This window comes from Dipodomys spectabilis, unplaced genomic scaffold (genome assembly GCF_019054845.1).
Source record: "Dipodomys spectabilis isolate Male_0828 unplaced genomic scaffold, ASM1905484v1 ptg000085l, whole genome shotgun sequence".
NCBI classification, from domain to species: Eukaryota; Metazoa; Chordata; class Mammalia; order Rodentia; family Heteromyidae; genus Dipodomys; species Dipodomys spectabilis.
This window is the reverse complement of record NW_024870762.1, coordinates 4536380-4671300: the sequence shown is the minus strand read 5'-3', so window position 1 is coordinate 4671300 and position 134921 is coordinate 4536380. Positions and strand designations below refer to the sequence as shown.

Below are 134921 nucleotides of genomic sequence, written 5' to 3'. Positions count from 1 at the left end.
ATATATATTTTCCCAGCTTAGAAAATATAAAGGCCACAGACAAAAAACACCATTTTGCATCTTATATTCCCAGCTGGGAAGCAGCAAATACTTCCTTTCTTAGCTTTACCCTGTTATACTAAAATCCTTGATAAAATTTCAAAAACAACAACAATAACAAAAAATGCAACATGCATTGTGCCACAAAAAAAAAGAAGGAAAAAAAGATGTGCCAAATATTTGGGAAGGAATAATTTTATGAGAATGGAGGAATAGGTGGGGATATCCAAGCAGGCTCCTAAGAGTCTTGAAGGAAAAACAATCTGAACAGGAGAATATGAGGGAAAAGAATACATTTCAGGGCAAGGGGTAGGAAGATGCATGAAGATCAGAGGGATCAGAGTTCCTTCCTTTGCTGAGCCCGTAACAGCTGACAGGGAAGCTGTGAAGGTTGCTGTTGGTTCCTTTGTGATAATGGAGGACAGAGAATATCATGATATTCTACCAATTCAGGCAAAAGCCAGCTCAGCCTTGATACACCCACAAATTGTGTCTTTTACTTAGCAGATATTAAAGAAAATGGGAACTGATCATTTTAGTATTTTGGAAGAACTGTTGTGATATTTCAAAAAATGGACGAGCTTGTGAAGAAATGAGGCAAAACTGCCAGTCAGTATTGTATAACAGCTCAGGCATCGCAGTACTTATCCATAATTCAGCTACTCAGAAGGTGGAGGTAGGGGAATCATGGTCCAACTCCAACCCTGGCAAAAGCATGAGACTCTACCTGAAAAATAAACAATAGGACTTCGGGCATGGCTCAAATGGTAGAGCACTTGCTTACCAAACATGAGACCCTGAATTCCATCTTGAGTAACATGAAGAAAAAACAAAACCATAGTATATTATAATAAGATAAAATATTGCGGGGCCAGGAAGGTGGCTCAGTGGTAGAGTGCTAGCCAGACCCCCCCCCCAAAAAAAAGATAAAACATTGCATATGTACATAATACTTTTTCGTGGCAATACAGAAAAAAAAAAGATGAGAAGGTCCTATATTAAATTGTAATCACTACATTGTGATAATTAGGAAGTAGAATCTGAAAACGTTGACTTCTAATTACAGAGGAGAAGAGATGAGGGAGTTGACACTAACACCCTGGCTCCTAATGTAGTAACTATGTGGGTTCTCAGTAGTGGACACATTGAAACAGAAAATAATGTCATGAAAGAAGGCTCAAAAACAAAGAGAAGGAAGGCATGGTGGTTCAAACCTGTAATTCCAGCACTCAGGAGGCTGAGGCAACATTATCACAAATTTGAGGTCAGCCTGGGATATATAATGAGTTCAAGGCAAGTCTGGATTGCATATCTATTGGGGCTGGGAAGGTGGCTCAGTGGTAGAGCGCTTGCCTTGCATGCCTGAGGCCCTGCGTTCAATTCCTCAGAACCACATAAGCAAAAAGAAAAAAGCCGGAAGTGGCACTGAGGCTCAAGTGGTAGAGCACTAGCCTTGAGCTGAAGAGCAGAGTTCAGGCCTCATGACTGGACCCAAAAAAAAAAAAAAAAACCAAGACTAGGCATGCAGCTCAATGGTAGAGTATTTTCCTAGCATAAAAACACAATCCAGACCAAACAAAGAGAGAGAACAAGTTTGATTTTGTAGAGGCTGACACATGGGGTATCAGTGGAAGGTGGTGAGGTACATGAAGAATCTGATCGGGGGAGCCTGGAACACAAATACTGAAACATAGATCGTGGATAAAGTTACCAAAATAACTGCAGAACGTGCAGAGAGGGCCAGGCACCGGGGGCTCAGGCTATAATTCTAGGTACTCAGGAGGCTGAGATCTAAGGATTATGGTTCAAAGCCAGACCAGGCAGGAAAATCTATGGGATTTTTGTTGTTGTGGGTCCTGGGGCTTGAACTCTGGGCATGGGTGCTGTCCCTCAGCTGGCTTTGAGCCAAGATCCTCAAATCTCAACCTCCTGAGTAGCGAGGATTATAAGTGTGAGCCACTGACACCTGGCTTATGAGAGAGATTCTTATCTCCAATTAACCACCAGAAAATGAAATGCTGCAGCTGCTAAAGTCGTAGAGCAGCACTAGACTTGAACACAAAAGCTCAGGAAAAGCAGCCCAGGCCCTGAGTTCAAGCCCCATGACTGACAAAAACAAACAGAATGAGCAGGAAAGGAAACAAAGACTTAAGTCTGCCTGAGGCCAAACCCTAAACCTCATACTAGTTTTCATCCAGGATCCAAGCAGGAACACAGCCATTCCAAGTATGTCAGACTGGGAGAATTTAATATATAGTATTAGTTACAAAGATGTTAAAAGGGCGAAATATGCAAAAGGGAGAAGAGGGCTTGCATGGAAGTACAAATGGGAGCAGTGGACTGCAGGGAATCCACAGCTACCGTCACCTAAACTAGAATCCACGTCTACTGTGGCTTGTCATGGTCAGATGCAATCAACTGAAAAGCTGCCATCATTGAGAAAGTATTTCTGCCCAGGAGGCTGGAGTCCTGCCAGAGCCTTCTTGCTATATCCACAAGCAGTTATCTCAATTGTCATCCTGTTGGAAGCTGAAACAGGAAGCTTCTGAGTTTCTCCTGCCATGCCTCCTACTGGCAGCATCTCCGGCTGCCTCCGAGTTCAGAACATAGTGCAGAAGAGTGGGTGTGGCACCGAAAGAATCACCACCACCCTGGAACACGCTCTCTGGTAAAAATCTGGTGATACGAGAACACAGAGAATTAAGAGAAGTACAAGGAGGAAATAGATCAGAGGAAGTAAAGGTACGTGTGAAGGAGAGCAGGTCAGCACTATTATATATTGCCCAGAAGTCAGCGAAGGACTGAAAAATGTCCTTAAACTCAGGGAATATGAAAGCCAGACATGATAGTACACATCTGTAATCTAGCACTTGGGAGGCTGAGGCAGGAGGGTAGTGAGTTCATGGCCAGTGTAGGGTACATATGAAGACTGGTGAGGAAAAAAAAAGAGGAGGAGGAAAGCAACTAGGAAGAGAGAGAGAGAGAGATGTGGTGACTAGGAGATGGCTGGCAAACTTATTGAGAGCAGTTTCAGTATTGTAGTAGGAGTGGACTCCAGATTGTGGTGGGCTGAGAGTAAGTGGGAGGTGAGGAAGAAACTGTTGGTGTCTATGCTTCAAGTTTAATCGAGAAGAAGAGAAAGAGACAGAAGGGGTGGGGGTAGAAGCAATGAAAAAGATCTCTGTGGCAATTAAGTCAGCTGAGAAATTATGTGAATGTATGGTCCATCCGAATGTCTTTTTTTTTTTTTTTCGTCCAGTCATGGGCCTGAACTCTGAGTCTGGGCACTGTCCCTCAGCTCTTCAGCTCAAGGCTAGCGCTCTACCACTTGAGCCACAGTGCCACTTGCAGCTTTTTTTTTTTTTTCTTCTGCTTATGTGATGCTGAGGAATCAAACCCAGGGCCTTATGCATGCAAAGCAAGCGCTCTACCACTGAGCCACTTTCCCAGCCCCCCAATGTCTTTTAATAAAGCTCAGTAGTAATAATCAAAAAAAAACCCAAACAAACAAAAACAGCCCCCTGACCTCCTAGATATTCTGGAACATAAATGTGTATGTATGTGTAGTGAGAAGAGAGTGTTGGGCCAGGGCTAGGATTTGGAGGTCACTGGGACCCTCCAAAAATCACACTATTTCTCCACAGTCAGTGGAAAGATTCAAGTTGTTAGGAGCTTGGTTTATGACACCATCAAGGCCATAAGGGAGAGAAATGGCTCATTGCCACCTGAGGTTCCATGCCATGAACCTTGGCATGCTAGGCAAAGCACTCTACCATTGTACAGTCTTACCCCTCCACCTAGAGCGCTAAACCAGAGGCCAAATCTTTTCTGTTAAGGGCAGGAGAGTAAATATTCCAGGCTTTGTAAGTTGCTAATCTCTGTTGGAAGTACACAACCACTGCAGGAAGACAGCGATCCACAATATCCCTTCTTCCTGGCTGCCCCTCCCACTTCTTGCTCATCTCCTCTTGTCTCCTTCAAGCCTTCCTGGACCCTTCTTCTAACAGTTCTGTTCCATAGAGTTTTGTCCTCAATCCTCTTTTTTATTTATGGACACTGAAATGTGAATTTCACATTAATTTCCATGTGTCAAGAAACATTCCTCTGGCTTTTTTTTTTTTTCATTTAAAAATGTAAAACCAAAATAAAAAAAAGTAAAACCATTCTTAGAACTTGGGCCATATGAAAACAGGCAGTGGGCTGGATTCTGCTCACAGGCCCATACTGAATGCTGTTCTGAATCGGGATGGAAACTCAAAATAAACTTGCCTTTCAAAAGAGCCTCACTCCCCCTTATGGGAATGGCAATCAGCTAATGGGCTGTGTCCCCTTGATAGTCAATTCTTTAAAGAAGATCCGGGGAAGAACAGAAGAAAGTAGGTTAGGCCAGGGGGATTAGGAACAAGCATAGAGACACCTGCAGGCAAAGGGGTCCAAATTCTCCAAGGGCTCAGAGTAAAGAGAAACACTAACAGGATGTTAGAAGAAACTAACTCCTTTCTCTCCATTCTATAATCCAAGTATAAATGATAACAAGTTGCAAAATTTATACCTATTCTTCCCTCTCCTGTCAGGACCTCCCAACAATCTCTATCAAAGGTATCCTAAAAATCTCTAATCAGTCTAGGGACATTAGGCAGAGCAAACCAGCCAGTTCTGTGTTGTGATGACATGCTGTCTACTTTGTCATTAGGCACAACAACCAGACACAGCATCTATAAAGCTAGGAGGTTATGGTGTGTTAAGGTTTAGATCTCCCAACACTGCTCACCCCGTCCTTTTATTTTTAAAGCTGGAGGAAACAATATCCCCATTTTCACACCTGTCATTTAATTCCCAGTCCTCAACAATGAAATTGCTCAGTAATAGTTTCGTGTTGCTAAACCAAATGAATTCTTTGCAGTCTTGGCAACATTTGACACAGCTGGCCGTGCCTTCCCTCCCAAATCAATCTAGTTTTTGGCATCCATGGTAGCACTCTCTCCTAGTTTGTATCTCTTCCTCCTCCTCTGACAGCCACTCTTCAGTCTCCTTCAGATATTCTTGTCCTTTAATTACTTTTAAGTACTAAGGCCCTTAGAGGTGGTGTAACAGCAATTCTCAAACTTGATTCTCCACAAGACAAAGTGTCCTCAAGAAATAAAATTAAGGGCTGAGAAGGTGGCTCAGTGATAGAGTGCTTGCTTTGCATGCCTGAGGCCCTGGGTTCGATTCCTCAGCACCACATAAGCAAAAAGAAAAAAGCCGGAAGTGGTGCTGTGGCTCAAGTGGTAGAGTGCTAGCCTTGAGCTGAAGAGGTGAGGGACAGTGCCCAGGCCCAGAGTTCAGGCCCACAACCGGACCCAAAAAATAAATAAAAAATAAAGAAATAAAGAAATAAAATTAAGGGCTGGAAAGGTGGCTCAGTGATAGAGTGCTTGCTTTGCATGTATAAGGCCCAGGGTTCGATTCCTCAGCACCACATAAGCAGAAAAAGCTGGAAGTGGCGCCGTAGCTCAAGTGGTAGAGTGCTAACCTTGAGCTGAATTGCTGAGGGACAGTGCCCAGGCCCAGAGTTCAGACCCCACGATGGACAGATAGAAAGAGAGAGAGAGAGAGAGAGAGAGAGAAATAAAATTAAGTAAATTTTACAGAAGCAATTTTTTAACTTTTAAATTCAATATAGACATATGAAACGCAAACACTAAATACACATATTTTGTGTTAAACATATAAAAATTATTACATTTAATAAGGCTATTTTGCTTACAAATAGAAACCAATTCTGGCATGTATGTGTGTGTGCACACTGCTCCTGAGGCTTGAATTCAAGGCCTCGGTGTTGTCCTTGAGCTTTTTGCTCAAGAGTGGAACTCCACCACCTGATCCACAGCTCCATTCCTGCTTTTATGATAGTTAAGTGGAGATAAGAGTCTCACAGACTTTCCTGCCCAGGCTGGTTCAAATCATGGCCCACAGATCTCAGATCTGAGTAGCTAGGATTACAGGCATGACCCATTGGTGCCCAAATTAACTTAGAATTTTAAATTGGAAAGGTACCGATCTAACTTGTGGAACCAGAGAGTTGAATAAGCTAGCCTCAGGAAGGATAATAACCACCGGGTCTCCTCGGCAATAGGAGTTGAGTTACCATTAATATGGTACCTGCAAAGGCCTCCAACCTCTCCAGCTTTCAGATTTCACTTTTTTTTTTTTTTTTTGGTCCGGTTGTGGGCCTGAACTCTGGGCCTGGGCACTGTCCCTCAGCTCTTCAGCTCAAGGCTAGCACTCTACCACTTGAGCCACAGAGCCACTTCTGGCTTTTTTCTTATGTGGTGCTGAGGAATCAAACCCAGGGCCTCATGTATGCAAGGCAAGCGCTCTACCACTGAGCCACCTTCCCAGCCCCTCAGATTTCACTTTTTAAGGAAGATCATTTGATTTGGCTGAGCTGGTAGTCAGTGTATACTACTGAACCCCCCAGCTATGACCACTCTATGTATCATTACAGCGATTTCTGGAGAAGGGAAAATTATTATGAACCAAGCAACCACTTCAATGCAGACATCTTCAACATGTTCTCTCAGAAAACTACGAGATCATCTGAGAAAAGATGAGGTTGAATTTGTATATTAAAGCTCAGACAGAGGGGCTGAGAAGGTGGCTCAGTGGCACAGCGCTTGCCTTGCATGCCTGAGGTCCTGGGTTCGATTCCTCAGCACCACGTAAGCAAAAAGCAAAAAGCCAGAAGTGGCGCTGTGGCTCAAATGGTAGAGTGCTAGCCTTGAGCTGAAGAGCTGAGGGACAGCACCCAGGCCCAGAGTTCAGGCCCTACGACCGGACCAAAAAAAAAAGCTCAGACAGAATTTCCAAAAGTAATGGCTCAGGTAAATCTAATTATCTCTTGGTGATCTCTGGCCTGTCACATGCTTTACCATGTATTCAAATTGTATTTATCATAGGATTCAATGTGGATTTATAATTTTTTCATATATATTTTTGTGTGCCTGTCTTAGGACTTGGAGTCAGGGGCTGGGTGCTGTCCCTGAGCTTTTTTGCTCAAAGCTAGCTCTCTACCACTTGAGCTTCAGCTCTACTTCTGGCTTTTTTAGTACTTAATTGAAGATAAGTGTCTCACAGCTTTCCTGTTTGGGCTGACTTCAAATCATGACCCTCAGATCTCAGCCTCTTGAGTAGCTAGGATACCAGCTGATTTATATTAAAAATTTTTATATTCAACTAATTTCCTGTGAATCTATGACTAAATATATGTATAATATCTATGGTAGATAATAAACAATCAACTAAATTAAAAAGCAGTTGCTTAGCTTCATTTAACCAAGCTGTGTTTTCTCCAATTATCTCAAAATTGAGTAGGAAATTTCAAATGTTTTACTGGAGATGATAGTGCGATGACAGTGCATACTTTTAATCCTAGCACATGAGATCTTGTCTTTAGAAAAAAAAAAAATACCTGGGTGCTTGGGTGCTGGTTAAGGACTGAATTTTGGCTGAGATCCTCATTCAGGGAGGATTAATAGAAATCAATCAATATTTTCATAACATGTTATAGCTACTCTAGACATCTGAAAATATATCTATAATCTGGCAATTCTTAGACCCACCAACAAAGCATGTTATTTAATGTATTAGGAAGGAAAAACTGCATGTGTTAATATAGAAACACTTCATATATTAAAAAATAATTTGATAATTTTATGACTTTTTTATTGTTATAAAGGTGATGTACAGACGGGTTACAATTACATAACTCAGGTAAAGAGTACATTTCTTGCCAGGCGATGGTAGCTCATGCCTATAATCCTAGATACTCAGGAGGCTGAGATCTGAGGACCGAGGTTTAAATTCCAGCCCAAGCAGAAAAGTCCCCATAAGACTCTTATCTCCAATTAACAACTCAAAAACCGGAAGAGGTGCTATGGCCCAAGCAGCAGAGTGCTGGCCTTGAGCACAAAGACGTTCAGAAAAAGCTGGAAGGACTCTGTGGCTCAAGTGTTAGAGTGCTAGGGTTGAGCAAAAGAAACTCAGGGACAGTGCCCAGGCCCTGAGTTTAAGCCCCAGGACTGGCAAAAGAAAAAAAAAAAAAAGGGGCAGTATTCACTGGAGCCGTCTCTTATTCCGGCTTCTGCACATGATATTGCTCTGCTTCTCCTCTTCTTTTGATGTTCTTCCATTGAATTCACTTCCTAATCTTGTTCCCTACATGAGGCTCTCACTCAAAGTTTGGTCCTTAACCTTAAACCAAACTGTATCATATTTCCCTTCTTACAAACTTTACCTACCTTCATGGCAGATTCAAATATCACCCCAAATATACTTATCATCTTAAATACACTTCTCCTAATTTTTTGCTTTTCTTCTAACTTCAATCCTGGGACTGCAACTCCCTGCTGTGCTTTGCAACATGGAGAACATATTTGTTCAGTGGCAGACTTCCTGGGTTCAAATCCAACCTCTGCTGCTTACCAAAAATGTGACCTTGATTAAATAATTTCATGCCTCTTAATTGCTTCATCTGAAAAATGAGGATGCTAATAATAAGACTGACTTTATTGGACTAAAGATTAAAAGAGATAACACGTGTAAAGCATATATAATAGTGCCTAATATATTTTATGTACTCAGCAAATGTTTGCTATCACCAAATACATCATCCAACTACTGACATTTTTGTGTTTATTAACATGTATGGTGCTAACCATAAGAGAGTTCCTAAATTATGACCTAACTCTCATGAAGTCATTGCTCAAACACTTTCAATGGCTCCCCACCAGGCCCATACACTACAAATCCTCCATAATACGGCTTCTGCAAACAAATTGGCCTACTTTTCTCTGTTCCTGCTCTTCTCATACCTTATATTCTGGTCATTCCAGAATTCAAAGACAATACTGCTCTGTGAAAAAAGTTACACTGTTTACTTCTGTCTTTCTTCACACTATTCTACTGTCTGACCTCTGTAACCAAAGGCAATGATAACCCCTAGTTCATGCTGGGTGCCCCACAGTACAGACACCTTGCAATTCCCCCTAAGTCACACACTCACTTCAGTATCAATTTCCTTCAATATCTGCTCAATTTGTGGGAACTTCATGTCCAACTCCTGTGCCAGTCCCTGTGGGTGTTTTTTAAAAAAGGTTTAACAAAGTGTTGCTCTCAAGATCAAGAATGGAATGAAGAGAAACAAGCAATAACCTAGTGGCATTTATTGTAAAGTATCATCATAAACAGGACAATAAGCAATGAGCAGCCAGTTTGATTTGGGAGGCTTTTCAGAGATGTTGTTTTTGAGGTTAATTAGGGAAACATTTATTCCATGTGAAAGAAATATATGTGTAAAACACTGAAGCACCAAACAAAATGGCACATCTGAGAAAAAAGTTTAATGTGGCTAGAGTTTAGCATCCAGGAAAAAGTGGCTAGACATGACACTAAAGAGGTAGACAGCCATTTCTGGCAAGCACAGAAATCTGGACTTGATTCTTACACAGTGAGGAATTAATATAGGCTTTAACATAATATGACCATAGCTATATTTGGAAGTACGGTGGCAGAAGCCAGGAAGAAAGTCTGGAGTAGGGGCTAGGAATGTGGCTTAATGGGAGAGTGTTTGCCTAGCATCCATGAAGCCCTGCGTTCAATTCCTCAGTATCACACAAACAGAAAAGGCCAGAAGTGGCACTGCGTTCAATTCCTCAGTATCACACAAACAGAAAAGGCCAGAAGTGGCACTGTGGCTGAAGTGGTAGAGCACTAGCCTTGAGCACAAAGAGGCTCAGGGACAGTGCTCAGGCCCTGAGTTCAAGCCTAGGACCAGAGGGGGGAAAAAAAAAGGAAAAGAAAAAACAAAGTCTTCAGTAGTACCATCCAAAAGACCTTAGGGGGCTGGGGATGTATCTCAGTGGTAGATCACCTGCCTACCATATTCAAGGCTCCAGTTTCAATCTGACACTGGAAAAAAAAAGTAATAAAAAAAGACCCTGCCACATGAGGCTATTAAGAAAATGAAATATGGCTAGTGTCACTAAGAAACTAAATTTAAAATTATATTTAATATTAATTTAAATTCAAATGGTCAAATATGGTATGGGCTACTGTACAGGACAGTGTAGCTTTAGAGAGAAGGAAATCACTAGACTATTAGCCTAACCCCAGGAGATAGAATGAGGATAAAAGTGTGGTTCAAGCCAGACCATCTATGATGGTTAATACTTGTAATCTCAGATACTTAGGAGGTAGAAAGCCATAACACAGCAGTTTAAAGCCAGCCCCAGATAAAATATGTTTGAGAGCTCATTTCAACCAATAAAAGCTGGGAATGTTGGCACATAATTGTTATCCCAGCTATGTAGGAAGTATAAATAGGAGGATTGTGGTCCAGGCTAGGCCAGGCATAACTGCCAAACCCTATTCAAAAATAAATGAAGCAGTGGTGCTGTGCTTAAGTGATAGAGCCTAGCCTTTAGCAAAAGGAGCCCAGGGACAGCACCCAGGTCCTGAGTTCAAGTCCCATGGCCAACAACAACCAAAGTGAAATTTGGGGCTGGGAATGTGGCTTAGTGGTAGAGTGCTTACACAGAATGCCTAAAGCCCTGGGTTCCATTCCTCAGTACACATAAAAGGCCAGAAGTGGTGCTGTGGCTCAAGTGGTACAGGGCTACCCTTGAGCAAAAGAAGCTCAGGGACAGTGCCCAGGTCCTGAGTTCAAGCCCCAGGACTGGTACAAAAAAAATGGGACTAGGAAATGTGGCTTAGTTGTAGAGTCCTTGCCTAGCATGTATGAGGACCTAGGTTCAATTCCTCAGTACCACATACATAGAAAAAGCTGGAAGTGGTGCTGTGGCTCAAGTGGTAGAGTGCTAGGCTTGTGCAAAAGCTCAGGGACAGTGCCAAGGCCCTAAGTTCAAGCCCCAGGACTGGCAAAAAAAAAAAAAGAAAAAATACTAGAGGGCTGGGAAGGTGAATCAGTGGCAGAGTGCTTGCCTTGCATGCATGAGGCCCTAGGTTCAATTCCTCAGCACCCATAAGCAGAAAAAAGCCACAAGTGGTACCATGGCTCAAGTGGTAGAGTGCTAGCCTTCAGCTGAAGAGCTGAGGGACAGCCCCCAGGCCCAGAGTTCAGGCCCAACGACCAACAAAAAAGATTGGATGTATGGCTCAAGTGGTAAAGCGCTTTGTTAGCAAGTGCAAGGCCCTGAGTTCAAACCCCAGTACCCCCCCCCCCCACACACAAATTAAGATATGATTGATATTTAGGGCACAGATGTGGCCGCAGATATTTATAAAAAGACAAAATGGTAAGATTCTGGTGGATATAAAGTTGTAAGGAAGGAAATCAAGAAGAAAAACCCTAGATTCCAAGCTTTTTTTTTTTTTTTTTGGTCAGTCATGGGTCTTGAACTCTGGGCCTGAGCACTGTCCCTCAGCTCTCCACTCAAGGCTAGAGCTCTACCACTTGAGCTACAGCACCACTTCCGGTTTTCTGGTGGTTTATTGGAGATAAGAGTTTCACGGACTTCTCTGCTCTTTTCTAGCTCTTTCTCAGCTCTTTCCTTCTCTTTCCCAGCTCTCTTCTCTTAACTAGCTCTCTCTTTCCCACCTTTCCCAGACGCTCTCTCTCTGTTCTTTTCTAGCTCTTTTCTCTTTCCTCTCCCTTTCCCAGCCACGTGGAGTGCCAACCTTGCCTGGGCCCAGCAAGTTTCACGGACTTTCCTGCCCGAGCCGGCTTTGAACCTTGATTCTCAGATCTCAGCCTCCTGAGTAGCTAGGATTACAGGCATAGCCACCAGCACCGGGCAAGATTCCAAGCTTTGTAAATGAGTAAGGACATGTAACCTGGGAATGGACCTAGAGCTATAATATAGTTTGCATCAGATAAAATATGTTGCAGTGCTTTCAGAGTTATCCAAGTAGTGATCTTTATTAGGAATTTCAACTCAGGAGAGCTTTTGAACTAAAGATACTGACTCAAAGGGGGTTGAGCAACTGAAGATGAAGTTGAGTAAATGAATAGAACTTAAAGCCAACAGGCATAATCCTATCAACCATAGAAGGAGCAAAGAAAGGCACAGAACTCAGTGAGGTGACTGGGAAGGTACAGTTGTACAAGTAGTAAATCAAGGTATAGAGAATGTCAGGATGAAACCATGAGCAAATGTCAAATGCTCTAGAGGTCAAATAAGGTGAGAAATGAAAAGTGCTTCCAGACTTTGCCAATTTGGAAGCCCCTGTTAAGGTGCCAGAAGAGATTTGGCTGGCAGGAACATAACACACATGAGTTGAATGAAGGGTAGGAATGTAGAGTAGGAAGGGAGAGAGAGGGACAGACAAGAGATGGAAAGAATTCTGATGCTAAGTATAATTTGTTATTTCTACTGGGGGGGGGGGGAGGGAGGGTTTCTTGGCTGTGCATTGGAGTTGGTAAAGAGGTTTACTGAGGGCTGCTATACTGGGAGGGTTTTTTTTTCTTCTTGGCTAGGAAACAGGAAAAGGTAAGTTAAAAATTTCAAAGGTTGCAGAGTGGAGGATTGCCTCAGGTAACAGAGGTGACTAGGTCAGAAGTAAAGACATTTCCTTAAACTAAGATGACCAGCTAATGAATTGGGAGAGGACTACAAATGTGGCCCCATTTACAGGTGGGGGGGGGATTCCATTTCTAACTTGGTTTTTTTTTTGGGGGGGGGTCGATTGTGAGGCTTGAACTCTGGGCTTGGGTGCTGTCCCTACAGCTCAAGGCAAGCGTTCTACCGCTTGAGCCACAGCGCCACTTCCGATTTTTAGTGGTTTATTGGAAGTTAGAGTCTCACAGACTTTCCTGTCTGGGCTGGCTTTGAACTGTGATCCTCAGATCTCAGCCTCCTGAATAACTAGGATTACAGGCGTGAGCCACCAGCGCCGGGCACGCCCGACTCTTTGTTCAAAGAACTATTGCTTGTCAGTGAGAAGAGATTAGAAGATTTGAAGTGGAAATGTGCACCAGAATTGCAGGTTTGAAGGGAGAACGTACTAGGGACAAAGTGCTGCTTTGGTAGCAACTGAACCATTCTATTTAAATTACCAATCCCTACATTTTTTGTGTGAACACGTAAACTACTACTATTTGAGTATATATTGTTCAACGCTGTCTTAACCAGTTCCAAAAGGATAATGTGGACATAAAAAGACAGAGTACCGTGTTCTTGTCGCCAATGGGAAATGTATGTCAATCCCTACATTTTCAGGGAATGAATTCCAAGATCCAGAGGGGCAGAGTGTAAAATGTTGAGAGTATGAAGTTTTCTTTGCTCTGTTTACTGTTGAGCTGGGGTCTAGCTTTCTGATGGCTCAGCCAGTACCCCGATGCTTCTATTCATGTTACTCAATCTAGTTGGGCTGGGGTGGGAGCTGGTTTCTTACCAACCAAGCATCTGCAGGCCTCAAATGGCGATCATATACGGAAGTGTAGCTGGTAAACTTTGCAGCATACACACACACACAGTAAGGGAACTTGCAAGACTCGATCAGGTCTAGGGCATGTTAGGAGACTTAGGTTACAGAATTGGCTGAGACTGAAGGAGTTTCCACCCACAGTGCGCGCCGGCCGAGGCGGGCGCTACCGGGGCGCCCACACAGCTTCCGGAGGCCGAACCACACCACGCCGAGGGGCGGCCCCACCCTGCACACCCTCGCCTCTCCAGCCAGGACCCGTCCTCCTTTTGTGACGACAGCCCAACGCAGTGCAGACCCAAGGGACTCTGGCCCGGAGGTTCGAAGCCGCAGTCCCCGCACGACACCCGGAAGAGATGACTCCCGGAGCCGCAGCCGCGCCGCGGAGCCCGAGCGGCGGCGCTGGGCCGCAGGCGAGCGGCCTGCGCGCGCCGCTTCCGCCCCACCCACTGCGCGCACTCGGAACTCCGCCGCGGGACCAGCGGTTGGGCTCCGACGCCTGCGCACTGTCCCTCCCCTCCCCCCTCTCCCGCACCCCACCTCGCGGCCTCCTGCACTCCTCTCCCCTCCCCCAATCCGGTTGCACCCTCGCGCCTGCGCAGTGCACGTTTCGGGGCGGCGGCAGCCATGCTGAACCCGTACCGAGAGGCGAGTGGGGGGGACAAGGTCGACGACGGCGGGCCGGGGAGCTGGAGATATGGAGGAGTAGCAGCATTAGCGCGCTCTGGATCTCGGGATTTAGGCCTGGGCCATACGGCCTCCTTGGTCTCTCAAAAGACCCCCAGGAACGTTCGGAAAACTGGCCCTCAGGGTGGGGGGGGGGTGTAGGTGGTGGCGGGCACGTGACCCGGGTCAGCCAATCTGGGCGCTGCTGACGTGGCCGCGCGGCCCCGATGCTCTCCCCACCCCCCAGCCGGGTCGGGAAGGGAGGGGCTGGGGGCTACACCCCCTCCCCCAATACTGCTTCAGTTTCCGGGGGGGTTGACACCCCGATTACATCCTCCCCCCGCACCAAAGCGAGGGCATCATTGAAGCCCCCCATGGTTCCAAGGATCCAGGTGAGAAGGGGCTCTTGGGGCGGCGATGTCACTTAAATGCGTATTGGGTGGGAAGTGGGGGGATTCTGGGGGTTCAGGAGATGGTCCTAAGGGGACTTGTCCTTCAAACACTATATAGCCAATAGGAATGTGGAGGGCCTCCAGCAGGTGAGAGATTCTTAGATGGGGGAGGGGAATGGCCAACCTCTGGTCTCCGTACCAATTGGAGGGCAAAGGGGCGTGGGGCGGTGTGTACCCCCCTTGCATTCATCCCCTGGGGTACGGGAGTCTGGAATCAGGTGAGATGGGAACCTTGTAGGCCGCGGGAAGGGTGACCTAGTAAGCTGAGTGGGAGTGATGGCTGCGGTTCCTGCTCATGGATGTGAATGCTTTTAAACTTGGCAGTCCAGATTGTGAATTGAGATGTTCCCAGGCCCCAACTCCCTTTCTCCCCCAGAGACTCTGGAAGGCGCCCTTCTGTACTCTCTTTGTGTCAAGGGTGGGAAGCTCACAGCCATCACATGGCATGCTGGAGGTTACGCATCGAGTCTCTTGCTGAATTTGTGTGCGTTCACGTGGACACGGCCTGTGGGGCCTTCTGCACAAATCCCTGTTGCCCCCCTCTAGGGTCTTAGCTGAGGACTTGTCTGATCCCGGCTGGGAAGGGTTTACAGGATGAAAGCTTGGGGTCCTTTTAGACTCAGAAAGCAGGCCCAAGGTGGGTGCTGGGAGGGAGGCTCAGGACCTGGAATGATTTCAACGCTTCCAAGGTTTCGAGTTTCTCCGGGGTGGCCTCTTCCACAGCGTTCTCCCCTCCCCCCCACCTCCACCCCCCCCCCCCATCCTGAACAGTTCTCTCCTTGTGTACTGCGGGGGAGGGAACGGAAAGGAGGGAAGAGTTACTTTTCCAAATTACTGAGTAGCTGTAGACTCCCCTGTGACTCATGTGGGGGGAGGGAGGATTGGGGAGCAGTGATTTTCCAGAATGCAAGGGATTGAGAGTACTGTCTGGCTGCCCTTTCCCAGTATTTTCTCAAGTTGCTGTTTCTCCTCCTCTTCCTCTTGCCAGGCCCCCCGATGGGCCTCTCCTGACCCGCGAAGCCCGAGTGGGGAGATGAGATTTGGGAGGCTGGGCCACTAGGGGGAGGGGAGCAGGCCTCAGCAAAGTTGCTGTGTCATCTTGCTGCCGCAGCTACCCTGGCGAGGCTGCACGTAGTTTTGGGGGGCCGGGGCCTGATCCTTGGCGGAGGGCCGGGGTCTTTGCCTTCCTTTGGTGCATTTCCCCCGCCGGGTTTGCCCTCGGGTTGGGTACTCCAGAAGACAGGAGGTTGGCCGCCATGTTAGATGCAGTCATCAAGGTTCGAACTCAAGGGCTTATTGAGGGTGGTGGCCTGCTTGCAGCATCCAGATCTAGGCCCCTTTAGAAGCCCGACGTGGGTGGGTGGGTGGGGGCGCTTTTCTTTTAGTGGCCCACCTACATTTCTTTGCACATATCTGTCCTAAACTTGTTTTCTTCCTCTAAGTCGGGCCAGAGTAAATAAGCAGAGGCTTAGCTCTGGTCTTCTCGGTAGGTGAAAGTCCTTTTACTTTCCCTCAAAGGGCGGGGGGGGGGGGGCGCCCCGGGGGGCGGGGGTCTGAAGAGATCCCGATTTTCAGCTGAGCTTCTTTATCCCTTCCAAGTCTGTTTGCCTACTCAGATAATCAAATTCGGAGGATTTAAGACAGCGAGCTTGGGGGGAGGGGGCGAAACTGAGCTCCCAAAATGGCTCCTGCCCCTCCTCGGAGGCGGACGGCCCGGGGGGGAGGGGAGGAGGGGAGAGGAGGGGGAGGGCTAGTCGGAGCCGCAGCCGCCGCCTCCTCTGCTCGCCCTCCTCCCTGGCGCTGACCGATGGACGAGCCGCTCCGTGGGGAGGACTCCGGACCCTGGTGGGGGGATGGGGGCGTCCTCCTGCCCCCGCGGCGGTGGGGGACCCCCGAGAGGGAATTGCAGCTGCCGGGTAGGGGGGCAGGGAGCATGGAGGAAGGTCTGAGCTCCGCGAGGGAGGAGGGTTTCCTCTGGCTCGCTTCTTGCAGGACTTTTCCCCTCCTCGAGCCGCTCGCCGGGATCAAGTTTGCAGAGGAGGTGCGTGCTACAGGGTACAGGGGTCGCCGGGAGACCGCGCCCACGTTAGGACTGCTTTGTCGAGCAGGCAGGCGCTGGTGTCGGTGGCCAAGGCTCGAGTTAGCAAATCAGGAGAGGTGTCGGGGCGCTCGAGGTTTGAGGTGTAGGTTTGGGGGCCTTGCTGATAATGGTAGCTGCTCCGCCTTCGGGAGCTCACGGGTTATTGGAGCAGTCTTGTTTTACCTTTGTCTCTGTGTGGTTTGGCTTTGGAGAGTGAGGAGAGGAATTTTGAGACTGGCCAGCGGTGTTAGGTGATGGTGGACCTTCGGGAGTGTTAGGTCCCTTAGCCTGATTCAGGACTTGCTGGCTAGTCGCTACACAAGACAAGGCCGAGGCTTCTAAGATGGCGTCTTTCTTCCTCGTTTCAGGTTCTCCACTGCAGAGGCCTTAACCGCCGAAGAACTGCCCGCCCGACGTCCTGCGGCCACACCCCTGGCGGGCCGCTGGCCACGCCCGCGCGACCCCTCCCGTCTCCCTGCGGCCTGGCCAATGGAGGAGCCACGAATGGCACGACCTGCCCCGGGTTGGCAGGCTCCGGTTGCACCGTGCCTGAGAGTGCTTCCTTGGAAGGGGAGGCGGGGAGAAGGTGCTGGAGGCTCTGGGGAGATGGCTTTTGCACCTTTTCCAGCCTCTTGCCCAGGAATCTCCGAACTACAGCACAGCCAGTTGGCTCAGAAATATGGCGGGCTGCCCCTGCCCTCTGGGCCTATGCGGCACTCTTCTGCCCGGTGACTGACGCCTTGGAAATGAAGTTTATGACGTCATCGCTCCGCTCGGCCAATAGAAACAGCTCCCGCGGAGAGGCGTTCCTCCCCCTTCGCCTCCGCTGCTTCGAGCGCGTGAGCGCGCGGGCGCGCGCGGTGGGGGTGGGGGAAGTCTGGAGCTGGGTGGCGCGCATGAGCGGAGAAGCTCCTCCCCCCCGCCTATATATAAAGGACTGGCGCGGGGCTCGGCGGCGCCATTTCGCGCTGGAGTGGAGCGGCCTCTAGAACGGGCTGGAGGATTCTGCCTACTGATACAGAGCCTTCGAGTCGTCGGGGCCACCATTACAATCCGCGTCCATCCGCTTGGAAATGGCCTTCGTCTCGGCATATGACCGGTCCCGGCGGACAGTACAGACCCCATAGAAGTCCCCGAAGGTCCCCTTTTTTCGGGCCCCGCCCAGTTCTCGGAGTCTGTCCACCCCCTGTACTCCGCCCTCAAGAGGATTTCAAAGATGGAGGCGGCGGCTCCCTAAACCACTTTTCGTGTTCATCCGCCTCCATCCGAGGTTGAAACGGGACCCCGTCTGCTCCGGCGGGCCTGACAGGAAGAGGGGCCTCCAGCGCATCCACCGCCGGCTGTATTGACGACGGCGTCTGGGACCAGGGACTGTCTGGGTTGGTAGAGTACGGTCCCCCCGGCTCGTCCGTCTCCGCCGGAGCCGCCGCCATTTTCTTGTGTCCACCGCCTGCGGAGCGCGCCAAGCTGCCGGGAGTTCTCCGAGAGGTCGCGGACGAGACTTCGGTGCCGGCCCGGCGTGGGGGTTGCCGCCTGGAGGGCCGAGGGCAACGGCCTTCCCCCCACTTCCCGGGTTATGCTGGGCCGGGCGGTGAGGGGAACCGAGGCCAACCGGACTGTACGCGGCTGAGTGCGGCGCCTGCCCCCCGGGGTCAAGATGTTGCAGAACGTGACTCCCCACAAGTACGTCTCCGCCGGCCGCGTACGGGCAGGGGCGTGGGGGGCGGCGGCACGGAGGTGGGGGCTCCGGGCTCGGGGGAGAGGGAGGTGACCCGGGCGCGTTGCTATTTCGCGCCGCAGCTGTTGACTTGGGCTCGCGCAGGGGGTTGAGCGACGGTTTTGGAACGGTGCTGGCGGCGGCCCAGTTACTGTGTATGGGGGGCACTGCAGGTTGTCAGCTCGTTATACACTGCCGCCGCGGCCCAGACGTAACCCGACTCGGGAAGAGCTAGTTTGACGGTGGGAAGCACAGGGGGTGGGCAGGCGGGTCTTAAGGAATGGGGTTGGTGTCTGGTCCCGATTTGTCACAGTGTTTGGGGAGGGGGTACGTGGTCACCTCCCGCGCCGTTTGGGGTTGCCATGGTGACAGCTTCAGGGATTGACAGCAGGGATTCCCAGACTAGGGTAGAAGGATCACTTTCTCGGCTTATGGGTTCGTTGTGTCTGGAGTATGTCATTAAATTTCGGCTGTCTTTTCAGTGACTGGATTGATTGGGAGAATATTTGTTAAGTCAGGGTGTTTTTTGTTACCATTGAGAGTTCATTCAAGGCAGGAGGGTGGAGCTAAGATTCAGTTCAGCTCTGCGGATGTAAACAATGAGATCTTGGTGTAGAGTCTTGAATCTTAGGTGGTGGGAAACACCTGGTAAGAAGTACCTAAGACTATAAACTGTTGGCCTTTGGTCTTCAGAAGATTTTTCGCTGAGGACTGTTAGCTGTACCCGGGATGTTGGGGAGAAATTTGGTTCTTCTCAAATTTTCTTTGGAAGCAAAAGACTAGGTTTGGTGCAAGTGATTTTGTCTGGATTTTAAAATTTGGTCCGGTATCGGTTAGATGATTAGTTCCTGACCCATTCCGGTGTAATTGTTTGATACTGTTTTACCCAGATGGATTCAGGTGTCTCCACGGCTTTTATTTATTTTTTTAAGTTTCTCTCGTTTGTTCCCCCTCCCTTCCCCTCTGGCTCAACCACCATGGCAACAGCCAAACCCCTAGTGAGGAGGAAGCTTGACTTTCTCAGCTCCACCCATTTTGCTTAAGAATTGTCCCTGTAGAGCTGTAGTTCTTGTGTTGTGCCAATTTAGAGCTTTTCATTTTTTTTAACTCATTAGCACTCATCAGAGTATGTAGTACCCAGAATGGAATGGGCATCTAGAAATGCTTTGCAAATTATTTGGGTATAGTTTTAGCTATGAAGTACTTGCATAAACTTAAGTCACTTCATTAGATCTAAAGCCTGATTTATTGAGTGCAAAGTACAAGTAATATTTACTTAATTTTGTTTCTCATATTTACAGGCTCCCTGGGGAAGGGAATGCAGGGTTACTGGGATTGGGCCCAGAGGCAGCTGCACCGGGGAAAAGGATTCGAAAGCCTTCTCTGTTGTATGAGGGATTTGAGAGCCCTACAATGGCTTCAGTGCCAGCTTTGCAACTGACCCCTGCCAATCCACCACCCCCTGAGGTGTCGAATCCCAAGAAACCAGGACGGGTAACCAACCAGCTGCAATACCTACACAAGGTGGTGATGAAGGCTCTGTGGAAACATCAGTTTGCCTGGCCATTCCGGCAGCCTGTAGATGCTGTTAAACTGGGTTTGCCGGTGAGTAGGAACATTGGACTGGGGGGGGGGGGGGGGGGAGGTATGGGAATGAGCAAGAATGTGTGTGAGTGAGATTGGGTTACCCTAGTATAAGTGCTGCGGCCCCTAGGGAGTACCCATTCTATAGGACAGATAGCCACCAGAGTTCTGGATTTTTGGTCCTTTGTGATTGTTCCAAAAGCTTGTGATCTCTATTTTGGCATCTCTCGTGCCCTCCACATGTCCTTCCTTAACTTTTGTGCCCTGGCTCCATTTTACAGATTCCCACCCCGGGTTGGGAGAGGACCACGGTGGCCAAAATTCTTAGCTTCTTCCTTTCCCTCATGCAGCCTATGGATAGCCAACCCCAGAGGTAATGTCACAGGATGGGAAGTTTTTAGAGTGGGTGGGAGGTGGGTGGTTAGGGAAAAGCAGTAGGGATCTCCTAGTGGGTGTTAAGGATCCCATTCCATTTTTCTCTATTCTGTAGTTTAATTGGGGCCGCAGTATAAGGAACTTAACATTCATTTGGTGCTTAGAGTGTGTGTGCTGTATGTGTGTTGGGTTAATTTGTTTTCCTAGGAGTAATTTTCCATGGCTCTGATCTAAGATTTCTTTCTTTAGGATTACCACAAAATTATAAAACAGCCTATGGACATGGGTACAATTAAAAGAAGACTTGAAAACAACTACTATTGGGCTGCCTCAGAATGTATGCAGGATTTCAATACCATGTTCACAAACTGTTACATTTACAACAAGGTGAGTGATTTCCTACATTACTAGATGGTGACATTGTACTTACTGCTGCTAACTGTTGGGATTACAGTTTTTTTAACCATTGAAGTTTTTTTGTCAGATTAAATGTAAACCAGGTGTAAAAAGTGTAAAAGTTGTTTTTTAAGTAGAATACTTCATATTTGAGGGTGATGTCCCCATTCCTCTGAAAGCTCCAAGAGACCTGAATAAAGCAGGATATTTTTCCTCGTTAGCTGTCATTCTCTTTAAATTTGTGAACATTAAGGTGGAATGAACTTCTTTGTATTTGAGATAATTGGGAAGAAAGCAAGTTGTGGTCTAGTCCAGTGAGGTGATTTTTATTTTTTTGCCCTAGGTAGAATGATGTCTTAAGGGAAAGGAGTTAGTTGATGCCTGCTGGGTTGATTTCATCTTATGCTAATCCATTCTCAGCTGGCATTTGAACCTTCTAATTGTGCTTGTGTTCTTGTAGCCCACAGATGATATTGTCTTGATGGCACAAACACTGGAAAAGATTTTCCTGCAGAAAGTTGCCTCCATGCCACAAGAGGAGCAAGAACTTGTGGTGACCATCCCTAAGAACAGCCATAAGAAGGGGGCCAAATTGGCAGGTAGGAAAAACCAGGGGTCTTCAAATGGAGATGTAAGGTAAGAAAGACTGTCAAACTAAACTTTTTTTCCCCCTTTTCCAGCACTCCAGGGCAGTATTACCAGTGCCCATCAGGTGCCTGCTGTCTCTTCTGTGTCACATACAGCCCTGTATACACCACCACCTGAGATACCTACCACCGTCCTCAACATTCCCCACCCATCGGTCATCTCTTCCCCCTTGCTGAAGTCCCTGCATTCTGCTGGACCCCCTCTCCTTGCTGTCTCTACAGCTCCCCCTGCTCAACCTCTTGCAAAGGTATCAGTAGATATGTTTTGTTAGGGCAGTGGGAAGAGATTTTGAATAAAATGAACCTGGATTAATACATTCCCATCTTATTCTCTACAGAAAAAAGGAGTTAAGCGGAAAGCAGATACTACTACACCTACACCTACAGCCATCCTGGCTCCTGGTTCCCCAGCTAGCCCTCCTGGGAGTCTTGAGCCAAAGGCTGCACGGCTTCCCCCTGTGCGCAGAGAAAGTGGCCGCCCCATCAAGCCCCCACGAAAAGACTTGCCTGACTCTCAACAGCAACACCAGAGCTCTAAGAAAGGAAAATTATCAGAACAGTTAAAACATTGCAATGGCATTTTGAAGGAGTTACTCTCCAAGAAGCATGCTGCCTATGCCTGGCCTTTCTATAAACCAGTGGACGCTTCTGCTCTTGGCCTGCATGACTACCATGACATCATTAAGCACCCCATGGACCTCAGCACTGTCAAGGTACCCACTGCATGGGGCAGATGGGATGCTCAGGCAGTGATTGGAGCCTAGGGATCAATAAAATATTTGTGTCTCCTGAGGGGCACATAGTCTTTCGTTCTTGTTTTTTTGCTTTGATAGAATTGTAATAGGGCAGAAGGTCAAGTACTTTGAGATCCATATTTCCTACAAATAAGAATGGATTTTCTTCCGAGCTACACTGTAGTACTGCTTCTTTAGGAGTATTGGGTTAGAGAAGCAAAGAGTAATCCAGAAGCCACTCCCCTATCACTTAGAATGATTTTCTAGATATAATACTTCAGCCTACTGAATTTCTCTTGACTTCAAATTTGAACCCCAGGGCACAGATGATTAAGGTCTTCCCCACTGTTCTCTCAAGAGAGGGCTCCTTGTGGTTTCTGGGTTGGCAGGGAAAGGTGAGTCTCTCTGCCTGTGCAGCTTCTGATGCTGCCTCCTTCTGCAGCGGAAGATGGAGAATCGAGACTACCGGGATGCACAGGAATTTGCTGCTGATGTGCGGCTTATGTTCTCCAACTGCTACAAGTACAACCCTCCTGACCACGATGTTGTGGCTATGGCTCGAAAGCTACAGGTGAGTGTGAAAGTTGAAGTTTAAACAAGTGTATGTAGGGAGAAAATTTGTCAACTGTGCTGTAAATTCTCAACATAGAATCCATTCTTTAGTAAACTGGAACTATAATGCTGGGGGCATGTGTATAAATGATCAGGGCACTCTTTCCCTCATGGTTTTAAGTCTACCTATTTTTCTAGGATGTGTTTGAGTTCCGTTATGCCAAGATGCCAGATGAACCACTGGAACCAGGGCCTTTACCAGTCTCTACTGCCTTGCCTCCTGGGCTGGCCAAATCATCATCTGAATCTTCCAGTGAGGAAAGTAGCAGTGAGAGCTCCTCTGAGGAAGAGGAGGAAGATGATGAGGAAGATGAAGAGGAGGAGGAAAGTGAAAGCTCAGACTCAGAGGAAGAAAGAGCCCATCGCTTGGCAGAATTACAGGAGCAGGTATTTTGTTACTTTCCCATCTTTATTGGATAAGAGATTTATGCTCTGTCTTGGACTTGATTTTTTTGTTTGTCTGGTTGGGCTTTGGGGCATAGGGGGGCTGGGCCTGGGCACTGTCCCCGAGTTCCTTTTGCAAAAGGGCTTCTACCACTTAAGCCACAGTGCCACTTTCCAATTTTTCTATGAGAGAGAAGAGTTTCACAGACATTTCCTGTCTGGGCTAGTTTGAACCACGATTCTCAGATGGCAGCCTCCTTAGTAGCTATGATTACAGGCATGAGCCACTAGCATCTGGCTTTCTTTTGGTCTCTACTCACATCTATAATTTTTTATTTTTTCCTCTAGCTCCGGGCAGTACATGAACAACTGGCTGCCCTATCCCAGGGCCCAATATCTAAGCCCAAACGAAAGAGAGAGAAAAAGGAGAAAAAGAAAAAACGGAAATCAGAAAAGCATCGGGGCAGAACTGGGATTGATGAAGATGACAAGGGGCCTCGTGCACCCCGCCCACCCCAGCCCAAGAAATCCAAGAAAGCAAGTGGCAGTGGGGGTGGCAGCACTGCTACAATAGGCCCTCCTGGCTTTGGATCTTCTGGAGGAAGTAGCAACAAGTGAGTTCTGCTACAGTAGAAAACATGTAGCTTTGTCTAGAAGTACCTTCTTCCCACTTAGTGTAACAAATACTGTAAAATGTGTAGGAAACATATTGGGAGCCTCAGGGTCTCTAAGAGAAAACTCTGTAAAAGCAGCTGTAGGTATTCTGTAGACAATATAGATAACTCCAATAAAACTTGGAAAAAGTAGCTGATGGTTTTGCCCTAATTTCAGCCCTTTTTTTTCAGGCCTGGCCACTATCCCTGAGCCTCTTTGTGCTCAAGGTTAGTGTTACACCACTTCAGCTACAGCCCTACTTCTGAGTACTTTATTGATAGTTTCAGACTTCGTGCCTAGATTGGCTTCAATCCACAGTTCTTAGATCTCAGCCCCCTGAGTAGCTAAGATTACAGGCATGAGCCACCAGCACCTGACTAGGTCTACTGTTTTTGTTTTTGTTTTTTGTTGGTCGTGGGGCTTGAACTCCGCCTGGGCACTGTCCCTCAGCTTTTCAGCTCAAGGCGAGCACTCTACCACTTGAGCTACAGCGCCGCTTCCGGTTTTCTGGTGGTTTATTGGAGATAGGAGTCTCACGGTCTTTCCTGCCTGGGCTGGCTTTGAATTGCGATCCTCAGATCTCAGCCTCCTGAGTAGCTAGGATTACAGGCGTGAGCCACCAGCGCCTGGCTTGTTTTTTTGCCAGTCCTGGTCTTGAATTCAGGCCTGGTCACTGTCTCTGAGCTGCTTTTCCTCAAGGCTTAACACTACCACTTGAGCCACAGAGCCACTTCCAGCCTTTTCTGTTTATGTGATACTGAGGAATCAAATGCAGGGCTTTATGCATACTATGCAAACACTCTACTACTAAGCCACATTCCCAGCCCTCAGCCATTTTTCTTAATGCAGAAACAGAAGCTCTGCAGGCAGAAATGAAAGATTACTAGGTTGAACTATAGGAATGTACTGGGAGTTATTGATATGCTTCTGTTAACAATTTTTCCATCATAGGCTACCCAAAAAGGCCACAAAGACAGCCCCACCTGCCCTTCCTGCTGGTTATGACTCAGAGGAGGAGGAAGAAAGCAGGCCTATGAGTTACGATGAGAAGCGACAATTGAGCCTGGATATCAATAAACTACCTGGGGAGAAGCTGGGTCGAGTTGTACATATAATCCAAGCCAGAGAGCCTTCTTTACGTGACTCAAACCCAGAAGAAATTGAGATTGACTTTGAAACACTCAAGCCATCCACACTCAGGGAGCTTGAGCGCTACGTTCTTTCCTGCCTACGAAAGAAGCCCCGGAAGCCCTACAGTGAGTATCAAATGAGATCGACCAGCTGATAATCTAACAATCCTTATGCAGTTCCTGGGGACCCTTTAGGTAAGGACAGTGGGATGATTGTCCCCAGGATTCATTAGAGAATGGAAATTAAGTATTACTAGTTAAAAACAGGAATACACTGGGAGACGTGTGTGTGTGTGCGCGCGTGTGCGCGTGTGCGTGTGTGCATGCCCGTGCGCATGCGTGCGCGCGCATGCACGCACGGGTCCATCCGTCCGTCTTGCTGTCTTGGTTATGGGGCTTGAACTGGGGCACTGTACCTGAGCTCTTTAGCTCAAGGCAAGCACTCTGCTACTTGAGCCACAGCACCACTGGCAGCTTTTTCTGTTTATGTGGTACTGAGAAATTGAACCCAGGGCTTCATGCATATGACACAAGCACTCTACCACTAAGCCATTCCCAGCCTCATTGGTGGTTTTTTGTAAGGCAGCAACTTAAAATAGTCTATTGCTTTTTCCCTTAGCCATTAAGAAACCTGTTGGAAAGACAAAAGAAGAACTTGCTTTGGAAAAGAAACGAGAACTAGAAAAACGATTACAAGATGTCAGCGGACAACTCAATTCCACAAAAAAGCCCCCCAAGAAAGGTGGGTATCCTTTATGTTGCTGCAATCCCTATCCTCCCATCCCTTTTATTGGTACTGGGAGTTGAATGTAAGGCCTCTCACTTTTCTAGATCAATGTTTTACCGTTTGAGTTCTATCTCCTTCCCCTCTCCCTTTTTATTTGTTTTGATAAGTGAAGATCTAGACTTCCTTATTCAATTTTGTTTTACAGTGAGTGAGAAAACAGAGTCATCTTCTGCACAGCAAGTAGCAGTGTCACGGCTCAGTGCTTCCAGTTCCAGCTCAGATTCCAGCTCCTCCTCTTCATCTTCCTCTTCTTCAGACACCAGTGATTCAGACTCAGGCTAAGAGGCTATGCCAAGAGGGGCAGGAAGGCTCCGCAGGACGGGACCCCCATATCACCCTGCCCCACCTCTCCCCCCCTTGCTGTGATGCTTCTTCATCTTACCCTCTCTACCCCCTCTGAAGGAGAGCTGGCTCTGCGGCAGGGGAGGGATGCGGGGACATTTGCTGAAGTAAGGACTTGGACAAATTTGAATTCCCACCCCCATTGGGAATGACCTCTTCGGCACAGATCCCCTGTTCGGAATGATGGGGTGGAGCAGGGGGTACTGGGTGAGAGTAGGCAAAGGCCCTGATACAAGGTTACTGGAGGCCCTAGATGCCCTGTTCACTTAAGGGTCCTGTTTTGAGGTTGTTTGTTCTAATTTATTTAAGCTATAGGGGGGATAGGGCCAAAGTCCCCTCAAGCTTCCACGGGGAGGGAAGAAGGGGGAGCTCTTTTTTTACGTTGACTTTTTTTTTCTACTGTTTTCCCTTTTTCCTTCCACTCCATTTGGGACCCTGGGGATTTCAGTCATCTCCCCATTTGGTCCCACAGATTGTCTTTCTTTGTCTCTTGATTCTAACTTGTAAATAAAGAAAATATTATTCAAGTTTTGAGTTAGTTATCTTGGTGCCATCTGTTCCTGTGATACTAAGACACAGTAGAAAGTACCTTGAGGGCTGGGAAGGTGGCTCAGTGGTAGAGCACTTGCCTTGAGCTAAAGAGCTGAGGGACAGTGCTCAGACCCAGAGTTCAGGCCCCACGACCGGACCACAAAAAAATAAAAAAAAGTACCTTGAATTTTGACATGGGGGGAAGGATTGCACTGATAGGAGATTGATCCCAGGTTTTATATGCCAGTACTCCATCCCACTGTATTCACTGAGCTATAATAGAGCCATGAGAGGTTAATTTCTTTTAAATTAGTAGGCTGTTGTTTATAATTGTAAACACTTAGTCTTTGGTGGAGGTGGGGGGACTTGGAGGTCATATTCTTTCAGATAAGCACTCTACCACTTACTTAAGCCATGCATTCATTCAGCCCCAAGGTCCTTTGTAAAATGTGTCTGAAATGACCTTAAAAGTGATTTGCGGGGCTGGGAAGGTGGCTCAGTGGTAGAGTGCTTGCCTTGCATGCATGAGGCCCTGGGTTCCATTCCTCAGCACCACATAAGCACAAAAAGCTGGAAGTGGTGCTGTGGCTCAAGAGGTAGAGCACTAGCCTTGAGCTGAAGAGCTGAGGGACAGCGCCCAGGCCCAGAGTTCAGGCACCATGACTGGCAAAAAAAAAAAAAGTGATTTGCTGTAGTTTAGAGGAAGGGAGAAAACAAGCCTCTGGTTAGTCCCTGACTTCAGAGTTTCAGTCTTGGAGATGGACTATAAAGTTTTTCCCCTGACTTGTGAATTTGTCTCCCGAATACAGTCCACAGCTGGTTCTTGAATTGGTTTGTGGCCTTAGAAAGACAGTTGGATTCACTTTGTTAACATTTTGCTAACTTGGCATCTTTGCTAATTTATCTCAGCTGTTACCACAGCCACCCCTTACCTCACCTAGAGAAAGTATTTTATGTAGGAAAAAATATATTAATCTTGTAGAACATATTTATATTTTCATGGGGCTTGCTGTCAGGGCTTAGGTACTGTCACTGCGCTTTTTTGCCCAAGGCTAGTTAGTGCTCTACCACAGCTCCACTTCCAGTTTTTAGGTGATTAATTGGAGATGAGTCTACAAAGATCTCAGCCTTCTGGGTAGCTAGCATTACAAGCATGGCCACCAGCACTCAGCTAGAACCTATTTTATATAGCAAGTGGGACTTAGGAGATCTGGAATTTGCAACTTTAATAGTGCAAAGTGAGATGTTGCCATAATAGTAACAATGGTCTCCATGGCCATTCCACCTTCCTATCTTAAGGAATTGAGTCCTGAACAACAATTTACAATAGCCTGAGATGGTTAAGCATCACTGGGCATTAGAGCCACCTTGCTACTATGTTTTACAGCCCTTATGGATCTTAAATAGGCTTAGGAATGCCAAGCAGAGTTTTGGAGAAAGGGGTAGTAGTAGTATCTTTTTTCTCCAGTTGTGGGTCTTGAACTCGGCCTGGGCGCTGTTCCTGAGCTGCTTTTGAAGCTCAAGGCTAGCATTCTACCACTTGCGCCTCAGCACTGGGTCACTGCCACTTGCGGCTTTTTCTGTTTAAGTAGTATTGAGGAATCAAACCCAGGGCAAGCACTAAACACATTCCCAGCCTAGAAATACTATCTTGTCAGTAGCTAGACCCTCTGCTCATCTTTTAAGATACCTGTAGTTAATTTTTGTTGATTATGGTACGTGAACTCAGGGCCTGGGTGCTGTTCCCAAGCCAATGTGGTCAAGGCTAACACTACCACTTGAGCTGCAGTGCCACTTCAGTTTTGTTTTTTGTCAGTTGTGGGTCTTGAACTCTGGGCCTGGGTACTGTCCTTCAGCTCTTCAACTCAAGGCGAGTGTTCTACCACTTGAGCCACAATGCCACTTCCAGTTTCCTGTGATATGAGTCTCATGGACTTTCATGCTCAGGCTGGCTTTGAACTGTGATCCTCAGATCTCAGCCTCCTGAGAGTAGCTAAGATTTCAGGCATGAGCCACCAGCACCTGCTCGCCACTTCAGTTTTTTGAGTGGTTGATTGGAGATAAGAGTCTCATGGACTTTTCTGCCTGGGCTGGCTAAGAACTGTGATTCTCAGATCCCAGCCTCCTGAGTAGGTTTAAAGGTGTGAGCTACCAGCACCCAGCTCCTGCAGTTAATTTTAACCATCAAAGGTAAATTTCTAGCTGACAGTACCATCTGTAATCCCAGCACTTAGGAATTTGAAGCAGGAGGTTTATGAGTTTAAGACCAGCTTGGGCTAGTGAAGTGAGATTCTGTGTTCAAAACCATTTTCTGGTCTTCCTTACTATATAGTTAGAATTGCACTAATAGCCTAAATTCTATTAGTGGGTATCTCATGGGCTGCAGACCAGGCAGAGACTGGGAGAAAGCCCTGCAGCTTCAACTCAGCCAGGGGCCACTGTCCCTGAGCTCTTAAACCCTACCACAATCATGGACTTGCCCAGGCTGGCTTTGAACCAATCCTCAGATTTTAGCCTCCTGAGTTGTTAGGATTACTGGCCATAGGCACCCTACATGAGTTGTTTCTTTCCAGTTTAGGGAAAGTAACAATATCATAAACCCCATCACAGAAGCACCTGTGGCAGTGCAGGTTGGTTGATTTTCAAGTTGGGGGGATGAGGAGGAGCAGTAAACATTATGAAAGAAAACCACAGAGAATTAACCTGTGATGCTGAAGCTGCAAGAATGGAAGGCTGTTTCTAGGTAAGTCCAGAAAGCTCAGTCAAAGGGTATTTCATCCAAATTCACTACATAAGCATTTGAATTTATCTTAAGTACTGATAGCTTATGTTATTACTATGTGCCAAGTACGGCCAAAAATAATTTACATTTGGCTATTATTATCCTGTGAGGTAAGTATCAATTATTAAGGCGATATTATGAGATAAGTCTGTTAGATGAAGGAATGAGGCACAGAGACGTTAGATCAAACAGTGACTGAACAGTATAGGTAGGATTTGAACCTGGGCCGACTGGCTTCAGGATCCATATTTGTGATGGCTGTATTAGACTTCCAGTCATTTGGGCTGTTTAGTAATCTAGGAGAGACCCTTAAAAGAAATTGACTGCACAGGATGCCTCTAGTCCTAGCTACTAGGGAGGTACCGTTGAAAGGTCACTTGATCTGAGGAAGACCAGCTTGAGCAGCAATCCTAGATGCTCAGAGCTGAGATCTGAGAATCCAGTCAGCCCAGACAGGAAAGTCCATAAGACCCTTACCTCCAGTTAACCATCAAAACCAGAAATGGAGCTGTGGCTTAAGTAGTAGTGTGCTAGCCTTGAGCAAAAGAAGCTTCGGGACAGAGCCCAGGTCATGAGTTCAAGCTGCAAAACACGCATCAGAGTTAGATTGAGGTTGGTGGGTTGAAAATGAGTAAAAGGTTGCAACCACTAGCCCAGCAAGTGGAAAGTATTCAGAAACAAAAGGTAGCAATGTCGATGGGAAGAGCAAACTGTAAGAGATTTAAAAGGTTATTTTAAATCACACTAGAGGAGTAAAGTGGCTGTAAATGAAAGACACTCCTCGATCTCTTAGCACAGAGCTTTCCTGTAGTGGAAATGCTACCTGTTTGACAGCTCAATCTTAGTAAGTAAGTGGCAGTTCTGACACTTAACACTGCCACAGAGGAACTTTGGTGCCATCTGTTGGCTATATACCTCAACACTTCCTCCTGGATCTAGTCCCTTTTATTCATCTAGATTCTTTTTTCTTCTTCTTCTAATTTTGGAATTTAAGCTTTTTCTGTTGCAAAGGTCATAAAGGACGATCACAGCTTAGAGCTTGTCTCCCTTTACTTCTGAGATGTCGCACATGGAAATCCTGGTTTTGTCACCACTCCTCACACACTGCACAGGCACCTTGTAGTCTCTGAAGCTTTCCGTCCATAAGAAGTAGCATCTATCTTCATTGGTCCTTATTTGCATAGTATTTCTAAACAGTTTTACCCATTCTACTGGATAACTTCCCTCTATAAATTTGCACTAGAGTTTCAAGTCTCCTGGCACTCTACCTTTCTATTGATTTTTGATTTGTCTTTCTAATGTGGCCTTTTGCAAAATTGCTCCCTAAGTAGCACAAATCTGCTTTGAGAGATCTTCCTCATTCTTTTTTATTTATTTTTTACTTTTATTTTATTTTTGTGTCAGTCATGGGGCTTCAACTCTGGGCCTGGGTGCTGTCCCTGAGCTCTTCAGTTCAGGCTAGCACCCTATCACTTGAGCCACAGTGCCACTTCCGGCCTTTTCTGCGTATGTGGTGCTGAGGAATCAAACTCAGGGCCTCATGCATGCAAGGCAAGCACTCTACCACTGAGTCACCTTCCCAGACCCCTCATTCTTTTTTTTAACAGTTCTGCCTTCCTCCATAGTGTGGATCAATCTATCTAGTCCTTTCAACTATTTCATTCCTTTGTTTTGTATCTCCTTACAGTGCTGGGAGCAAACCTAGGCCCCTGTGTATGTTAAACATTGAGCTGTATCCCCAGCCCAACTATCTCACTCTGGCTGTATTTCCAATCTTTGTTAATACAGATAATGGCCCATCATGTTCAGAAGGCAGATTTCCTCTGTAATTATAAGGATATCTATGTTTGGTATTATATATGTTAAAATGTTTAAGGAGGAAGATACTACTTGTATTGATTTTTCTTAAAGATACTATACTTCTGATCATTTTGAATTTCATGGAGCAATTTACGAAAAATCAGGTGAGTTCAGGCTGCTGGCTTGACAATATAATGTGGTTATATTAGTTCTTGGAACAGAGTGATCGATAACACACACACACACACACACACATACACATACACACACACAGCTCTGCTTTACTCACTTTTTTTTTTTTTTGGGGGGGGGGTCTGGTCGTGGGGCCTGAACTCTGGGCCTGGGCACTGTCCCTCAGCTCTTCAGCTCAAGGCTAGCGCTCTACCACTTGAGCCATAGCGCCACTTCCGGCTTTTTTCTTTTTGCTTATATGGTGCTGAGGAATCGAACCCAGGGCGAACCACATATCTATAGCCTCCCTTGTAGTTGGTATGACAGGTGTGTACCACCACACAGTTTACTGGTTGAGATCTTACTCTTGATTCTCCTGACTTCTGCCTCCTGAGTAGCTGGGATTACAGGCCTGAGTCTCTGTGCCTGATGATTTATTTTTCTTTATTTGGACAGGTCACCAAGGACTTTGAGAGCAGATTGACTTAATTGTATTCTTTAGTCAATCCTTTCTTTTTTTTTGGGGGGGGGGGGGTCCGGTCATGAGGCCTGAACTCTAGGCCTGGGCGCTGTCCCTCAGCTCTTCAGCTCAAGGCTAGCACTCTACCACTTGAGCCACAGTGCCACTTCCGGCTTTTTTCTTTTTGCTTATGTGGTGCTGAGGAATCGAACCCAGGGCCTCATGCATGCAAGGCAAGTGCTCTACCACTGAGCCACCTTCCCAGCCCTAGTCAATCCTTTCTTTAAACATCTTTTGAATAACTTCCCTATTCCAGCCCTTGTGATGTGAATCTGCACCTGGAAAGGCAACTAGGATCTAACCTGGTCTAAGGAGTGCTTTAGAGATAAGGAGAAGGTAGCAGAAAGTGTCCCAGGAGCAGAAAGGCCAAGAAGTCCTCTCCTTAAGACACTGGACTTACTCTGATTTGGAGGTTCCACACAAACTGGATTCCACAAGATGGAGCCAAATCATAAACCACTGACAGCAATATCCTAAGCCATGGTCAGAGGAGCACAAGAAGTGACTCTTCCTCCACATGCATGGTCTCCTCCTTGGAAAACTTACCAAGTAGTTAAAGAGAAATAAGAGCCTGAGAAAAAGTACTCAACCAAGGACATGCATCTGTCTACAAAGATAAATAAAATAATATGAGAGACGAGGGACAGGAGGTAGGTGGTTGACTATGCAAAGCTGGTCAGGGAAGCCTGTTGGAATTTGTACCACAGGAGTATAAATGGATAAGTTGGAGGCATTCATGTCAGCATCTTGGGCAGGAGGATTCCAAGGAAAGATCATGGCGGTTCATAAAAAAAGTGGAGGGAGGTCAAGTGGGAGAGACAGGCATATCCATATAATATATTCTTGCTAGCTAGGCTGGGGTTTAGATTATGTGTGTGTGTGTGTGTGTGTGTGTGTGTGTGTGTGTGTGTACATATGCTGGTATTGGTCTTGGGGCTTGAACTCAAGGCCTGGGCTCTGTCCCTGAACTTTTCTGGTCAGAGTTGGTGCTCTACCACTTGAAGATACAGCTTCATCTCTAGCTTTTTTGGTGGTTAATTATAGATAAGAGTCTCAGGGACTTTTCTACCCAAGCTGGCTTTGAACTGTGATCCTCAGATCCTAGCCTCCTAAGTAGCTAGAATTATAAGCATGAGTCACTGGTGCCCAGCTAGATATGTTTGAAACAAGAAAGTGAACAAGAGAAAATACATAAATTATACAGGCAGAAGTAAAAATCTCTTCAAGCCGGGCGCTGGTGGCTCACGCCTGTAATCCTAGCTACTCAGGAGGCTGAGATCTGAGGATCGCAGTTCAAAGCCAGCCCGGGCAGGAGAGACCGTGAGACTCCTATCTCCAATAAACCACCAGAAAACCGAAAGTGGCGCTGTAGCTCAAGTGGTAGAGCGCTCGCCTTGAGCTGAAGAGCTGAGGGACAGCGCCCAGGCCCAGAGTTCAAGCCCCACGACCGACCAAAAAAAAAATCTCTTCAGTTGTTGGACATCCGATAGCAGTAAAATCCATGAGACTCTTATCTCCAAAAAGCCAGAAGTGGAGCCATGCCTCAAATAGTAGAGTGCTAACCTTGAGCAAAAAAAGCTAAGGGATATGACCCAGACCCTTAATTCAAGCCCCAAAACCAGCACATGCATGCATGCACACACACATATACAAACAACTCTTTAGTGATTCTGTAACCTGGCCATTTTGCAGCTTCACACCATTTCCTGATGTCCTTGCTGAAGCCTCAACAGAAATTAATTTGCCAAAGGGGGTGAACTCTCCTCGTAGACCTTTCCTAGCAGTGCTGAAGGTCATTGCATTTGCTCTGTGCAGTGCTAAACAGAGAGCAATATGGATTCTGGCACTAGAGAGACCTTCCCAACCTCCACTTAGTGATCTGACCTTGGCAAGTTAAGTAATCTGAATGTCAGTTTCTCCTCCATAAAATAAGGATAATTATATTCAACTTGCAGATTTGTTGTAAGGAAGAGAGAAAATATTGCAGTCATAGCTGAATAATGCTTTTCTTTGATCTTCTCTTATATTGGGGATTGTGATACAAGGCCCTAGCAGATGTCCACCTATTAGGCCCTTCCTCTTTGAATTTCCTGAAGTCCAGTGCATGCTTGACATTATGTCCCAAATATACTAAAAAATAATTAAAAAGTGCAAGAGGGTGCATGCCTTGGAATACAGTAAGACAAAGCAGAGAGGGAGAGGTCCTCCCAAACTGAAGAGGGCACCATGGTCTGTGTGTCCTAAGAGAATCCTGCTCCTTGTAGCACCAAAGGTAGATAGGGAGGCCTCCAAGGGAGAAGGAAAGAGGCAGTGGTGTGCTTCTTTGTAGACACTGAATCACCCCTTACTATAGATTTCCCTGCCTGAGGCCTGAGCTAAAAGCAACCAAGCTGCTACTTAAAACCACTGAGATGAAGACCCAGCATGCCTCACTGCTTAAGTAACCATCAATATGCTTGAATAACCAATCTAGACTAAGGCAGGAAGGAAGAGACTTTCCCAGGGCCTCAGCACTATGTCAGGGCAAAGGCCCTTTGAACAACCTTGAGGAAGAGAAACACTAAAAAAATGACTGAGATCAAATTTAAGTCAGCCTCATTGTTAGGATAGGGAGGAAATTTTGAATCAAGTTTAAGATTATTATATTTTTCTTTTTTCTTTCTTTTTTTTCCTCTCTCTCTCTTTTTTTTTTTTTTTTGGTCGGTCATGGGGCTTGAACTCTGGGCCTGGGCACTGTCCCTCAGCTCTTCAACTCAAGGCTAGTGCTTTACCATTTGAGCCACAGTGCTACTTCCAGTTTTCTGGTGGACTTTCCTGCCCAGACTGCCTTTGAGCCATGATCCTCAGATCTTAGCCTCCAGAGTAGCTAGGATTACAGGCATGAGCAACTGACACCTGACTGTATTTTTTGCTGATGGTACTAGAGTTTAAACTCAAGACCTCATGCTTGCTGGGCTGCTGCTCTACCACTTGAGCCATACCTCCATCCTTGTCTTTTGCTGGCTATTTCCGCCCAGATGTGTATCTGAGTCTCAATCCTCCTACCTTAGGCTCCTTGTCATTGCTAGGATCACAGGCATATTGACACCACATCCAGCTTCCCTCCGTGAAGATGAAGTCTTTTGATCTTTTCTGCCTAGAGTGGCCTTGAACCAATATTCTTGCATTCTCACTCTCCCAAGTAACTAGGATTACAGGAAATGAGCCACTGACACCTGGCAGGTTTAAGATCATTTTTTTAAATTTTTTTTATTTTTTGGGTCCAGTCGTGGGGCCTGAACTCTGGGCCTGGGCGCTGTCCCTCAGCTCTTCAGCTCAAGGCTCGCGCTCTACCACTTGAACCACAGCGCCACCTCTAGCTTTTTTCTTTTTGCTTATGTGGTGCTGAGGAATCGAACCCAAGACCTCAGGCATGCAGGGCCAGCGCTCTACCACTGAGTCACCTTCCCAGCCCCTAAGATCATTTTTTTTAAATATACTATTTCTTGCACTTGATATACTACACTCTAATTTTCTTAGCCCAAAAGATGCAAAGCTATTACACAAAAAAGCATTTGCTACAAGACCTGGTGTGTGTGTGTGTGTGTGTGTGTGTGTGTGTGTGTGTGTGTGTGACGTGCATACGCAGTAAACAATATCAAATGTTATTGAAACTAACTTCAGCGCTAGGATGTAGCTCAGTGGCAAAGCGCTTGCCTAGCAAGTGCAGTGTCCTGGGTTCGATCCCCAGTACCAAAAAAGAAAAGACAAAAAAAAATTCAGTTAAAAAAAAAAGAAACTAACTTCAAAGCAGGGAAAGCAGGCTGGATTTGAAGCAAGTAGAATAGTATAACCAGAATATGCCAAGTATTGGAAATAGACAAAGTTCCCTTTTTCTAGAGCTATAGTAGTGTTAAGGACAGATACATACATACATAGTCCTGACACATGGAAAAATCTAGTATTTCCAGAGCAAGAATGGGCAAACTAAGTATGGTAATTCACACCTGTAATTCAGTCTAGTCAGGAGGTGGAGGTAGGAGAATTATGGTCCAAGGCCAACCCCAAACAAAATGCAGATCCTATCTGAAAAATAAACTAGGGCAAAAGAGCTAGGGACATATGGTAGGCAAGTGGTAGAGTACTTGCCTAGTAAACACAAGTCTTAAGTTCAAATCTCAGTAGCAACACACACACACACCCCAGAAGATGGGGAGGGGAAGGGAAGGAGGAGGGAAGGAGCAGAATATTAAGGTTGGAATCAGAAAGACTTCATAGAAGTGACATTTAAGTGGATCTTGGGAGATTCAGGTAGAATCTTGATTAGTTGGCAAAGATGGCAGATGTTGCATAGAGAATAGTTTGTACATGGGCAGGACACAAGCATACACGGAAAAGTTTTGTGTGATTTAAAGTTTGTTTTCAAAGGAGCCACTAGGTTAAAGAGACACAGCAGAGACAATTTGAGGAAGATTTTCACCCCATCCATAATGGAGTGCGCTTATAGAGGAATGTATAACAGGAGGTGGGGGAAAAAAGAAACAGAAACATCCTTCAAGCTTCCAGAGAAGGAAAGAAACAATAGATTTATACAAAGTTCTAGGACTAAATGTCCTTATTTTTTAACTTTGTAACAATAGCACTGGAAGCTAAAAGACCATGGGAAAATGTTATAGACGTTCTGATAGAAATTATTTCCATTCTTGGGTTTTATGCGCATATACACTGTTGTTTAAAGCTTGCCTTATTCACCCTTTCAGAAAACGAAAGGATATATACGAAGAAGAGTAAGTAATGGGTACAAAAAACAGAGATCCACGAGCCCAAGATTGTGTTAGGAGTCCAGTCACAGACCACAGCCTAGGCCAGAATGGCAGCATCTGACCCAGCTGGACATATTAAAAAAGCAGAGTCCCTGTCACCATCTCTACTCCCCACAGAGATCCTAATTCCATACTTTTGGGTGATATTTGTATTAAAAAAAAAAAAAACTCAAGTGATTCTTACGTGCATTTCAGCTTGAAAACCACTCGTCTGTATTATACTCTTGGTAACTGACATGAATTACCTTGTGTAGTTACTTATCTTCTTATGTGGTTTGGTTTTTTTGTTTTGTTTTGTTTTTGTTTGTTTGTTTTGTCAGTAGTGGGGCCTGAGCTCTGGGCCTGGGTGCTGTCCTTCAGCTCAAGGCTAAGCACTCTACCACTTGAGCCACAGTGCCACTTACAGCTTTTTCTGCTTAGGAATCTAACCCCAGGCCTCATGCATGCAAGGCAAGCACTCTACCACTGAGCCACCTTCCCAGCCCCTCCTTATGGGTTTTAATATTTGTTCACAGTTAACTGAAATCTTCCTGGCCCCCCTCCTTTTTTTTTTTCTTTTTTCAGTTGTAGGACTTGAACTCTGGGCCTAAGCACTGTTCTGAGTCCTTCAGCTCAAGCTGAGCACTCTACCATTGAGCCACAGTGCCACTTCTGTTTTCTGAGTGGTTTATTGGAGATAGAGTCTCACGGACTTTCTTACTCAGGCTGGCTTTCAACTGCGATCCTCAGATCTCAGCCTTCTGAGTAGCTAGGATTACAGACATGAGACACCAGTGCCCGGCTCCAGGCCCCATTTTTAGATAGTGCTCAGGTGAATTCATTAGACCTTGTACCGAGGGCACAAGAAAATTTCCAAGTCTACTCTGCTGCTCTCCTAATACGATTAACCCTATTGAGGAAAATCTTGGGTGTCACTTTGTCATGCCTGAAATTCAAAGATGATTTCGTAGGTCATAACTGGATGCCAGTGGCCTCTCCGCTCAGATCACATCCAGACACAGGTGACATTCCCATGAACCTTTTCTCTCCCTGGTACCCTACATAACTGTTACTTGTTGGAGAAGTTGTAATAAGTAAGACACTCTGCATCACTTTCAGAGAAAGCTGAATTCAGGAGAAAGATTTCATGAAATTCTTGAAAAACGGCCCATGGACAAAGAAGCACACAACAGATAAATTCAATATGACACAACTACACTGTCTAGAAGAAGGCCGCCAACAGAGTCATGCTCATACATTATTACCCACACGTCCTCTTAGGATCCCAGCATCCCTCACACCTGGGAGCACAGGCCTAGACACAGTAAAAAGCGCACACATCATTAGAAAATGTAGGGTTATTGTCCAGCATTTTGGATAAAGCAAAAACAACTGGGGCTTGGAGTAGGAAGGGAAGCTGAGTGCGCCCCCAGCATCCCACTGTAAGTACTGGAGCCAAAGAGGAGGGGATCTACAGGACAGAAGTTGACACCATTCAATGCCCGTGCTGTGAGGACGTACTCAGTTCACTGTGGTGCTGAGCATGCAAATGTGGCCTGAAACCTTTGAGGTATCCATGGATCATTTCCCATGATCTGCTTCTCTCCAAGAGCTCATCACCTAAAGTAGAAAAACACCTAAGACCAACTTCGTTCAAGCTTACAATTCTGGATCCTCTTAGTGCCCACCTCCTCCCCCCCCAACTTACTTCTTCACCTCATTTTCTGCTTTTCTATTTCCTGTCCAATGCCTGTCTCCACCACTCTTCCCCAATCATTCTCTCCCCCTCAGAATCTCTGACACTTCAGTCCATCCTATTCTGAGTTGCCCACCTTTTTCCCCTCCACCCCCTCCTAGAAAAGTAATGCCACACTTCAGGCTTCTATACCTGTGAGCATCAGCCATAGTGGTGCCTGAGGATGATGAGGATGGTACCCATGAGGAAGCCCATAACACCGATGGCCAAGCCTAGGGCAAATACCAAGGTCTCCATGGTATCTGGTGGTTGGGTAGACACCTGAGGCTCTGGAAGAGAAAGGAAGGTCAGGAGGCTGGGAAAAGAACTGTAGAGTAAAAGAAATATAGAACTGGGCACTGGTGGCTCACACCTGCAATCCTAGCTTCTCAGGAGGCTGAGATCTGAGGATCACGGTTCAAAGCAAGCCTGGGAAGGAAAGTCCATGAGACTTTCCAATTAACCATCAGAAAACAGGAAGTGGTGCTGTGGCTCAAGTAGTAGAGTGCTCGCCTTGAGCTGAAGAGCTGAGGGACAGCGCCCAGGCCCAGAAGACCGGCAAAAAAAGAAAAAAGAAATGCAATATGGATTAGGGGTGTCTCCCTACCCCAGTGCTTGAGGAGAGGCTTGTCCAGGCCCCAGTGCTCCACCTTGCAGTCATAGACGTCCTCCAAGGAGGGCACGAAGGTCAAGTAATGGAACTTTCGGAACAAGTGGTCAGGCTGAGAATAGAAGCTGGTCTGGGCCACTCCCTCGGTGATGGCTTGACCATTGCGCAGCCAGGTGATGTCGATCACAGGGGGGAAGATGTTGTCCACAATGCAGATGAGAAGATTGGGCTTGCCCAGTTCCACTCGAAACTTGGGAAGAACGGTCACCCTTGGAGGCACTAGGAGGAACAAGGCTCTGAATTCCACAGGCTCACCCCCATTACATCTGGGCCTCGCAAGGCTCAGGATGAAGGGGTACTTCCTCCCATTTAGCTTTCTGCAGACAGGAGGTGCTGGGGATGTTAACCATGGGGGCAGGAAAGAAGGAGACAGCGGGAAAGGAGACTGGGGAGGAAGAGGGACATCAGCTAATCTCTGGGGGGGGTGTCCAGGTGCCTGGTCCCAAGGGGATCTTGCCTCAAGGAGAAAAAGGGTGCTGAGGGGGGACTGGGCAAGAATGTGGCAGAGTTGGGGGGAGCTAGGTGGAGGAAGATACTTCTTTGGGCCTCCCCTGCCTGGCTGGGTGGGGGCAGAGGGAGGGTCAAGTACCACTGATGGCTCTGGTTCTGTTGGAGCGTTCCACTAAGGTATCCAGATGGACTTTGATCATGGCGATGCTGGTCAGCCCACCCTGTGGGTCGAAGTTCATGAAGTCACCAAACTCAGGCAGCCGCCACACTGCCTCTCTATTCTTCCAGTCCACAGAGAACAGTTGTTCGCCATCAAATTCATGGGCAAACTGGCCTGAGGCACCATAAGACTGGTAGAAAGCTGGTCCATAGGAGCCCATGTGATCAGCTGTGTTGAGTGAAAACAGGACCAGGGAGAGAGAGGAGAAAAGGGTATCACTCAGCCGTGATAGGTGGTGTGTTTGTTGAGTCTCAGCCTGGGCCACGTCCAGGGGTCACGTGTGGAGGCTGAGTCCGTTCTGACACTGGCCTGGCCCTCACAGAGCAGAGGAGCTGCAGTGGGAAGGGCTGGAGAAGATGGAGGCACCAGGCACATGCCCAGAACACCAGAGCCAACCCAGGCTGGGAAGAAGACGAGCTGCCTAAGATGGGGCTCCCAAAGTTAGGTCATCGTCATGAACAGCCTCTCTGGCTGTGCTGTCAGGTCCTGTGTGAGAGACAGTGAATGGGGGAGGGGGAGGGTTGACAAGGAAATGACTAAAGGCAGGCACAGAAGCAAAACTTTCAGGACAGAGATGCACCTTAAGGGAGGGAAGAAAAATAGGTGATGACTGACAGGAACCCTAAGGAAGTTCTGTGACACACAGAGACTGGAGGCTAGGAAAATGTGGCCTGAGGTATTAGGAAGTGCACGGGAGAAGAGGCCGGGACTTCAAGGCTCATGCCCCTACCCTTCTATCTCAGACGGTGTGTACTGAAAATTTCTTAACCCATCACCAAGTGCTCAATTTCCTAAAAATCAGAAGTTAGATTTTAGTTGTCACATTGCTTTTTATTTTTTTGGCCAGTCCTGGGGCTTGCACTCAGGGCCTGAGCACAGTTCCTGAGCTTCTTTTGCTCAAGGCTAGCTAGCACTCTTCCACTTGAGCCACCGCGCCACTTCTGGCCTTTTCTGTTTATGCGCCACTTCTGGCCTTTTCTGTTTATGTGGTACTGAGGAATTGAACCCAGGGCTTCATGTATGCTAGGCAAGTACTCTACCACCAAGCCACATTCCCAGCCCCTCAGATTCCTTCATAAATCTTTTTTTTTTTTTTCAGTTGTGGGGCTTGAACTCAGGGCCTGGGGACTATCTCTGAGTTCTTTTTTTTTTTTTTTTGCCGGATATGGGGCCTGAACTCTGGGTCTGGGTCTGTGTCTGGGCGCTGTCCCTCAGCTCTTCAGCTCAAGGCTAGTGCTCTACCACTGGAGCCACAGTACCACTTCCGGCTTTTTCTGTTTATGTGGTATTGAGGAATCGAACCCAGGGCCTCATGCTTGCAAGGCATGCACTCTACCGCTGAGCTACCTTCCCAGCCCCATCTCTGAGCTTTTTTGCTCAAGGCTAGTGCTCTAACATTTTGAGCCACATTTCCTTGATCAGATTCCTTTAGACTTTAGATCTCTGAAGTTATTTAGTGTTCTTGGACTATTATATGCCAAAAACAATGAACAAACTAACAAACAAAAAACAAACCAAGTGTGGACATGCACACCTGGAGTTCATATCTAGACAGAATAGTAAATTCTGTGATGGAGTTGCACTAACAGGGTACATTGTGAGCCAGGAAGAGGTAGAGAAATCAGAGTGCTTCCAGCTGTAGCAGGTAATGGGTTTCAGAGAAGAGGAAAGAATGAAGAGTCTGAACACAAACTCCAGTAGAATGATTGGCTGAGCAGCCCCTCTGTTTAGATCCAGAATAGATGTGGTAGAGGTGAAAGGGCTGTGGAGTCTCTAGGTGGAGCAAGTTGTCCATAAACCAGAAAGAGAAAGGAACAGCCCTCTGTGCTGTATCCCTAAGTCCCTCTTCCCAGGGGCCCTCAGCACTCACCTGTGATGACCCCAGCTTCCTGGGGGCTCAGGAAAGTTATCAGCATGAACAGTCCTGGGATCAAACCCACAGAGAGGGCCATTGCCCTCCTGGGTTTTAACCAAGTCAGTCTTAGGCTCTGTTGAAGGGGAAAGGAACAAGATGGAGGTAAAGAACAGACCCTTGCTCTATGTAGCCAATCAGAGCAGTTCTCTGACTTCACGTGTCTGTCTCTGGGTAAAGAAGCACACAGCCTGGGCCTGAAGGTAGAGGAACTTGCTGGGACACCTGCACTGGAGGCTTGGTACATAGGGGTGACGAAAAGTTCCTGCTTTGGGAGATGGGAGGATGTGGGTCAACAGTCACTACCTCCACTGAGGAGTCTCTAGAAGGAGATGATAGACCTTCAAAACACCAAATGTCGGAACAGTGGCAAAGCCTTTCTATATCTGATAATGTTATATAGGAAATCCTTCTTCCCCTAAAAGTTTCTGTGGATAAATTTGGAGTTAAGAAAAAAAAGAAAAAAGAAGAAGAAGCTGGGTGCCAGTGGCTCACACTTGTAGTCCCAGCTACTAAAGAAGCTGAGATCTGAGGGTTGGGGTTCAAAGCCATCCCAGGTAGAAAAGTCCCTGTGAAACTCTTTTTTTTTTTTTGGGGGGGGGGGTGGGTCCGGTAGTGGGACCTGAACTCTGGGCCTGGGCGCTGTCCCTCAGCTCTTCAGCTCAAGGCTAGCACTCTATCACTTGAGCCACAGCGCCACTTCCAGCTTTTTTCCTTTTGCTTATGTGGTGCTGAAGGCAAGCGCTCTACCACTGAGCCACCTTCCCAGACCCCCGGTGAAACTTTCATCTCCAATTAACCACTCAAAAACTGGAAGTAGAGCTGTGGCTCAAAGTGGTAGAAGACTAGCCTTGAGCAAAAGAGCTCAGGAACAGCACCCAGACTCTGTGTTCAAGCCCCACAACTGACAACAAAAACAACAGCAACAACAAAAAAAGACCTCTGGCCAACAAGGCAGTTCACACCTGTAATCCTAGCTACTCAGAGGGCTAAGATCTGAAGGTCATAGTTCAAAGCTAGCCAGGGCAGGAAAATCCCTGAGACTCTTATCTCCAAGAGACTCTTATCTCCAATAAAGCATCAACAAAGCCAGAAGGGATGTTGTTGCTCTGGTAGAAGAGCCTAGCCTTGAGCACAAAAGCTCAGTCATAGCACTCAGGCCCTCAGGTCAAGCCCCAGGACTGGCACAAAAGAAGAAGAACGAAGGAAGAAAGGGGAAGGGGAAGGAAGGGAGGGAGGGAGGGAGGGAGGAAGGAAGGAAGGAAGGAAGGAAGGAAGGAAGGAAGGAAGGAAGGAAGGAAGGAAGGAAGGAAGGAAGGAAAGAAGGAAGGAAGGGAGGGAGGGAAGGAGGAGGAGAAGGAAGAAGAGGAGGAGAGGAATGGAAGTCCAGCACTGGTGGTTCACACTTGTAATCTTATCTACTCAGGAGGCTAAGAATTGTGATGCAAAGCCAGCCTGGGCAAAAGAGTCCACGAGACTCTTATATTCAATTAACTAACAAAAAGCTTGAGTTATGGCTCAAATGGTAGAGTGCCAGACTTGAGCAAAAAAAGCTAAGGCATAGCATCTAGGCTATGAGTTCAAGGCCCTGTACAGGCACACAAAAAATAAAGATTCTTTAAGTGGCCTGCTTGCAGGGTGTTTGCAGGCTGTTATTACCTAGAGATGCACTAGAAGGCACTCTTACCCCTTCAAGGTCTCAATTCTCTTAGATTCAACAATTGTGTGTGTGTGTGTGTGTGTGTGTGTGTGTGTGTGTATCTTCTTTTACTCTTACTTTGCTTTAAGCACCATGCTAACAGCACACTGAGATCTAAGGACCATGGTTCATGGTTCAAAGCCAGGCCAGGCAGGAAAGTCCATGAGACTCCTATCTCCAATTAACCACTAGAAAACCGGGAATTGGGGCTGGGAAGGTGGCTCAGTGGTAGAGCGCTTGCCTTGCATGCCAGAGGCCCTGGGTTCGATTCCTCAGCACCACATAAGCAAAAAGAAAAAAGCCGGAAGTGGCACTGTGGCTCAAGTGGTAGAACACTAGCCTTGAGCTGAAGAGCTGAGGGACAGCGCCCAGGCCCAGAGTTCAGGTTCCATGACCGGACCCCCCCCCCCCCCAAAAAAAAAAAAAAAAGAAAACCGGGAATTGGGGCTCAAAGTGGAAGAACACTATCCTTGAGTTAAAAAGTCAGGGACAGTGCCCAGGCCTTGAATTCAAGCCCCTTGACTGACAAAAAAATCCAAGAAAGTGGATTTTATTGATGAATCATATGAATGTCTTCCTGTCTTCAATTTTCTGGGGCAATCATTACAGACATCATTACTGGACGGCCAGTGATGTAATGATCTTCCCAGAAGTTTTGAGGATTCCTGACAAGCCAGACAACTGATGACAAGTAGTCAGGAGTGGACAACGGGACCGTGGCTGGCAGTGGCTGGCAGTGATTGACAGTGGACACGTGGTTGACGTCATCCCTCGCTCCAGCCTCCTGCCCTGGCATGCTGGTGTGGGTATTTTGAGGCCAGCTCTCACCATGGCTGCTACCTTGTTGCTATTATGATCACTTTGCAGACTCTGTATATCTGCGGGGTCTGGAAGTGATCACGTCCTCTTCCATATTCTGACTTCTCTGAATCCCATACCCTTGGCCATCTCCTGGAAGAAACTGAACATTTAAGCTCAAATCACCATTAAGTCATCATTAAAATTCACAAGAGAAAGTAACTATTTGGAAATAATGCAAATGATGGTAAGATGGTAAGAAAACTTTTTTTTTCTTATCAGTCATGGGGCTTGAACTCTGGGCCTGGGCGTTGTCCCTGAGCTCCTCAGCTCAAGGCTAGTGCTCTACCACTTGAACCACGGTGCCACTTCCGGTCTCACTGACATTCCTGCCATGGCTGGTTTTGAACCACAATCCTCAGATCTCAGCCTCCTAAGTAGCTAGGATTACAGGCGTGAGCCACTGGAGGCTGGCCAAGAAAACCCTTATACTGGGCATTTGAAGGTAGTTCTTCCTTTAAAAGGCATTATTTGGGGGAGAGGGAGTACAATCATCTCTCTATAGGATAAGGCAGATTCTTTCATAATTTCTTTCCCCTTTCTTCTTCCCTTCCTTTGGAATGACATCTGGGCTACACTTAAAGACTATGGGGAACTATGCCTGGCTGATCCTCTCTGTCTGTCTCTATCTCTCCACCACCACCCCTCTGGTAGAGCACAGTCTTGAGTTGAAAAAGTCAAGCCATGAGCAAGTGACTCTGAGTTGAAGCCCCCATACTGGTACATATGCACACACACACACACACACACACACACACACACACAGATAATAATGACTCCTCAGCTATAGAAGCCAAGTCTTTCAGGATTTCAGAAACACCTTCTAGAGAAGAAAGTGCTAATGTCTGACTTTGGAAACCATGATTTTGCTACAGTTGTCAGTATTTGATGTCAGAATATTGTTTCTGCTTTAATGTTGTAATAAAAATCCTAATTTTCCCTAAGATAATGGATATATCTGGGTGAACCATTATAAAGTAACATACCAAGAAATGTGAAGGGGAAATCTTAAGACCTGTAATAAATTAATATATATTTTTTTGGGGGGGGTCCGGTAGTGGGCCTGAACTCTGGGCCTGGGCACTGTCCCTCAGCTCTTCAGCTCAAGGCTAGCGCTCTACCACTTGGGCCACAGCGCCACTTCTGGCTTTTTTCTTTTTGCTTATGTGGTGCTGAGGAATCAAACCCAGGGCCTCAGGCATGCAAGGCAAGTACTCTATCACTGAGCCACCTTCCCAGCCCCGAATTAATATATTTTTAAATAAGTTTTTTTATTGTGAAAATACTGTACAGAAGGGTTACAATCTCATAGCAAGATAATGAGTACATTTCTTATCAAACATTGTTGCCTCCTCCTTTGTTTTTTCCCTACCATCCCCTCCCTCCCATCTCCACAACTACATTTCCACCCCCCATAAATTAATCTATTATATTAAAATACATTCCTATGAGCATCATAGAAACATGAACTTATATTTATTAGCTTTGGGTATTTTTTGGGGGGGAGGGGTCCGGTCATGGGGCCAGAACTCTGGGCCTGGGCACTGTCCCTCAGCTCTTCAGCTCAAGGCTAGCACTCTACCACTTGAGCCACATCGCCACTTCCGGCTTTTTCCTTTTTGCTTATGTGGTGCTGAGGAATCGAACCCAGGGCCTCATGCATGCAAGGCAAACACTCTACCACTGAGCCACCTTCCCAGCCCTAGCTTTGGGTATTTTATTTGTCATGAAAAAGCACTCTAATGTATTTTCCTAAACCAAAGGTCCCTTTTTTCCTTGCAATTACTTGCTTCTCTAGACTAGGAAAGCAACTTCCAACATTATTGAAAACAGTGATTCCTCGTGCTTGCTCTAAGAAGTGTAAAATTGTTATGTAACACACCACAGTGTTTGTTAATTTTTCCCTACCCAAGAGAGGTTAGAGAGAGAAGAAGACCTTTGAATTGGGCCTTAGAAGATAAACACAAGTTTATAGCTGGAGAGAAGAGGACTGGAAAGAAGCCAAGCAAAAACATAGGTAGAGGCTAGACAGCAAGTGACAAAATAGAAACAGTTCAGTGGCCAAAGGAAATGAAGAGTTTACTCTTGAAAAACTGGCTGTTATAAAACGTGAGCACCTCTTCTGGTGGGCTAATAGTAATGGAGTTATAACTTCTCTATAATGAGAAGTAGATGCCATTTTTGTTTTGGAGCCAAGATGGATACTGGGCTAATTGAGAAGACAGGCATTAGACTGAGTTGGTAGATGGATGGATGGATGGATGGATGGATGGATGGATGGATGGATGGATTACCCCATCTCCCTGTCATTGTCCCAAACCTTATTACCCTCCTGACATTTCAATCACCTTCCACCCAAGCAGTTTCCCTAACGCAGTGCCTACTTGCTGCCAGGCACTTCATAGGAACTTGGTCTGCTGGACACAGGTGATGCTCTTGGATCCACACTACCCATTGGCCCATTAAAGAATAAAGAAAGTTTTCTGTTGAAGAAGTAAATGTTTCCCCAGAAATCTTACACAGTACAAAGTTGACTGTTCTGCTTTCACTTTCCAGTCTTGAGCAAAGTAGCCCAGAAGGCCACACCCCTTCCTGAAACTACTTCCTCCTTTCGCAGAACCTAGAGTCAGACTCCCTGCAATGTGTTCTTTTCTTTTCCTTTTTTTGCCAGGGCTTGAACTCAGGGCCTGCATGCTGTCCCTAAGCTCTTTTGTTCAAGGCTAATGCTGTGCAACTTAGGCCACAGCTCCACTTCCAGCTTTTTAGTGGTTAATTGGAGAAAGAGTCTCACAGATTTTCCTGTCCAGTTTGGCTTTGAACTATGATCCTCATATCTCAGCCTCCAAAGTAGCTAAGAGATTATAGGTGTGAGCCGCCAGCACCAAGTTTTGTGAAGAAAAACAAAAACAAACAAACAAACAAAAAAAACAGGTCTCCTTTTCTTGGTAGAAATTATCTCTATTATTGCTCTAAGTTTTTACACTTTTTGGTTCATATAGTTTTTCTAAAAGGCAACCTCCCTAAGGGGGCTAGGAAAATTGTTAGTAAATAATCAAAGATAGAGCAAAAAAAAGAATAGAACTGTCCTAAAGGGTTTCATTGCTGATTTAAATAAATTGTGGCAATCCTTTGCTAGTCCTCTGCAGAAGAAGTGATTTATTTTTATTTATTTATTTATTTTTGTCAGTCATGGGCTTGGCCTCTGGCTCTCAGCTCTTTAGCTCAATGCTAACGCTCTACCACTAGAACCACTTCTGGTTTTCTGGTGGTTTATTGGAGATGAGTCTCATTGATTTTCCTTCCAGCGCTGGCTTTGAACGATGATCTTCAGATCCTGAATAACTAGGATTACAGGCATGAGCCACCAGTGCCTGGCTCTTCTGGTCTCTTTTTTATCCTAGTATAGACTCCAGCTCTGATTGAAAGAGCAAGTTGGGCCTTCCACCCCACAAGCCTCAATAGTATTTCTATCAGCCCTGAGGCATCAAGATGTCTAGACTCCAATGATTGGGAGTTTAGGAAAGGTGTAAGTGGGTGTGACCCAACTGATAAGAGTGCTGTACTGTCCGTTGCCGGTGGCTCACGCCTGTAATCCTAGCTACTCAGGAGGCTGAGATCTGAGGATCGCGGTTCAAAGCCAGCCCGGGCAGGAGAGACTGTGAGACTCCTATCTCCAATAAACCACCAGAAAACCGGAAGTGGCGCTGTATGTAGCTCAAGTGGTAGAGCGCTCGCCTTGAGCTGAAGAGCTGAGGGACAGCGCTCAGGTCCAGAGTTCAAGCCCCAGGACTGACAAAAAAAAAAGAGTGCAGGACTTCCTTACCACAGTGAATTCAGTCCTTAACAAATGAACTGCCATCAGTGTCCGGTGCTGTGAATTAATCAGGCCTAGCAGCATGGATCTTCCATAAGCACCAGCTGACAAGAATATGAGCATTCTCCTTTTTCCTTTGGTAGGAGGGAAGCAAGATTTAAATTTGGACAAGTCCTTAAAATGATTTCTGATCCTCCCAAAAGTTGAGCCTGGTATTTAAATAGGCAGCTGTCAGATAACCAGAATCTACCTTTGGAGTTTAAAATGTGTCGTGGGGCGTGTACATAGTTAAAGGCAGCCCAAGATGAGCCTTTGCGCCTCAGGTATTAGAACACTGCTTGCTGCAAGGGCTCGCAGGCCTCCAAGCCTCCCTCTAGCTACTGGGTCTAATTCTTAGATAGCCCAACCCCAGTGGTTGAGGGTTGGACCCCCATGTTGGGTTAGCACTCATAGCACCAATCCTCCTCCTTTTTCACAGATGTATAACTGAAACTTGTCGTGAAGGCGGAGGCCCAGGCAGGGGCTTTGATTAGACCACCTTTTTGTTGGTGGAAAGCTTTAACAGCCTCAGAGTTTCACTCAGTCAGGGATAGGGAAGGCCCCAGTACTCGTCTCCAAATGGCCAAAGGGGACTATATAAACACATCCTGGAAATCAGATCCTGGTAGGCCCAAGAAGTCCCTTGGGGACTATGGTGTCTATGGGATGGAAAAATCTAGACTAGGAACAGTCTTACCCTCCCTCAGGGTCTTTGTTTCTCCTTCCAAAGCAAACCCCAAATAGGTGATCTTAGTCTGACATGATTGGGCTTTTTTCCAGTGACGCATTGTATCTATCCCCTGCTAGCCAGAAAGAGACTCAGTAGCAGTAAAGGGGGCCCACAAAAGAAAAGGACATCTAAATATTGTTTTGTTTTTTTGCCAGTCCTGGGGCTTGAACTCTGGATCTTGGTCCTGTCCCTGAGCTCACGGCCACACTCTACCACTTGAGCCACAGCTCTACATCCAGCTTTTTGTGATCAATTGGAGATAAAAGTCTTACAGACTCTCCTGCCTGGGCTGGCTTTGAGCCTCGATCCTCAGATCTCTAAGGTGATCTTCTCCCATGATTCTAGAGTTACATTGTACAGCATCCTTAGGCTGCTGTAGGAAAACCCCCGTACAGCAGGCATTTGTGATAAATTAGGAGGCTTAACTTTAACCCTCCTCAGGCCCTCGATAATATAGTCAATAAAATGTGTTCAGTGCCATTTGTCCACTTCACTGTCTGGACCCCACTTGGGGTCTGATCTAGCCTGCTCTCCAGTAGGACAGGGGTGCAAGCTCCACTTCCCTCACTCCTCCATTGTAGGAGGCTCTTCCCTCTTGGTAAAGGCCATGTGATAATCATTTCCTGCTTCTCCTTCCTGGTTTCAAACTCACTGTTTCTCCAGAGAAGTCAGAGTCTGATCCAATGCCATCACATCCTTCCAGGAGAAGTTCGAGTTTTATCTCCCCTCCCTAAAGGCTTAGATATACCGGCCAGGGTTTTCCATATAACTATACAAGTCCTTTTCTTTCAATGCTAGTTCTGGGGCTTGAACTCTGGACTTGGGCCCTGTCCCTGAGCTATTGTGCTCAAGACCAGTGTTCTACCACTTGAGGCAGAGCTCTACTTCTGGTTTTTGGTGCTAAATTGGAGATAAGAGTCTCATAGATTCTCCTGACTCTGCTGGCTTTGAATCATGATCGTCAGATCTCAGCCTCCTAAGGAGCTAGAATTGTAGGTGTGAGCCACTAGAGCTGGCTTCTAAATCTTCTTAAATCTCTTTAATTTCACTTAACCCTTGCCCTGTAAAGCATCTGGAGGGGGAACTGTCCGAATGGGGGCTGGGAACTCCCACCTCCTCTCACATGGCCACAAGGGATACTTGGAGGAACAGCGCGGTCCATCCAGATGGGATGGGGTGAGGCAAACTGCCCCCTGGGAGCAGAGCTCAGGGCCCGTGGATGGGGGATGAACTCTCTGGACTCTTTGTCTCTTTCTGGCTCCATTTTGGAGTGTGGGCCATGCAAAATGGCCGAGGTTTTAGAATTCAGTTTTCAGGTGCTCAGCCACAGAGTTCTTAAATAAAGGCACAACTGGACAGAGGGAACTTCCACCATTTCCCTTCCCATTTACAGAAGAGAGGTTAAGATTGTGTTATAGTTTAGTATCCCCCCTCAGGACCTATTTCCTGATCATCCAGCAGGCCTTGGGGCCAAGCTTGGGTACAGTAGAAGATGAGAATTTTCTTGGGAAGGCTTTGTGGATCCAGGTGTTTCCAGGGTTGCACTAAAGATGCCAGGGGGGTGGGGGTAGGAGTAGTGTACAGGTGGATCCATCTGGCGTTTTAGTTTGTTTTTTTTGGGGGGGGGGTCCGGTCATGGGGCCTGAACTCTGGGCCTGGGCACTATCCCTCAGCTCTTCAGCTCAGGGCTAGTGCTCTACCACTTGAGCCACAGCGCCACTTCTGGCTTTTTCTCTTTTTGCTTATGTGGTGCTGAGGAATTGAACCCAGGGCCTCATGCATGCAAAGGAAGCGCTCTACCACTGAGCCACCTTCCCAGCCCCCCATTTTAGAAGGTGAAACAGACATACTTAGACAGGAAAAAAAGAAAAACTCGGATCAGGCTTCCAGTTAAGCCAGGTGTCCCTGGGGTAGAAATCCCACATAGGGATGGCCTCCCTTTTCCCTTTTCTACCCTCCACTGCCACCTATGGTCAAGGCCAAGAGAAAGGCTTAAGATCCAGCCCCACTTCAGCCATCCTGCCAGCAGGGGCTGATGGGAAAGAGAGAGGGAGAGAGGAGGGGTGGGTGGGGGAGAGAGGAGGGGTGGGTAAGGAAGAGAGGGAAAGAGAGGGGGGAGGAAGAGAAGGAGAGAGAAAAAGAGGGAGAGAGAGAAGAGAGGGAGAGAGAGAGAAAGAGAGGGAGAGAGAGAGCGAGAGAGAACACCCTCATGGCTAGTGGGGAAAGAGGAAAAGATCAGAAGAGTCAGTTCTCTCAAGGTAGCAAGGCAGTTCAAACAACCACCAGAATCTGGTTGCCTATCTGTGACCTGTAGTTGGCTCACAGTGTCTACCCTCACACCTTTAAACAGAAAGTATCTAGACCAGAAAGTGCAGTGCAAGTCTGCTGCAAAGCTGGATGGTGCAAAGCATGGTCAGAGGTCTCCTTGGAGATCTGGACCCCACAGGAGTACTGGCCAACATCAGGGTCACTTCCAAGGTGCTCTGCTCCATTTAAGCTGATCTCAGTGATCTCAAGATGTCTTTGTGCACCACATGGGCACCAAGATGATGCAAGCATGGGTTCTTGTTTTCTAGACAGTATAGAAATAAGGCCAGGAATAGAAAAACACTTGAGCAAAAGAGAAATTTGGTACAAAAGGAAAAATAAAACTGCCTGGAGCTGGGCATCAGTGGCTCACGCCTGGAATCCTAACTACTCAGGAGGCTGAAGTCTAAGGATCACAGTTCAAAGCCCTCTGGGGCAGGAAAGTCTGTGAGACTCTAATCTCCAATAAACCACTAGAAAACTGGAAATGGTGCCGTGGCTCAAGTGGTAGAGCACTTGCCTTGAGCTGAAGAGCCCAGGGACAGCGCCCAAGCCCCACTATTGACAAAACAAACAAACAAACAAACAAAAAACTGCCTTGGGGCTGGAAAGTTGGCTCATTGGTAGACTGCTTGCCTTGCATGCATGAGACCCTGGATTCAATTCCTCAGCACCACATAAGCAGAAAAATCCGGAAATGGTGCTATGGCTCAAGAGGTAGAGCACTAGCCTAGAGCTGTAGAGCTGAGGGACAGCGCCCAGGCCCAGAGTTCATGACGCAAGACTGACAAAAAAAAACAACAAAAAACAGAAAACAAAAAAACCACTGTCTGGAAAAACGGACAAGGAGCCAGAGCTGGTTATGGGAGGAGGGTCTCCTTTTATCCCCTCCTCAGGAATTGGGGGGCAGGCAGAAAGAGTTGGTTTTTCCTTTCCCAGGAAGGCCAGGAACTTTTGCGCTGGTGGGGGGAAGTCTGGGTGGGTGGGGAGTGGAGGAGATTTCAGGAGTGATGGATGCTGGGGTCCTGGGAGAGGGACCCTAAGATCAGTGAAAGCGATGGGCTGCTGCTATTTATTTATTTACTCATCTATTTTTACTATTAAGGCCACTGCCTGCAGCTGTCTTTCTATCCATCTATTACCTCCATCACAGTCGATGAGGAATAAATACAGGGCTTAGGGTTGTAGCATATGAGAGGCTCTAGGATTCATACCCCAACCCCCCAATAAACAGAGAGGCATCCCTTCTACCTAAAACATGAAAGGGGAATGGCCTTAGAACCACTTCCTCGGACTGCCTTAACCTCCCATCATCTTAGAATTGACAAAAGAGACTGAGTATGTGCTTCTGTATCACTTCTCACTAGCCTGACGACAGACTCGGGAGTCCATCTGTATTCTAGCCTGGGGAGCCAGCCAGGGACTTCCCAGGTAAACAAAGAGGACGCAGGCTTCCATGCCTGGATTTCCCCTCTCTCTGCCTCTGCACTTGTCATAGGAAACTCCTTGTTCCTCTTGGTCTCACGACTCCTGCACAGACCCAGCACGCACGCCAGACACAGCTTGGCTCACACATCCTTCCAGCTGGCCATTCTCAAAGGCTTAGTCTGCCAGAAACTAGTGACGCTGACTTTCACCCACTTGTTATTGGATAGAGAAAACCAAAATAAATAAATAAATAAAATATGTGGTTTACCAAGTGCCAGTGGCTTATGTCTGTAATTCTAGCTACTTAGGAGGCTGAAATCTGAAAGTCATAGTTCAGAGCTAGCCCAGGCAGGAATGTCTATAAGACTCTTATGTCCAATTAACCACCAGAAAACCAGAAATGGTGTTGTGGCTCAAGTGGTAGAGTACTCTCCTTGAGCTAAAGAGGTCAGGGACAGTGCCCAGGTCCAGAATTCAAGCCCCATGACTGACCAAAAACAACAAAAAAAGAAAACAAAAGTGGTTCCTGAGAATGTGTCTTAAAAGCTCATTAAAAAAAATATTGGGGCTGGGAAGGTGGCTCAGTGGTAGAGCACTTGCCTTGCATGCATGAGGCCCTGAGTTCGATTCCTCAGCACCACATAAGCAAAAAAGAAAAAAGCCGGAAGTGGCGCTGTGGCTCAAGTGGTAGAGTGTTAGCCTTGAGCTGAAGAGCTGAGGGACAGTGCCCAGGCCCAGAGTTCAGGCCCCACGACCAGACCCCAAAAAATAAATAAATAAAATATTGCTGGTGATTGTTGATTGCCTGTCTGTTTAATTGATTCTTTCTTTTTCTCTTTTTTGGTTCAAGACTGGAACTGGAACTTGGTATCTGACATGTTCACTCATTGGTTAGCACTATACCAGTAGAGACATGCCTCCAACCCCTGACTGTTTAGTTGAAATCTCCATGAAGTATGACACGCACAAATATTTTGCTTGGTTATAGCTCAGTGTTTGCCTTATTTGGACATGATGTGGTGAGGCCTTTGCCTTATATGGCCATGATCTGTGGCAGCCTATGATGAGCTGAACTTCAGCTGCTATGTTTGCTTGAGATTCAACTATGCATTGGAAGAATATATTCCTTTTGGTTGTTTCTGAGGGGACAGGGACTTTAACTCAGGCTTGCTGGGCTTACTTAGATGGTTAGCGCTTTACCACTTGAACCTTGCCTTCAGATGGCTTTTTGCTGGTTACTTTTGGAGATGAAATCCAGTTGACTTTTCTGTCCTGGCTGACTTCAAACCACAATCCTTGGAATCTCAACCTCTTGAGTAGCTAGGCTTATTGATTTGAGCCATTGGCACCAACAGTGGTGGCCCAGACTTTTAACCCCATTTTCAAGAGGTGGAGGCAGGAGGACCACAAAAGAAAAAGTGGTGATGAGCCAGGTGTTGGTGGCTTACACCTGTATTCTAGCTTCTTGGAATACTGAGGACAGACAATCACAGTTCAAAGTCAGCCTGGGCAGGAAGGTCCAAGAGACTTATCTTCAATTAACCACCAGAAAACTGGAAGTGGAGCTGTGGCTCAAAGTGGTAGAGAGCCACTCTTGATCTAAAGAGCTCAGGGACTGCACCCAGGCCATGGTTCCAACACCATGACTGACAAAGAAAAGAAAAAGTGGTGATGGAATCTTCAAGGTGTGGGGCCTAGTTCAGGCTTGGTGGCATAGGCCTGTTTTCCCAGCTGCTCAGGATAAGGAGGCAGGAGGATCATGATTTGAAGTCAATCTGGGCAAAGGATGAGTAAGAACTTTCTTACTTTCTTTTTTGGCTCTTAGGTTATCCCATGAAAAATACTCCTAGGAAAGTCCTATAGTTACAATCCAGGCAGGCTACGGAAACTCAGGGATTGCCAGATTTGCCTGAAATCTTTGATCCAGACAGATTAAATCTCTTCCTCAGAGAATCTAATTCGCACTCTTCAAACTACATCCAATAAAACCTTTATCCAAGGGGCTGGGAAGGTGGCTCAGTGGTACAGTGCTTGCCTTGCATGCATGAGGCCTGGGTTTGATTCCTCAGGACCACATACACAGAAAAAGCTGGAAGTGGGTGCAATGGCTCAAGTGATAGAGCACTAGCCTTGAGCTGAAGAGCTCAGAACAGTGCCTAGGCCCAGAGTTCAAGCTCCACAACCAGCAAAAAAAAAAAACAAAAAAACCTTTATTCAAGTCAAATTTCCCCATTACCTTCCTTCCACCCAACTCCATCCCACAGTTAGAGAATAACCCAGACCTGAATCAACATTCTCATACCCTCCTACAGAACCTTCACCAACTACATCCATAACTCAGCTTCAGATAACACCTTCATAAAACATTCATCATAGGTGGCCTAGTCCCAAAAAACTTCCAGCAGAAAGAACTGCCTTCCAGCTCTGAAATATAGCAGAATTTGTTGATCACAGGATATTTGGGGGAAAGCAGTGAAGAGGAAGAGAAATGCAGTGAAGGATCATTTCCACGCCAGAACAACCAAACTGCCAGGATGAATTCATTACCTCCTGTTTATTGGGAACTTTACTAAGGGCTTTGTGCTTTAAGATCACAAGTAAAGCTTTAAGGGGTCTTCAATAAAGTCAGTCAGTGGGGCAGAGAGCATAGGGATTGAAAAGGAGAGTTGAAATTGGAGCTTGTGGGGCTGTTAGTATCCGGATCTGTCAAGTCTTCTTCCTTTCAGAAATGCTGTTATCTGCAGCAAAACACACACAGTTCTGTCATCACTGGGTTCAAGACTGTAAGCTCAGACTCTCCATTCCCTTTATACCCCACCCCCATTTCTTGGTCCTGTCCATGTCCCAAGGAGATCATCACCCCTGTACATGCCCAAGTCCATAGTAGCAGGAATCAAGACGTGTCTTAGCCAGGCACTGGTGGCTCAAGCCTGTAATCCTTGCTGAGATTTGGGGGTCATGGTTCAAAGCCAGGGTGGGCAGGAAAATCCATAAGACTCTTATCTCCAACAAACCACCAGAAAACTGGAAGTGGTCTGTGGCTCATGTGGTAGAGGGTTTGTCTTGAGCTGAAGAGCTGAGGGACAGTGCCCAGGCACACACACACACACACACACACACACACACACACACACACACACACACACAGAGTCACAGTCCCGGCCAGCCTGGGAAAAGGGAGTGGGGGGGGGACTCAAGACCCTAGCCCACAAGTTACCAAAGCAAGAGGGACTGTGTGGTTACTGATGTGCATCTCTGTGCTTGTAACCCCAGATCAATGCACATGGATGGAAGTGTTCCTTCTTACTTGTTGCACCACAGACACAAAGCTCTCTCCCCTTTTCCTCTGACTGCATCCCAAGATCTCCAGCTGGGCAACAACTTACAGGAGTCCCTGGTTTCTGGGGTTGTGTGTGGAGGAGCGCAGGGCCCCTATGATGAAGACAGTGCCAATGATGATGCCCACCAGGCCGACCATCAGCCCCAGGGCGCAGACCACATTCTCCGTGGTCTCGGTCACCTGCACGGACTCCTGGGCCTCTGCAAGAGAATGAAGGTTTAGGGTCACATGGAGCCATGGGGAACGGGGCTGCCCTGGAGGCTGAAGCTAACACACCAGGGCATGACACGCTGGGCATGGCGCGTTAGGATGAGGAGAGGGAGGAGCAGGTGCAGGAGGCGCTGGGGGTGAAGAGGGAAAAAGGCTCCATACCCCAGTGACTGAGGGTCGGCGCGTCCAGCCCCCAGTGCTCCACCTTGCAGTCGTAGAAGTCCTCCATGGAGGGAAGGAAGGTCAGGTAATAAAATTTGTGGTAAGTGTAATCTTTATTGGGCTGGAAGACGCCCTCGGAGATACCCTCGGTGACCGGCAGCCCATTGCGCAGCCATGTCACGTTGAGCGCCGGCGGGAAGAACTTGTCCACGTAGCAGATGAGGATGTTGGGCTGGCCCGGCTCCACGGGCTCCTGGGTGAACACGGTCACCTCAGGAGGCTCTGAGAGGAGACAGAACCCGGTAAGGCCCCTGCTCTGGGATGAACCCCAAAGGCTCTCCCTTGGCCGGGGTGGGGATATGGTCACTTTGGGTTGCTGGGTCAGCACCAGGAGTCTCACTCCATTTATCAGCTTCACCTCAACCTCCATCTTTATTTTGTCCAAGTTGGGACTGAAACTCAGCACCTGACACTTTCACTCACTGGATGGTGTTCTAACCACTGAGTCACGCCTCCCACACCTCAAACCTCCCTCCTGAGCAAGGAAGGGAGGGAATGTAAACCCTCTACTGGGCTTAGCAAAAGGGCATCTAGGTCTCCCAATCTGTGTGAGGCAGAGCCCTCCTCCTCTTCCTCCCAGCCAGGGGGCACAAGAAGAAGGCAGACATAGACAGTACCGCTGGGTTCCTGGGTGTGGTTAGAACGCCGAATCAGAATATCCAAGTTTGACTTCATTATAGCCATATTGGTCAGCCCGCCCTGAGCATCAAAGGAAAAGGCTCGACCAAACTCTGGCAGATGCCAAATCGTCTCCTTCTTGTCCAGATCCACATAGAACATCTCATCCTCATCAAGCTCAAACATATACTCCCCTGTCGGTCTCTGTGTCTGTGCAAACATGGCATAAATTGATACATGGTCCGCTATATAAAAACAATAGAAGAAAAATAGGCACAAATTAAAAATGAATATATAAGCCGAGCACTGGTGGTCATGCCTATAATCCTAGCTACTAAGGAGGCTGAGATCTAAGGATCACCATTCAAAGCCTGCCTGGGCAGGATCATCTGTGAGATTCTGATCTCCAATAAACCACCAGAAAACCGGAAGTGGCTCTGTGGCTCAAGTGGTGGAGCACTCGCCTTGAGCTAAAGAGCTGAGGGACAGCGCCCAGGCCCAGAGATCAAGCCCCACGACCCAAAAAATGTCTATCTATATCTATCTGTCTGTCTGTCTATCTATCTACCTATCTGTCTGTCTATCTATCTATCTATATCTACCTGTCTATCTCTATATATCTATCTATGTGGTAAAGGTTTGAGAATGAATATAAACTTTTTTTTTCTGCAGTCATGAAGCTTGAACTCAGGGCCTGGGCACTGTCCCTGAGCTTTTGTACTGAAGTCTAGCACGCTACCACTTTGAGCCACAGCTCCACTTTTGGTTTTTAGGTGTTTAATTGGAAATAAGAGTCTCACAAGGAATTTCCTGCCTGGGCTGTCTTTGAACCACAAACCTCAGACTCTCAGCTTCCTGAGTAGCTAGGTTTATAGATGTGAGCCACCCACACTAGCTCCAATACAGATTTATTTATATACAAAGTCAGAAGGAAGAGGGCAAAGGAAGGGCATATGGGAGAAAAAAGAAGTCTGCCAAAAAGCAGACAGCAGTTAGAAAAGGAATGAAAAACAAACTGAGAAGCAACTCCATGAGAAATCTAGCTGATTCCCAGTCATTCATTCAAAGTCTGAATCACAACAGTGAGAAGGAACATTTGTGAAGCCCGTGTGCCAGGCACCATTCTAGTACTTTATATATTTCACTCATTTATAACAACAAGCCTATGAAATAAATATAGAAAGTGATATTTTACAAGTAAGGAAATGCAGAGTGGTTAAGTAACTTGCTTATGGTCACACAGTAATGTGCAACTTGCCGAGTATTTTTGTTTTTTGCTTTTTGTTTTGGTTGGTTGGGGGGCTTAAACTCTAGGCCTGGGCACTGTCTCTCAGCAATTCAGCTAAAGGCTAGCGCTCTACCACTTGAGCCACAGCACCACTTCCGGTTTTCTGGTGGTTTACTGGAGGTAAAAGTCTCATGGACGATCCTGCCCGGGCTGGTTTTGAACCAGGATCCTTCGATCTCAGCCTCCTAAGTAGCTTGGATTACAGGTAAGAGCCACCAGCACCTGGATACTTGTAGAGATTTTTATCTCCCAGAAGTTCTCAGTTCTGAATGGTTTTTAGAAGCCAGGCAGTAATGGTTCATAACCGTAATCCTACCTACTCTGAAGGCTGAGCTCTGAGACTACATTCAAAGCCAGCTCAGGCAGAAAAATCTGTGACTCTTTATCTCCAGTATACCAACAAAAAGTCAGGAGTGGAGCTGTGGCTCAAGTGATAGATACAAGCCTTGAGTGAAGAAAGTTAAAGGACAGTACCCAGGCCCTGAGTTCAAGCACCAGTACCAGAAAAAAAAAAGTTTTTAGAATCAGAAAAGGACCAAGAATATTACCTTTCTCTGTCTCTTTTTCTCTCTTTGTTTTTTCTCTCATTTGCATTCTTTCTTTCTTACTTTTCTCTTTCTTTCCATCTTTCTTTTTCTTTCTTTCTGTGTGTATATATTGGAGCTTGAACTCAGGGCCTTATGCTCTTACTTGGCTTTTTTTTTTTTTTTGTCGGTCGTGGGGCTTGAACTCTGGGCCTGGGCGCTGTCCCTCAGCTCTTCAGCTCAAGGCGAGCGCTCTACCACTTGAGCTACAGCGCCACTTCCGGTTTTCTGGTGGTTTATTGGAGATAGGAGTCTCACGGTCTCTCCTGCCCGGGCTGGCTTTGAACCTCGATCCTCAGATCTCAGTCTCCTGAGTAGCTAGGATTACAGGCGTGAGCCACCAGCGCCCGGCATTTGGCTTTTTTTTTTGTCAGTCATGGGGCTTGAACTCTGGGCCTGGGCGCTGTCTCTCAGCTCTTCAGCTCAAAGCTAGTGCTCTACCACTTGAGCCACAGCGCCAGCCAGCCAGCCTAGGAAGAAAAGCCTTCAAGACTCTGTCACCCATTAGCTAACAAAAAACTGAGCTGGACACATGGCTCAAGAGGTAGAGCATGGGCTGAGCAAGAAAGCTGAGAGAGTGGGAAGACTTGAGTTCAAACCTCATACTACAAAAATAAATCATTCAGACAAAATCAACATTAATATTCACATTGTGAATAACTTTGGAGAAAATCTTTCTGAGCTTCAGTGTTTTCTTTTCTTTTCTTTTTTTCCTTTTTTTTTTTTTGTTGTTGTTGGTGGTGGTGGTCATGGGGCCTGAACTCTGGACCTCAGCTCTTCAGTTCAAGGCTAACACTCTACCACTTGAGCACTACTTCCAGTTTTCTGGTGGTTAACTGGAGAGAAGAGTCTCATGGACTTTCCTGCCAGGGCTGGCTTTGAACTGGATCCTCAGATCTCAGCCTCCTGAGTAGCTAGGATTACAGGCATGAGCCACCAGAGCCCGGCTCAGCTTCAATGTTTTCATCTCTAAATGGAAATAATTATATCTCCCTGGGACTTTTTTTTTTATGCCAGTCCTGGGGCTTGATCAGAGTCTAAGGACTGTCCCTCAATCAGCCCTCAGTTTTGAGTTTTAGCTCAAAAGTAGCACTCTAACCACTTGAGCCACAGCTCCATTTCCAGCTTTTGATAGTAATTAGTTTCCAGACTTTCTGGCCAGGCTGCCTTTTGAACCACAATCCTCAGACCTCAGCCTGCTGAGTAGCTAGAATAACAGATGTGAGCCACCAGTACCTGATTTCCTGGAACATTTTTGTGAGATGTAAATCAGTTAAGAAACTAAGTAGGGGGCTGGCGAAGGTGGCTCAGTGGTAGAGTGCTTGCCTTGCATGCTTGAGGCCCTGGGTTCGATTCCTCAGCACCACATAAGCAAAAAGAAAAAAAAGCCGGAAGTGGTGCTGTGGCTCAAGTGGTAGAGCGCTAGCCTTGAGCTGAAGAGCTGAGGGACAGCGCCCAGGCCCAGAGTTCAGGCCCCACGACTGGGACCCCAAAAAAAAAGAAAACTAAGTAGGTATCTTCTAAGCTGTGACTAATGCTACTGTTTAACTCTATTAGAGTAAGAAGAAATGAAAGTAACTTTTACATAAAGGGGGAAAATGAAGGGAAAATCATAGATTAAAACAGATCTGGTGAGTTCTTAAAGCCTCTAATTCCTAAAGCAATAACCTGGCTGTCTGTCCCCTCCTCTCACCCAGCTCTGTGGCAACGCTCCTCACACTCACCCTTGATGGCACCAGCTCCTTGCACACTCAGCAGGAAAGCCAAGCAGAGAGCTCTCAGGATCCCAGCTTTAGTCTGGAACATTTTCTCTTTAGGGCGCAGGAGAGGGGTCTGTAATTGATGGCTGTCAGCGCAGGAACAGAGCTGAGGAACTGGGGTAGGAAAGGGACAGACAACTCTGAAAATCTCCCCTTTGATAGCCTGAAAATAGCTTTAAAAAAAAAAAAAAGGTAGAGAGGAATTAGCATAGCTAGATTTAAGCCAATCAGAGAAATAACAGAGTTGACGCTCTCTGTTGCTGGGAAAGAGAACGCTGGAAGGAGCGTTTCCAGGAGCTCCAATCCACAGGACCTTTTCAGTTAGAAAAAGAGATCCGAAAAGAAATGTTTGTTTCATTCAGTTACCTGGGAGGATAAGTCTTACCACATCCCCTCATTCACTTTCATCAGATTTTTCATTCACTATTTTTCCCCCTGAAAAGTGGTAGTTGTTTTTTGTTTGTTTTTGTTGTTTTGTTTTGTTTGCCAATCCTGGGCTTATGGCTTGAACTCAGGGCCTGGGCGCTGTCCCTTGAGCTTCTTTTGCTCAAGGCTAGCACTCTATCACTTGAGCCACAGCACCACTTGGGCCTTTTTTTTTTTTGGTCCGGTCGTGGGGCCTGAACTCTGGGCCTGGGCGCTGTCCCCTCAGCTCTTCAGCTCAAGGCTAGTGCTCTACTACTTGAGCCACAGCACCACTTCCGGCTTTTTTCTTTTTGCTTATGTGGTGCTGAGGAATTGAACCCAGGGCCTTGAGCATGCAAGGCAAGGTTGCTCTACCACTGAGCCACCTTCCCAGCCCATCCACTTGGGCCTTTTACTGTTTAAAGTGGTACTGAGGAATTGAACCCAGGGCTTCATGCATGCTAGGCAAACAATCTACCACTAAGCCACATTCCCAGCCCCATCTGTTCTCATTCTTAATAGCTGCCTTATGCTATATAATTGTTTTCTTCTCTGTGTGGTAACATGTCATTAATATCTGTCTATCTATCTATCTACACATATGTTCCACTGAAATTTCATTACTTATCTAGCTGGTTAAAATAAATATCACTCTCTTGCCTCTACCATGTTTTTTGTTTGTTTGTTTGTTTGTTTTTTGTTTTGGTCGGTCATTGGGGCTTGAAGTCTGAGCCTGGGCATTGTCCCTGAGCTCTTCAGTTCAAGGCTAGCACTCTCACCTGAGCTACAGAGCCACTTCTGGTTTTCTGGTGGGTAATTGGAGATAAGGTCTCAAGGACTTTTCCTGCCCAGATGGCTTTTGAACCATGATCCTCAGATCTCAGCCTCCGGAGTGGCTAGGATTCCAGGCATGAGCCATTGGCGCAATCATATACTAAGTGCATCATACACTACTAATTTGTCAGACCTCTCACACTGACTGCCTGCCTAGTGAGTAGTGACTCATACAAAACTCTCTGCCCATTGGTTCACTTCTCGGGGCCTGTCCAATCCTAGAGTCACAAGAGACTACTTTGGTCATGATCTCTGTTATTTCACACAGAATCTCCATTTACCAAGTTCATTCCCTGGCTGCCACTTTCTCCAGCTGAGTAGCCTTTCCACCTCCAGAATGATCCTTCAAGTCCCCAAGGTTGCCTGGCCAATCACTCTGATGGTGTTTCTGGTGATGTGGTGCAGCTCCATGGCCCAGAGCAGGGGCAACTCCAGGTGAGAGCAGAGTGGCTGTTGCGGGGTCTGGGGGTCTGGGGGGCCTGGGGGGTCTGGGGGTCTGGGGGGGTTCTGGGGGCCTGGGGGGTCTGGGGGTCCTGGGGGGTCTGGGGGGTCTGGGGGGTCTGGGGGGCCTGGGGGTCTGGGGGTCTGGGGGGTCCTGGGGCCTGGGGGGCCTGGGGGGTCTGGGGGCCTGGGGGTCTGGGGGGCCTGGGGGCTGGGTCGCTGGGGGTCTGGGGTCTGGGGGCCTGAGGGTCTGGGGGGTACCTGGGGGTCCTGGGGGTCTGGGGGTCTGGGGGCCCTGGGGGTCTGGGGGTCTGGGGGCCGGCTCAGGGAGCCTTCTCATCGAGGGAAACAGACTTTGAGAAAGGATCGTGGGGTCCTGTATAGCTCTTTGCCCTTTGTTCCCAGGTACAGAGTCAGATTCACTTCTTGTTTGCTATCTAGCCAATCTGTTCTCTTCTCCAGGATGTAGACACAGAGAGGAGAGGAGAGGTACAGGGGACCAGGGCAGGGTATGCTTGTATCTTATGAATAATAAGCTAAGAGGTTTTGTTGTTGTTGTTATTGTTGTTGTTGTGGGGCTTGAACTCAGGGCCTGGGTGCTGTCCCCCCAGCTCTTCAGCTCTACCACTTGAGCCATAGAGCCACTTCTGGGTGGGATAATTGGAGATCAGAGTTTCACAGACTTTCTTGCCCAGGCTGGCTTTGAACCGTGATCCTCAGATCTCAGCCTCCTGAGTAGCTAGGATTAAAGCTGAGAGGTTTAGAAAGACCTTGGGGAACAAAATTACAAAAGAGAGCAACAGAGAGGAGAGTGAAGAAAGACAGACATACAGGGAGAGAGACAGAGAAACAGAGACAGAGATCAGCAGGGTTAGCATTCTGAGTTTCATCGCATCTGTATCACAACCTTGAGACTTGGATCACTCTGCAGACTCAATGCTCAGGGAGTGTGACTCCTGATCCCTAGAACAGACAGGAGCCCTCAGACTTAGAGCAAGGGTTAAGACAGGCTGTGGTCCTACTCTGAAAGCATTCTTGTTGAGAGTGATTCAGCCTTCCCAGAACTTCACTAAAATCTTAGAACAAAATTGTGTGTGTGTGTGTGTGTGTGTGTGTGTGTGTGTGTGTGTGTGTATCACTGTCTTGGGCTCTTGTGCTCAAGGCTAGCATTCTATCACTTTGAGCCACAGATCCACTTCCAACTTTTTAATAGTTAATTGGAGATAAGAGTCTTGTTGACTTTACTACCCAGACTGACTTTGAAGAACCTCAGATCTCCTGAGTAACTAGAATTACAGTCGTGAGCCACCAGCACCTGGTCAAAATGAGATTTGTAGGAAGAATGAGATGAAGATGTGCAGGTATGTGTGGAAAGGTCAGACAGCCCTGGAAGAAGTAATTGGGGAAAGAGCACCTTCTTTGTGCTGCCCCCACATGGTGAGTGTTAAATCACAACTTCTGAAACCCAATACTTCTCTGTCAGGATGCTTTTTAACTGTCTAATGCAAATGTACACCCAACGTCAGAGGAGGAAGACTAGCAAGTAACTCTCTTAGTTAACCATGCTTTCATCTTTGCTTCATAGATACGTCTTCTTTTAGATGGCACCACACTCCTTATAGGATATTACTAGGGCAAACTGTCTTTTCCCTCCTCATTAACAATTTAAACCTCCTGAATCAAGTCCCTCAAACCCCAGGGACCCTCTCCTATTTTGTCAGATCCACTCACTGAGAAGGGAGGAAAAATTTGCCCTTGGTCAACAGGGTGCTGAGAACCAACTAGCAGGATAGCTCAGCACCAGTGGCTCATGCCTGTAATACAAGATACTCAGGAGGCTGAGATCTGAGAATTACAGTTCAAAGCCAGCCCAGGCAGAAAAGTTTGTGAGACTCTTGTTTTTTGTTGGTCATGGGGCTTGCACTCTGGGCCTGGGCGCTGTCCCTCAGCTCTTCAGCTCAAGGCTAGCACTCTACCACTTGAGCCACAGCACCACTTCAGGTTTTCTGGTGGTTTATTGGAGATAAGAGTCTCACAGTCTTTCCTACTCAGGCTGGCTTTGAACCTCGATTCTCGGATCTCAGCTTCCTGAGTAGCTAGGATTAGAGGTGTAAGCTACCAGCACCCAGCTGTGAGACTGTTATCTCCGAGAAACTACTCAGCAAAAGCCAGAAGTAGTACTGTGGCTCAAGTGGTAGAGCACTGGCTTTGAGTAAAAGAAGCTCAGGGACAGTGCCCAGGCAAGCCCCAGGACAAGAAAGAAAGAAAGAAAGAAAGAAAGAAAGAAAGAAAGAAAGAAAGAAAGAAAGAAAGAGAGAGAGAGAGAGAGAGAGAGAGAGAGAGAGGGAGGGAGGGAGGGAGGGAAAGAGAGAGAGAGAAAGAAAGAAAGAGAGAGAGAAGGAAGGAAGGAGGGAAGGAAGGAAGGAGGGCAGGAAGGAAGGAAGGAAGGAGGGAGGGAGGGAGGGAGGGAGGCAGGGAGGGAGGGAGGGAGGGAGGATGGAAGTTGATGTACAGAGGATCATCCCTTTGCACCTAGAAATTCCAGGCTTATTTTCTGGGAACGGCTCCCCAGTTCTGTAGCTAGAGCAGGCAGTGGTTTTCATCGATGGCTCTGGGCTCCAAGTGTGTGGCTTTAAACTTTCCCCGTTTCCTCTTCGTCATGGTGCGGAACTGGTGAGCACCCTATTTCAATGCACACAGCCCACTACCCGCTACAGGACACGTGTTCTCTGGGGCTGCGTGGGTGATGGGATCTGGCATTCAAACAACTTATATCATTTAGGTGGGCTTTGTTTGCTTGTTTTCTGTTTGTTTTTGAGGTAGGATCTGACGTTATAGACCAAACTGGCCTCAAAGGTTGAATCTGTCTTAGCAACCAGAGTTCAGAACTCACAGGCAATTACCAGGCTTGATATCCTTTTTAATAAAGTGACCAATTACTATTTTTTAAATACTTTTTTTTTTGGTGCCAGTACTGAGGCTTGGACTCAGGGCCTAGCACTCTCCCTTTTTGCTAATGGCTAGCACTCGACCACCTGAATCATACCTCAAGCCCTACTTCTTGCTGGTTATTTTGGAGATTAAGTCTCTTGGACTTTTCTACCTAGATTAGCTTTAAATAGTGATCCTCTGATCTCAGCCTCCTGAATAGCTAGGATTACAAGAGTGAGACTTCAGGACCTGGCTTTAAAACACATCTAATACAGCCAGGTGCTGGTGGCTCATGCCTGTAATACTAGCTACTCAAGAGGTTGAGATCTGAGGATCCTGGTTCAAAGCCAGCCCAGGCAGGAAAGTCCATGAGACTCTTATCTCCAATTAACCACCAGAAAATTAGAATTGGAGCTGTGTGGTTCAAGCTGGTAGAACACTAGCCTTGAGCAAAAAGAATGCAGGCCCTGAGTTCAAGCCTTGTGACCAACAACAAAACACACACATATACCCCACCACCACCACCATCACCATCATCACCACCACAATAGGTTACCTTGAGATGTTAATTTGTAGAAGATGAAGCATATGCAGAACAATCACATTGCCTTAATTTCCCCCCAACCAGAGCAAGCCCCAAAAGATTCAGGAGCAGACAGAAACATGCAAAATCAGTGTTTCTTCTCTGTACATATGCATTTATTAGACACTGCAAATGAGAGAGACCACAGTTTCTTCATAAAAAATTCCATTCATCAGCCAGGCACTGGTGGCTCACGCCTGTAATACTAGCTATTCAGGAGGCTGAGATCTGAGGATCATGGTTCAAAGCCAGCCCGGGCAGGAAAGTCCATGAGACTCTTATCTCCAATAAACCACTAGAAAACTGGAAGTGGCGCTGTGGCTCAAGCGGTAGAGCGCTCGCCTTGAGCTGAAGAGCGCAGGGACAGCGCCCAGGCCGAGTTCAAGCCCCATGACCGACCCCCCCCCCCCAAAAAAAAAAATTCCCTTCATCATGCCTCTAGGAACAATGGAAGTCCAGCCTCATTACTATGGTAATTTTCATTGATCAAGGTATATTCCACACCTTTCAAGCTTGAGACTTTCCTCGCACACGTTTGGAAAACATTTTATCATAATAATTACTATTCTTTCTATTATTTGCAGTGCAGGGAATGGAACCCAGGGCCTAACTGTACTAGGCAAGTGCTCCAGCAATGAACTGCACTCTCAGCTTACAGCCATGGAAAGGGAAAAGATACATTTTCAAGCTAGGAATTCTATCTTTCTTTTTCCTCTTGGTGGTGCTGGAGTTTGAACTCAGGGATTTCTGATTGCTAAGCAGGCGCTCTATTTCCACTTCTTTGCCTTGTTTTGTTTTGTTTTCGATAGATTCTTAAGTTTTTCCCACAGGCTTACTAACTGAGATCTTCCTGTCTCTACCTCCTATCTGGGAGGATAGTTAAGCTAGGCTTTTTTTTTTTGGCCAGTCCTGGGGCTTGCACTCAGGGCCTGGCACTGTCCCTGAACTTCTTTTGCTCAAGGCTAGCTAGCACTCTACCTCTATAGACACAGCACTCTACCACTAAGCCACATTCCTAGCCCAAAAAGAAAATTCATTCTTTTGTTCTTTGGCAAGTCTGGGATTTGAATTCAGGGCCTTGTACTTACTCTGCAAGTGTTCTACTACTTGAGCCACAACCCCAGCTAGGCTTTTTTTTTTGCTGGTTGTGGGGCTTAAACTCTGGGCCTGGGCGCTGTCCCTCAGCTCTTCAGCTTAAGGCTAGTGCTCTACCACTTGAGCCACAGCGCCACTTCCAGCTTTTTCTGCTTATGTGGTACTAAGGAATGGAACCCAGGACCTCATGCATACAGGGTAAGCACTCTACCACTGCCACCTTCCCAACCCCCCTTTTTTGGTTGAGATGAGGTCTCTATAACTTTTTCCATGGGCTAGCCTTGAACCTCAATCCTTCTGATCTTCCTTTCCCTAAGTAACTGTGATTACAGGCTTGAGCTACCACACTTGGCCTAGAAAGACTTTCTTTATACCAAACTTGAATAAGTTTTAGAAAATAGCCCCATTTCCAGTATGCAAAACAAGAGCACATGAGGTATGTTCAGGATACTGTCACAGAAGGCAGAACATGAAGTGTGGGAAAGAGAGGCCACAGCGCGGCTTCATGGAGGGGTGATGTTGGCTCCAAGACTGGCAGAGTGAGGCGCACCCCCTGGCACCGGCGGCAGCTCAGTTCTGCTTTCCCCAGCTCCTCCGGGGCCAGCAGTCTCTCTGCCCCAGGGACTTAGCCCGCTGCCAGGATTCTGCCCCTCCCTGTGACACCCTCCCACACCCCCGCCCCCCATAACCACTCCTCTCGGTACTGGCAAAATTCTCAGCGTGCCTGCCCTATTCCATAGACCACTGAGTCACCCCAGCATTTAGTCATATTACATGCGCTGATGAGAAAATGAAGGTCCAGAAAGATTTGGTAACTTGCGTGACATCACAAAGCTCACTATTAGAAAAATCGGTATTTTAGGGCTGGGAAGGTGGCTCAGTGGTTGAGCGCTTGCCTTGCATGCCTGAGGCCCTGGGTTTGATTCCCCAGCACCACATAAGCAAAAAGAAAAAAAAAGCTGGAAGTGGCGCTGTGGCTCAAGTGGTAGAGCGCTAGCCTTGAGCTGAAGAGCTGAGGGACAGTGCCCAGGCCCAGAGTTCAGGCCCCACGACAGGACCCCCCCCCCCCCCAAAAAAAATCGGTTTTTAAAGTTAGGTGCCCATGGTTCATGCCTGTAATCGTAGCTACTCGGGATCAATGTTCAAAGCCAGCCCAGATAGGAAAGTTTTTAAGACTCTTATCTCCAATTAATCAGCAAAAACACAAAACAAACAAACCAGAAGTGGAGCTGTGGCTCCAGTGGCAGAGCATTAGCCTTGAGTGGAAAACTAAGAGAAAGCCTCTAGGCCCTGAGTTCCAGCCCCAGGATAGGCAATAGATAGATGAGTAGATGACAGACAGACAGACAGATAGATAGATAGAAAAATAAAGTACAGCCGGGCGCTGGTAGCTCACGCCTGTAATCCTAGCTACTCAGGAGGCTGAGATCTGAGGATCGCGGTTCAAAGCCAGCCCGGACAGGAGAGACCGTGAGACTCCTATCTCCAATAAACCGCCAGAAAACCGGAAGTGGCGCTGTAGCTCAAGTGGTAGAGCGCTCGCCTTGAGCTGAAGAGCTGAGGGACAGCGCCCAGGCCCAGAGTTCAAGCCCCACGACCGACAAAAAAAAAAAGAAAAGAAAAATAAAGTACATAAATAAAATATAGATGAATAGAGGGTATCTTAAACTTTCACCTCAGGGGGCTGGGAAGGTGGCTCAGTGGTAGCGTGCTCACCTTGCATGCATGAGGCCCTGGGTTCGATTCCTCAGCACCACATAAGCAAAAGGAAAAAAGCCGGAAGTGGTGCTGTGGCTCAAGTGGTAGAGCGCTAGCCTTGAGCTGAAGAGCTGAGGGACAGCACCCAGGCCCAGAGTTCAGGCCCCACGACCAGACCCAAAAACAAAACAGAAAAACAAGGATTCTAGTGGAACGGATACTGCCTGGCACGTTAGTCATTAACGTATGGGGCGGGTGTGTGTGGGGGGGTGTCCACGTTACTGGGCCGGGTCACACAGCAATGGGTGACATCAGGTGAAGGCCACGGGCGCCCCCGGTTGGGCCAGGGCAGGAGCTGGGGGCGGAGTTTGGGGCGGGGCTGGGCGGGGTGCGGGTCCGGTGTCGGTGTCAGGCTCACCCTCCCGCCCTCCCCGCAGAGAATTACGTGTTCCTGTCACTGGACGAGTGCTACGCGTTGAACGGGACGCAGCGCTATGTGGAGAGAAACATCTACAACCGGGAGGAGTACGTGCGCTTCGACAGCGAGGTCGGGGAGTACCGCGCCGTGACCGAGCTGGGGCGGCCCGACGCCGAGTACTGGAACAGCCAGCAGGACTACCTGGAGCAGAAGCGGGCAGAGGTGGACACCATGTGCCGACACAACTACGAGCTGGACGAGGGCTTCACCCTGAAGCGCCGGGGTGAGCGCGGCGGGGTCCGCGGCCCCCAAGGCCATGGAGCGGGAGGGGACGTGGGGGCCGGGTGGGCGCGGGGTGGCCGCTCGGGAGCCGTCGGGGGCGTGGAGGGAGGGCGGGGTGGAAGAGACGGCGGCGGGGCCGGGGCGCCAGGCCGACCAGCCGGCTCCGTCCCGGTGGAGAGCTTGAGGCCGCGCGTGGGTCTAGACGTCGTTGTTAATCTGCGCATGCGTGTGCACGTGTATGCGTGTGTGTCGGTACTGGGACTCGAACTCAGGGCCTGGCACTGAGGTTTTTCACTCAGGACTGGCGCTCTACCACTTGAGCCAGAGCTCCACTTCCAGCTTTTTTTTTTTAAGGTTAATGGTAAATAAGAGTCTCATGAACTCTCCTGCCCTGACAGGCTTTCAACTGTTGTGATCCTCAGATCTCAGCCTCCTGAGTAACTAGGAGTACAGGTGTGAGCCGCCAACACCGGACTTGCTTTTGTTGTTAGAGGTTTATTTTTGTTTGTTTTTATTTGTTTTGCTTTTGGGGGGCGAGTAGTGCTAGAGTTTGAACTCAGGATCTCTACCCTTTGAACCAGGCTTCCAGCCCTAGCTGATATAGAAGGGTTGGGAGCTGGGAGCAGGGTCTGGGCTGGAGGAAGTAATCTAGGGAGGCTCACCCAGTGAGAAGGAAGGCGGGCGTGTGACATACGGCCTGAGAACAAAGCCTGTGGAGGAGAAAGTGCAAGGCCCGTGTGAAGAATTAGGAGGCCAGCCCCCGCGCCTGTGATCCTAGCTATTCAGGAGGCTGAGATTGGAGGATTGTGGTTCAATGCCAGCCTAGGCAGGAAAGTCCATGGTAGTCTTTTTTTGTTTTTGTCGGTCGTGGGGCTTGAACTCTGGGTCTGGACCCTGTCCCTCAGCTCTTCAGCTCAAGGCGAGCGCTCTACCACTTGAGCCATAGTGCCACTTCCAGTTTCTGGTGGTTAATTGGAGGTAAGAGTCTCATGGACTTCCCTGCCCAGGCTGGCTTTGAACCGCGATTCTCCGATCTCAGGCTCCTGAGTAGCTAGGATTACAGGCATGAGCCACTGGTGCCTGGCAAAGTCCATGATACTCTTATCTCCAATAAACCACCAGAAAGCTGGAAGTGGTATTATGGCTCAAGTGGTAGATAACTTGCCTTGAGCTGAAGAGCTCAGGGACGGCACCTAGGCCCCAAGTTCAAGCCCCACAACTGACCCCCCCCCCAAAAAAAAATCTGCTAGATAAGCCATATAGTGTTGCTTTTGTCTTGTTCCTAATTTTCCTAATCTTAACTATGTAATTAAGGATTGTGTATATTTCAAGGTCTTTTCGGGATCACCTGCAACCTAGTTATGACATTTATGTCTTAAAGACCTAGGAAATCTCTCCTTAATGAAAACACTTGAGAAATAATCATCTTAGTGTCACTTCTTTTTCCGTCCCACTTCTAGTCCAGCCTAAAGTACACGTGTCACCCTCCAAAAAGGGCTCCCTAGAGCACCACAACATGCTTGTCTGCCGCGTGACAGATTTCTACCCAGGCAACATTGAAATCAAATGGTTCCGCAATGGCCAGGAGGAGAAGGATGGGGTGGTGTCCACAAGCCTGGTACACAATGGAGACTGGACCTTCCAGATCATGGTGATGCTGGAGATGACCCCCCAACAGGGGGACGTCTACACCTGCCACGTGGAGCACCCCAGCCTGGACGGTCCTGTCACCGTGGAGTGGAGTAAGTTAACGCCTAACTGTTCTATAGACCACATCTCTCTCTTTTTTGCCAGTCCCGGGGCTTGAACTCAGGGCCTGGGCACTGTCCCTGAGCTTCTTTTGCTCAAGGCTAGCACTCTACCCATTAAGCCACAGCACTGGTTCTGGCTTTTTCTGTATATGTGATAATGAAAAATCAAGCCCAGGGCTGCATGCATGCTAAGCAAGCACTCTACCACTGAGACACATTCCCAGCCCAATAGGCCACATTTAAACAGCAGGCAACTCCCTAGCTCTAAGGCCCACTCACCTCATGTTGCATTCTTATAACACTGTGACTACATTTGTGTCCACACATTTCTGTCTCCCCTACCAGCCCCTGAGGGCGGGTCCTCACTGAGGCCATGGAGACCAGCCTGTCGCTGTCTGGGGAAACCCGAGGACTCAGCATCTCTCCTCCACCTCAGAAAATCTAGAAATGGATCATTTTCCTGAATTGCCCTCACATTCCTTTAGCTTGTAGCCTATTCTGCATGAGTTTGGACAGGACCTGGCAGAATCTGCATTATTTACCTTGTGGAGGTCACCAGCCTAAGTCCAGAATTTGGAGGCTCTTTCTAAATGTTTGGCACTGGGGGCCAGTAGCTCACACCTGTAATCCCAGCTACTCAGGAGAACCAGATCTAAGAATCATGATTTGAAGACAGCCTGATCAGAAAAGTCCATGAGACTTTTATCTCCAATTAACCACCAGAAAAATCCAGAAGTGGAGCTGTGGCTCAAGTGGTAGAACATCAGCCTTGAGCGAAAAAGCTAGGGGATAGCACCCAGTCCCTGAGATCAAGCCCCAGTACCAGCAAGCAATCAATCAATCAAATCTATCGCATCTCACTGGGCATGGTGGTTCATATGTGTTATCCCAACAACTTGGATACAAAGGATCACAATGCCTAGACCATAACAAGACCTTGTCACCAAAAAACATAAAAGAAAGAAAAGAAAAAAGAAATATATATGTAGGAATATATTATATATTGTATATATGATACATACCATATATATGTATATATGTGTGTATACACACACACACACACACAGTGTCTCCCTCTCCATGTCTTGTCCATCTTCTAAGATCTCAGACAAGGTCCAGCGAGGGGTGTGGAGGTGACACTCACCCTGTGTTCTGTTCTGTCCAGGGGCACAGTCTGACTCAGCACGGAGCAAGATGCTGACTGGCGTTGGGGGCTTTGTGCTAGGGCTCATCTTCCTTACGGTGGGCACCATCATGCGTGTGAGGAGCAAGAAAGGTGAGAAACGCAACCAGGTGTCTTCCCTGATTTCCTCCCATCTCCGTGATAAAAGACTGCTTGAAAAGTACTATGATGCTGGCAAGTTCCAGCGATCACTGCAGATTTCCAGGCAGAGCAATGCTGGCCTCTAGGGAAAGAAGGATCCCCAGCTGGAGGATTCTGAGGTCTCCAGGCCCAGCCAGACGTGTCATCTAGAGATGCTCAGGCTCCTGGGGGGGTCTGTGCAATGCGGGCAGGGGGGATGGGTGGAAGTTTCTCTCATTATTGAAGATGATGGTTGAATATATTCTTTTTTTTTTATTTCAGCTCCACAAGCACCTAGATAAGTTGGTAAGCACCTTCATTTTTCTTGAAGAGCAGTTGTAGAGTTAAAGTGTCCTTTTTGTGTGTGTGCTGTGACTTCTGTGGCTTGAACTCGGGGCTTGGGTGCTGTCCCTTTTTTGCTCAAGGTTGGCACTCTATCACTTGAGTTACAGCTCCACTTCCAATTTTTTGGCATCTAACTAGAGGTGGGAAGGGCTTTCCTACTGGACTAGCTTTGAACACTGCAATCCTCAGATCTCATCTTCCTGGGTAGCTAGGATTAGAGGTGTGAGCCACCAGAGCCCAACCAGATAAGCTTTTTTGTTGTTGTTTTTGGTGGTGGTGGTGGTGGTGGTATGGTCATAAGGCCTGAACTCTGGGTCTGGGCGCTGTCCCTCAGCTCTTCAGCTCAAGGCTAGTGCTCTACCACTTGAGCCACAGCACCACTTCTGGCTTTTTCTGTTTATGTGGTGCTGAGGAATGGAACCCAGGGCCTCATGCATGCAAGGCAAACACTCTACCACTGAGCCACCTTCCCAGCCCCTAGATAAGCTTTTTGACAAGACTGAAACACAGGGTCTTGCCAGCCTAGGCTGACCTGAAACTTGTGATCTTCCTGCTTCCCAAATGCTGGGATTACAGGTGTGCACCACCGCACCTAAGACTCTGTCTTACAAAATCATTTCTTTTGGTAAGGGATTTAGAGCAAGAGGCATCAGTAATGTGGAATAACTTTGTTTTTAATCTCCACAGGGTTTCTGCTCTGAACTGAAAGACTAGATGTGCCTCAGAACAAGGATTTTTCTGTTTCTTTAGCCTCAGAGGCTGATTTGGGGAGGAAACCCCAGCTTCCTCAAGAAACGTTGCTGCCAGCCAAGTAATTGCTTTGAAACTAGCTTTTCTATTTTTACTCTTTGATTCAGTGCAATTTCTCTCCTGAGGCCTCTATATGCCCTTCTACTTAGCTCATTAAAGAATAAAATCCTTTTTCTTTTTGTTCTGGTCGTGGGACTTGAACTCTGGGCCTGTGTGCTGCCCCTCAACTCTTCAGCTCAAGGCGAACACTCTACCACTTTTTTTGGGGGGGGGGGTCCGGTCATGAGGCCTGAACTCTAGGCCTTGGGCACTGTCCCTCAGCTCTTCAGCTCAAGGCTAGCGCTCTACCACCTGAGCCACAGCACCACTTCCAGCTTTTTTCTTTTTGCTTATGTGGTGCTGAGGAATTGAACCCAAGGCCTCACGCATGCAAGGCAAGTGCTCTACCACTGAGCCACCTTCCCAGCCCCTGAACACTCTACCACTTGAGCTACAGTGCCACTTCCTGTTTTCTGGTGGCTTATTGGAGATAAGAGTCGCACAGAGTTTCGTCCCTGGGCTGGCTTTGAACCTCGATCTTCAGATCTCAGCCTCCTGAGTAGCTAGGATTACAGGCATGATCCACCAGCACTCAGCAAAATCCTATTTCTTAAAAAGAAAAGAATAAAAATTCAATATATTTGTCTATTTTCTTTTAAGAAGATGCACCAAATCTTATCTGCCATATCTTATCTTTTTTTGTTTTTTTGTTTTGGGGTTATTTTTGGTAAATAGAGCTAATGTAGAAGTTCCTTATCATTTACACATAGCAAGAACAACAACAACAACAAAAAGCTAGGATACCCTAATTATTGAATAAAGTGCGTGGGTGTGGCCCTCTCCTGACTTACTCACTGCTCCGGGCTGCCCCTGATCCTTGTCCCACCCAGGCCTGGGCATTGGTTATTCAGTGATGAACAGATTGCAAATCAGAGTTATCTGACCCACATTAACTGATTTTAACTTACAGATCTTACTAAGCTCAAGGGTTTTTTGTTTGTTTGTTTTTGTGCCAGTACTGGGGGCTTGAACTCAGGGCCTGAGCACCATCCAATAGCTTTTTTGCTACAGGCTGGCTCTCCACCACTTGAGCCACAGTCCTTCACTTCTGGTTGTGTGTGTGTGTGTGTGTGTGTGTGTGTGTGTGTGCGCGCGCGCGCGCGTGCACGTACCTGTGCGCGTGCTCATGGGCGTGCGCGTGTGTGCTTGGAGATAAGAGTCTTTCAGCTGAAGAGCTAAGGGACAGCACCCAGGCCCAAAGGCTATTCTAGTTTGCTAGAACAAAAAAAAAAAATGACAAAAGGAAAAAAAAAAAAAGAATGTACGTAAGAATAGGTAAAGTGGGGCTGGGAAGGTGGCTCAGTGGTAGAGCGCTTGCCTTGCATGCATGAGGCCCTGCGTTCAATTCCTCAGCACCACATAAGCAAAAAGAAAAAAAGCTAGAAGTGGTGCTGTGGCTCAAGTGTAGAGCGCTAGCCTTGAGCTGAAGAGCTGAGGGACAGTGCCCAGGCCCAGAGTTCAGGCCCCATGACCGGACCCAAAAAACAACAAAACAAAACAAAAGAATAGGTAAAGTGTGTGAGACCATGTGAGGGCATATTTGAATGTATAGTTTTCTTTTTTTTCGTCGGTCATGGGGCTTGAACTCTGGGCCTGGGTACTGTCTCTGAGCTCTTCAGCTCAAGGCAAGCGCTCTCTACCACTTGAGCCACAGCACCACTTCTGGTTTTCTGGAGGTCAATTGGAGATGAGTCTCATAGACTTTCCTGCCTGGCCTGGCTTTGAACCTCGATGCTCAGATCTCAGCCTCCTGAGTAGCTAGGATTACAGGCGTGAGCCACCATCACCTGGCTGAATGTGTAGTTTTCACACATTGGTATTTTACATTTCTGTGTGAAAGTGAGCAATGGTGTGTACATGTGTGTAACAGCATGTTTAAGTGTGTAGGACTGGCTTCAAACTGTGAATCTCAGATCTCAGCCTCCTAAGAAGCTATGATTGCAGGCTTGAGCCACCAGCCCCTCGCCTTTGGTGATTTTTGAAGAGTTCTTTGCTATTTCCAGGCACATAAAGGGATGAAAATATTTAACTACTTAATTTCTAATTATTCTTTTCACTTGTTCTCTATCCAAGAATGTGAGAACAATTTCTCCAAATCATTTCACATTAACGTGATTGTTTCTTTTTTTTTTCCTTTTTTTTGGGGGGGGTCCAGTCATGGGGCCTGAACTCTGGGCCTGGGCCACAGCGCCACTTCCGGCTTTTTTCTTTTTGCTTATGTGGTGCTGAGGAATCAAACCCAGGGCCTCAAGCATGCAAGGCAAGCGCTCTACCACCAAGCCAACTTCCCAGCCCATGAGCCAACTTCCCAGCCCAGACCACATTTATGCACAGGGCGAGGCAGTCACTGCGGAGAGGCAGGAAAGCCTCAAGATCTATTCCACAGCAAGGCAAACAGAACAACGGGGCCTTGTGACGCGCCCATTCGTTCAAAATGTGCATCCCTTCTTCATGTGGCTTCCAATACATGACAGTCCTTGCAGCGCCATGTGCTTTACTTCTCCCTCAGCAGTGATGCCACCCGCCGCTGGGTCTCTCTTTTTGAGAGATGTCCACGCCCACTGGATCCAGGGACTCTACTGGCTTGTATTCTCTGACAGTTGAAGATGGAGTCCCTGTGAGAGAAGCGATGGCCATGGCGATTCTCCCCACTCCCCGACCTTTCAAGCCTGCACAGGTCACTAGAGCTACCCGATGGTAGCTCTGATGGTGAAGCTGAGCTCCCATTGGCTCAGGGCAGGGACATGCCAGATATAGCTACTGCTTTTGGAGGGTTGGCTCATGGGAAAGTTACAGAGTGTTCTGTGTTGGTCTACACCCTAAGAAAGGCTTTGAGGGCTAGGAACGTGGCTCAGTGGTAGAGTGCTTGCCTAACATGATGAAGCCCTGGGTTCCATTCCTCAGTACCACATAAACAGAAAAAGCGAAAAGTGCTGTGACTCAAGAGGTAGAGTGCTAGCCTTGAGCAAAAGAAGCTCAGGGACAGTGTCTAGGCCATGAAAAAAGAAAGGCTTTGCAGCACAAATCACCCCGGAGCGTCTGTTTCCTACACAGAGAGGAAATCAGTGGGGCCCAATGATACCTAGTGGTCTTGAGTAGCACTGAAAGGACAGGATTCTTGGAGGGTCTTCAGCATTGGATTTCCATACCAATTTGAAACAAGCCAACTTTATTTGTATAGAAACAACTAGGATTCCAACATAAGCTTGCAGACTCAGTGCTCCAGGCAAAAGCTCTACCTCAGAACCAGCAGGAACCGCCATCCTATGTACCCTGAAAGCCAGAGGAGGAGGAAAGCAAGCTGTGGTTACAAGTCAGCAGGATCCTTCTTGCTGCTGATTGTCCCTCCTCCTCAGAACTACAGTACAATGCATAAAGACAGGACCAGAGAGGAACTGAAGTGATGGCCTCCTCGTGCTGCCCCCTTGTGGTTACTTTAAATATTGTGACTTCCCAGATTCCTGTATCCTCTCAGCACCTCTTATTTCCTAATTTCAATTGGTTTCCAAACCAAATGAAATAGAACAATGATGTTTATGGTAAATTCCACAACCTCTCTGTTGTCCAACCTAAAAATCAACCCCATTTTCCTAGAGATCTGATTCTTTCCTGCTTCTTCCCCAAATACCAGGGGAATAGCAGACTTAGCTGCCCAAACTCCATCTCGTTGACCCATTGTTCACATTGAAAGAAAGGGAAGCCTGACACTTATTGCTGCAGCGAGTAGAGAGACGTGATCAAGGCAGCCAGTGGACAGCTTGTTCCCATGGATGAGAGAGAGAGAAAATGGAGAAGCTTGCCAGCTACCTATGGCTCACACCTGTAAATCTAGCTACTCAGAAGGCTGAGATCTGAGGATCGTGGTTTGTAGCCAGCCCAAGCAGCGAAGTCTATGAGACTCTGATCTCCAATAAACTACCAAAAAAGAAGCTGGAAGTAGAGCTGTGGCTCAAGTGGTAAATGCTCGCCTTAAGCACAAAAGCTTAAAGACAGCACCCAGACCCTGCGTTCAAGCCCAGGACTTCCACATTTTCAGAAGGGGGGAAAAAAGCAGAGTGCTAGATGGTGGTAGAAGGAGTGGAGTAAAGCTGAGTGCTGGTGGCTCACGCCTGTAATCCTAGCTGCTCAAGAGGCTGAGATCTGAGGATCACAGCTCAAAGCCAGCCTGGGCAGGAAAGACCATATGTCTCTTATCTCCAGTTAGCCACCAGATAACCAGAAGTAGCACTGTGGCTCAAAGTGATAGAGTGCTAGCCTTGAGCAAAGAATTCAGGGACAGTGCCCAGGCCCTGAGTTCAAGCATCTGGGAAGGCAAGGAGAAGGAGGGGGAGGAAGGGAGGAGGGAGGAGGAGTTGTTGGTAAGATGCTTGATTAATGAGAAGAATGGGGTTAGGATTCAGTGTGTGAGAACCATTGATGGGGTAGAAGGAGGAACAGAGTTCACCACAACTTGGACAGCCAGAAGTTCATTGTTGCAGGACACATGGAGCCACTTGACTTGGAAAATATATTCCACCATTTCCTTCTTGCATCTCTAACTCCAAGAGGGGTTCTTCAACTCCTAACAGAGCAAAAATGGGAGCAAAAGGAAAGGGGGCTGGCTTTAAAGGGTCAAATTGCTGAAAAAGCCTTAGAGATCACTGGATCACAAGAAAATGGTGACCCCCAAAAAAACAACCAGGCTGGGTTTTGTCACTTGATAGACTGCTGGCCTTGCAAATAAGAGGCTCTCTGCTGGGTATAAGCTGTAGATGCAACAGGCCCCGCCCCCCACTGTCTTTCTCCCTCTCTTTCTTGCACACATGACTCAGTACTGACTCTTGAACTCAGGGCCTGAGCACTGTCCCTTAGCTTTTTCACTCCAAGCTAGTTCTTTACCACTTGAGCCAGAGCTCCTCTTTCAGCTTTTTGCTGATTAATTGAAGACAATGTCACAAACTTTCCTGCCCTGAATGGCTTCAATCCTCAGTCCTCAGATCTTGGCCTCCTGAGTAGCTAGGATTATAGGCATGAGCCACCGGTGCGAGGCTCAGGTTGCCTTTTGTATTTTTTAAACTATAAATCAAGGATGTCAAAAATAGGAGCCCCAAACTAGGAAGCACCTCCAAGGGTGAAACAGGCCAGAGGAACTTCCCTTCCCTCTGTAATTCATCTCCCCTCTTTCCAAACCCTTCTCCTCTCCTCACTACTAACAGGGCAGTTGGTCATGTGACTAGTATTGTCTCCCAACCCGCCCCCCCCAATCCAATCGGAGCAGGCCTCAGTAACTCACAATTCTGTCATATCACGTGTCTTTTCCAGCACCATCAATGACTCCCTTTTATTTGGGGGTTCGGTGCCTTCAAAAGGCAGTCTGAAATGTTCAGAATCCAGTCCCTCACACAAGAGTTAATATGTTCTGTCCCCAATTGTCTTATTTTTTGGTGCCTTTCCTTTATCTTCTCTCATCCCATCCAGAAGTCTCCATTGCTCACAAGCCACTGGAACCACTGCCAGTACCCACATACCCAGATGCTGGGGCATCTGTACTGCCCCAGCCCAGTCCCCCGCTCACCCCTGGAGCTCTTCCCTTCACCTCCCCTCATCTCCCCTCAGAGCCAGCCCCCAGGTTTCAGGAGGGGAGGGAGAGAGCTCTGGCCCTGGCATCCTGAGCTACAGCTTGGCACAGAATCACTCCGAACACGGTTACATTTGGATTGGCTGGTGTACTCGTTCAATAGGCGTTTGTGAATTGGCCTGGCTAGTGAACCACCCTATATAAATGTTATTTGAGTGATTGTATGGCATTGTTTCTGTGGAGAAAATTCTCTGAACTCAGAACATCTGACCAAAAGTGACCTTCAGGTCCACTCCCCTTTGCACTCTGTGGGAAACTCTGTGGTCTGGCATCCATTTAGAGAGAGCATCAGCGAAACCTCAGCTCTGGCCCATCTTGGGTAGCAGTGAGTTTGGTGAGGAGTGGGGGAAGGGACTCTTCAAGTTGGATCATTTCCTGATTGGAGGCCCGGGAGGAAGAGGAGGAGCTGTCAGGACTTCGCTATGGATATAGAAGGTGTAGGAAAGAAAGCATAGGTAACCCCAGCAAGTCTGTCCATCCCTCACCCCACATCAATGGGATGGGGGATTCTTTGTCCCCTTGGCCTCCTCCTGTTTGAGTGGAATTGGGAACTCAACCGATGAAAGAGGAACACAGTTTGAGGGACTTTGGAGGGACTAAGATGCTTGTCCTTGCATTCTCAGAGGCCTTAGCGCCAGCAGCAGGGGGCAGCAGAGGCAGAGGGAAGCGTTGAGCCCCGCCCAGGGAGGAGGGGCTTCCACCTGCTCTGTTTCCTCCACACAGGCCTGTGAGAGGCTGGGATTCTAGACACACCTAGGGGGCTGCCTGGTATCGAGAGTGAGAGGGCGCCAGCCCCCAGGATTTTGTCCTAGGGGACAGAGACTACATTCATGCTGCTGAAGTGAGGGGTTCAAGGCAGCCCCACTCTGCCTGCCTAGAGAGTTGAAAATGTGAACCTTGGGACACACATACATAGAGCCTCTCCCTGCCTCACCTCTACAGCCGGGTGTCCAACTACAAAAGGCCATCCCACTTGGGATGAGGTCCTGGAATTTTTTTTCTTTTTTTCTTCTTAGTTTTTGGTGCCCAGACTGGGGCTTTGCTGGTTCCGCTCAAGGCTGGCATTCTACTGCTCCACTTGCAACTTTTTCACTAGTTAATTGGATATGTGTCTCTTGGACTTTCCTTCCCAGGCTGGCTGAGAACCATGATCCTCAGATCTCAGCCTTCTAGGTAGCATGAGCCACCGGCACCTGGAATAACTTTTAACTGTCAGCCAGGCCTGGCAAGAACCAGACAATGCTCTGAGGATGGGCCTCCCCAGGAGAGCCTGAGAGGCCAAGCCAAGAGAGCTAAGCAGCCTCCCACCATGGACAGAGGGACTGAGCAGGACCCCCTGGCCCAGTAGGACTGGAGTTACTCAGTGTGGAGGGCCTGGCGTCAGCCTTGGCAAGCTGGGAGGGGTAGGACCTGGGGTACAGCGGGAAAGCAGGTACAGTAAATGTCTTGGAAGGAACTTCATTTGCAAGGAGTTCAGATTGAGCCATCCAGTGCTCCCCCTGAAGACCAGAAAGATCTTGGGGTGGGCTGCACTAGGGCAGACACACACGACCAGAAAGTTCTACACCTGTGCCAGGATTCATGGCCAGAGGGACTCAACCTCCATACTGATGGGAACATGTGCTCATGGTTCTGTATTTGCCACCCAGGCTCCATAAACTCTGAACCAGACATGGAGGGCCCTCCCTGAGAGCAGGTTAAGCCATCCATTTCCGGTAATGGCCCAGCAGAGAAGGAACACTGGGCTGGCTTGGAGGAGGCTGAAATAACAACACAAGTAGCAACACACACACCAGGGAGGAGACAATCACATTATTTAACCATCAGTCAGAATGGACGCTGGGCATAGGGCTAGATAGGGTCCCGGGAATCCCTTCCATCCATTGGCTAGACGTCCTCCAATTACAAGGTGAGTGGGTGCCCAAGGGAGGGACTGGTGTAGCCAGGATAGCAACGAGACACTCATGAGGCTCATGGTGATTTACCAGCCAATATGGAAGAACTTGAGTATATCAACAATCTGCTGGATGCAGGTCCTGCTCAACCCCTCATTCATCCATTTCTTCCCTGGTCTTCCAGTGGCACCCAGGTCCTGCCAGACCCAGAGCAAGGGAAAGAGGACAGCAGGTAGGTGATCAGGGGCCAACCCTAGTAGGTAAAGATGAGGGAGCCTCACCCTGGAGAGAGATCTGAAGCCCTGAGGCAAAGGCGGCCATTTTGTCAGCATTCACAGTGGGGGCTCCGGGTGTGGTGTACCCACATAGTCACGGAGGAGAACCCTGAGGCCAGGGTGGGGGGACCGGAGCCACCCTGGGAGAGTTTGTCTCCAACTTTGGCTGGAATTTGTTGGCATTTCTCTGGTATTTGCTTTTCCCACTCTTTAAATAATATAGTTACTTTTAAATACAAAATACACAGTATCCTTTCTCTTCCACTTGTTTGGGGGTGATGGGGAGGTGAGTTTTAAATAAGGATCTCAGTTCTTGAAAGGGTCAAAGGCTCCAGGTGGGCAGGCTAGGAGTCCAAGATGACACCCCTCCCCCGGTGTGTCCCTGCACCCCTGATCCAGCCCCTCCCCTTACGGCTCTTGACTGGGGGCTCATGATGCCCTGGCCCAAGGCCCCATAGGTGGTGAGGAGCCCTTGTGGGAGATGGCACAGGGCTGATGCTGTGTGGCTCCAGGTTGGCCTAGATCTTTTACAGACAGGGTCAGACAGAAGAGGTCTTAGCCCATGAAACAAACAGGTCCCAGCAGCACCCCTCCCCGCCTCGTGGGGGCTCCCAGGTCGGAGAAGGAAGCATCCAGCACCGGCAACTGCTCCAGCACAGGCGTGCGCACCTCCAGCACCGTCCGGCCTTGCTGTGTCTTGAGGGAAACATGGGGAAAGAGAAGAAGTGAGTGGTGGAGGCCTTCCCCAGGCACCCCCAAACCTTAGCCCCAATCTTGCCTCTCGCCTGAGCATCCTGACCCCATCTTAACTCAAGATTGGGGTGTTCCTGCCTGTGACTCCACAAGCCTAAGTGTTTGCCTTTCATGTGCCTCTGCTTTGCATCTGTGTGTCCTGTGTCCAAGCCTGAATAAGTCCTCTGGTGTGATTGCTGGTCAGTACCCACAGGTGAGCCCCACCTGGAGGGCTCTGGCTCCCATCCTTCCACCCTCCTCTGCCTCCCATTTGAGGCACACACCACCAGGAAGCTCGCCTCCTTCCTGCTGTCCTCGGGCATCTGCCCAAAGTGTCTCCCCATCTTCTTCCTACAGCCTGAGGCTGAGATTCCCCTCCCACCCAGCCTTCTTGAGTCCCACCTGACATCCATCTCTGAATTCCTTGACATAGGGGCTGGTCTCTGGGCTCAGTTCATCTTCATTGGCCCCCCGGAGTCTCAGGGGACCATCGCGGGATACTCCAGAGCAGGGGTAGGAGACGTCTTGGTGGGCTGAGACGCTGAGCAGGCGTAGGAAGGTGAGCTGGACCACACCCACTGGGGACCCCTCTGAGTCCACGTAGGAGAACTGGAAGAAGAGGAGCAGCAGAGGAGTCATTGGTGGGTCTAGAAAGCATAGAAGAACTGGAGACACTGAGGCAGGGCTGAGAACAGGGAATGGGTGGGCGGCCTGGGCCAGTGGAGAGGTGAGGAGCCAGAGGGGAGCCAGGGGGCTGGGGACAAGGCAAAGGCTAACTTCTGTCTTAAGTTTCATGCAAAGGAGACAAAGGGAGCATCAGGGGGCGGGAGAGGAGGAAGGAAAGTCCCCTCTGTGGACTTTTGGGGACCTTGTCACATAAATCCAGCCACCGTGGGGCCCTGAATGGTTTCCGCTAGGAACGGAGAGAGAGGGTCTGAGGTAGGGAGATGGGCACAGTAGCCTGGGTCCAGTTCGCACCTGTGTGACATCATCCCTGGGCGTCACACAAGTCTCCCCTCCTGCTGTAAAGTTGCAGAAAACTCGGAAGGCATCTCGAGCACAGCCCTGGTTGGGGTCCACCCAGTATTCTCCTGTTGGCGGGGGACAGGGGGTGCGGGAGGACAGAGAAGAGACGGGGAATGTCTGCGCTCCAAGATGATCATCACCCCAATTTCCTTCTTCTTTCCCTCCTACCCAGCACCCCCGGCCCTCCCTACAGCGCTCCGTCTGCCAGTGCCCCTCCCCCTCCCACCTCAGCCCTTCTCACCTCCTACTCTACTCTAGTTTTCCTCATCACCTTCCAGCCTTCTTCTGCCAAACAGCCCTACTACCCCCTATTAGTAACCCAGGCTCCTCATGCTGAGGACACTGTGTGGTGTATGTGCTTATGCACATCCATCTGTCTGCATAAATGGGAGTGCTATGAACATCTGTGTTTTTGTCTACTCCTGTAATGTAAGGTGGCACAATATAGAGGGAATTTCACATCTGTGGCTAAAACATCTAATTATGTCTGATCTGGGTGATCAAGAAGCCCAGTTCAAAGCCTCTAGGCCCTCACCCACAACCCAGACCTTTCCTAGGGCCCTCAACATCCATTGTACCCGCTGGGGGGAGGGGGAGATGCCCTGAGGAGGTGGCTAACCATCAGGCAGTTCCGGGTGGCAGAGCTTCAGGTCCTGGCAGGTGCGGGCGGGGCTGTCCTGCGTCCCCGTTGGACGCCTCATTTGCTCAATTTCTTCCCTCAGAGAGTCTAGTGAGCCAAAGATCTCCTCCAGCCCCCCAGGAGTGCCTGGGGCACCTCCAGTAGGCATGGGCTCATCTTCCTGCACAATACGGCTCCCGTCCACGGAGCGGCGAGTCTTCTTGGGCATCTGGATGGGCAGTGGCTGGATCACCTCACCCGGGGGTCCCTGGGTGGAGACACGTGAAGGGTGAGATGAGGTTGGTATGAAGGCAAAGCAGAGAGACAGCACAACAGAGAACTGTCAGAGAAGCAGGCCCTGCCTCCTAACTCACCGGGTGTCCTGGAGGGCCCTGAACACCCTTCTCTCCCTTGGGTCCAGCTGGGCCCTGACGAAGGAATTAATAAGGTCAAAGAGAGGTCAAGAGGTCAAGCATGGGACCAAGATCACAAGGGACCGAGGGGCTCCCTGGGGTGAGCAGGGCAAGGGCGAAGTCCAGCTGGAGGAAGCAAAGGTCAGGGTTGGCAGTCACTCACTGTGGCTCCTTTGGCTCCTTTGGGGCCAGCGGGTCCCTGTGAAATGAGGAACAGAAGGAAGAGGTCACCACAGATGAAGGATAGGACGCAGAGGAATGAAGACAAGGACAGCAATCACGGGAGCACGGGGAGGAAGCGTGGGGAGGCGGGGCGATGTCTGTCAGTCTGGTGACTGCCGTGGAATTCATCAGGCGATCCTGCGGGTGGGGAAAGGGTTTCCAGAGGATGAGGTGGGGTACTCACAGGGAGACCAGGGGGCCCTCCAGGGCCGATGGGGCCAGATGCTCCTGGGATACCCTAGAATGAAGAGGGGCCTGATTCAACTGCACTCTGCCCCCATCTCTCCTGAGCATCTGTTCCCTTCACCACTGAGTCCCCGGTCCCAGCCCTCCCATCTCAAACATGAACGCCACCCTTACCCTCCCCCCGGACCCCCTCCTGCCCCCCCACCCCCGCCGCCACCGCCGCCAGACCTGCCAGCATCATGTCCCCTACCTACCGTCTCTCCCTTCTGTCCAGGGGAGCCCTGAGGTCCAGGAAGCCCCCGATCACCCTTCTCTCCTTGCTCTCCCGTGGGCCCAATCAGTCCAATGAGACCAGGATGACCCTGGGGAAGGGAGAGGCAGTCAGAGGGAGGCAGAAAAGAGACACGTGAAGGGGAAGAAGAACTAGAAGAAAGGGACATGGATGCCAAGTCTGGGGAAGATTGGCAGCTGTGATGGACTCCCCTAGGTAAGGACCCCCAATCCCTGGGTGCTAGAGGCCTGAGGCCAAGCAGTAGGCACCTCCATCCCCGCAGCTTTCAGAAGCTGAGTGATGGAGGCAGCTCGCCTCCATCTGTCTGTCCCTTACCTTTTCTCCCTTAGCTCCAGCATCCCCTCGGAGGCCAGGAAGCCCTGGGGGTCCCTGTGGGAACACAAGAAGTCACTGTCCCCAGGAAGAGGTGGGACTAAGTTCTTCCAGGACCACCCCCCACATCCTCTAGTGATTTATCTTGATGCTTACTACCCCACAGCCCCATTCACCAACCAGCCCAGTTCTGTTCACTCACCACAGGACCTGGGGGCCCAGCCTGGCCTGTAGCTCCAGGACGGCCTTGCTGACCCTACGGATTGGAGAGAATCCAGGAGTCAGGAGGGCTTTTCCTGACTCCTCCCACTGCACCCTCCCATGTCTCTGCACCCCGCCCCCAACCCCACACAGTGGCTCTACACCACAACTCACCACTGAGCCTGGGAGCCCCCTCAGACCATCAGGGCCAGGTTTTCCTGCTGGGCCTGCAGGACCCACAGGGCCTGTCTTTCCTGGAGCACCCACAGCACCGGGATCTCCCTGAAACACATGGAAAGCATGTGTCCTAAAGGACAGGGGAGCCAAGCACTGTGGCTCATGCCTATAATACAATATTGATGGCAGAGATCTGGAAGATTATGATTCAAGGGTAGCCTGGGAAACAAGTTCATGAGCCCTTACCTCAATCACTAAAAACTGGACATAGTGGTATATAGCTTTTCTCCCAACTATGTGGGAAAGATAAATAGGATTGAGGTCCAGGATATCAAAGGAATAAATGTGAAACCTTACTAAAAGAAGTAGCAAAGGCTTTAAGGGCTACAGGCATAGCTCAAATGGTAGAGCACCTGCCTAGCAAGTAAACTCCACTACTGCCAAAAAAAAAAAGCACAGAGGGGAGAGTGGAGGAGAGCTAAGGAAGGAGAAGGAGAGAAGAAGATAAACTTTAGGAACCCCTGAGATAGGAACAAGTACAGAACCCAATTCTCCAAAGGGGCTCAATATGGGAGGGGTGGTAGGCAGTTGGTATCTGGAGCGGAGAAGTCAGGTGGGGGAGAGAGATGGAGCGAATGTTCCAATGATCAGGCCAGCCTCTCTTTCTCACCTTGGCTCCTTTCTCTCCTTGTCGCCCCTCTGGACCAGGTGTGCCAGCAGGACCCTGCAAATGGAGGTAAGGAGAAAGGAGATGAGGTGGGATCATCTGGGCTCAACCTGTCCCACACTCTCATCTTCTTGGACATGCATACTTGCACCTACACACAAACATACATACACACTCTTGTACAAGTGCAGAGTACCTGTCACCGGTGGTAAGACTAGCTATCAGGTATTCAAATACTGAACAGTTCTGCACATTTAATGAAGAACCATTTGCCCAACTCCTGCCCCCAGCCACTAAGAAGTTAAGAGTCGGCAGGGGCCTCTAGCAATGCCACCGCCACTCCAGTGTCCATTCTGGTTCATCAGTAAGCACCACCACCCCTGACAAGGTCAGACAGAGCAAAATACAGGAAAAGAAAAAAAAAACGAAAGATACCTAAGGGACATGAATCGAATGCACTGCTTGAGAACACAAATACACTGTAGCCAAGGACAACTCAGACACCAGCCCCGCTCTGTCCAGCCTAGGTCCCAGCTCCAAGCATCCACCTCACTTACCCGCTTTCCAAGCGGTCCAGGGGGTCCATTCTCTCCAGTGGGGCCAGGGGAGCCCTGGGAAGGGAGGAACCAGAGAGGATGAGTGGCCTTGCAGACGAGACCTTTGGGACCAGGGCAAAGAAGAGAAGTTTGAGGCTTTAGCTCCGTGGGTCGAGGGGACGGGTGTCACTCACAGGCTGTCCTGGCTCGCCATCTTCTCCTCGGTCACCCTTAGCACCATCTTGACCCTACAGAGATGGAGAGAAGGTCAGAGGAAGGCCTTTCAACCCGGCGAGCGTTACTCCCAAGATTACCAACCCGCCATCCCTCAGCCTGCCCTGCTGTACCGCAGCTTCCCAACACCCACCCCGTCAGCCGTGCAGAGGCCCTCCAGGGAAGCCCCACCACAGACGCCCCTTCCCATCCCTGGGTAACACTCACCCGAGGGCCCCCTTCTCCAGGAGGGCCAGGGTCACCAGGAAAACCAACGGGACCCTGATCCAGGGAGACAGCACAGGTCAGTCACAGCCCCCCTTAGTCCAGCCAGCACCGACCCAGGGCACAAGAGGGATGGCTACAAGCATCTGTCTTGCCCGCCTTTTTGACCTCTTTGTCTTTGAAAGCTTCTAGTAAACCAACTAGAGGGCATCTCTCACATGGGCAACCTTCCCCGGAGACCTGCGCCCTGGAACAGCCTCCCTTCTAGATATCCCCTGCCCTCCATCCCCAACTCCAAGGTCCCCCACACTCATGGGTCTTCCCTGTGGGACCCCCCCTCACACCACCCCTCAAACTCACAGGGTTCCCTTTGGGGCCATCATCGCCTGTGGGGCCTTTAGGCCCTGGTGGTCCTGCTTCTCCTGCTTGCCCCGACTCTCCTTTCTCTCCACGCTCCCCACGTGGACCCTGGAGAATGAGGGAAGGGTGCAGATGATCTCAGCAGGTCTTCAAGCTCAGAGATGCAGGCCCTGCTCCCAGGACACCGTGAGTCTCCCCCCTACACACCCACACACCCACACACAGACACACACACACACACACACACTGCCCCTGAGTGACAATGAAACAGGCTCTGAAAATAAAGCTTTGGGGGGGGGGTTCTTTCTCCCCTTCCCTTCAAGGAAAGGGCTCCCTGAAGTGCAGGGATTTGGTCGGCAGTAGAGATTCTTAGGCTGTAGAAGGGGGATTGGAGCTCAAAGAGACAACAAGAAAAAAGATGGGGTTGAGGATTGAAGGAGTTTGGGGAACAGGGCCTCAGACCTGTCACTCACCTTGACTCCTGGTTCACCCTGGACCCCTGGAGACCCTGATTCTCCGGGCTCACCCTACAAAGAAATTGGGATCAACATCCTCTAGCCCCGCAAAGTCCTGGTATTTCCCACGTCTCATTCTGTTTTGTTTTGTTTTTGTTGGTCGTGGGCCTTCAACTCGGGCCCTGAGTGCTATCCCTGAACTCTGCTCTCAAGGTTAGCACTCTACCACTTTGAGCCACAGATCCACTTCTGGTTTTCTGGGGGATAATTGGAGATAAGAGTCTCAAGGACTTTCTTGCTAGGGCTGGCTTCAAACCATGATCCTCAGATCACAGCTTCCTGAGTAGCTAGGATTATAGGAGTGAGCAGTGCCCAGCCCATGTCTCATTCTGTTTTTTTCTTTTCTTTTTTTTTGTCACCCATAGGACCTGAATGCTGGGCCTGGGTGCTGTCCCTCAGCTCTTTGGCTCAATGCTAGCACTGTACCACTTGAGCCACAGTGTCACTTCTGGCTTTTTCTGCTTATGTGGTACTGAGGAATTAAACCCAGGGCCTCATGCATGCAAGGTAAGCATTCTACCACTGAGCCACCTTCCAAGCCCCTCATTCTGTTTTTCACCGTCAACAAAACAGGCAGCATTCAGCCCTTATTCCTATCCCCTAAAATTGATCCATTCACCACGACCCCCTCCCCAGCTACCTTCTGTCCAGGGGGACCCAGGTTTCCGACACCTCCGGGAGGACCTTGTGGGCCCTAGAAGAGGAACAGGAAGAGAAGTCATTGCTGAAGCATGTCAGTGGCCTGGATGAGAACCCAGTGTCACAGCACTGAGGGTGGCAGCCCTTCCCAGGTGTCAGGGGCTTCTCTTAGCACCCGAGATAAATCTAGAGTTTGGGGATGGGGAAAGGGAGACAAAGGACATTAATCTGAAGGGACAAGGCCCAAAGAGACTCACATCAGCGCCATTGGGTCCTGCTGGGCCTCGAGGTCCTGGGGGGCCTGGTGGTCCCTGGGGGAAACAGAGATACATAAGGGATGGAGAAGAGAAGTGAGAGGAGCTCCGGGGATGAGCATGGATGGCGAGGGCTGGAGCAAAGGTCCCAGCAGAGAGCAGGTGAAGGGGGAGACAGAGACAGACAGACAGACAGACAGACAGCTCACACACACACACACACAGAGGCCAGGGCACATAGGCCTCAAGGCTGGAAGTGGGAGCATTCTCAAGGGAGAATTGGGGTGTGGGATGATGTCACTAGGGGTCATACTTACCATAGGACCCACATCTCCCGTTTCTCCCTTCTCTCCGGAGGGCCCTGGCAAACCCTGTGCAGATACACAAAGTACAAACCCAGGTGCTGACCCTCCAAAAGCCCAGGCCGAAGGCGCCAGGCCCCACAGCAGTGGAGCCAGTGACCTGTCCCCATCGAACCTTTCCTCATCCCTTGGCTGCTGCCAGGGATCTCAAGCAAACATCAGCCCCCATCCTGACCCGTACCACCCTCCACTCACCTGGAGCCCAATGGGTCCCGGAGGTCCATTGAATCCTCTTGTGCCTTCATCACCTTTGGCACCAAAGTGTCCTTGGGGCCCTCGAGCTCCAGGCTCCCCATCCGCTCCCTGGATGGAAGACAAGGACGTGAGGTCAGGTGTTCTCTGCCCACAAACCCCACACAGGGCTAAGCTTCAGACCCAAAGCTACTGCCCCCACCCCAAGGGCAAAGGGGAACCAAGACAAACTAATGGGCACTCACTGCTGCTCCGGGCTGTCCCACAGGACCAATGGGTCCAGGAGGTCCAGGAGGGCCCTGGGGAAGAAAGGAGGAGAGTCAGAAATAGCAAGGAAATGAATCATGAGGGGCTAGGGTTAAAGACCAGGAGGTCAAAGGTCAAGGACACTCACGTGTTCACCCTTGTTCCCTTTGGTCCCCTTCTGTCCAGGGTCTCCCACTTCACCCTGGGAGGGGATGGTGAATGAGATATGAGAGAAAATAACTGGAGCGAGGCAAATAATCGGATGGGAGGAGTCAGAGGTCACGGTCAGATCGGCAATCTCATTTGAAGAGAAGATTGGTCAAGTCCGTGGGTTCCCTCACCTTGTCTCCATCCTCTCCAGCTCCACCTGGGGGTCCAGCAGGACCGGGAAGCCCCACAGGACCCTGTACCCCATCGCGGCCAGTTGGACCAATAGGACCCTTTTCACCCTGTGGGAAATGAAGAGAGGTGTCAGGGCCTGGAGATGACCTTCACCCTCAGACACCCCTATAGGAAACTTCCATAGCCGTTCCCCCAGTCTCTCTCTCTCTCTCTCTCTCTCTCTCTCTCTCTCTCACACACACACACACACACACACTCACCGGGACACCTTTCTCTCCTGCTGCTCCAGGGGGACCTTGTGGGCCTGGGCGTCCTGGAGGACCAATAGGGCCCCCAGATCCTGCTGCACCTCGCTCTCCTGGGGAGCCCTGAGGGAGGAGATGGAGTCAGGCCTTCAAAAAGGAGGCTCAGACCACCCAAACCAGAGCACCTCTGACTATGAACCCCAAGAGAACAAAAAGTTAGATGCACTCTGACTTTTCTAACCATCCCTTCCAGAAGCCCGCCCCCCTCCTTCATCCTTTCTCCCCCATCTTCTCCCCTATTCCTTCCCATTACCCCTCAGGGACCCCAGACTCACTGCAGGGCCAGGTGGGCCAGCTGGACCTTCATTCCCCTTCAAACCAGATCCACCCTGTAAACCACAGATTTGTAGGAATAGTTTGATGAGAAGGCGAAGGATTCCGAGGAATGGTGCTCAGGGGGCATGCTGGGAAGTGTGAGGGTGGGGAGAGCAGCCAGGCGGAGACACGGACACGGGAAGTGATACGGAGGGGGTGAGGATGCAAGGTTACAGGCGGTTAGCTTTGGGGTCACACTCACAGCAGTGCCCGGGAGGCCTCTCTCTCCTGGAAAACCTCTCAGACCAGCAGGACCGTCCTTCCCTGGGGCCCCTGGGGGCCCAGGATCACCCTAAGAGGAAAGAAGAGGTGATGAGCCACATCCAGGCTCCCAAATTGAACAGAGAGCGTGGTGACCCTTCAAATCTGTAGTAATTGGTTCCTTTTGCACCCAACCCCAAATCCCAAGGTCCCCACCCCCCTCTGCTGACCCCTTGCTGACCTTTGTTCCTTCTTTTCCAGCTGTGCCAGGCAGTCCCTGCTCTCCAGGAGGCCCCGGGGGGCCAGGGTGACCTCTTTCCCCCATAGGGCCACTTTCTCCTGCTGTTCCCTGGGGAAAGGTGGAGTTCCGAAGCTTCGCCCCTTTGCCTTCCCATCTGCCCAAAGAACCCACCCTGACCTCCCCCAAACACCAACAGTCCAGCTACTGGGGAATTGCTGGGGCTCTCCAAGGCGCTACTAGGTTTGGTCTTCCCCGCAAAGTGAGGTGACTCCACCACCTTGTGTTCCTGTAGGAGGACTACCTCTTCTAGAAGAGGACAAGCACCCCCAGAAATAAACTGAAACCCCAGCCACCAAGGTCAGGCCAGGCAAGCCACGGGTGGAGAGAAGAGGCACTGGGAGCCACTGTCTCCTGGCAGCAGACCTACCTGAGGTCCCACCACTCCGGGAGGTCCCGGGGGACCCGTCTTTCCTTGGAAACCCTACAAAAGGAAAACAGTAGAGGACCTTAGGGTACACTGGGCTCTGGGCTGGGTCTGAGCAACACCATGGTCACTCAGGAGAACCTCTTGCATGTGGATCCTCCAGACAGCTGTGGAGTGTGAGGGTCTCGGGAGACCACCCGAGCCAGGGCGAGCAGGGCTATCACTCACCACTTCTCCTCTCTGGCCGGGGTGGCCCGGCAGCCCGTCCTTCCCAGGGGGTCCCTGGAAGGGATTCAGGGGTCAGTGAGCTCTAGGCTGGGAAGGGGGATGGAGAAGAAAGACTCAGAGGCCAGCAGTCAACTTACAGGGGGGCCTTTGGGGCCAGGAAATCCATTGGGGCCCTGAGGTCCAGGGAGACCCTAAAGACAGAGAAGGTTTGAGTGATGAGAAGAGTTCTGGACACACTTCCTCCCTGGGGAACACTGGGGAATGAGACACTCAAGCCACACTCACCCTCTCTCCAGGGGGCCCATGGGGGCCATCACCACCTGATGTTCCCTGTGGGGGAAACAGAGTCACAGGAGTGGAATGAATGGGCTTTCGTCCCTGAAGAAGATGAGTCAGGAGGTGGGAGGGCCCTCAGCAGAGGACAGAGGCTTGAGGAGTCCACTAACCTTAGCTCCAGACTTCCCAGTAGCTCCTCGGGGGCCCCGCTGACCCCGGGGACCCTAGGCAGAAGAGTTGTTAGAAACACTCAAAACGCACCTCCTCGGAGGCTGAACCTCCTGCTTCCTCCCTCTTCCACTCACCGTGGGGCCCCGTTCCCCCCGAGGTCCTGCTTTTCCTGACAGGCCCTGGTGGGAATGAAGTAGAAAGTAAAAATCATCCAGGGTATGACCCCTCCCAGCCCCCTCCAAACGCTCTCTGTACCCTCGCCCTCCCCCGGCTTACCCGGGCTCCCTTTTCTCCACTGGCTCCAGGAAAACCAGGAAATCCCAAGGACCCCTAGAGAGCACAGAGAAGGGGGTTCAATTGAGAAGTCATGAAGGGGGAGGGGATTCAGGAAGGACAAAGTGGGTCCCAAGAGACCACGTAGAGAGCAGAAGGGGAGGTCTCAGCTTTGCTGATAACTAGGTGGTCTTAAACAAACCCCTTGGGCCTCTGTTTCCTCCTATGGAGACAGGGGTTGGCTACTCTTAAGAGTATCCAGTGCTGTGCTAGAGTGTGCTTCCTGGGGTCAGGGGTCAGGGAAGGGAAAGGGAAGTGAGGCACAAGTAAAATATCATATCACCTTGGGACCTTGTCGTCCAGGGTAGCCAGGCAGACCAGGAACACCCAGCTTGCCCTAGACGGGGACAGGAAGCAAGAGTAAGAGGAACCACAAACACTACTCCATCCTAGAGACCCCAACCCTCTGAGAGGTGAGAGCCAGCCCCCAGAGGCGGTGCTCCTCACCAAACCCCCAACCCCAGCCCCTCATCTCCCACCCTACAAGATGCTTGACTCTGGTAGTCTGTCTTCCTGAGAGTGGATGATCCCGAACTCTGTCACTAGGATCCTGCTTCCCCCATCTGCGGACATCTGCAGCCATATGACATCCTTCAGGGTCCCTGTGACCCAGCCATTGCCCACGGGCCAACCTCAGCGCCTGCCTCCCACAGGCCTGACCCCTTTGCTCAGCCTCTTCCCGTGGGCCCCCTTCCTCCTCATGCTCCAGACCCCACCTTGCTGAGACATCTACAGAGCGGTGGTTGGGATTGGGGTTCTATTCTTAGCCTCCCTGCATTCGAACCGGCAGTAGTTAACAAATTCCCTAATATTCCTGGGTCTCTGCACAGCTTCAGGACGGTCATACACTGACCTCAAAGGTCTGATAGAACACATCAACACAGCATTTAACACACTGGGCCACAGATCTCAACTCTCCGCCTTCAAACCTTACATCCTCACTCTACCTAGAGGTCCTGTCCATGCCTGTCTTCACCAAACTCACCATAACAAGAGCTTTTCCTTGCTTCAACCCCTCAAGTGACCAAGAGATGCCTTACACACGTAAGATTCACGTATGGCCCTTTCCTATTGACTTGCCGGCTTCTACTACCTTCTCCCCCTGCCCTTAGCCTGTCCCAAGGCCCCGGCGGCTACTTCCCACATCTCCAGAGGCACCAAGCTCAGATCCATCATCCCCATCACCTTCTCGCCCAGGAGCCCAGGGGGTCCAGGGTCTCCGGTGGGTCCAGTGCGTCCCTTCGGTCCCTCAGGACCATCCTCTCCCCTGGAACCAGGCACTCCAACTTCGCCCTGAGTAAGAGGGTTGGGGAGGTAAATATCAGGAACTAGAGGGGGACCTGGGTCCCAGGAAAGCATTGGGAACCAGGAAAGGTGAGTGGTCTTGTGGGTTCCTAGAAGCTACTGGAGGGCAGGGTCTTCACAGAGCATGGAGACTCTGATTGGAGGCCCAGTGTGACAGACCGTGGAGCTGTCATCCCAGCGGGATCAAGCTATAAAGGGATTATTTGGGGAATCAGGCTGCAGATCAGAAAACAGGCTGGCGATTGGGAGCCCCAAAGTGGAGGATTGTTAAGGTAGAAGGTTGGGAAATCAATGTTGGGGCTTCTATTTACCCTGTCTCCTTTTACGCCTATGTCACCTTTGAAGCCAGGAAAGCCATCTTCGCCCTGGAGGTGGAGGATGGGGGAAGCCAGAGGGAATGGTTTCAGAGATGACAAGTGGAAGGGTGGATTTCAAAAGCTGGAGGGCCACGTGGGGCAGGTTGAGAGGAGAGAGTAGCCACCAGTTCTGCTCACCTTTTCACCCTTATGACCCTTCAGGCCTCGGATCCCATCGACACCCTAGAATGAGGAGGAGAATAGAGAATGATCAGCATAGGGAGGTTGGGCTGGAAGGTCCAAGTTCCCAGGTAAGAGCCTGCACATTCCTATTCAGAGCCTGAGACCCTGAACCCTGTTCACATCTAGAGGCTGACCCATAGCGAAGCTCAGAGGAAGCTCCCCTGTGGTTAGTTACCTTGACACCTCGAGGTCCTGGGTATCCTAGAGGACCCTGAGGTCCAGATGGACCCTGGAAGAAGAAAGAAAAGTGTTCTAAGGGAGCCTTAGCACATCACTGTGGGGACTTCAGAGGGAGAGAGAAATGAAGTGTAGTTTTAAGAACATGAGCTGGGCACCCATGGCTCACGCCTGTAATCTTAGTACTCAGGAGGCTGAGATCTGAGGATCGTGGTTCAAAGCCAGCCCAGGTAAGAAAGATCTGTGAGACTCCTCTCTAATGAACTATTCAGAAAAACCCAGAAATGGTGCTGTGGCTCAAGTGGTAGAGCACTAGCCTGGAGCACAAAAGGCTCAGGGACAGCACCCAGGCCCTGAGTTCAAGCCCCAGGACCTGCAGAAAAAAAAAGAACATGAGAGTTATTAGGGTTACAAAATATGGGAAATGGGAATATCACCAGAGTGTGTGAAGGAGTTAAGGAAATCCAAAGAACTCTGGGCCCCTGAATCTGGACAGAGACTCTTTTTTTTTTTTCTTTTTGGGTCTGGTTGTGGGGCCTGAACTCTGGGCCTGGGCGCTGTCCCTCAGCTCTTCAGCTCAAGGCTAGTGCTCTACCACTTGAGCCACAGCACCACTTCCGGCTTTTTTCTTTTTTTTCTTTTTTGCTATGTGGTGCTGGGGAATTGAACCCAGGGCCTCATGCATGCAAGGCAAGCGCTCTACCACTGAGCCACCTTCCCAGCCCTGGACAGAGACTTCTTTAAGAGATAAAAGGAGGTATATAAGACTTCACCTGGTTTCCTTTGGTTCCAGGAGGACCTTCCTTCCCAGGATGACCCTAGGGAGAAGGAGATGGAGAATATGATTGCTTTGCCCTGGCACCTTCCCTGCACCCTCCCTGCATGTTTTTTTTTTTTTGTCGGTCGTGGGGCTTGAACTCTGGGCCTGGGCGCTGTCCCTCAGCTCTTTAGCTCAAGGCGAGCGCTCTACCACTTGAGCTACAGCGCCACTTCCTCCCTGCATGTTTTCCAGTCCAATTCCCCTTTAACTGTGACCTTCCAGTGCAAAGGAGACACTGTGGATGTTCACTGAAGGAGCTTGTAAGTGACACCCTGCGATCTGGGGACAGGGAGAACTTATGATGAGAGGTAGGGATCCACTCACCGGGAGTCCATCTGAGCCAGGCATGCCAGGGAGCCCTGGTTTCCCTCGAGGACCCTGAGGAAAGGCAGGGTGGATCAGAGTCACTAGAAGGGTCAAGCAGGTCTTAATAGTTAAAGCTCCAATAGATAGTTCAAGCCCTACCCCCCCCCCCCCACAAACACACACAACCTTAGAGCCCCAGGGCCTACACATCCTCTGTTACTTACCTTCTCTCCATGAGGGCCAATGGCGCCCTGAGGCCCAGGGAGACCCTGTACGCAAGGAGAGAGAAGACACAAGGGAGTGATCAAGGAGGCTCTGGGACCCAGGACCCTGAACCCTGTCCCCCTCTGCAGTGTGACCCATCCTGAAGCTCAGAGGAAGTCACCCGGGGGTAGGAGTGGGCAGAGATGCTCACCTGCGTCCCAGGAGTGCCCTGTTGTCCAGGGGGTCCTGGCTCTCCCTGGGGTCCCTAGAAACAGGTGGTCAGGCAGGGGTCAGAAGGAAATGGTAACAAATACGGCAGAAGCCTGCAAAAGCAGCCAAGATAGCGGGAGCAGGAGGCAGAGAGGGGGCCAAAATGGTGACGAACAAGACCAAAGTAGAGCTTTGTGGCCTAAGAGGAGGCATTTCCATGTCAATCACTCACCAAGCTCCCTTTAGGGCCATTGGGACCATCCATGCCTCGGACTCCCTGAAACATGAGAGGGGTGTGAGAAGGCTGAAAGGTGTGGCCAAGCCAGGAAGGGGCCTGTGGTTTCTGAAAGGCCTGGTTATTCTAGAGGATGGACAGGCTTGGTCAGACCACCAATTCATCAGACGAAGCCAGCAGCCCATCCCAGATCTGCAGGGCGTGGGTCTGTGGCTTGGTGGATTTGAGGGTTCTGTTTTGTTTTTCTTGTGGGTTCTTGTTTTGTTTTGGCTATGTTCAGAGCCCGGCATCATCTGGCTCTCCCAGTACTTCTGGAAAAGGTTGGAGCAGGAATAGCTGGGGTCGGGAGTGGGAAAGCTCACATGGGAGGGAAAAGAGATGAGGAGAGGGGAAGGGAGGAGGGAAGCAGTTAGAAAGAGTGGGAAGTTGGAAAGGTCAAGGGATAATCACTTACCGGGGGCCCGGGAATGCCAGGTGGGCCTTTGGGACCAAGGAGTCCTCGAGGTCCCTGCATGCAAGGTTGAAGGAGAAGACAACATGAATGGGGGAGAGGAAGTGCATCCCTTCTGTGGTCAAATCCCTCTCTTGGCCTCCCTAGAGCCCTTCCCCCAGCCCAGCCCCAGATACTCACCCCCAGCCCAGGCCCAGATACTCACCGACTCTCCGGGCAGCCCCCGAGGCCCAATCTCCCCATCATCTCCCTGGAAGTGGAGGACATGAAGATGTAACCTTCTTTCTAGACTTTTCTTGAGCTCAACCCCTGCCCTTGCCACCACACTTACCCGTTCTCCATCCTCTCCAGGAGGACCAGGGAGACCCTGGGCACCAGTATCACCCTGAAAAAATGGAAGAATAGCTAAGAAGAGCCTTAGAGCCTCCAGCACAGGCAGACACTGATGCCCCCCTCACTTAGCTAACCACTCAGTCACTGAGTTCCCGCTGAGCCTCACAGTCTCCTTGCCTTAAGATCCCTACCTCCCACCCACGAAGATCTACCTCCTTATCATAAGAGCTAGACCCCCAAGATACTCACCCTATGTCCTTTCTCTCCAGGTAGCCCTGGAAGTCCATCAAAACCTCGATCACCCTAGGAGGAAGAGGAACAGTCAGGGTCCAGGTCCTTTCCCAGCCCATAATCCCTCACTGCTACATCCTGAGCGGGGAGAGGCTCCTTCCTGGGGAGGGCCTGAGCTACTAGTGAGCCCTGGTGGGGCTGAGAATTATAGACTCAGATAGGGAGCCTAGTCTGTTACCTTTACTCCAGGTTCTCCGGGCATCCCTCGGGCTCCATCAGCACCTGCTCGGCCCTGTAGGAGCAAGGACAGGGTCGGAGCAATATGGACACAGTCCTCTACCCTCCAAGCTCCCACCAATGCCTATCCCATTATGGTAAACTTACCCTTCGCCCAGCTTTGCCAGGTGGACCTGTGAGGCCCTGGGGTCCTCTGGGGCCCTAGTGAGGGAAAACACAGGGGCAGGGTTAGTGGGCATAGATGGGAAAAACAGAGCTGAGGAATCCGATGTGGGAGCCACCACCTGAGGTCCTAGGTCTCCAGATTCTCCTTTTAGGCCAGGGTTCCCAGGCTGTCCCTGTGAGAGAGAAGGAAGGGTGGCCATGAAGGACACACTCGCAGTGATCTCAAAGCCACCCCCAAAGGTGTGAAACAACCTTCAACCCACTTTTGTCTTGTTTTGTTTTCCAGAACTATCCATAACCCTGTAGACAAACAGGAGACCCTCTCTCACAGCATCCCCGCTTCACTCACCAAGGGTCCAGGGCGGCCTGTGTACCCCATGGGACCAGGGGGGCCACGGAGTGCCAGCTAGGAGAAGACAGCAGAATTGAGGAGATTCATGGAGAATTCTAGTATACCCCCCCAAATTTGCTCTTCTACTTCTAATCCTTTCCCATTCCTTCTGTTCTCCCCACACCCCCCCTCAGCCCCAAACCAACCCAGACCTTCCCTGCCCTCCCCTCACTCCAACCCACCCCTCCAGGCCTCTCCTAGCAGCTCCCCCCTTTGCTACTGTGCGCCTCCCTCCACCAGGAGCCCGCTCCAGCCTCCTCACCCGGGCCTGCTGCAGAATGGCTTGGGCCTGAGCCTCTTGTGCTGCCACCATGGGGCCCTTCTCGCCGGCGCTACTGCCAAATCGGAACTGGGGGGCAAGGGGAAAGGTTCAACTTCTCTTCCAGGAAATGCATGAGGCCCATCCACCCAGAGGCTTCCTCCAGCACCTCAGCTCCAACCCCCAGGCCCAGGCACAGTCTTGTGCACTCCCCCAGATTCTCCTATGGGTTCCAGACAAGCACTAAAACGTTTTCAAAACCTCAACTGCCACCCTCCTCCCTGCTCTTTTTTTTTGGGGGGGGGGAGGGGGATCATCGTGGGGCCTGAACTCTGGGCCTGGGCACTGTCCCTCAGCTCTTAAGCTCAAGGCTAGCGCTCCATCACTTGAGCCACAGAGCCACTTCTGGCTTTTTTTTCTTTTTGCTTATGTGGTGCTGAGGAATGGAACCCAGGGCCTCATGCATGCAAGGCAAGCACTACCACTGAGCCACCTTCCCCGCCCATCCTCCCTGCTCTTTTAAGATTTCCTCCACAAAGGCTCTCCTTTGGTTCTAGAGACCCTGAAATAGCAACCTTTCTGCCTTGTTCTAGATGATCCAAGTTTGATTTTAGAAGAGACTTCCACTTTATTCAAAGTCATATAGCAAGGCCTCAACCCCCCACCCCAAACCTCAATCCCTTTGGGTAGAAAGTATCTAGAGACTCCTCCATTGCTTTCCTGACCCTTTAGTTCTCATAACACAACACAATTTCCCCACATTTCCCATCAACCCATTCCAAAACCCAGAAAATAACTCACTGGAAGCATAAGTGATGTGCCAGGAGGGCCTGGGGCTCCATCGGATCCAGGGAGCCCTGCTCTCCCCGGAGGTCCCTTGAATAGTGAGAGAATAAAAAAGTTAGGATGAAAAAGTTAGGATGTTAGGGACTTGAAGTCACACACTTGTGTGTGTGTGTGTGTGTGTCTGTGTCTGTGTGTCTATGTGTCTGTGTGTCTATGTGCCAATCCTGGGGCTTGAACTCAAGGCCTAAACACTGTCCCTGAGCTTTTGTGCTCAAGGCACCATTTGAGCCCCAGGTCCACTTCCAGCTTTTTTGGAAGTTAAAAGTTTCATGGGCTTTCCTGCCTGGGATGGCTTTAAACTGCAGTTCTCAGATCTCAATCTCCTGAGTAAGTAGGATGACAGCCATGAGCCACTAGTGCCTGGCCTATAAATCCTTTTCAATAGAATAAATGTAGATGTCCTAAGATCCTTCCTGAGTCTCACCCATCTCCCCCATGGAGAAAAATGTGAGTGAAATGCTAGGTTACTCTCCTCCCCATCCCTGAGTATGCCTGCCTTCCTAGGTGCTTCAGTCCCCCAGCTAGTGAAGGATTCTTGAGCATGGTACCCCACCAGATGTAAGTGGCTCCTCTGCCTATGCTCCCTGACACAGGACACTTCCTTACCCTCTCGCCAGGGTCTCCAACTGGGCCTGGGTTCCCCTGGATGCCAGGAGGACCAGTCAATCCCTAAGGAACAAAATCAGAAGGGTCAGGCGTGGGCATCAGACACAAGAGAGGCATATGGCTGATGGATGGTCTCTACAAAAGAGATCTGGGAATCTGGAAGCTTTGATTGGAAGGATACTTGGGGATTCTGAGAAGGTCTGGACATCTACAGGCAAAGCAGAGAAGTGCCTGCAGAAAGTCTCTGATAAAATAATGGAGGCTAATATAATAGCTACACTTACCGCAGGGCCCTCTGGGCCAGGGGGCCCCTCCACGAACATGCCCTATGAGGTCAAAGGTTAAAAGTCAGAGGCTACAGGCCTAGTATCCCCACCCCTGCTTCCTTTTCTTCTTCCACTTCCCTGAGTTCAGTAGCAGGTACAACTTACAGGTTCCAGTACTGCAGGCTCTCCCTTCTCTCCCTTCAGCCCCCGGGGTCCATGGGCAGCCTGAGGGAGACACACATGTAACCCCCAGTGGGGCCTGTGAGCAGCCGGGACACCAGGACTGCCCCATTTCATTCTCGAATTTCATTCCCAGGTCCTTCAGAAACCTCCCTGACCTTACCTCCAAATTTCCAAACTCACCCCAAAATCCTTCTTCACAGATCTCTAAAGCCTGCTCAAGAGACCCTGGGGCTCCTCTCCCTCCCCAGTTCCCAACCCCACTTGACCAAATACAATCTCTCCATTTCCCTGAAACCCTCTTTCCTTTTCTGGAGTTTCAGACACTCAACCTTCCAAACTCCCTCTTCCTCTAAATGTCCTCAGACCAGGAATCCTTAGAACTTTAAGAGATCACCTTTACCATAACCTATCAAAAATCTCTGAGGTTGTGGACAGATTTTTGTTTGTGGGTAGAGGTACGGCATGGAATCACATGAGTTGATGAACTATAAATGGTTCTCCCCAAAATAAAAAATTATATACTTATGCACAGAACATTTTATGTATAATTTCAAAAGATTCACAAGTTAAAAAAAAAAAAAAAAAACACTACTCCAAGAGCTGGATGCCGGTGGCTCATGCCTGTAATCCTGGCTATTCAGGAGGCTGAGATAAGAGGATTGAGGCTGAAAGCCAGCCTGAACAGAAAAGTCCCCATGAGACTCTTACCTCCAATTAGCCATTCAAAAACCAGAAGTGGTGCTATGGTTCAAATGGTAGAGCACTAGACTAGCCTGGAGCAAAAAGAGGCTCAGGGACAGTACCCAGACCCTGAGTTCCAACAAAAAACAAAAAGCAAGCAAACAAATACTCCTCCAATGGGCTGGGAAGGTGGCTCAGTTATAAGAGTGCTTGCTTTGTAATCATGACCCTCTGGGTTCGATTCCTCAACACCACATAAGCAGAAAAAGTCAGAAGTAGCAACTGTGGCTCAACTGGTAGAACACTAACCTTGAGCTGAAGAGCTGAGAGACAGTGCCCAGGCCCAGAGTCCAGGCCCCACAACCAACCAAAAAAACAAAAACAAAAACTCCTCCAAGGTTAAGCACTGAAACTTTAAGATGATTTGGAGAGCTGTCTCTATTGGCTTCATATCTGGCTTTTGGAAAAATAGCTCTTGGGTTCAGTTATTCCATCCTTTGAGCACACCCCCATAATGTCCCCAATTTCTTTCCTAGCAAGGATGCTATCCTTCTCCTGGTTTTCACTTACACTCTAAACTTACAAGTTCCCTCACTTCCACATTTCCACTCAGATACTCACTCCAAGCTCCAAGCCAGAACCAAGATAAAAACAAAGGGAATGAAGGACATTTACCAGCACCTTCCGCTCTGCCAACCAAGATTTTCAGAATGTCCCTCTCCACCTCCATCTTGACCAAACTGTAATGTGCAAGTCCCAAATCCACCCTCAACCCCCAAATACCCAAAAAGCAGCAAAAGGGAAAGGAAGCAGAGGATCAAGGGTGGCAATATTAGGGAAAGGAAGTATGGAATGAGGCAGCAGGGTGAAGGAGGCAGCCATAACTGCAAGGCAGCCAAAAGATGAAGCGGAGTAGACAGGAAATATTCCGACTAACAGACAGTGTTTGAAGACATAGGAAACCACTAAAGAAGACAAAACAAAGGGACAGCACTTGGAAGCAAGAATAATGCCAGGGCCAAGAAAAATTAAGCATGGCCAAGATGACTAGAAAACAAACTGGACAAACAGGAAGTGGTTAGACAGACAGGAAGCAACCAAGAAAAGAGGATCCAGGAAGTGGACCTTCAAAAAAAAAAAACATGGCTACTACAACCAAGAGAGAAAAGAAACTCACAAAACAGAGAAAATGACTCCCACAAAGGGAATCCTGACAATGAAAGTTAATCTTCCAGAAAAACACAAACATCAAAACTAGGACACACAGGAAATGGCCATGATAAATATCTAGGCCCACAATGGAAACCTTATGATCTGAATAACCTGAGACATACAGTAACTGGCTTATTGTCAAAGAAAAGTGTCATAAGACAGCATGAAAAACTATAGTCAGAACACAAATAATAATAAATTCCTTTCAGTCCAATCTAAAGAAAATCACCAAGATGGATGCCACAAATAGAGAAGACAGGAAGGGGATCAGATAAGAAATGGCTATAGGATAGAAAACATGGCATAGGCAGTTAGATTCTTTCAGCAGCAACACGGACAAGAAATTTGTTTAATCAATAAGAATTGATCATGAAAGACTGCAAATCCACACAAACAAATTGCTTATTAACCAAAAGCTTTATGAAATCCAGCTTGATTTAGACAGGAAGTGGCCAAGAAAGACAGGAAGTGGCCCAAGGACTAAAAAGCAAAAATTCCAATTGTCATAGGCAGAAGGACCACTCACAAGAAGTCACAAGGTAAGACATTTGGCAAGGGAAAGCAGCGGTCATCTTTGGGAAGCAACAGAGACAACTTATATAAACAGAAATGGCAGCCACCAATGGGAAGTAGCTCAGAGCCAACAATGACTAAAGAGGAAGCAATTCCTGTAGCTCCCACTGGTGGTCAAGAATGGAAGAGGAGCTCTTTTCACTTACGGCTCCTGAGTGGGCTTTCTCCGCAGAAAGGGCAGGGCCAAGCTCCGTCTCCTCATGATAATCGTCCCCATAGCCATAGGTGTAATCGTAGAGCCCAGCTGGAGTGTCTGTGCCACCCTCCCCATACTCCTCTGCCTGGAACCTGTCGGCTGTGGGGGGGACCTGGAGATCCATGTGCTCCTTCCCAGGGATGAGGAGGGAGAGGGGGGTAGACGGGGGCATTAGGCTGAGGAAAGGATTCCACTTGACCCCAGGGTTTGACAACTTCTAGTCCGAATGATCCTGAGGGGATAGGGGACTGGAATTTTTCTCTCCCCAAAGAACAAAGCAGAGTGGTTATATAGAAAGGGGATAACTATCAAAGGCTGGACCTGGGAAGAAGTGTCCAGAAAAATGACTTGGTGGGATAAAAAATGGTGGACAACAAGAAGAGTGGCCGGAGGGCTGGACATAGAGTGGACAGTCCATGAATAAAATGTGGATGCAGGGTCCAGGGGATGACCACAGAGAAAGACAGGTAAAAAAGGGGGAAAGAAGTGACAGTGCGGATCAGAAAACAGATCCTGAGGATGGAGATATAACAGAAAGCAAGCTTATTTGACACCAACAAGGAAACATTTTTTCTGAATCAAAGAGTCGTGGAAGGAGGCATGAAAGCCAAAGGAAGTGGCTACACTTAGAGAGACAGAGATCATAGGACTGGAGAGAGTAGAAAGCAGAAGACCGTATACAGACATGACAAAGAGCCCTCCGGCCAGAGGAAGGGTTGGTTCATCAAGACAACCTAAAGCCAGATGCTGGATAAAGGCTGGGGGTGGAGTTACCTCCTCAAGAAGTGGCAAGGGGCTTGATTCCAGGACTTCTTCGTCTTCACCTGGGGTGGGGTCCTAACCCCAAGTCGTGGAAGAAGAGTAGCAGAGCAGGGAAGGGAAGAAGTTAGTGGGAAGAAAAGCAGAGCAGCGCCTGTCCCCGCCATGCCTTGGTCAGTATCTATCTCTGCTGGGGGGGGGGGGGGGGATGGGGGAAATCTCAGATCTTGCAGTCCCTTTGCAGGGACACTGTTTGGGGACCAGTAAATCTCCAAGGTCTAGAGGAGACTTGGAAGGCAGAGATCTGGATGCCCCGGCTCTACCTGCCGGTAACCGCTGCCTCTGGTCCTGGGGGGGGCCCGGGCAGTGGGGAGAGCTGCCCGCCGAGCTGGGCGTCGGGAGGGGGGTGGCCGGCCATGCGCTGGGCCAGAGCCTCTAGCTGGAGAGGGCCTCCGGGCTGGTGAGGGGGATGCCTGCCGGGACGCTGATCTCTTGGCAGGTGGGTTAGACTTTCGGGGAGGGGTCCGACGCCCCCTAGGGGAAGGGGGAGCCCTGTGGTTGGGGCTCTGAGGCCGCTGCAGCAGAGAGACAGGAAGGGGCAATGAATAAGTACACCCTTATACTCTCTCTTTGTATATGGTATCTCTCCCTAGGAAAAGAAACTGGGAGTACTAAGAGGAGGTTGGAGAAATGAAGGGTTCCTCAAGTTTACCTGATAATCAGGGGTTGTCCCCGTAGTCATCACATCGTAAGAGGGGGGCTCGTAGTCATAGTAGAGAGACTCAGGGGGCTGGGATTGGGGGAGGGGGATGGGAACACGGAGAAAGGAAATGGGGAAATTGGAGGTGGGAAGGGCAGGGAGAGGGAGGAGAGGAGATGGTGTGGGGGTTGAGGGGTGAAGTCAGAAAACAGGGGAGTTGAGACAAAAGAAGAGATTAGGGGTAAGAAGGCAGCAGGGGAGAGGTGGGGAAGAGGGAAAGTCCCACAATGGAGACAGAAGCAGACATGATTAAGAGATTGATCCTCCAGTCCTCAGCCCACTAGCCCCCAAATCATATCTGTCACCCCAACCACCCAAACCCCATCCAGTCCAGCCACCCTTCCATCTGCCCCCACCCCCACTGTATCCCCTACCACACAAGGAGGGCCAGCTAGTGGGTGCGCCCCACACACTTGGTCAGCACACCACGCCTTCCCCATTTCTCCTCCTTGGTCTTACCAGGCCAGCTTCTTTCTCCCTGATCCTGTATCCTCTGCTCTTCTGCTCTCCCACCTCCCTCTCTGAGGCCTGCCCCCCCCCCACTATCTCCCAATCTCTTAATTCCAGAAAGGGATGGAAAGGAAACCAAAGAAGACAAGCAGAGGATGAGACACAAGCAGGGAACACAGCTCCCAGCCATGAGTTCTTCATAATAACTCTTTTTATTTTTAAATGAAAATAAAAAGGTTGATGAATAAAGGCTGGGAGGAGGCGTGATTGGAACAGAGAGACATGGTTGAGGAGGAGAACTGAGAGGAGAGCAGGAGCCCAATATGGGATGGAGAATTCTGGAACATGGGAAGAATTCTCCTGGGTGGATGTCTAGATATCTGTCTCCTCCCCCCCTGAAGACCAGGTATCTGTCCCCCAGAGGGTGTGGCAGTTGAGAGTTTGCCTGTTTCCCTCACCTGTCTCTGGGGTTCCTGGTTTTGTGGCCTGTGGAGTCTTGAAGGTTGCTGCTTTGGAGATCTCTGGGCTCTGTGAGACTGTTGGTTCTGAGGCCTATCCCTTGGCCTCTCCTCACATTCCAGATCTTTCTGTTCACATGATTCATAGGCAGCTTGGACACCTGGAACAATGGCAAGCTCCTGGACATCACCCTGAAAAGATGTAAGGCAGGAACACTGATGGAGGGAGGCACAGAGATTCAGAGAGAGATGAGGAGAATAGCTAGGACAAAAGGAAATAGGTTAATCCTATGTCAAGCTAGGTAATGGGACAAGGTCATTATCAGCCCTCCCGTGTGCACAGCGCTTTGCAAATTTCAAACCATTTCACAATGGGGAAAGTCAATGGGACAGGATTTTTATTCCAATTTTTTCAAATACATGGTTTTTTTTGTTTGTTTGTTTGTTTTTTGTCAGTCATGGTGTCTGAACTCTGGGCCTGGGTGCTGTCCCTCAGCTCTTCAGCTCAAGGCTAGCGTTCTACCACTTGAGCCATAGTGCCACCTCTGGTTTTTTCTGCTTAGGTAGTGCTGAGGAATCAGACCCAGGGCCTCACGCATGCACGGCAAGCACTCTACCACTGAGCCACCTTCCTAGCCCCTTTTCAAATACATTTTATTCTGAGTATCTCATAAAGGGAATGACTGAAGCCAGGCGTCAGTGGCTCCTAGTTACTCAGGAAGCTGAGATCTGAGGATCACAGTTCAAAGACAGCCCAGCCAGGAATGTTTGTAAAACTCTATCTCCAATTAACCACCAAAAAAGCCAGACGTGGAGCTGTGTCTTAAATGGCAGAGTGCCAGTCTTGAGAGAGAAAAAAAACAACTCAGGGACAATGCCCAGGCCCTGAGTTCAAGCCCCAGAACTGCCCAGAACTGGCGAGAGAGAGAGAGAGAGAGAGTGGGAGAGGGAGAGAAAGAGAAAGAGAGAAGGAAGGAAGGAAGTTAGGAAGGAAGGAAGGGAGGGAGGGAGGAAAGAAGGGAGGGAGGGAGGGAGGGAGGGAGGGAAGGGAGGGAGGGAGGAAAAAGAAAAGCATTGACTGGCCCAAGGTCATTCAGAGCATCAGAATCAGGACTAGAACTCAAGCCTTCCAACTTCAAATTCAACAAATGTTGCCTACTTCCTGCATTTTGTGGTAATAGACAAGCCTTTCCATGATGGCTTCTAGAGGCAGAAGCCTAGCCTTAGCCATTGCAGTCTTACAATGGCAGTGATGAGAATTCTCAGAAAATAGGGAGAGGAATTGTCTTCTGTGTTTCAGTGGCATTTACTTGTGACCATGCATGGTGCTTATACACTTTACACACTGGTTTTACATGAAGTTTGAGAGTTATTTCATCTCCTGAACCAAACTGGAAGCTCCTTGGAATGACAGACACTTTATACTATTCTTCTCTGTTTCCCTTGACTATTAAGAATTCAGAAGAAATTGGATAGATGGATGGATGGAAAGATAGGTAAAAGGCTCAAATGTATGACTAAATGAGGATGACAATGGATAATGAATGAATGGATGGATGAATGAATGAGTGGAAGGCAATGAATAGATGTGTGCAGATTAGCATATGGTTAAATGAATAGAATTTAATATGGTCAGGTGCCATGGTTCACACCTGTAATCCTAGCTGCTCAGGAGGCTGAGACCTGAGGATTGGGATTTAAAGCTAGACTGGGGAAGGAAAGTCCATGATACTCTTATCTCCAATTAACCATCAGAAAACCAGAAACAGAGCTGTGGCTTGAAGTGGTAGAATGCTAAGCCTTGAGTGAAAGAGCTCAAGGACAGCACCCAGGCCCTGAGTTCAAGCCTCACGACCAACAACAACAACAAAATTAATATGTAGGTAAATATATACTATGGGAATGGGATGGAGGGATGAATGTATTGAAAAAATGAGAGGTTGAGTTGGTAGAAAGATAAGTGGTTAGAAGGGTGAATGAACTGAGGCGTGCATGTGTGCTTATATGTTTGTATTTGGGTAGATGGGGAAGGTGAATGGATGGAGGAATGAACAAGTGGATGGATAGATTGAAGAGGGATGGAGGGATGATGGGTAGATTGAAGGAAGAGCAGTGGTTCAGCAAGGGGATGATGTGTAAGTGGGTAGAGAAAAGCCTAAATGCATGAGTAGGTAGGTAAATGGATGGATGATTGTGGGGTAGATGCACACATGTGTGCACAGGTGGGTCAGTGGTGACTAGGCAAATGAGTAGGTGGGAAAATAGATTGGCTGAAAGAATAGATGAATGAATACATGAAGACTGAATAACAAAATGTCTGTACACAGTTCATCCATATAAATAGACCTCTAGTTCTCCTACAGAGAAAATGAACTGTAATGACAGGGAATGGAAGTCAAGCACCAGTGGCTCACGCCTGTAATCCTAGCTACTCAGGAGGCTGAAATATGAGGACTGAGGTTCAAAGCCAGCCCAGGCAGGAACTCTTATCCCCAGTTAACCACCAAAAGCTAGAAGTGGAGCTATTGTTCAAATGGTAGAGGACAGCCTTGAGCACAAAAACTGAGGGATAGTACCCAGGCCCTGAGTTCAAACTCCAGGACACACACACACACACACACACACACACACACACTGATAGGGAATGAAAATTAAAATTCACAAAAAGTAGGGCTGGGAACGTGACTTAGTGGTAGAGTGCTTGCCTAGCATGCATGAAACCCTGGGTTCCATTCTTCAGTACCACATACACAGAAAAAAACAGAAGTGGTGCTGTGACTCAAGTGATAGAATACTAGCCTTGAGCAAAAGAAGCTCAGGGACAATGCTCAGGCCCTGAGTTCAAATCTCAGGACTGGCAAAATAGTTCATATAAAGTAAAATGAAGTCCAAGAGAATAGTAAAATGGTACTGGATCCAGGAGAGTGGGCATGAAATATAGGGCCAGAAAGTATTCCTTCCTCACATTGCTCAGCTTACCTCAAAGACTTCTTCATCCAGAATTCGGGCACCAAAGATGACCACACCACGAGTGTCCAATACTGGACGAGCACTTCGGGGAAGAGGCCTGGTGACTCGCTTCTTACAATCCACGATAAGAGTGACAGACTGGCCCTTCACAGCCACGGCCACACGGTGCCACCTGGTTATGAGGGAAGAGGTTCAAATGACTGGTTACTGAAAAAGGGAAATCAACAGGATTGGGAAATTTTGAGGGAAGAGTTGATGCCAATAATAATAGTAGTAAACATAGTAACTATTTATTGAGTTCTTACAATGGCTGGTCACTGTGCAGTTGATTTCTTATTTTATTGTTATGATTCTATTATTATCTTTAGTTTTGGCTTTTTTTTTCCAGTCCTGGGGCTTGAACTCAGGGCTTAGGCATTGTCTCTGAGCTTCTTTTGCTCAAGGCAACACTCTACCACTTGAACCACAGCACCATTGGCTTTTACTCTTTATGTGGTACTGAGGAATCAAACCCAGGTTGCATGCTAGGCAACCACTCTACCACTAAGTCACATTCCCAGCCCTACTATCTCTGTTTGAAAGACAAAACGAACAAACAAAAAACAGAGGCTCAAAAAAAATCAACTAGGACTGGGAAGGAGGCTCAGTAGTAGAGTGCTTGCCTTGCAAGCATGAGGCCCTGGGTTTGATTCCTCAGCACCACATGAGCAGAAAAAACCAGAAGTGGTGCTGTGGTTCAAGTGATAGAGCGCTAGCAATATGTGCAGAGCAAGGATCCAGATGGTGAAGTCCAAACTCTAGCCTTGAAGTGCCTAGAGTTAGGGCAATGGATAGGTGTTGTATTGTCAAAAGGTCAGCAGGGGTTTCTGGCTTCCAAAATGGAGGCAGGCACAGGAGCACTGTCTTCTGACAATGTGGGCCAGGCAGTCCAGAGGGACAATGTGACTTACTTGCCATCTGCTAGACTGAGGCCTCGGAAGACAGGCTGAGCTGGGGGCTGAGGCCGCCCAGTCTGGTCTTCATACAGGAAGCGGACAGGTCGGCCAAGCTCTAGGCCCAGTTGTTGAACACCCTGGGCACTGTACAGAGTCAGGAGGGGAGCCTGAAGACCAGGGCGAGTCCTGACCACGGTCAGCAGAGAGAAATCTTTGGGAAAGCCTCCTGGTGCCCAAGAGAGATGAACAAGGATGGAATTAGCGGCAAAGAAAAACACAGTCCCTCCCCTTCCTGGTGTCTGATCTCAGACCTGACCCCATCACATCCCCCACAACTCTCCCTCCCTCACCCTGACACCCATACCTGGGAAGAGCTGGCGGGTAGGTGCACTGAGTTGGGCAGGTCGAGACACTCTGTAAGCCGCATCTGCTGGACAGATGCCTCTTGTTCTCCGGACACCATCAGGGAGGGAAGGGAACCGCAGGGCCCGCAGTACATCCACAGAGGGTGCACCTGCGAGAGTCCAAGCGGGTCAAGGGGAAGACCAGACCCACAGGAGGGCCTAAATAGAGGACATTGGGATCTGGAGCTCAGCTTCCTAGAGCTCAAACTCCCTGGGAGACAGTCACCTGACCTTACATTCTCCCGAATGGGGCCAGTATGGATGGAAACCCAGTGTTGCCTGGAGGGGAAGGGTAGCATTGGCTCAGTATTCAGCTCCATGCTTCTCCCTCCCAGCCTCTTACTCTCTCTCTGTATCTTTCTCTTTCAGCCTGTGAATCTCTCTGGGCCTGGGTGCTGTCCCTCAGCTCTTCAGCTCAAGGCTAGCGTTTTACCACTTGAGCCTCAGTGCCACTTCCAGCTTTTTCTGCTTATGTGGTGCTGAGGAATCGAACCCAGGACCTCATGCATGCGAGGCAAGCACTCTACCACTGAGCCGCCTTCCCAGCCGGGTCTCTTGATATCTCCCTCAACTCTCCATCTTTCTCCCCTTCTCCCTCTGTGGCTCTTATTCCCTTTGTGTCTGCACCTGTTTGTCTTTCTATCTCTATTCTTCTGTTTTCCTTCCATTTCCCTCATAGCCTATCCATCCTTTTCTTTCCATTTCTCCTTCTCTCTGGTCTCTAGCTTTCTGGCATCCATCCTGTCTCCAGCACAAACAACATCTGGGCAATCGATCAGCCTGGGCACGGGGAGGGGCAGGGGAGCCACTAGGGAGAGAGCAGAGAGGCAGGGGGGCTTCAGGCTGCTGCTGATCCTTGATTTTTGTGGGGGAGGGGGAACGATGCTCCCTGTGCTGAGGAAGGACACTCAAGGCTCCTGTGCCCTCTAGCTTTGGAGATGGGTTGGGGGGGTGGGAGGGCAGCTTAGCTTGAGATGGGCTTGCGAGATGGCTGAAGCTGCCACGCAGAGCAGGAGCAGGTCCAGGGCCCCAAGCCACACATCTGTGGATCCCATCAGAATTCTTGCCCAAAACCCCGGGCAAGCTCCCCATACCTGGAACTTCAGCCTTGACCACCCTCACCACCTGAGACCCAAAGACTCAAAGACTGCAGGCTCCCTGCCCTGTCTCCCTAGACTTCATCTTCCTGGGCCCAAACTCCCTGGAAGGCGAAGGTCAGCCCTCTCTGGCTTGCTCCCCAGTGTACACACTTCTCACACCATCAGCTCCATATTGGAAAAATCCCAAAGAATTCCAGCAAAACATTCATAGAAGTGTGGAGCGGGGCAGAGGCCAGAGCAGTCAGGAGAGCAGAGCTGGGTGGGGTGGGTGAGGTGGGGCCGGCAGGAGAGAAAAGGCCCTTTGAGTCCAGGAGTAGAGAAACCACAGCCTTCCCCCCGCCTCCGTGGAGCCTGGCCCCTGAGTGTGGCAGCTCCGCAAACACCAACACACAAGGGCTGCTTTCAGAGACGAAGGTGAGTGAGACAGAGACACAGAGACTCACAGAGACCCCAGGCCAAGAAGACCTCAGGGGCCCCCACCCTATACCCAAGCCCAGGAGAGGACAGTCAGGTCCTATGTACCACTAACCACAGACCAGCCCACCTTCTCTTCACCTCAAGCCACATACTTGCTCCACTGTCCGGGGTCTCATCTGCCCTCCAGCTCCCCACTGGTACCCCATCACCCTCCATCACTCAACCTCCGAGCCTCCAAATGCCTGTCCTCTAGCCTTGGGACTTCTACAGAAGCCCATCTCCCTGCCTGCTTAGTCCTAAAGAGACTTTCATTGTGGTGGTCCCCCTGCTTCTATGCAAGGGGCTCTTTTCCTCTAAATAGACTCCTAGACTCTGCTAACTCCATCCAATTCAATTTCTTGTCCTTGTACTCACTACACAGAGCTTGGAAGTCCTTTCTGTAATCCAGTTGAAATCACTCATGCTGCCTTCCAGACCATTTTCTCTCCCAGAGGAAAGAAGAAATGAATAGTCAAGCCATATACACAAATCACCCCCAGGGTTTCTAGGAGCGAGGGCTTCGCTCCAACCTGCCTATGATCCAGTGTTCCCAAGCCCCTGTTCCTGACATCGAATCCCCTTTCTTAGGAGCCAGGGTTTTTAGGTCCTGGGGGGGGAAGAACGGAAAAGATTGGGGTTGTGGACACCAGGGTCCCAGGGGAGTCCAGCTGGCCCGAGGGGGAGGGGCGAGGCAGGAATGCAAAGAGTTGGCTCCCGTCTCAGACACCTGATCCTGGCCTGTCCAGCGGCCGTCCTGTTGGCAGCCAGCCCCAGTGCTCCCCAGAGCCAGCCGCGTGGCAACATTGAGGGCACGGGGAGGGGGTGGGGGACCCTGATGGGGAGCCCAGGGAACAGATAGTAGAGGCATCCCTTCTTTCTCTGATTACTAAGCTCTGCCGGACACATGTTTAGCCCCTCATCCCTCACCCATCACTTGGACATCAGCAAAGCCTGGACCAGACCAGCCCTGACAGTCTTCAAGTCTTCCTAAGAACCCCAGACAAGTATCCAGTCCTACTCTGGGCTCTGCACGACAGTCTTCGACTGTCTTCACCCCGACCCCCTTACCTGCCCTTCCTTCTCCAGTCACGGGAGCGAGAGATTCCTGTCCTGGTTCTTGCTTTCCAACCTAAACCCTGGATGTCCCAACTCCCCTTCTTAGAAGCCAAGGCTCCTGCCCTAGGCATCGGGGGCCCCCAGGGTGGGGGTCAGGGTATTTAGAGCCTCAGCTGACTGACCAGGGGGCTCGGGACTCCTCTTACCTGCCCACCCCGGGGCAGTGCTCAGCGCCATCACCAGAGGTAGGAGGAGGAGGAGGCGATGGCAGCGGCTGCACCGCTCCATGGCTGGGTGACCAGAACAACGCCAGGTCCTGGGGACCCAGGCCCGGCCTGAGGCTGACAGGAGGCGGCGAGCAGCACGCAGCCCCGCAGTCCGAAGCCGTCCCGCGTGGCTGCAGCGTTCAGCAACCCAGCTCCATGAAGTGCCGTCGGGGGGGACCCGGCGCTGCTCCTTCCTCGGTGGCCGCTGCTCCCGTGTGTGTCCCCGGCCACCCCAGCAGCCCAGAGCCCCCACCTCGCCCCCGCCCCCGAGTCCAGCCCCCGCCTCCCGCTGCCCGCCCACTGCCACCGAGGGAAACCCCACCCTCGATCTCCACCTGGGCGCTGGGAGGGAGTGGGGGGGGCAGGATCCGTCCTCCCTCGTTCCACCGGGGCCCCCTACTCCTTGCGGGGGGTTCAGTGGTCCGTACCCTAAGATCCTCGTCGGGAACAATATGCCTTCCTAACCCCTTTCCTCCAGACCCACGGCCCTGGGTCCCCTCCCCCGGGCCCCGGAGCCCCCTCTCTGCTGAGTTTGGGCGGGACTTGGGAAAGAGTGGGAAGGGAGAGGCGTGTCTGGGGGGGGGGGGTCTCCGCGCCCACGCCCACTCGTAATCAAGTCTCCATAATTACCCCTCCGCCCGCCCTGCGTAATTACAGAGCCTGTCCCGGCCGGGTATTTATAGACGAGGCTATAGATAGCGGCGAACTGGTGGGGGGGTTCTCTGGGGAGCAAGGCAAGCCCGCTGGGGGGCGGGCAGAGGCCAGAGACGGGGCAAACAGGCTCGTCACCATGGACCTGAAAACGGGGGAGTCCGGGGCTAGGCGAGAAGTCCCAAGCGCAAAGGGACCAAGGGGTGAGCCCGGGAGCGGAGGATGCCGCTGGAAGGGTCCTGGGAAGCGAGGTCACTCGGGGACGCGGCCAGCCCCAGGCGGGCAAGGCCTGGGGAGGCCGCTGCCTCCACGCCCAGCCCAGCGCGCCCCCACGGGCGGGCACGGCGCCGGGTCTGCCCGGAGCCCGCGGCGCGGCCGGAGAGAAGGCCGGAGCAGGCGAGGCGCCGCCGCCCGCTGGCGCTGGGAGGGCACCGGCGAACAAGGCGCCTTTGAGAAGCGGCACCCCCCCTTCCTCCTCCCGCTGGCCCCGCCCCCGGCCTGGCACACCCTCTTCCCCCTCCCCGACAAAGCAGCCTTGTGTCCCCCCACCTTTCCATGCTGGTCGGGCCCCAGGGAACCTCGAGCATGGCAGCGTCATGGGAGCGCACCCCGAGCTCCCGACCGGATACCCCCACGCCAAGCCCTGGCGCTGCCCACCTCCATCCACACAGTCACCTCAGTCCAGAAAACAGATTTTAATTTGAAAGCGATTTTATGTGCAAGTGAGAGGGGAAAGGACCCCCCCCCCAAGAAAATCATGCAGCCCCAGCACTCATTCTCTGCAGGCTGGCCCTCTCCCCTCAATTCTCAGACCAGGGTCCCTGACCCCAGCTCATGCTGTGTGCCCACAGCTGGAGACCTGTGAAGAGGAGGCCCCCCCACCACACTCACCAAGCCAGCTAGCCAGGCCTGGTCACCACAGCCCAGACCCCTTCCCTGAGCTAGACAGGAAGGGGGGAGGACTGGGAAGGCCAGGGCTTGGAAAGTAAATGCCAGGGACAGACCACCTCAGGGCCATGTCTTGCCCAAATACCAACCTCCACCACTGGCATTTCTTAGTCAACCTGGGAAAGTACAGTACTTCTTTGAGTCTAACTGCAAGTCTCTATCCTCAGAGGAAATTTAAAAATAGCAGATCCTTTCCTAACATCTCCAACAGCCCCTTCACCACCACCACTTTAAAATTTTTCAGTCCTACTGTAGGAGGTGAAGAATCAAAGGGGACTCTGGACAGAAGACAGTGACAGGGCCTCCTCCCTCTGCCCACATCTGCCAGGTTTGCAAGAAAGAAGGCCTATCAGAGTCTACTTCCCTGTCCATCAGTTTTGGGGGGCCTGCCCCCCAATATCCACCTCTAGGAGAGTCTCCCATCTCCACTTTTCAGATGGGAATGAAGCAAGGTGAGAAGGAAACAGGGTTCCAGGAATGGGGCCAGTGCTTTGTGCTGGGAGACAAACAGGGGTGAAAAACCACCCCAAATCATGAGAGACCCCGACAAGTTCAGAGACTCAAGGCCACCGAAGGGAGACGTCCAGTCCTCACAGGGACTCGGGGTCCCCCTCTGACTTGGGATATCAATCACACCCCTTGGAGGGTTGGCGGATCCCTGGAGGTTTGGTTCTGCTCTGTATCCCTCCACTCAAGGTTCTGTCTGGGCACATGGTCTCTCCCACCCTGCCCCAGGCTCAGAGTCCTCTTGGAGGGCACTCCTCAAGTGTGAGGAGTACACAGGTGGGTGTGGGCTCAGGCCAGCTGGTGAGGAGCCTCCAGCATTTCCATGAGGAAAGTGTCAATGGGGGTGTCACCAATGAGCTTGAAGAAAAACAGATGCTCTAGACATTTAAGGCCGATGGACCGGAGGGCGGGAAGACGTAGCAGCAGCTTGGCAAACCTAAGGTAGAGGCAGGAAAAGGGAAATGAGAGCCAGAAGCATTCAAGCCCAGAACACACCACTTCGCTCCCCACCCTGCCGAAGGCCTCCATCCCCAAAGCCCCATCTCACCGTCCCTGCTGTTCAGGGTACTTCTGTTTGCAGTAGGTCTCCAGTGATGCATACACTTTCTCTCGAAGGACTTCTACCTCACTGGGATTGGAGAGGCCCTTGGCATCTGGGATGTCAAGAAACAGAGGAAGAGTAAGGAAGGTAAATCAAAACTGGATATGTAAATGTGGCCTTTTTAGGGCTCCTCCTACTTGCCATTTGCCAGATGTCTAGCAAGTGAGGTAAAGCTCACTGGGTTTATGGGATGTGTTCAGGGAAGGGGAATGGATCAATGGAAATGGCTTTTTCTTCGGTCAGTTGGAAAGTTTCTGGACTAAAGATCTTACTGAGGGGAACTGCTGGGTAACATAGGAGTCTCCAGAGAAGAGGAGGCTCCCAGGTTGCCTTGGTCTTGAGAGATCAGGGTAATTCTCCTCTTACCTGGATTAAACAGAATGATTGCCCGCAGGCAGCCAAGCTCTGTCTTGTCCATCCTCATGTCACGCATTTTGGACACTAGCTCTGTCAGCACCCTGGAGAGGGACCTGCAGGTCACTCAAAGGTCACAGCTCAGCCAGCCTTGGACACGGACCAGCCTATAGCCCCACCCCCTCTACCTACAGGTCAGCCCAGTCCTGGGCCACTGACCGATCAAAGATGGCTCCCACGCCTGCAGAATGGGCTGAGTTGCGGTGCACATGAAGACCTGTGGCGAGGAGGATGCCATCTCGGACATCAATGGACCGGTGGGAGAAGGAAGCAATGAGGAGCTCATTCCAGCCTGGGTGGGGGCAGCAAGGGTCAGGAGCCAGAGATCAGACCATAGGGTTTAAAGCACATTAAGGAAAGAGAAGAAAACAGGTGGCAAGGTAAGCAAGCTTGCTTCTCTGGATACAAAAGGTAGGGCCGCTAGGATCAATGAAGGTCAGGAAGTCAAGAGGGATCAAAAGTCAAGAAGGCAGGGCTGGGAAGGTGGCTCAGTGGTAGAGCACTTGCCCTGCATGCCTGAGGCCCTGGGTTCGGTTCCCCAGCACCACATAAGCAAAAAGAAAAAAAAAAAAAACAAAAAACGGAAGTGGCGCTATGGCTCAAGTAGTAGAGCGCTAGCCTTGAGCTGAAGAGCTGAGGGACAGCACCCAGGCCCAGAGTTCAGGCCCCACAACTGGACCCCAAAAAAAAAAAAAAAAAAGTCAAGAAGGCAAAGAGATTCAAGGTCACTGACCTGCCCGTAGCAATATGACCTGGTCATCCAGAGGCAGAGAGGAAAAGTGTGGGATCCTCTTCGCCCACTCAACAAGCGTGAATAGCTGTTTATCAGCTGCCTGACAGATGTTAGTCACAGGGTCATTTGGCTGCAAGGAATAAGAGAATAAGATTTATGGAAGGTGTGGAGGTATGCTGGGAGCCCCCTTTGTAAGAGGCCTTTTGACACTCCCTCCTTATATATAATCTTCCTTTAAGTCCCAGCTAAAACCAATCCCTATAAATCAGACTTTTCTGGCATTCGCGTACACCATTTATTTATGTATTTGGGACTTGCCCATGGTTCTGCCAATGGGAGTGGGGATGGAGGAGTTTTCACACCCACCTCAGATGCTTGAGGCCTTGTTTGGCAGCACATCCAGTCTCAGGCAGTGTGAGGGTTGTGAGAGGAAGGGAAGAGGGGAGACAGAACAGACCTAGACTCCCTCCCGCCAGCCCTCATCATCAAGGAGAACAGATTGACCCCATCACTCACGCTGCTGCCGCTACCCCCGGTGCCCCCAGGACCCTCAACGCCCTGGTCACTCTTCTGCTCCACAGCAAGCTCTGCCTCCAGGATCCTGTCCACAGGCATCTCCTCAGGGGCTCCCCCAGCCCCTTCCCCATCCCCGTCCTTGTCCTTTCCCCGCTGACGCTCCTCCTGTACCGCTGTGGGGAGGGGTGGGGGAGAAAATGGAAAGTCAGCAGCCAGCACAGGGGGTTCTGAAATTCCCTTGGGGCCTTATCGGGTCTGATGTCCTTGGGAAATATTTAGACAACTTGGGAAACCACTACAAACAGGAGACAGGGAATAGCCTGCAAGAAGGGTCATATAAGAGCAGGTAAACAGATTAAGATGGGAATAAGAGAATAAAGGAATTAGGGAGGAATTCTCATTTACACAGAGGGCCTACTATGTGCTAAGAAATAATGCCAAGTATGTCTTAACATTCACTCCAGTAAGTTAATGACTCTGTGAACTTCTGTTCCCATTTTTGAAAATGATGAACTTGGGGCTCAAAGAGGTAAAATAGCTTACCTAAGTGCATATAAGGTATGGCAGGTCATACACTTGAATCCAAGCATGCCTCAAGACAAATCTTATGCTCTTCAGGCCCCCCAAAATAGTACAATGAGCACTAGCCTGAGTCTTCAGAGGTGTGCATTCTGATCCTGGCCCTGCAACTTTTTTGGGAAAGCTAGGCCTCAGGCTCATCTTTCCTAAAGGGAGGAGTTGGCTAAGATATTCTCTTAAGTGCCACTCAGAATTCCAGGAATCAGGGCTTGGAATGTGGCTTAGTGAAGTGCTTGCCTATCATACGTGAAGCCCACCCTGGGTTCGATTCCTCAGTACCACATAAACAGAAAAGGCCAGAAGAAATGCTGTCACTCAAGTGGGAGAGCGCTAACCTTGAGCAAAAAGAAGCTTGGAGACAATACTCATGCCCTGAGTTCAAGCCCCAGGACTGGCAAAAAAAAAAAAAAGAATTTGTGCTGGAAATGTGGCTTAGTGGCAGAGTGCTTGCCTAGCATATATGAGAGCCCTGGGTTCAATTCCTCAGTACCACACAAACAAAAAAAGCCAGAAGTTGTACTGTGGCTCAAGTGGTAGAGCACAAGTCTTGAGCAAGGAAAGACTCAGGGCCAGAGCCCAGACCCTGAGTTCAAGCTCCTGGACCAGCAAAAAAAAAAAGGGGGGGGGCTGGGAAGGTGGCACAGTGGTAGGGTGCTTGCCTTGCATGCATGAGGCCCTGGGTTCAATTCCTCAGCACCACATAAGCAAAAAGAAAAAAGCTTGAAGTGGCGCTGTGGCTCAAGTGGTAGAGTGCTAGCCTTGAGCTGAAGAGCTGAGGGACAGCGCCCAGGCCCAGAGTTCAGGCCCCACAACCGGACCCCATTAAAAAAAAAAAAAAAAAAAAAAGATGGAGACATAGAAGAGGGGAGTCCTGAAATCTCCAGTAAGTCTGTACCTTAAGAGTACAGTGTCTCGAGCTGGGAAGGTGGCTCAGTGGTAGAGCGCTTGCCTTGCATGCCAGAGGCCCTGGGTTCAATTCCTCAGCACCACATAAGCAAAAAGAAAAAAGCCGGAAGTGGTGCTGTGGCTCAAGTGGTAGAGCGCTAGCCTTGAGCTGAAGAGCTGAGGGACAGCGCCCAGGCCCAGAGTTCAGGCCCCACAATCGGACCCAAAAAAAAAAAAAAAAAAAGAGTACAGTGTCTCAAAATTGAAGGAATGATCATGGAAATCAAACAAGCATGGGATGAGGGAAGGGACTCCTCAGAGGCGTTTATAGCTAAGAAAAAAGCTATTCTACCCTGAGACCAGACAAGGCTGGGAAAGAATCATAGAAAAGACCACAGAAGCAGAAAAAATCATTAAGATGGAAACTGAAAACATCAGAGCAAGGTACCAAGGAAGAATGATGATAGGCAAGGGGAGAAAAATCAAACATTGCCCCCTGGAGGAAAGAGAAAAATCAGTCCTGCATTCCTGACAAACACACAGACAGGCTATGGGTTCCTTGTGTCTCCTCTCTACCTCCTTGCTATTCCACTAGTGGGGTAGAAGAGGAAAGGCCTGTAGACTCGGGTAGGTCCTTACCCTCCCTCTTCATGCCAGTGGCCAAACACTTCTGATAGCGGCAGTACTGACAACGGTTCCGCTGGCGCTTGTCCACCGTACAGTCTTTGTTGTCCCGGCACGAGTAGGTGAGGTCCTTACGGATGGTGCGCTTAAAGAAGCCTTTGCACCCCTCACAGCTGTAAACCCCATAGTGTTTGCCTACAATGGGGAGAGGAATAGCAAAAATAAATAAGTAAATAAATAGGCTATATGAAGTCCTCATCACCATGGTCTCTCTGCAGCAAAATCATTCCAGTGTTTGCCAAATACAGAGATGAGGAATGGATAACCTAATGGAGGATAACCCAATCCTCCTCTCCTTACTGTTCAGAAGCCCTAGACAAGCTCCCTTTTCCCTCTAACCACCTCCCACTTCATCCCACATTTGAGTTTCAGGTTTCTTAGTTTCCCTAGGCCTCCCCCAGCTCACTTGCTCTGCCCCAGGCTCAGGAACCCCTAGGAAGCCTAGGTGGTGGTAAATGGCCCAGTCTGTCCTTCTTCCTCTGTGCCTGTGCTCTGGGCCCCATACCTGAGCTTCGGTCCCCGCAGATTGCACATAGCCGTTTGCCAGCCCCAGGGCCACCTGGAGGGGGTGGACAGTGCAGGCCCCGGACCCCTAAGACTGGTGGCTTCACATCTTCAGGGGGGCCAGACCCACCCCCAGGGAGCGACACTGTTGAGTTAATCTGGGATGGGGGAAATAGGGAAGGGACAGGAAGACTCATTGGGAAGATCTCTCAGAAGTAATGAAATCATTCTCTACCACTAGACAGACCCGTTACTAGACACTCCAGAGGGTGTTAGTTATACTGCAGTCTATGTAGAGGACCATCCCCAGAGTACAACCCACAGAGAATAAAGAGTTCCCCCCCCCCCCCGAAGTTATATAACTCAGTGGCCCTGAAAGGCGTGTGTCCTGGAAGGACATAAGGGACCAAAGGGGGTAGAAAATCACTAACAGATGAAAAGACCATCAAGAATATTGGAGATATTTTAAAATAGGGTTAGAAAAGAAGCATGCACTAAAGAAAGTCAGTCACCGCAGAAAGGGTAAGAGACCACAGGCCTGCTAGGATTAGAGGACTGAAAGGTCAGTGGGTCATGAGGAAGTTCACACAGGAAAACCAAAGGAATGCAAGTGAGTGAAGAGGCAGTAAGTGGGTCACAACCTCTCACCTGGGGGCTGCTGACAGGCCCGGAAAATCCTGGGGGAGCTGGAGGGGGCAGACCAGGGGACCCCATGGAAGAACTGATGACTGGGAAAGGGGAGCCCAGTGGAGGTGGTGGCATTGGGGGTGGGGGTGCTGAAGGGGGTAAAGGTGGTCCAGGAGGAGAAGGGGGTGGGATTCCCTGGGGAAGGGGATTTGGGGAGGAGCTGTCTGGGCTTCTGGAATCTAAAGGAGAAGGTACAGAGACACACAGAGAGAGGAGAGACAAAAAAGAGAGAATGAGTGTCCGATCATCCAACTGGAGACTTTTAACTCTCTAATCCCTCACCCCACTTGGATCAAATCACCCTCACCCATCTCCAGCTCCAGAAATACCCTGCTGTCGAACAAGTTTAACTCCTATTAAAGAGGGGGTAGTGACTAACGACTAGGGAGGAGGGGAGTTCGGTTGAGGAATATTTCCACGCAAAGAAGCTGAATGAATACCAGGTCACTCCAAGTAGACCTGGTCTCGTGGGTGGGGCAGCACGTGGGGTGGACAAGTCAATCTCTCCATTCCCAGCTTAGAGCCAAGTGGCCCGGGCATGCGTGCAGGACAAACTGACAAGTTGAAACAGACACACACTCCCAGGAGGCAGGCTCTGCCTCCCAAGGTCCAGACACCACAAGCCTGAAAGGGAATCTTGTCCTTCCCCACGCCCCGGCCGGGGGCTAAGGCCCCCGCACCCCGGAGAGGGCGGAAGCTCCCCCTCCCCGCTCCGCCCCGGGGGGAGGGCGCTGAGGCCCTCGGGAGGGAGGGGAAGCGTGTTTACAAACAAGGGGGCGGGAGCGCCGGGGCACGCGCCCGCGGAAGGTGTGGGGGGGAGGGGTGCAGGTAAGGCGGTCTCCAGTTCGCCCGCGGGTCCGCTAGGACACTCACCCCGCCCGCTGTCGCCCATCCCGTCCCGTCCAGCCTCCCCCGGCTCCGGCTCCGGGGTTTGTTGTTCTCCGGCTGCTGCCGCCGCCGCTGCCGCCGCGGGATCCAGCCAGGGCCGCCGCCGCCGCCACCGGGACGCGACCCCACAATGCATTTCTTTTCTCACCCCCACCGGCCCACACTGCCCTGCGGCATGCCGCTCGGGGAGGAAGGGAGGGCGGGCGGCCCAAGACATGAGTTCTGGCCGAGTGGAGGAAGACCGGAAGAGGTGCCAGGGCTTGCCGAGGAATGACCGGAGGGGGGGCGGGGAGACTAACGGAGCGCGAGGAAGCCCCGGAGGAGAAGAGGCTGTGGCGCGGGCCGGATGGAATTAAGCGCGTCGCTCGGCTCGGAACCAAAATGACAGCGCCGCGGTGGCAGCCATCTTTGTACAGACGGGAAGTCTCGTCGCTCGCTCCCGCCCCCTCGCCTCGTCGCAGGCGGAGGAGGCGGTGCCCGCCCCACCCCCCGCTCCCCGCCCGCTAGCTGGCCTCGCCCACCCTCCCCTTAAATAACCTCCCGCCTGCGCATGCGCGCCAGGGCTGGACGGCTTCGCTACCCGCGAAGCGAGGGCTGCCATCTTGGTAAAGGTATGGGGACGGAGCCAGAACGGAACTTCCTGCTCTCGCGCGAACTAGCGGCGTGACTGCCACGTCCGAGCAAGCCGGGAAAGAGAGACTGTCCCGGAGCCGGTGAGAATTCCTTGCTTTTTCCCCGACCTGCCCTTTTCCAGGCCTGCCTTTTCCCCGTCTGACAGGTCATAGAAACGAACGCCCAGAGAGTCCATAAAGTGGCCGATCAAAGGCTGAAGCGGTGGTCTGGGGGCCTCGAGGGCCTGCAGACGGGAAAGGGGTTCGGGATAAAGAGAACAATGTGGGTGGGAACGGAGCGGAATGGGGGTGCGGTCCTTTGAGGTACGTGGAGGGCACGAGCAGCGTAAAGCAGACCCCGTGTAGGTAGCGTTGAGGGTCAAGTGGAGTCTTTATCTCTGTCCCTCTGGTCAGCGTGATGGCCAGGGGCCTGCGGACCTCCCACTGGGTGGCCGTGGGACTGCTGACCTGGGCCACCCTGGGGCTGCTGGTAGCCGGACACGGGGGTCATGGTGACCTGCACAAGGAGGTGGAAGAGGACTTCCATGGCCACAGACACTCACATGAGGATTTCCACCACGGACACAGCCATGCCCACGGCCACGGCCACACACACGAGAGCATCTGGCATGGGCATACCCACGGTCACGACCATGGACATTCACATGAGGATTTGCACCATGGCCATAGCCATGGCCACTCCCACGGGAGCCTCCACCACAGCGGACATGGACATGACCATGGACATAGCCACGGAGGCTATAGAGAGTCTGGGGTTCCAGACACCAAGCACAACCTGGATACTGTTACCCTCTGGGCCTATGTGAGTCCCCACGGGATGGGAGAGAGGGACTGGTTTCGGGTTGGTGGAAAACTGTGCAACATTTAATTCCTGATTCTCCTTTATCAGGCACTGGGGGCCACAGTGCTGATTTCTGCCGCTCCATTTTTTGTACTCTTCCTCATCCCAGTGGAATCAAACTCCCCCAGGCATCGATCTCTGCTCCAGATCTTGCTCAGTTTTGCTTCGGGGGGACTCCTAGGTGATGCCTTCCTACACCTAATTCCTCATGCTCTGGGTAAGTAACCTGTGGACTCTACCTTAAAGTTTAAACTATTTTATTCTCTGATTTAAAAAAAAAAGATATTTTTCATTTGTCATTTCTGACCTTCTCTAAAAACATATCCCTTCAGTCAGGGATGTGTAGCAGCCTTTTTTTTCCCCTCCTTCCTACAGAACCACATTCTCACCACACTCTGGAGCAGCCTGGGCCTGGACATGGACACTCGCACAGTGGTGAGGAAGAGGAGATGGGTAGAGGAGTTGGAGTTCTGGGAAAAGTCTATCTCTTATTCTTTGCCTCCTTGAGAAGAAATCTGGAATCCACAATTCCCTTAATGTCTCAATGCTTCTGTTCCCAGGCCAGGGCCCTATTCTCTCTGTGGGGCTATGGGTACTCAGTGGAATTGTAGCCTTCCTTGTGGTAGAGAAGTTTGTGAGACATGTGAAAGGAGGACATGGACACAGTCATGGACATGGCAGTCATGGGCATGGAAGTCATGGTAAGCCTAGGAGCACTTTTGCTGAAAGCCACTTTGCCTGCCTGGGGCAGGTTGGAACAGGCATCCCTTGAGAATATGGCAAGAGATCCCTGACCCCGCCTCTGATCAACCCCTTCTTTCCCTTAGAGTGTTCTTCAAAGGAGAAGACCAGCTCAGAGGAAGAAGAAAAGGAAAACAAGGAAAGAGGGGGCTTGCGAAAGAGGAAAAGAGGGAGCATAGAGCCCAAAGATGGGCAAGTAAAATCTCAGAACCCTGAAGAAAAAACAGGCTCAGGTATGGGAACAGGGTTAGGGATAAGTTTGGGCAAGGGCTATCACTGAATTGCATATAATATGTACTGTAGGTAATGACAGATGTCTGGGAAACACTAAAAGGCTGTATGTAAAGTGGTCCCTGAGGGGAAATAGGAGAATGGCTGATCAGAATGGGGTGGAGGTGATAGATGCCTATTATCATTTTGTCCTTCTCTTTTTCCTGTATAAGACCTGCGTGTGTCCGGGTACTTGAATCTGGCTGCTGACTTGGCACACAACTTCACGGATGGTCTGGCCATTGGTGCTTCCTTTCGAGCGGGCAGAGGACTTGGGATCCTGACCACAATGACTGTCTTGTTACATGAAGTGCCCCATGAGATTGGAGACTTTGCCATCTTGGTGCAGTCTGGCTGCAGCAAAAAACAGGTTGGCATTAATATAAATGTAGTTGCTTCCAACCTTCAGTGCCTGCTCACTTATCCAAAACCCAAAATGTCTCTCAATAGTTTCAAACGCTCAGTACTTCTTCCAGCAACAAGTCCTCTAGAAGTGAGGACAAATAGTATCTTTTTTGTCCTGTAGTTCAGTATTTCTTGAACTTTGGTACACATGTGCACATTTGCACACACATACACTGCTATATCAAGATCCATAGAACTTCTTTTGATCCCTTAGAATTGTCAGGAGCTAGGCACTGGTGGCTTGGGCCTGTAAGCCTAGCTACTCAGGAGGCTGAGATCTGAGGTTCAAAGCTAGAGCCTGGGCAGAACAGTTCCCATGAGACTCTTATCTCCAATTAACCACTCAAAAACCAGAAGTGGAGCTGTGGCTAAAAGTGGTAGAGTGCTAGCCCTGTGCAAAATTGCTCAGGGACAGTGCCCAGGCCCTAAGTTCAAGTCCCACAACTGCCAAAAAGAATTTATTTTTCAGGAAATTTCTATTCTAGAGCCCTGCTGTCTTTCCCTAGCTTTTTAGTCTCCAAAATCATGGACGTTACACCTATACAACTATACCCCACCCATCACATAAGCCACTGATAATCTTTAGCTGTTGGTGAGTGCCCTCTCTCTCTCTCTGCCCACTAGGCAATGCGTCTACAATTGCTGACAGCAATAGGAGCGCTGGCAGGCACAGCTTGTGCTCTGCTCACTGAAGGAGGAGCAGTGGGCAGTGAAGTTGCAAGTGGTGCAGGTCCTGGCTGGGTTCTGCCATTCACTGCAGGTGGCTTTATCTATGTAGCAACTGTATCTGTGTTGCCTGAGCTGTTGAGGGAAGCATCACCATTACAGTCACTTCTGGAGGTGCTGGGGCTTCTGGGAGGAGTTGTTATGATGGTTGTGATTGCCCACTTCGAGTGAGCAATCGAGTGAGCGGGGGAATAAGCCCCGTACCCCTGCCCTAAGCCTCTACCCCTATCTCTAAGTCAGGGGTCTATGGCAGTTGGGGGCCCTGTCTTTGGCATTGAGGCCTTCAACGTTTGGCAGTCTTAAAGAAGCTGTAGAGGTGAGGAGAGGCCAGAGGGACCAAAGTGTTGGGCATTGCACAGCCATATTGTTGGTTTGGAAAGGGTAGATGGGACAGTGAAGGCTGAAATAAAAGTAGCCTACCTGGTGCCCTCTACTCCACTTATTCTCAGAGGACCAAACTGCCACACACAAGGCTCTCCAAGATCCATCCCCCACTCCCACCGGTTAGTGAAGGCTTCTGGGAAAGAGGAGCCAGGGGTAAACATCAAAATATCAATCGTGTGTCCCGATTTGGGAGTGATTGGGGTGGGCATGGGAAGGGGTTAGTAATCTCATGGCCTGATTTTTTTTGTTTGTTTCTATTCATTTTATATCACTGTTTGAATTGAAGGGGAGGGGGGGTGCCCGGAAATAAAGTCCTTGGATCTTCCGCCCTATATGCAGTCTTTGTCTTTTTTGGGGAAATAGGGCCCCTTTTCTCCCACACCCTAAGTCCCAAAGCTCCTGCGTGCAACCACGCCCCCGCGGTGGGAGGTCCGCCAGCGCTGGTGGCCGCAGTCGGCCTATGGCTGGTCCCGCTTTGATTGGCTCTGGCCACGCCTCCCCTGGGCTCCTATTGGCTGCGGCCTCGGGGTCCGCCCTCTCCCACCTCGCCATGGCGTCTCAGCTCCGGCTTGGCTCCGCGCTGGCTTTGGTCACAGGTTGGGGGGTCCTCTCCCAAGGTGGGGTGGGGTGCTTTGAAGTGATGTCAACGGATATGCTCACGGACCTCGAAAGGCCTGTGATCTCTGACCCCTTGTCCAAATTTTAGTAACTTTGCGCTGCGTGACCTCTGACCCGGTCCGCTGCTCTCCCCCGACCCCGCGTGTTCTCCGTCTCAGGTGCGGGTAGCGGCATTGGCCGCGCGGTCAGCGTGCGCCTGGCCCGGGAGGGGGCCGCCGTGGCCGCCTGCGATCTGGACCAGGCAGCGGCCCGGGAGACCGTGGGACTGCTAGGAGGACCGGGAAGTGAAAAGGGGGCGCCCGGCGGGAACCACACTGCCTTCCAGGCTGACGTGTCTGAGACCACGACTGCCAGGCGCCTGCTAGAGCAAGTGCAGGTGAACCCGGCAGCCTGGCTCCTTGCTCGCTGGGAGCTCTACCAGGCCTCACTCCCCCTGGCTCTTTGTGGCGTCGTGGTGTGTAACCTCCCCCTCCCTCCTATAGGCCTGCTTTTCTCGCCCGCCATCTGTCGTCGTGTCCTGTGCAGGCATCACCCGGGATGAGTTTCTGCTCCGCATGTCTGAAGATGACTGGGACAAAGTCATAGCTGTCAACCTCAAGGTGGTGACTTCTGAACCTGACTTCTGCTTCCCACCAGCCTGGGGAGGGACTTGGAGGGCTGTCATCCCAGCTGATCTGTTTTTACCTTCTTGCCCTCTTTTGCCAGGGCATCTTTTTAGTCACTCAGGCTGCAGCCCAAGCCTTGGTGTCCAGTGGTTGCCACGGCTCCATCATCAACATCAGTAGCATCGTTGCAAAGGTTGGGTGGAGCTGGGACCTGGTCAGCCAGGCAAGTGGGCACAGGGAGAAAAAAGTCAATCCTTGAGACTCCTGACTCCACATCTCTAACTCACCTGTAGGTGGGGAACATAGGGCAGACAAACTATGCTGCGTCCAAGGCAGGAGTGGTAGGGCTGACCCAGTCTGCAGCCCGGGAACTCGGACGGTGGGTACCCACCTAGGCTTACCGGAGTATCTTTCGTGCAGTGGTCTGAGGGAGGGGTCGGTGTCCTCTCCAGAGTGAGTAACCACTCTCCCTTCCACAGATATGGGATCCGCTGTAACTCTGTCCTCCCAGGGTTCATTACAACACCTATGACACAGAAAATACCACAGAAAGTAAAGGACAAGGTAGGATTCTGTAAGTGGAAGGCAGAATGGGTCAGAGACCCAACCTGTCTGAGCCTGAGAGAAAGAATACTAGGGGTAAAGCTAGCATTCGATGAGTATAAGTGTTCAATAAATATATGAAGGATAAAGACAAAAGAAAAAGTAACTGACTCAGTCTTCAAAAAAAAAATTCCATGGAAGAAACTTCCACTCAGTGTTTCCTTACAGGTGAATGGAATAATCCCAATGGGACACTTCGGGAACCCTGAGGGTGAGCACCAAGTGGTGAGGGGCCAAATGAAGAGATCCCCAAATTTGTGGATTGAGAGGCTCTCACCAGGATTTGGGGCTGGCAGTTGTATTTGGGGCTGGGGGGAATATGGCTACCTTGGGTCTGTGGGAAGTGGGTGCCTACTCCTCATCATTCACACCATTCCCTTAGATGTGGCAAATGTGGTTGCATTCTTGGCATCTGAAGACAGCGGATACATCACAGGGGCCTCCGTGGAAGTCTCTGGTATGAGGCCATTGTAGGGAGCAAGAGGGCAGAGAAGTGGAACCCAGACCGTATTTTTAAAAGCAAATAAGGGGAGTCTGGAGCAACCGAGAAGGGCAGAGGTGTCCTCGGCCAGGGACAGATCTGGGTACTCCCCCTCAGCCATGTACTTCTCTACCCATGCCGCTATCCAAATGTTTCTTCCCTTCCCAGGAGGGCTTTTCATGTAACTGCTTCAAGGACCCTGGACTCTGCTCACTCCCCCACCACTGTGCCTGGCCTCCTGCTGATGAGGACGCTAAGTTCCCAGGCTACAAAAGGGGTGGCAGTGTATGGCTGGGGAATGCTGAATATGGGAGGCAGGGGTGCTTGTGACCCTAATAAATTCCAAATCCTCTTCCCTGCCACCTCCGGTTCTTCTTGTGTCCAAACCCTCAGACCCTTCCCCACCTCCCCCCTCTCTCCCTTTCCCGAAGGATTGTTCCCTTTCACGGCCTGGTCTCCCAGGGCAACCCCCGCCGCCGGGTGTGAGGGGAAAGAGTGTATGTCACTGTGTATGCCTGACACTCTGGGTCTTTTTGGAGGAAGGGGTTTCTGCCCCACCCCACCCCCCCTCCACTGGTTCTGCAGTGCCGGTCCCCTTCCCCCAACTGCTTGGGTCCTTATGGCCCCCAAGGGTGGTTTGTTCTTAGCCCCATCCTGGTGTCCAGCCTGGTCTTAGAAGGGGGTCTTGGAACAGGTGGCCCTCCCCCACCCTCTCCTTTCAGTTCCCCCTCCCCTTTCTCTCCACCTTACAATAGCTGCAGCCGGCCTGGGGTCGGATGGGGGGGATTAGGGGAGGGGGCCAGGATTAGGGGAATGGACCAGCCGATGAAAGGGGCTGGAGGAGAGCAGAAGGGAGGGGGCTGGGAGGAGGAGGAAGGGGAGGGGGTCCGCGCTAATCGACACTGGCGCCCACATAAGGACTGGCCACGGACTGAAGAAGACAGGGAAGTAGGGGGGAACTGGGGTGGGAGGAGAAGGGACCCACTGCTGACTTGTCCCGGAGAGAGGCCACCCCCTGGCAGCCATAGCCCAAGTCCGGAAGCCCCAGTTCAGGCTGGTGGGGACAGAAGGCCGGGCACGATCTCTTCTTTCCCTGGATGCCTTGTAATTCCTTGCCCTCAATGGGGATCGCCGGGCTCCTTCCTCTCCTCTCTCCTCTCTGCTCTCTTCCGCTACTCCAGAGTCCTGAAGGGGCTTCTGTCCACTTTCCACGCCAGACATCCCGCCCCGTGTGTCCCCCACTCACGCGCACGGCCCCCGTCCCCATTGGGGGCCCCATCGTGTGCGTGTGTCCCCGCTTCCGCGTGGTGTCTCCATTCCCCGTCCTCCCGCGCGCCTCCCTCCCCCGCCCGGGCCGCGGCTCTTGATTGTCCAAACGCAATTCTCGAGTCTATGGCTCCGGCCGAGAGTTGGGTCTGGACGTCCCGAGCCGCCGCCCCCAAACCTCGAGGGGAGAGGGGGTCGGAGGGCCCAGGGAGAGGCGAAGCGGAGGACGGCACGGGGTCCCGCGGCGGTGCGGGGAGCCCCGGGGCACTTCGGCACCCGGTGGCATTCGGGGGACCCGAGGGTTCAAGTGGCCGGCGACCTTTCGCCGCTTTCTTTCTCCCTCCCCACCCCGGATCCCAGGCTGGGGCTGAGGGAGCCGGGTGAGGGCGAGACCCCCAAGGCCGTAAGGGACGCCGACGGGGAGCTGGCCCGTTCCCGGGGCACCCCGTCCGCCCCCCCCCCGGGGTCCCCCGATGCCGGGCCCCGCCCTCCGGAGCGGAGGCCGGGGGTGAGCCCGGGGCATGGGGGGGGTGGGGGGGCTGGCCGCGGGGCAGCGCTCGCCGGGCGCCGAGACCGCGGTCCCCACGCGGGCCGGGATCGCGGGGCGCCGGCTCCTCGGCGGGGCCCGTGCGTCTCCGGGGCGGGGGAGCCCTGGCGTCCACGTCGCAGCCACCCGCGCCGTGAGTGGCGGGTGACGTCCCGGCGGGGGGAGGGGCGGGCGGAAGTGACGTCGGCTCGGGCCCGGCCATGGCGGCGGCGGCGGCGGCGGCGGCGGGAGCTACTGTCTGAGCAGAATCGGCGGGCCGAGCCGAGTCGGCCCCGGAGCCTGGGCCTAGGAGAGGCGCGGCGGCGGCTGCGGCGCGGGCGCGGACGGCCGGAGCTGGGTGAGGGGCCGCACCGGCGCGGGGCGGGGGCGCAGAGGGGAGCCGCGAGGGGCGGGGTCTGCTCGAGAGGCGGCCCCCCAACACCGCCTCCCGTTCCCCCTCCCAGCCTTAGTCTCCTCGGCGGCGGAGCCCCGGTGGGGGGTCTGTGCCTGGTCGCCATGACGACGCCGGCGAATGCCCAGAATGCGAGCAAAACGTGGGAACTGAGCCTGTATGAGCTGCATCGGACCCCGCAGGTGACAGGGGCTCTCCCGTCCCGACTCACCCCCCCTCCCGCCAAACCCCGAGCCACACACCCCGCCACACAGCTCCCTTTCCATTCTTTGCTCGATTCTGCAGACCCCCCCCACACACACACCTACCTTTGAATCACCTTCATCTTTTTAAAGCACTTTCACATTTATCTCGTTTAATCTCCTTTGATCCTCAAAACAGCCATTCCAAGAGAGGAGGAACAAATATTACTCTTTATTGGAAAGATGGCAAACAGACAGCGAAAATGACCAGCATTGTCCCTCCGTTCAATGTTATGGGTCGGTGTTTACAAAACTCCCCTTGGATTGTTTATTTAAAGGGAAATTTCAGACCTCTCATCCCAATACCCTGATTCAGTAGTGTGTACCGAGACCTCAGAAGCTGCGTTTGAAACAGGCACCCTAGAGTTCTGATGTAGGTAGCAGGAAGATCACACTTTTAGAAAATTCTAATGAGTTCTCCAAACCACAGATCTGCCATACCAACCCACTCCTCCCACCCCCCACCCCCCCCTTAAGAGGCTTCCCACCAAACCAAACCTCAGAACCTCAGATCCTCCTATTCCAGAGCTCCTGCTCTTTTTCTTTTTCTTTTTTCTTTTTTCTTTTTTCTTTTTTCTTTTTCTTTTCTCTCTCTCTCTCCCTCTCTCTCTCTCTCTCTCTCTCTCTCTCTCTCTCTCTCTCTCTCTCTCTCTCTCCCTCTCTCCCTCTCTCCCTCTCTCCCTCTCTCTTCCTCTCCCCCCCTGCTGGTCCTAGAGCTTGAACTGGGCACTGTCCCAGTGCTCTGCCACTTGAGCCACAGCACTACTTCCAGCTTTTTCTGAGTAGTTTATTGGAGATAAGAGTCTCTTGGGTACTTTTCTACACTGTTTGGCTTCGAACTGCAATCCTCAGATCTCAGTCTCCTGAGTAGCTAGGATTACAGGCCCCACCCCAGGGGCCCTCATAGCTCCTACTCTTAATGAGTCCTAATCCCTTCTGCTCTCCATTCTCTCAATGGCCCTTTCAGTCTTAGAATTCCTGTCTTTATCAATTGGTCAACATGGGTACCCAGAGTCCGCTGTCTCTCCGAACTTCTCAAAATTCCTTTTTCATGAATTGCTTGCTTCCAAAATCCCTTTCCTGGGGCTGGGAAGATGGCTCAGTGGTAGAGCGCTTGCCTTGCATGCCTGAGGCCCTGGGTTCGATTCCTCAGCACCACATAAGCAAAAAGAAAAAAGCTGGAAGTGGTGCTGTGGCTCAAGTGGTAGAGCGCTAGCCTTGAGCTTAAGAGCTGAGGGACAGCGCCCAGGCCCAGAGTTCAGGCCCCACAACCGGACCCAAAAACAAACAAACAAACAAAAAATCCCCTTCCTCTCAACTCACCACCTTCCACTTGCTGATGCATCCAGGAAGCCATCATGGATGGCACAGAGATTGCGGTTTCCCCTCGATCGCTGCATTCGGAGCTCATGTGCCCTATCTGTCTGGACATGCTAAAGAATACCATGACCACCAAGGAGTGCCTCCACCGGTTCTGCTCTGACTGCATTGTCACAGCCCTGCGGAGCGGGTAATGACAGGGGCACCCTTGATGGGGTAAAGGGGCTTCCAAGTTGAGATCCTGCTGCTGGTCTTGGTTTGGTCTGGACCTCAGTGCTCTGGGATTGACCACAGGGCTTCCTTTCTTTCATCTTAGGAACAAGGAGTGTCCTACCTGTCGGAAAAAACTGGTATCCAAGCGGTCCCTACGGCCAGACCCCAACTTTGATGCCCTGATCTCTAAGATTTATCCTAGCCGAGAGGAATATGAGGCCCATCAAGACAGAGTGCTCATCCGTCTCAGCCGCCTGCATAACCAGCAGGCGCTGAGCTCCAGCATTGAGGAGGGTCTGCGCATGCAGGCCATGCACAGGTGTGCGGGTCAGGAAAGAGGACATACACACAGGGCTGGTGGGCGGGTCTGCAGGTCCGGTTCCTGGTACTGCCTTTGCTGCCTGCTAGCTTCTAAGATTTAGCATCTGAAGAGCTGACCACAGCCTGATTGTTAGGTCTGGAAGTCATGAATGTAAATTGAAGCTTCTTAGTAAATAACTGGCATTACTATTCTTAAGAAGAAAGTAGCTCACCTTCTAACTTTCTAGAGGTTAGACTAGACGAGTGGAGTGATTTAGAGTATAAGCTCTGGATTCATCTTACAGGAGATTAATTCACCTTCTAGGTCAGACACTCTCTGTCTGGTTAAAAATGCAAACTATGGCCAGGCACTGGTGGCTTATGCCTGTAATCCTAGCTACTCAGGAGGCTGAGATCTGAGGACTGTGGTTTGAAGCCAGCCCAGGCAAGAAAGTCTCTGAGACATTTCCAGTAAACCATCAGAAAACTGGAAATGGTGCTATGGCTCAAAGTGGTAGAGCGCTAGCCTTGAATAAAAGAGCTCAGGGACAGTGCCCAGGCCCTGAGTTCAAGCCCTACTACCGACCAAAAAACCCCCACAAACTGTGATTCAGGAGCTCCAGAGTGGGGCCTGGGAATCTGCATTCTGCAGGCTCTCGGGTAATACCTATGCATGTGGTTCTTGGACCATACTTTGAGAGCAAGCCCCTTGGTCTCAAGTTACTGAACCTCTCAAAGCATGTTTCCTCAGCCGTAAAATAGAGATAAACATGGGGTACTTGGTAGATTGTTAGTGTTTAGTAAGTATTAGTGTCATCCTTAGAATTCCCCTGATTTCTCAAGTTCAGAGTCCAAACCTGTGATCCTTCGCACTTTTTACTTGTTTCTACAGGGCCCAGCGCGTGAGGCGGCCGATGCCTGGGTCAGATCAGACCACAACAATGAGTGGGGGGGAAGGAGAGCCCGGGGAGGGAGAAGGGGATGGAGAAGATGTGAGCTCAGACTCTGCCCCCGACTCTGCCCCAGGCCCTGCTCCCAAGAGACCCCGCGGAGGGGGCGCAGGAGGCAGCAGTGTAGGAACAGGGGGAGGTGGTACTGGTGGAGTGGGCGGGGGTGCTGGTTCTGAAGACTCTGGTGACCGGGGAGGCACTTTGGGAGGGGGAACCCTGGGCCCTCCAAGCCCTCCTGGGGCCCCTAGTCCTCCTGAGCCAGGTGGAGAAATTGAGCTCGTGTTCCGGCCCCACCCTCTGCTTGTGGAGAAGGGAGAATACTGCCAGACTAGGTGAGAAGCCCTGTCTTTCAAGATTTCCATCAGAAGAAACCCTAACCCAGGGGCCCCTCTGGGAAGATCCTCTCTTTTCCATTTGAGGCCTTTTTGTGCCCTAAACCTGTCCTGTCCCCACCCCTAGGTATGTGAAGACCACCGGGAACGCCACGGTGGACCATCTCTCCAAGTACCTGGCCCTCCGCATTGCCCTTGAGCGGAGGCAGCAGCAGGAAGCGGGCGAGCCCGGGGGGCCTGGAGGGGGCGCTCCTGACACTGGTGGACCTGATGGGGGTGGGGGGGAAGGTGGGGGTGCTGGAGGTGACGGTCCGGAGGAGCCTGCTTTGCCTAGCCTGGAGCGTGTCAGCGAAAAGCAGTACACCATCTACATCGCACCTGGAGGGGGCGCCTTCACGGTGAGAGCCGCTGAGGGCCAGAAAGAGGGGATGGGGGTAAGGGGGGGGCGGGGAGCAGTAAGAAGGGACGGGAGGAGAAGGGGAGCAGTAAGGGGGTGGCAGGGAAAGGACTTGGGACCACACAACCCCAAGCCTGACCTAACTCGGCAAACCCTCCTTTTGCTCTCCGCTCCTCCCCTCCCTGCTGTTTTTCTCTCATTACTATCTGTGCCCCCACTTTGCCCCACCCCTTTTTTTATCCCTTTTTTCTTTCCCTCTCCCTGCTTTCCCATCCCTTTTCCCATCTTCACCTTTCCTCTCTCCTCCCCCTGCTTCCCCCTTCAACCACCTCTCTAGACGCTGAACGGCTCACTGACCCTGGAGCTGGTGAATGAGAAGTTCTGGAAGGTGTCCCGGCCACTGGAGCTCTGCTATGCTCCCACTAAGGATCCAAAGTGACCCCCCCTTGCAAGGGGACAGCCAGAGGAGAGGGACTGCGGGGTATCCCTGGGCCCTGGCCTACCCCTCCAGCTTCTTTGTTTCCCAATGCCCCCCTGCCCTGCCAGCCAGCAAGAGGACAGAATGAGGACAAGTGGCTTTTATACAAAATATCTATATCAGATTCTTCTATATTGTACAGAGTGACACACGCACCGCATCTACTGCCTTTTCTATGGCCCCCACCACTCAGCCACACCGTGTGGCTGATGGGGAGGAGGGAAAACCTGCCCTTCACACCCTCTACCGACAACAAATTTGCTTTTTTCCTCTTTGAAACCTGCAGTTCTCTGTGTGTGTGTTTATCAGGGGATGGACAAGGAAAAAAAAAATGACTGGGGAGGGAGACGTAGAAAACACAGAACCGGCCTTGGAAATGGGGAAGCAACGTCGAAAGTCATTCACAGGGTGTCATCTCCATCTCTCCCAACCTCCAAGTTGGAAGATATGGAGGAAAGTAGGGAAGGTGGACTGAAATCCAGCTTCCACGCCCAGAGCAGACTTGTAAAAAGGCTGAAGGGAACGTAATGCTCCCAAAGGAAATAACTTGTCATGTGAAGAAGTCAGGTTCTAGAGCTGGAAAGAGGAGAGGAAGGGAGGTAGAGAGGGCTTCCTGAAGCTTCTCCTCTGCATCCTGGCCACTCTACCTGTCTAGGGTAGAGACTGACAGCACTGGGGACTACAATTCCCAGGAGCCCATAGTCTCTGCCTGCCCAGGCTATGGCAAAAGGGCCAGAGTTGAGCACACACAGGGCTGGGGAAACGGAGCACACTGACCCCAGGTCAGTGCGCAGCAACTGGAGAGGACAAACTGCACTTCCATGAATCTCTCCAAGCTTCACTTCTGTTTTTGCTGCCCTTGGCACCTCTGCCCAGAGCAGCAAGAGGTGCAGGTGAAGTCAGCCTGGCCTCTCAATTCTGCAGACTCGGCAACTCCCAACCTGAGGGCATCCTTTTTGTTCCACTACCTCACACAGCTGAACCATGAGGGCAGTATCCTGCACATACACACACACACTACACACACTGCAGACCTGGTGATTGGGCCTGCAGAAGTGAACAACACCTCTTCCTACCTCCTCCTCAAAGAAACCCCGCCTTC

At 50.1% G+C, this 134921-nt stretch overlaps 9 protein-coding genes across 14 annotated transcripts; 5 read left to right on the top strand and 4 right to left on the bottom strand.

Annotated features, from left to right (window-relative positions):
- The first annotated feature begins 14416 nt into the window (after nucleotides 1-14416).
- Nucleotides 14417-26551, top strand: Brd2 (bromodomain containing 2). 4 transcript variants are annotated; one of them, XM_042683813.1, is made up of 13 exons: nucleotides 14417-14522; nucleotides 17031-18345; nucleotides 19681-19984; nucleotides 20588-20725; nucleotides 21195-21333; nucleotides 21415-21635; nucleotides 21720-22094; nucleotides 22558-22686; nucleotides 22866-23114; nucleotides 23460-23725; nucleotides 24717-25021; nucleotides 25515-25637; nucleotides 25828-26551. In XM_042683813.1, the coding sequence occupies exons 2-13, from the start codon at nucleotides 18320-18322 to the stop codon at nucleotides 25962-25964; spliced, it is 2412 nt and encodes an 803-aa protein (XP_042539747.1). In that variant the 5' UTR covers nucleotides 14417-14522; nucleotides 17031-18319; the 3' UTR covers nucleotides 25965-26551. The 4 variants fall into 4 exon arrangements, with proteins under 4 accessions (XP_042539747.1, XP_042539746.1, XP_042539748.1 ...); XM_042683812.1 differs by lacking the exon at nucleotides 14417-14522 and adding an exon at nucleotides 16525-16623; XM_042683814.1 differs by lacking the exon at nucleotides 14417-14522 and adding an exon at nucleotides 16526-16623 and having other exon boundaries at nucleotides 21415-21629.
- Nucleotides 26552-37807: 11256 nt separating this feature from the next.
- Nucleotides 37808-41702, bottom strand: LOC122111100 (HLA class II histocompatibility antigen, DO alpha chain). The gene is made up of 5 exons (XM_042683825.1): nucleotides 41555-41702; nucleotides 39604-39852; nucleotides 38952-39233; nucleotides 38498-38634; nucleotides 37808-38229 (listed from the first exon to the last, which is right to left on the bottom strand). Exons 1-4 carry the CDS (start codon nucleotides 41634-41636, stop codon nucleotides 38507-38509), a joined length of 741 nt encoding a protein of 246 aa, XP_042539759.1. The 5' UTR covers nucleotides 41637-41702; the 3' UTR covers nucleotides 37808-38229; nucleotides 38498-38506.
- A 13304-nt stretch (nucleotides 41703-55006) lies between these two features.
- On the bottom strand, nucleotides 55007-60645 carry LOC122111099 (HLA class II histocompatibility antigen, DP alpha 1 chain). The gene is made up of 5 exons (XM_042683823.1): nucleotides 60458-60645; nucleotides 56861-57106; nucleotides 56184-56465; nucleotides 55858-56011; nucleotides 55007-55209 (listed from the first exon to the last, which is right to left on the bottom strand). The coding sequence occupies exons 1-5, from the start codon at nucleotides 60537-60539 to the stop codon at nucleotides 55206-55208; spliced, it is 768 nt and encodes a 255-aa protein (XP_042539757.1). The 5' UTR covers nucleotides 60540-60645; the 3' UTR covers nucleotides 55007-55205.
- An 8136-nt stretch (nucleotides 60646-68781) lies between these two features.
- On the top strand, nucleotides 68782-73506 carry LOC122111160 (HLA class II histocompatibility antigen, DP beta 1 chain-like). Its single transcript, XM_042683900.1, has 6 exons — nucleotides 68782-68785; nucleotides 68918-69181; nucleotides 70641-70922; nucleotides 72097-72207; nucleotides 72517-72540; nucleotides 73267-73506. Exons 1-5 carry the CDS (start codon nucleotides 68782-68784, stop codon nucleotides 72534-72536), a joined length of 681 nt encoding a protein of 226 aa, XP_042539834.1. The 3' UTR covers nucleotides 72537-72540; nucleotides 73267-73506.
- A 7331-nt stretch (nucleotides 73507-80837) lies between these two features.
- Col11a2 (collagen type XI alpha 2 chain) lies at nucleotides 80838-112679 on the bottom strand. Its single transcript, XM_042683827.1, has 66 exons — nucleotides 112421-112679; nucleotides 109563-109712; nucleotides 109214-109424; nucleotides 108273-108435; nucleotides 105294-105485; nucleotides 104338-104415; nucleotides 103641-103703; nucleotides 102817-102996; nucleotides 100187-100246; nucleotides 100040-100081; nucleotides 99756-99818; nucleotides 99105-99179; nucleotides 98307-98393; nucleotides 98003-98059; nucleotides 97773-97826; nucleotides 97636-97689; nucleotides 97490-97543; nucleotides 97270-97323; nucleotides 97019-97072; nucleotides 96893-96937; nucleotides 96691-96744; nucleotides 96234-96278; nucleotides 96003-96056; nucleotides 95812-95856; nucleotides 95606-95659; nucleotides 95235-95279; nucleotides 94460-94513; nucleotides 94240-94284; nucleotides 94057-94110; nucleotides 93626-93733; nucleotides 92724-92777; nucleotides 92384-92437; nucleotides 92242-92286; nucleotides 92107-92160; nucleotides 91946-91990; nucleotides 91798-91851; nucleotides 91661-91714; nucleotides 91436-91489; nucleotides 91009-91116; nucleotides 90769-90858; nucleotides 90527-90580; nucleotides 90207-90314; nucleotides 89946-90053; nucleotides 89753-89806; nucleotides 89604-89657; nucleotides 89362-89469; nucleotides 89122-89175; nucleotides 88808-88861; nucleotides 88552-88605; nucleotides 87870-87923; nucleotides 87397-87504; nucleotides 87040-87093; nucleotides 86793-86846; nucleotides 86620-86673; nucleotides 86066-86119; nucleotides 85393-85500; nucleotides 85220-85273; nucleotides 85021-85074; nucleotides 84668-84775; nucleotides 84412-84465; nucleotides 84169-84204; nucleotides 83967-84020; nucleotides 83593-83860; nucleotides 82926-83038; nucleotides 82350-82556; nucleotides 80838-81911 (listed from the first exon to the last, which is right to left on the bottom strand). The coding sequence occupies exons 1-66, from the start codon at nucleotides 112500-112502 to the stop codon at nucleotides 81771-81773; spliced, it is 5211 nt and encodes a 1736-aa protein (XP_042539761.1). The 5' UTR covers nucleotides 112503-112679; the 3' UTR covers nucleotides 80838-81770.
- A 1127-nt stretch (nucleotides 112680-113806) lies between these two features.
- Rxrb (retinoid X receptor beta) lies at nucleotides 113807-121562 on the bottom strand. Of its 2 annotated transcripts, none has more exons than XM_042683818.1 (10): nucleotides 121063-121562; nucleotides 120151-120368; nucleotides 119504-119660; nucleotides 118954-119133; nucleotides 116851-117023; nucleotides 116335-116464; nucleotides 115761-115893; nucleotides 115554-115657; nucleotides 115134-115239; nucleotides 113807-115022 (listed from the first exon to the last, which is right to left on the bottom strand). In XM_042683818.1, the coding sequence occupies exons 1-10, from the start codon at nucleotides 121292-121294 to the stop codon at nucleotides 114875-114877; spliced, it is 1581 nt and encodes a 526-aa protein (XP_042539752.1). In that variant the 5' UTR covers nucleotides 121295-121562; the 3' UTR covers nucleotides 113807-114874. The 2 variants fall into 2 exon arrangements, with proteins under 2 accessions (XP_042539752.1, XP_042539751.1); XM_042683817.1 differs by having other exon boundaries at nucleotides 115554-115645; nucleotides 121063-121451.
- A 130-nt stretch (nucleotides 121563-121692) lies between these two features.
- On the top strand, nucleotides 121693-125401 carry Slc39a7 (solute carrier family 39 member 7). 2 transcript variants are annotated; one of them, XM_042683819.1, is made up of 8 exons: nucleotides 121696-121790; nucleotides 122103-122511; nucleotides 122599-122767; nucleotides 122926-122985; nucleotides 123111-123251; nucleotides 123378-123524; nucleotides 123735-123931; nucleotides 124591-125401. In XM_042683819.1, exons 2-8 carry the CDS (start codon nucleotides 122107-122109, stop codon nucleotides 124861-124863), a joined length of 1392 nt encoding a protein of 463 aa, XP_042539753.1. In that variant the 5' UTR covers nucleotides 121696-121790; nucleotides 122103-122106; the 3' UTR covers nucleotides 124864-125401. The 2 variants fall into 2 exon arrangements, with proteins under 2 accessions (XP_042539754.1, XP_042539753.1); XM_042683820.1 differs by having other exon boundaries at nucleotides 121693-122511; nucleotides 123111-123236.
- A 178-nt stretch (nucleotides 125402-125579) lies between these two features.
- Hsd17b8 (hydroxysteroid 17-beta dehydrogenase 8) lies at nucleotides 125580-127745 on the top strand. The gene is made up of 9 exons (XM_042683822.1): nucleotides 125580-125672; nucleotides 125853-126070; nucleotides 126177-126293; nucleotides 126400-126492; nucleotides 126593-126678; nucleotides 126779-126863; nucleotides 127071-127113; nucleotides 127285-127359; nucleotides 127552-127745. The coding sequence occupies exons 1-9, from the start codon at nucleotides 125627-125629 to the stop codon at nucleotides 127566-127568; spliced, it is 780 nt and encodes a 259-aa protein (XP_042539756.1). The 5' UTR covers nucleotides 125580-125626; the 3' UTR covers nucleotides 127569-127745.
- Nucleotides 127746-129405: 1660 nt separating this feature from the next.
- On the top strand, nucleotides 129406-134098 carry Ring1 (ring finger protein 1). The gene is made up of 7 exons (XM_042683821.1): nucleotides 129406-129533; nucleotides 129640-129769; nucleotides 131179-131339; nucleotides 131466-131681; nucleotides 132555-132944; nucleotides 133072-133342; nucleotides 133679-134098. The coding sequence occupies exons 2-7, from the start codon at nucleotides 129692-129694 to the stop codon at nucleotides 133778-133780; spliced, it is 1218 nt and encodes a 405-aa protein (XP_042539755.1). The 5' UTR covers nucleotides 129406-129533; nucleotides 129640-129691; the 3' UTR covers nucleotides 133781-134098.
- The last annotated feature ends 823 nt before the right edge of the window (nucleotides 134099-134921 follow it).

What these genes read in the sequence shown, in the direction of transcription:
- Ring1 (XM_042683821.1), top strand. Translation starts at nt 129,692, where the DNA reads ATGACGACGCCGGCGAATGCCCAGAATGCGAGCAAAACGTGGGAACTG. An exon ending in AGCTGCATCGGACCCCGCAG is followed by an intron (nt 129,770 to 131,178) that starts GTGACAGGGGCT and finishes TGATGCATCCAG; the next exon opens with GAAGCCATCATGGATGGCAC. An exon ending in GGAGAATACTGCCAGACTAG is followed by an intron (nt 132,945 to 133,071) that starts GTGAGAAGCCCT and finishes CCCCACCCCTAG; the next exon opens with GTATGTGAAGACCACCGGGA.
- LOC122111099 (XM_042683823.1), bottom strand. Translation starts at nt 60,539, where the DNA reads ATGTTCCAGACTAAAGCTGGGATCCTGAGAGCTCTCTGCTTGGCTTTC. An exon ending in AGGAGCTGGTGCCATCAAGG is followed by an intron (nt 57,107 to 60,457) that starts GTGAGTGTGAGG and finishes GTTTTTATATAG; the next exon opens with CGGACCATGTATCAATTTAT. An exon ending in GCCGACCCTCAGTCACTGGG is followed by an intron (nt 56,012 to 56,183) that starts GTATGGAGCCTT and finishes ATTCTCTTGCAG; the next exon opens with AGGCCCAGGAGTCCGTGCAG.
- Rxrb (XM_042683818.1), bottom strand. Translation starts at nt 121,294, where the DNA reads ATGTCTTGGGCCGCCCGCCCTCCCTTCCTCCCCGAGCGGCATGCCGCA. An exon ending in GATGGGCGACAGCGGGCGGG is followed by an intron (nt 120,369 to 121,062) that starts GTGAGTGTCCTA and finishes CTTCTCCTTTAG; the next exon opens with ATTCCAGAAGCCCAGACAGC. An exon ending in CACTGGCATGAAGAGGGAGG is followed by an intron (nt 117,024 to 118,953) that starts GTAAGGACCTAC and finishes CCCTCCCCACAG; the next exon opens with CGGTACAGGAGGAGCGTCAG.
- Col11a2 (XM_042683827.1), bottom strand. Translation starts at nt 112,502, where the DNA reads ATGGAGCGGTGCAGCCGCTGCCATCGCCTCCTCCTCCTCCTACCTCTG. An exon ending in TACCCGCCAGCTCTTCCCAG is followed by an intron (nt 109,425 to 109,562) that starts GTATGGGTGTCA and finishes CTTGGGCACCAG; the next exon opens with GAGGCTTTCCCAAAGATTTC. An exon ending in CAGGCCGCCCTGGACCCTTG is followed by an intron (nt 97,827 to 98,002) that starts GTGAGTGAAGCG and finishes TCTCTCTCACAG; the next exon opens with GGACAGCCTGGGAACCCTGG.
- Slc39a7 (XM_042683819.1), top strand. Translation starts at nt 122,107, where the DNA reads ATGGCCAGGGGCCTGCGGACCTCCCACTGGGTGGCCGTGGGACTGCTG. An exon ending in CTGTTACCCTCTGGGCCTAT is followed by an intron (nt 122,512 to 122,598) that starts GTGAGTCCCCAC and finishes CTCCTTTATCAG; the next exon opens with GCACTGGGGGCCACAGTGCT. An exon ending in ACATGGACACTCGCACAGTG is followed by an intron (nt 122,986 to 123,110) that starts GTGAGGAAGAGG and finishes TTCTGTTCCCAG; the next exon opens with GCCAGGGCCCTATTCTCTCT.
- Brd2 (XM_042683813.1), top strand. Translation starts at nt 18,320, where the DNA reads ATGTTGCAGAACGTGACTCCCCACAA. An exon ending in CTGTTAAACTGGGTTTGCCG is followed by an intron (nt 19,985 to 20,587) that starts GTGAGTAGGAAC and finishes TTCTTTCTTTAG; the next exon opens with GATTACCACAAAATTATAAA. An exon ending in TCTGGAGGAAGTAGCAACAA is followed by an intron (nt 23,726 to 24,716) that starts GTGAGTTCTGCT and finishes TTTCCATCATAG; the next exon opens with GCTACCCAAAAAGGCCACAA.
- Hsd17b8 (XM_042683822.1), top strand. Translation starts at nt 125,627, where the DNA reads ATGGCGTCTCAGCTCCGGCTTGGCTCCGCGCTGGCTTTGGTCACAG. An exon ending in GCCTGCTAGAGCAAGTGCAG is followed by an intron (nt 126,071 to 126,176) that starts GTGAACCCGGCA and finishes TCCCTCCTATAG; the next exon opens with GCCTGCTTTTCTCGCCCGCC. An exon ending in GCAGCCCGGGAACTCGGACG is followed by an intron (nt 126,679 to 126,778) that starts GTGGGTACCCAC and finishes TCCCTTCCACAG; the next exon opens with ATATGGGATCCGCTGTAACT.
- LOC122111160 (XM_042683900.1), top strand. An exon ending in CTTCACCCTGAAGCGCCGGG is followed by an intron (nt 69,182 to 70,640) that starts GTGAGCGCGGCG and finishes TCCCACTTCTAG; the next exon opens with TCCAGCCTAAAGTACACGTG. An exon ending in GCGTGTGAGGAGCAAGAAAG is followed by an intron (nt 72,208 to 72,516) that starts GTGAGAAACGCA and finishes TTTTTATTTCAG; the next exon opens with CTCCACAAGCACCTAGATAA.
- LOC122111100 (XM_042683825.1), bottom strand. Translation starts at nt 41,636, where the DNA reads ATGGCCCTCTCTGTGGGTTTGATCCCAGGACTGTTCATGCTGATAACT. An exon ending in GGAAGCTGGGGTCATCACAG is followed by an intron (nt 39,853 to 41,554) that starts GTGAGTGCTGAG and finishes CACTCAACACAG; the next exon opens with CTGATCACATGGGCTCCTAT. An exon ending in GCCTCTCCTCAAGCACTGGG is followed by an intron (nt 38,635 to 38,951) that starts GTAGGGAGACAC and finishes TTTCTCTTCCAG; the next exon opens with AGCCTCAGGTGTCTACCCAA.